At 41.0% G+C, this 144,179-nt stretch overlaps 2 protein-coding genes across 9 annotated transcripts; both read left to right on the forward strand.

The window, feature by feature from the left end:
• Positions 1-36,680: 36,680 nt before the first annotated feature.
• LOC148035224 (B-box zinc finger protein 18-like) lies at positions 36,681-115,312 on the forward strand. 8 transcript variants are annotated; one of them, XM_087680181.1, is made up of 6 exons: positions 36,681-37,606; positions 37,966-38,086; positions 38,189-38,304; positions 38,402-38,680; positions 78,088-78,299; positions 114,893-115,312. In XM_087680181.1, coding segments are annotated over exons 1-6 (822 nt in total). In that variant the 5' UTR covers positions 36,681-37,513; the 3' UTR covers positions 114,894-115,312. The 8 variants fall into 8 exon arrangements, with proteins under 8 accessions (XP_087536307.1, XP_087536308.1, XP_087536314.1 ...); XM_087680182.1 differs by lacking the exon at positions 114,893-115,312 and adding an exon at positions 110,751-113,003; XM_087680188.1 differs by lacking the exon at positions 78,088-78,299 and having other exon boundaries at positions 36,690-37,606; positions 114,893-115,303.
• LOC148035225 (uncharacterized) lies at positions 87,697-88,319 on the forward strand. Its single transcript, XM_087680633.1, has one exon. It carries the CDS (start codon positions 87,753-87,755, stop codon positions 88,317-88,319), a length of 567 nt encoding a protein of 188 aa, XP_087536759.1. The 5' UTR covers positions 87,697-87,752.
• Positions 115,313-144,179: the final 28,867 nt, after the last annotated feature.

Genomic DNA, 144,179 nt, shown 5'->3' on the forward strand with positions numbered 1-144,179 from the left:
CTAGGGTTAGTGTGCTTAGCCACGCAGTGCTGCAAACTTGGGGAAACCCTCCTGTTGAAGCTGCTAGATTTAATGTTACGCTAGCACACGGTATGAGAGTGAAACCATTCGGGGTCCTGAAAAATTGGCCAGTAAAGATTGCAGGAGTCTAGTTCTCTGTCGACTTTATAGTCATGAAGGGAGTGGACTATGATATCCTATTGGGTCGACCCTGGATGTGCAATGCTAGAGTCATCGAAGATTGGGGTAACAGCCTGATCTTCCTTGGCAACCGAACTGACGCCGTGAGAATAGAGATGGACACTTGGAAGACCTCACTAGTCGACCTAGACGCCATCTCTACTATGCTCAAAGGGAACACTCAGGTCAAGGAACCCTATGGGTCCTTAACTAAGTATATCCCATGCCCAGAGGATGAGCGGGATTGGATGCACGTTCTTGCTACACTTGACCTACCGTTCTCAGGCCATGAGGCATATGAGCAGGCTATCAAAACATTTGGCAAGCCAAACGAAACACTCTCTACACCTGTCTACATGATGGCAGCAAGCCTCCATGAAGGGCCTAAGCCTGTCATCTTCCAAGTACCTTCCAACAAGAGGGAACTCTAGGGAATACTGGAGCACTTAACGGACCGACTAGCAGGCAACGCAGCCGCCAACCTCAAGCCACTCCAGGACCTCTTGGAAGAGTCCGAGTGGAAGTGGACCAGGGTACACGAACTGAACCTCAGGTATAACTGGGCTTTGGTTCCCGACCAACAAGACGAGGCAGAGCAAGCCTTGGAAGACGATGAGCAGTCGAGCGATAAAGATTCCTGTGATGAATACGAAGATTGCCAATCCTTCGGTGATGAAAGTGAGGGTGAGGTGGATACCATAGAATACGACACCGAAGGGCAAGAAATTGAGCAGATACAGGGAGATGCTAAGCCGCAGAAGAGATAGGCCCTTAGAGTGGACCAAGGAGTTATGTGTACGAAATGTGATCGTGCTTGGTTGGAACGGATAGGAGCAGTAGACCTTGAGCAAGCCGGCCTAGCCCAACCAAGAACGGCAGCACTGCTTAGAACCGAATGGCCATTTGAACTGTGGCCACCAAGGGAGACCACCTCCTTTAGTGAAAATGGGGGGTTTAACTCTGAATCAGAAGTTACTTCGGATAGTGACCAAGAAATCCCTAGGCCACCCATGACCAGATGCACCAAGGGGGACTTACCTGTCCACCTGAGGCACAGATGGTTGCGGCAGGATGAGGCAAAGCGTCCCAAGGATGCACGATCAGAGGAACAAAGGAAGCTGCAAGACCTCCATAAACACTTCTCTAAATTCAAAAAAGGGGACAAGGTAGTGGTTCTGCTAAGTGCCAAGCGCCAAGGGCAAACCAGTGAACCAATCGAAGGGCCAGCCAAGGTCAAGGAGGTAAACCTAGCCCTGGAAGGGGAAGTGCCCCGACCAGTGTTCATTGCCGAGGACTTGACTACTGAAGAAGAGTCCAGTCTTGTCACTCTTTTGCGGGAGTACATAGATGTATTTGCTTGGTCCTTCGATGAGCTACGAGGGGTAGATCCGAGTGTTGTGACTCACAACATACCCATGACGTCGGATGCAATGCCGGTCAAGCAGCAACCATACCCCATGAATCCAAAGCACGCTCATGCTATCAAGGAGGAAATCAACAAGCTGATGAGAGCTGGATTCATTTTTGAAATTGAGCACACAGACTAGGTGTCACCCATAGTCATTGTGATGAAAAAAAACGGCAAGATTCGAGTGTGCGTCAATTACAAGAAGGTGAACGCTGCTACAAAGAGAGATAACTACCCCTTGCCATACACCGAGCACATGCTTGAGAGAGTGGCAGGTAAGGAAGCCTATAGTTTCCTGGATGGCTTCTCGGGGTACAATCAAGTGCAAGTGCATCCTGCAGAGGCACAAGACCGCCTTTGCCACTGAGTGGGGCGTCTTTGCGTATGTAGTCATGCCCTTTGGGTTAACCAATGCCCCCGCCACCTTCCAACGCCTTATGTGCACCATATTCAAGGACATGCTTTGCAAAGAGTTGGAGGTCTTTGTGGATGACCCGTGTGTCCATTCGACCTGGATTGAACACCTAGACAAACTCCGCGCGGTCTTTGAACGGTGTCGCTTATACCGTCTCTCCCGGAACCCCTTGAAATGTCAGTTTTGGGTGAAGCACGGATGTATCTTAGGACACATGGTGTCAAAAAACAGCATTGCCACGGACTTCTCGAAGGTCAAAGTTATCGTTGACCTTCCACCCCCAAGTAATTACAGGGGAGTTCAATGCTTCTTAGGTCACACAGGATACTATCGGCGGTTTGTACTGAACTACGCGCTGATCGCTAGGCCATTGTACAAGCTGCTAATTGTCTTCGAGTGGACCGAAACATGCCAACGGGCGTACGAAGAATTGAAAAAGGCTCTAACAACGGCACCTATTCTACGAGCCCTAGACTAGACCATTACTTTCCACGTACACATTGACGCCTCTAAGTTTGCCGTGGGGGCAGTGTTGTGCCAACCTGGTGAGCATAACCTAGATTACCTAGTAAGTTTTGCTAGCAGGCAACTCACTGAGACGGAGATGAATTATTCGACAACGGAAAGGGAGGGATTAGCTATGGTGTTCGCCGTGAAGAAGTTCGGGCATTACCTGCTGGCCACCCCCTTCACCTTCTTCGTAGATCATCAAGCCCTGCTCTATTTAGTGAACAAACCTTGTGCTACAGGACGTATAGCTCGATGGCTTCTCCTGCTCTAGAGTTCGATTTCTCCGTGGTGGTGTGGAAGGGAAAACAACATTACATGGCTGATCATTTATCCCGTATATCCACAGGAGAAGCCGCCGAACAAGGCATCATGGACGAGTTACCGAACAGCCACTTATTCCATCTGTCCAGTGAAGGAGACCTATTCCGGGCCGATCTGACACCATACTGGGCAAACGACATAGTCCAAGTGCTCGAGCATGGGCTGCCCTAACGACCAATAGAACGGGCATGGCTTCGGCGCTTGATCCTGAAAATCCAGCCCTACCAGCTGATTGCAGGCCAATTCTATAGGCTGGGGCAAGACGGATTGCTATGTAGGTGCGTATGTGAGCATGAGATGTACGATGTGCTCTCAGAGGCGCACAACGGTATTGCAGGAGGACACTTTAGCAGAGACACAACAGCACGGAAGGTGCTGCTGTCCCAGCTATGGTGGCCCACACTTTTTCGCGATGCTACACAATTCGTCAAGCATTGTGACGAGTGCCAACGGACAAAAGTCCCGATTCGTAAGGATCAGATGGAGTTAACCCCTGTTATTGCTCGCCAACCTTTCGAAAAATGGGGGATTGACTTCATAGGACCCATCAGCCCCGCGGCGCAATACTCACAAGCCAAGTGCATCGTGGTGGCCACGGATTACCTCACCAAATGGGCAGAGGCGAGAGCCACACGGAGAAACGATGCTAGGACGATTGCCAAGTTCTTATGGGAGCAAGTAATCTCGCACTTTGGTTGCCCCATCGAACTAGTTAGCGACCAGGAAACGCACTTCATCAACGAAGTGATAGCCCATCTCCTATCCGCTTTTCTTATCATCCATCTCAAATCCTCACCATACTACCCTCAGGCTAATGGCCAGGCGGAATCAACCAACAAAATTCTCATCAATGTCCTGACTAAAGTGGTCTCAGCCTCACGAAGCGACTGGGATAACAAGTTGATGGCAGCCTTGTGGGCCTATCGAACAGCTTATAAAACGGCCGTCGGTCAAACACCTTTTAGGCTGACCTATGGGACTGAAGCCATTCTCCCATTAGAATTCTTCGTCCCTAGCCTGAGAATAGCGCTCCAAGAACGGTGGGAAGGGAAGGAAGCATGGATGCAACGCTTGGTTGAGCTGGAATGCCTATCAGAGATTCGTCTTCTAGCCACCCACGCACTTATCTGCGAGAAAGCCCGACGCAAAAGCTGGTTTGACAAACATGTCAAGCAACGGGAGTTTGAGCAGGGTGACCTAGTGCTCCTCTACTCAGTTAAAGGACATAAGCAAAAGATGAAATTCAGAGGTCTCGGACCCTTCAAGGTCCGAGCAATCAGCCGAACTGGTAATGTCGAGCTTGAGACACTAGATGGTGAAGGAATGGGCTTCTTCAATGGCAGCCGTGTCAAGAAGTACTACCTGCCCACTCATCCTTTGCATGAGCCACCAATGGTAGAACCACCCATCAAAATACGAGTAGCCACAATTAGGAAAATCTACGAGAATGAGGAGGAGCCTGTAGAACCCGCCTACCTCCGTGTCACGGTCAGTGCCAAGCAAACGTGCTCCTTCAACGCCCTGATTGATGAGGGGGCGGATTTCAATGTTTTAATGCACAAGCATTGGATCCAGCTCGGCAAGCCAATACTTCATCCCACAACAGCCAAATTAAGCCCATATGGGGCTCAATCCTACCCACTTCTTGGCACATGCCGAGTCACCGTTTCTATCGAGTCTGAAACTATCCCCATGTTGTTTTACGTGTTGCCAAGTACCATGGATGCAAGCACAGAGTCATTGCTCGGGCGAACCTTTAAAAAGCAGACTCACTGCAATGTTGATTATGAGTCGCAGCGCATCCACTTAACGATCGGCAACGTGTGTATTGTCACAACTTTCAACAAGGGCCTCGTAACCCTATCACCGCTCACAGGGCCACCGATAGAAACAGCCGTAGGTAGGACTAAGGAGGGGGGTCATGCATATCTGCCGCACCCAAATCCCCATAAACCGCAGGCCGCAGCACCCAAAGCAAAACCCCAACAGCCTCACTTGCAATGGGTACCTAAACAGCCTCGAGAACTGCCTAGAACTAGACGTGCATGTATGCATAAGACCTACAAATCTAAATCTAGGAAACCAAGACGCCATCACCGCAAGTGCCGCATGATTAAACAAATATGGGTCCCTAAAATCCTCCTACGTGCACAAGGCTACTATGAGGGGAATGCCTTGCTATGGATCCCTAAAATCCCAACTGCCAAAAGCACTAGTTCTATGTCGACCTCAAGTCTGATCAGTCCTTGTCCCCCGATGCCTCAGGACCATGAATCGCAGTGCTCACCCCACTCATCCGACCCCTCTACGTGTCAACCCAAGAGAGTCGCACATGCTTATCGGCCCAAACAACGGCCACCACCACAAGTGGCATCATCCAACCAAGTCAACCTGCCGCTCCGCAGCCTAGCTGACTGCAGTAGCATAACTGTTGAGATCAAACCCGACCCATCCATCTTGCCAACAGCCAGGTTGCCGACTCAAACAGACCCCCAGCCGCAACTCTGTACTGAATGCATCAAACAGCTCAATGCCACCTTTGTTGCATTGGCCCTCAGCTATGACCGCCTGGACTTGGGTCTATTAGCAGAACCCTTTGCAACAGATGTGCGCAATATGCCTTGCTCTTGGGAGACTTTTGAATTCGCCTTTGCACAGGCTTCTCGCTCTGCCGCTGATTTGCTCGCTAGTGAGGTCTCCAAAGAGCAAGCCATTAAGCAATGCCTCATCATGTCATTTGACCCACAGACAACGTCTGCCATCACTGACCAAGAGAGCGCAAGGTTATCCCACCTGGTGGATACGGGATCACCCTTCTTGAAGCAGTGGTACACTCTTAGGTTGCAATGGGAAGTCGACGGATGTCGCATAATGACGACCAACGCCAAACAACGCCGAGCCATCAAAACGGCCGAGTATGATCCCACCTATGTCGCGCCTACCTCGTATAGAGTGTTAACCACTCTTTGGGGTCGGCCCATGGACGATCATATCTCAGGGCACCCCTATCTCGATCGCCTCTTAACAGAGGAAGAGCTCCACATCGCAAGTCAGGTCGACTCCGGTGATTTGCTCACAGATGTCCTCATGTACATCACACATGTAGGCATTCGACCTTGTGACCTGGACTGCGCTGCACAACTGGAATATAAGCCCAACTTCTACATTTGGCTCCTACACAAACAAACATGAATGCCTTGGCCCCACAACCTCCAATCCTGGGACAGATTCTTCTCTTCCAAAAAGGGGAAGGGGCAGTAAGGGGATAAACGAAATAAAATCTAAAAAGTAAACCAAGTGTGAAACGCTCAAAATTGAAATGCAATATAAAAGGAGTTGATAGAAGTCTGGAAGGAAAAGTTAAGGCTATGGGCAATAAAATCTGCTATGCTTTTGGTCGTCCAGCAAATTAGTTGCCAAAAAATACTAAAGAGAGAAATGGCTAAATGTGCAGGTGGCGACCATGGCAAGCCAGGACAAAGCAGGCAAGCTCCCCTTCTTGGAGGAAGAACAAGTAAAGTACGGCCTCACGGTGGAAACAAGAACTTTCAACCAGTTAAAGTTCCGCCATGTATTCAACCTGGAAGACGTAGTCATCGAAAAACCGGCGGTACGTCAAATTATAGAGCAGTGCCACCTACAGAAGTACCTGGATGCAATGGGTCGGAGGATAAACTACACCCTGTGCGCTAATTTCTTACGTACCTTCAACAGAAACAGGGGCACTGTCACGGTGCGTGACAAGGAAGCTACTAGACAAGTGCAGATCGAGCTAACCCCCGAGCTGGTGGAAAGGGCACTAGGGCTGCCAAACAAGGTGGAAAGGAAGCCAAAAAGAGACATCTATGCCATGTTGGGGATGGATAAAGTGAAGGTTCACACCAATGATGGAATTAGCCTGGCAGACATCCCCAACCAAGAAATTCAACTACAGGCAAAGATGGTGCACGCCCTGTTCTCAAGCCAGAGGTACAACAGCATTATGACTCGAATCAATGTACCTCTACTCGACAGCATCGCGGCGCAATCGCTGGATGAGGTGAACCTCAATGGGTTCGTAAGAAAGACAATTGAGGCTTCGGCAAAGGCCCTGGCGACAGGAGGAAGAGCCGTGGCAGGAGAGTCCCCGTCATCCCGATCGACCCGCAAAGCCTCATCCTCCAAGGCCTCTACCATAGGGTTTGGAGGTGTCCTTACAACAATCATTCAAGAAGCGATAGGGCAGGAACAAGCAGGAGAAGACAAAGAGGGAGGTGACGAGGAAAGTGGCGAATCACCGTCACAGTCCCAGCCTCACACGGAAGACCAGCAGAGGTCGTCTGATGAAACAGAAAGGGACACCGGTGAGGAGGGAGAACCCCAGGCTACACCACAAAGGAAGGCGGAACAACGAACTAAGGCCCTACATGGAAAAAGAGAGGAGGAGCGAAAGAAGAAAGAGAAGGAAAATCTGGAATGGGCCCAAAGGGAGTCGGTAAAGGATGAGGAGGAAAGAAAAAAGAAGGCCGAGGAGGAGCTGAGAAGGAAGGAATAAGAAGAATTGGAGCTGGTAACTCGTCGCTCCATCGAGAAACAGCAAAGAAGAGACGAGGAAGGAGCAGAGGGTCCGCACCAACCTGAGGCACCCGGTCCCAGTACTGGTGTGTCGGAAATTGCGTCCCTGTCCCCTGTAGAAGGAAAAGGAAAGGACCTAATCAGGCCAGCTTCCCCTCTCCTCATACCACCCATGCAAGCCACCCCTATCATGATAACACCCCTTGCCACCGCCACCCAGGGGCACACCCCAAAAGTCGACGAGAGCAATGTGGTCACCTGGCTGCAGTTTCTGGTGGAAAGGGAGCTAGCAAGGGAAGCGACCGTGGTCACCCTAGCTTCAAGAGCCAAAAGGGCAGCCACGGCCGAACTGGAGCCAAGGTCGGAACTGAAAAGGCAAAAATTAGAAGAGGTCGCCACCACTACGACCATGCCCCACCCCCCACCTCCAGCAGGCCAATACGACGAGTACGTGAAGGAGCTGCTCGCGCAATTGCAAAGGGCCAGACAGGAAAGGAGGATAGCCGTGGAGGAGCTAGCAGCGGAACGAGAATCATAAGCCACCCTCCAGCTAGAAAGAATGAAGCAGATAACAGAATATCAAAGGGAAATCGCTGTGCTCAGGGAGGAAGCCAGCACTAAGGAGGCGGAAGAATTAAAAGCCCTGAAGGAACGTGACCCTGCCTGGGAGGGAAGAAGAAAAATCTTAATGGAGCATCTCAACGAGGAGAGGGAAACGAATGCCCAGCTTCGGCGCAAAAATGATCAGTTATCTGCAGTCAACCTGGAAGCGCAAAGCTAGCTTGACACAATCAGACAGGAGGCTGCAGAGCTGGACCAATTAAGGGCAGAACAGGTGCGAAGGATGCAGGTGAAGTTGGACCAGCTCAATGCGCAAATCGAAGAGGAACGCCAGGAGCAGAGATTTTTTTAAAAAACTCTGATGCAAAAGAATAAACAATGATAAAAGTTAAAAACTTACTATTTTGTTTATAATTTGCAATGTATTTATCGTCGTGTACATAGATTTGTTTGTGTGTATAAACATGTTGGATCAACACTTTATTACTGTACTTGTTCCATTAAACACTTTTCTGAACTCTAAAATTCTACCTTTCCAATGCTTGGTGGGGTTTGCAACATCCTTATGCCTGACCTTGAAACTCTCTCGAGTACTTGGATGCATCAAAATCCAATCCAACTTATAGTACTTACCACAAATCCAATTACCGCCACTATCTTTCCTATTGAAGACCTCCATTGCAAATATGTTACTGATGTTTTTCCTCCGTGAAGACATCTATAATAACCAAATAGAAAAATCGCCTATTAGCATGTGTATAATTTGCAAATATTCTCTCTAAATGAAATGAAATTTAAATGGAGCAATTTAAAAAAAACATTGTACCTATAATTCTTTTCACAAAGAAGCCTAGAGATGTTGAACAAGAAGTTGACTTATAACAAGTCCATTTTTCCTTCACCAATAAATTCCTAGAGTACAAAAACAAAAGAAATCTCGGGTCAAAGCATACATATAACTTACATAGGCTTTGTCCAAATGAGTTGAAACTTAACCATGGAGCAACATAAAAAAATGACAATATACATGTGGCTCTCTTTGTAAAGAAGCCTAAAGATGTTGAAGAAGTTGAGTTTTTAAAAAAACATTGTTCTCCACCCTCGAAAACTCTTGGAGTAAAAAAACAAAGGAAATCTCAGTATGCATATAACTTGCATACATTTTGTCCAAATGAGATAAAATTTGACTATGGAGCATCAAAAAAACAAGACAACACCTGTAACTTTGCTTACAGAGAAACCCTAAGATGTTGAAGAAAAAGTTGAGTGTTCAAAAGACCATTGTTCTTTATTGTAAGAGACTCCTAGAGTCCAATACAAAAGAAATTACATGTCAGAGAATGCACATAACTTGCATAGGTTTTGTCCAAACAAGATAAAACTTTACCATAGGACATCCATGGAAGAGAACAATACAAAAGAAATTACATGTTAGAGAATATACATAACTTGCATAGGTTTTGTCCAAACAAGATAAAACTTTACCATAGAACATCCATGGAAGAGAACAATATACCTATAAAGTTTTGTGAATAAAATCTTAGAGATTTGGTAGAACAAGCTCTGCTCTCATAAAACATATGAAACTCACTCTGTGTTTGTGTAGAGGAAATGAAATTTCATAGGGTTATAGATAGGGCAAGCAACAATGAGGCTGTAAAATTTCGTCAAGAAAGAAGAAGAGAGGAAAGAGATATGATAAATTTGATTTTCGCCTAAGAAAGAGGGGAAAACTAAAAAGGGGAGAAATATAAATTCAAACATTAAAAAATAAGAAAATGAAAATTCAAGTTACAAACTTCTAGGAAGTTACATCATTGTATTCCCCACATTTCCCCTTATTTTATTGTCGAGGGAAGATTTGGGCCAAGATATGGCTAGAAGATTCATGTTACTCTCTCATTGGTTAGGCCTATATTTGTTTATTCACTCCTTAAGAGGCAAAAAAGAGAGTCCATATTTCTCCTCAGTGCCATCTCTGAGCATTTCTTTCTCTTTGAATGTCCATTCTAGTGTATGTATTGTCCATTTTGCTACTGTATGTTAAAACCATGTCCTTGTTTTTTATATTTTATTCTTTTTTTTTTAATTTTTGAAGTCTTATCTCTTGATTCTACTCATAAAAATTGAATGCTTCTTGCTTGTCTAATCAGGTTTCTTATAAGTGTAGCAATATCTCTTCCCAATAGTCCTTGTCCTCCTTATCACTCAACTTTTCTAACATCTTCAAGGTTGTTATCTTGACTTCAATTAGAAATAGAGATTTATTCCCAAAAATCAATTGAAAATGTGAAAACCTCGTTATTTCTCTTTTGGATATACGATATGTCCATAATGTAGCTAGAAACTCTAGTCCCATCTTGATGGATGATTTTTTTGTAATTTTTGAAAACATTCTTATGAGTTCCCCATTAGATCTTTTATTCAGAAATTAGATTATGGATAATATGGAGAAGAAAAATGTTTGGTTAGTCACATTTTTCCACCAAGATAGTCAATTGAGTCACCTTGGAAATCAGGCCCCTATTAGATAAAATTTCAAGTGGTGTTCCAAATTTACAACAAATGTTTTCATAAATGAAAATTTTCACATCGATTTCTTTGATGTTTTTTATAGCTTTGGCTTCAACCCAACAAGAAAAGTAATCAACTGTAGTTAAGACGTATATTTTTACCCTTGAACTATGTGGTAATGATCCAATGGCATTTATTCTCCATTTTTCAAAAATCTCATAAGCAAGAATTGTTTTTCTCAACTCTGGTTTCAAGAGCCTCTTGCTTATTTGTTGACACTCATGACAAGATCTACACCAAAGATTAATATCTTTTTGCGAACTAGGCCAACTATATCCCTCAATTAGAATTTTTTGAAGTGTCGTGTATAATGTACCCTACAAGCCTCCTCATGATTACTCTCTAGGACATGATAAATTTCTTCCTTCCATGGCACTCTTCTAAGGATCAAATATGTCCCTTTCCCAAAAAGCATGTCATTCACAAGTTTATACTTTCCAACTTGTCTCAAGAATCCATATTTCTTCTCCCTTGGAACCCTAAGAGGCACTTTTCTTGTCAAAAGGAATTCCTCTTCTAGCCCAAGTGTTTCCCTTCACTGATACAATGGATGATCTACTAGTATAGCAAACAATTAGCAAATTGTGGTTTGAGTTGCATTATGTGTCTCTTGGTTTTATTTCATCTTAATCTATCTTAAACCTCAAGCTTCAAAGTGAGTCAGATCTCTTTTAATTTTATTGCACAATCTTTTAAGTTTTGGATGCTTGAATTTGCCAAGAGCCTAAGATTTGTTTCACTATGAGAAGGGCATCTTCTCTCATCCCCAATTGAAAATTTCCCATTTTCAAAGCCATTTAAATCCCCATTTGCAAGGTTACATACTATGCTTAATTGTTGCTTTACCTCAACCTCAATAGTTTCCTTTGAAATCATAGTCCCTTGTGGATCATAAATTACAACCCCCTCATGATGCTTGATCCACTTCCTAGTAAGACACATCAAAATACATTAGAAAAGCATTTTCAATTTCAAGTATAGTTTCTTCTTTATCCCCAAAATTACCCTTCAAGAGAAGAGAGCTCCTCCTATAGGTTAAAAGATCAAATATTGTGGCCCTTATCGATTCCTCACCTTGAAACTTAAATTAAAATCTTCAAGTTCCACAATCCACTTTATTACTCTTTTGGAAAGATTTGCATTATTTACATGGTGATGAAAGAAGGTGTAGTTAGTCAAGATATTGAATGGCTTAAGCAGCAAGTACCTTCTAAAATTCCAACAAGTGAAAATTGCATTGATCATGATGAATTCAATTTCAAAATAGGCTCACTCCACTTGTAACTTCACTTGGCTAGAACAATAAATTGGTCTCATAGTTTTCACCTTGTTGCATGAGAGAACAAATACTTGTGTTACATACTTTTCAACTTCTTCTCTCAACACAAGTATTTGTTCTTGAACCAAGGGTTTAAGTTTTTAACACAAGCTTTGCATCTTCTTTTAGCTCTATCCTAAGCCCTTCCCCTTTTATAACCCTTATTTATTAATAGGAAATTACAAAAAGGTTTGGATACTTGTTTACAATGGAATGATACTGTCATTTCTCTTGCAAGGTCAAATCTAGACTTAACATTTCTAAGAATTCCTTCTTTTCAATTGACTTTGATGCTTGTCTCATAAGTTCTTCTAACTCTTCTAGTTTCTCTTCGTCATCCTCTTCAACCTCAATATTTTCATCAATTCCCTTCGTCACTTGCAAGGCCACTTCTTCCTTTGTCACCCTCACTCCTATCTTTTGCCATAATGCCCTTCTCTTAGGATGTTCCCTCATCTTTAAGTAGAAATAACAACCCCTTATCTTCATCGGATGGTGTTTGCTACATAACTTTATTTCTCTAGCCATAATTTTTATCCCCTTTGTTTCATATTTTATTTCTTGCATCGCTCTCCTTGGTTCCTCATCCTATCAAGAATTGCATGGTGGGGAGACTTGCTTGAGTTGTTGCACCAAACACACACTATATACACAAGAGGAAGCTCACTCAAGAACACAAGAAGAGAGATGGAGACCAAAATGTTTTCTTGCTAATTTTTTCTTCTTCTTCCACACACTATACAATATACACAAAGTATAGATAAGATATAACATAAAGGAAAGTGGCCAACTAAGTCAAACAGTGCATAACAGACTACACTGATCGATTGGCGCTATATCTTTGCCAACTGTATGTAGATGTAACAAACTAAATATAATAAGTGATGAGTCAATCGCCATGTGAGTATTAATAAACACCAACGTACTAAGTGTAGATGTGTGGACCCATCTAGCCAGGCATTCCATCATCAATGTCTACATGCATTAAGCTTGCCATCTCAACACTCCCCCTCGAGCTCAAGTCTATCTCTGCAACTCCAAGTAAGCTTCAGAACTTCCAAAGCTTCTCTACACCCAATGCCTTTGTGAAAATGTCAGCTATCTAATCCAAGTCAATCTCTCCTGCAAGTACCTTCTCTCTCACAAAGTGGTAGTGCACCTCAATGTGTTTTGTCCTAGCAAGAAACACTAGATTCCTAGCTAGTTGTATGTTGCTTATGTTGTCACAATGAATGACAACTAAACCATCTCCCTGCACATCCAAATCAACTAATAACTTTTGCAACCATACCACCACATGCTGCCATTGCAGCACCTCTATACTCAGCCCCTCTATACTCGATAAACAACTGTAGGTTGCTTTTGGATGCTCCATGTAACTGCTGCACTACCAAGGGAAAACATAAATCCACTAGTAGATCTTCTGTCTAACATGCTACCAGCCCAATCTACATCTGTGTATCCAAAGACTTGTACATCCTTACCTCCCTCATAAAGACCTGTGCATCCTTACCTCCCTTCTGTCTAACATGCTACAAGCCCAATCTACATCTGTGTATCCAAAGACCTGTACATCCTTACCTCCCTCATAAAAAAATCCATAATGTAAAGTGGACTTTACATACCTCAATATATGTCTCTGACTGCATCCAAATGAGGCTTTCTAGGCATCTACATAAACTGATTGATAAGGCCAATAGCATAGCTCAAGTCTGGCCTTGTGATAGTCATGTAAATCAAACTCCCTCCTATCCTTTTGAACATAGTAGAGTCTTCTATCTCATCCCTAACGTCAGCACTCAACTTCTCATTTTGCTCCAATGGTACTTAGGCAAGGGTACCAAATCCCATTGTCTTTGCCTACAACACTTATAGATTCACCTGAAGATGTAGGGCTACTCCTTAGTCTCCCAGACCAAGGGATCACTGTAGGTGTAGTACCATATGATGTTTATAGTCCACTAAGACTCCATGATTCTTGATTTTTTTTTAGCACATAGCTATCATGATCATTATCATCATCTAATACATCACCATCAGTGCATACCAATTGCTCATCTCATAAAAAATAACATCCTTGCTCACTCTAAACTCACCTGTGAGATAGGGTTATAACAATGATACCCTTTATGCTCTAAAGAGTATCCAATAAAAATACATTATTCAGCCTTTGGATAAGCTTTTTCCACAACACATCTGGCACATAAATATACACAACACAACCAAATATCTTCAAGTGTGATACATCGGGCTTCTTGCTTGTAAAGCATTCTATAGGGGTCACCCCATAAACTGTAGCTGTGGGAGTTCTATTCATAATATAGACAGTAGTATGAACAACTTCAAACAAAAAATACTTTGGCATATTCTTTTCAGCCATCAATGCCCGTGCAACTTCTGCAATATGCCTTTTTTTCTTTCTACAATCCCATTTTGATGTGGGGTATACTTGCAACAAGTAAATTGCCTCTTTATCCCATGAGTCCTCAAGAAGCCACTAACTCATTAGAGAGGCACTCTCCTCCTCCATCTGATCTCAAGCACTTAACTTTCAAGCATGTTTCTATTTCAAAAATTGCCTTGAAAGGTTTGAATTGCTCAAATACATCACTATTTTTCTTCATGAAATATACCCATAGCTTCCTTGAATAGTCATCAATAAATGTGACAAAGTATTTGCTGCCACCAAGAGAAACATTCTGTGTAGGCCCCCAAACATCTATATGCACTATATCAAGTATATTTTTACTCACTTCTCTGTCATGTGAGAAGGGTTATCTTGCATGCTTACCAAACTAACATGCTTCACAGACTTTATGAAATTTTGCAACTCTAAAAGAAGAAAACCCTTTAACCAATCCTTTGGACTACATTAATTTTAACCTTTGCACATTTACATGTCCAATACATTTATGCCATATTTCAATTTCTGCAACAACTCATTTTTCTTTAGCATACATAGCAACATCCATTGCAAGAATTCCAACATCTAAAGTGAACATGCGGCCAACTCTACTTCCTTTAGTGACCAACCTGCACTTATCATTAAAGTCTTCTACAAAACAACCTTTTGCATTGAATCGAACCTACAACCCTTGCTCTACCATTTTGGCCAACAAACACTAGATTCTTTGTGATTGATGGCACATGTAATACATCTATCAGAATCTTTTTTTGGCCATCATGTAAGGACAAGGGAACCTTTCCAATGTGTGAAATTAGATGGCATGAATCATCACCTGTCTACATATGACCTGGATTTTGTAAGTCTTACATCTCTCCAAACCATTCAACATGATTGGTCATATGATTAGATGCACCTAAATCTACATACCATACATCATCATGTGTCCCCTTTCCTATAACTACATTCATCATATGCTACATAACAAACAGATGCTCATTTTTGTCTTCATTCTGTCGTGAAGACGATGCATAGTTTCCTTGATGCAATTTACCACTGCGAATATTATCCTTCTTAGCATAACAATGGGCTACAATATGACCTATTTTTCCACAATAATGGCAAACAATAGCAGAATTTCCAGAACCTCTGTTCTACCATCCACCTCTTCTCTAGAGCTCCCCTTGCCTCTAAAGTTTCCTCGATCTCCTGAAACATGCATTTCACCAAATTGCTCATTGAGCCTGTTTTGCTAGTTATTGCCAGTGCATCCCATACCATGGCCTCTTGAAGAGGAACTATCATGTTTCCTTCCTGAACTTGAGTAAAATGCTTGGACATGTTCACCATTTCTTTCAGATGAGTCACCCTGCATATTGATCTCTTTGGTAATCATGAGAGAGACCAGCTCATCAAAATTTGGAAATGTGTAACATGCCTGCCTATCGACTGTCCAAGCACATTTTAGCGGTCCATTGAGAAACGAATCTAGGCATCGTCGCATGGCACTCCCATGGAATGTTTCGGGCTTTGTCACCTAGGGTTTTCCGAGTCCACCTCGCAATGGAACGTTTGCGGCCGAACTCACTAGGATCGACCTAAAATCTAGATTCTTGGTGGTCAAGGTCTCCTCATAGCATTCTAGCGTCATGTCTTGGACATCCTACATTATGTAGAGGTACCCAAGCCAAAGCAGACCCATGCCACACTTTGTTCAAGGAGAATGGAAAACGAGAGGGATGCACCGCTCAACCTCTCTGTCCATAGGGAATAGTCCCATTCTGGTCTCCTAAAATGGCATGAATCGGGTTCTAACTTAACCATACCTAAAGATCAAACAATGGTAAAACCTTGTGAGAAGCCTCCTAGTTCTCTAGGACCACCCTACCATAGGAAAGACCCATCGGGGGTTCTGTCCACCCGCTTCCCTTAATATGTGTTCTTTAGTTATCTAATTATGTCCTATCACATTTATGTGTGACATTTAAAATCAACTTCCTTAATTAAGCCTTTCGAGAAACAGGGTTCATTTGCATAATTTTATAGCATAGACACGAAAACACAACAAGCATTCCTTTTTATTAACAAGTTCCTTAACTTATATTCAAGTTAATATTTGTCTCTTCTCCATACATGAGAAATTATGTATCCCTTCTGTCCAACAGAAGTACCCAGTCTAAATCACATGGCACCATAATTTCCATCCAGTATCCAGAATAGGATATTCCAATGCCCTACACATTGGGCACACGACAGTCTACAATTCCATTCTGGTCTAGGCAACGGGTGTCCAGAGCTCCACTGACCCCAAGCGACCTAGGAGTGAGATATACTTTTCGTGGGGTTGGCCATTTAACCCCTCGACCTTCGGCCCGTGAATCTAGCAGTGCCCTCTCAGGATAATCCGCGGTGTGATCTTGGAGATGATCCATCCGTGCAAAATTTCCTTCCTTAATTAATACAATTAAGAATCAAGCATAATCAAGGCAATCAGCCCTAATATCATCTTCCAAGAAAACATTCATTTATTCCCATGGCAACTTGTCATTACATACCCCTACTATGCATTTACCATCAAACACAAGCACTTGGAATATTTATTCAAATCACAATGCAACAATCAGTTGATTGAAAGAAAAACATTTATGGTGTTATTCAATCACCCAACAAAACTAATTGTATTTTTGCCAAACAATACAAGAATAGATGCAATAATAATTCCATCACAAATTCGCTCTCCCCCTTGGGATCAAAGAGAAATTCTATGCAAAATTTACTTAATACTTGTATGCACAATTCTTAATGTCATTCTTTTTACGATTATGCTACTCATAACTGTGACGGATTGCTCTATTAGCGAATAAGCCATACGCAACTAAGTGCAATTAACTTCCCTTGATACACGCATTTTGCAAACTCCATCTTTCGAATATGTGAGGAGAGGCTTATCCCTTCCCATGACCTATTCTTGTACATCATAGCATGGGGCCGGAATCAAAGCAAGCACCTATCAATTTAGAAATACGTTACTTACGACTGGAACCACAGTTGGGTTAATAGTGGTGCCTTTCCCCGAAGCTTCATTGCTGGTTGTAGGATTACTATCCCCACGCGACATTCTTTGCTTAGAGGCCATTGTGCGCAAGTAGACTTAAGAGATTAAGAAGGTGGAATAGATTCAAGATGGGAGAGTGTAAGAGAAGATGGGTAAATCAAGGATCAAGATAGAGGGAATTGAGCTAATTCTCTCCCTTGCAGTCTCTTGGGATAACTCCTCTATTTCTCTCTCTCTCTCTCTCTCTCTCTCTCTCTCTCTCCTCTCTCTCTCTCTCTCTCTCTCTCTCTCTCTCTCTCTCTCTCTCTCTCTCTCTCTTGGAGGGATATCATTCTCTCTCACAGCCTCTCGGGGTCTCCTTATCTACCTTGTGCCTCCCCATGCCTCATATTTATAATGAATTAGAGAAGAGGGGATGTGACTGAGAACAAGAGTCCTTGGTGGAGGGACTCTTGGAAAAATCAATGATCTGATGCTTAACTCATAAATCCGATGGTTCTATTGGCTCCAAAAGGGGGTATAACCTAAAGACACTTGGTTAGAAAGCTTTCATATCACTCCTTCTTTCTCTCCCTGTTCGAAGTGTTGTCTAATGCCTGTAGACTATGATCGCAGCATGCGCGATTTTGCCAATCCCTCTCTTTATTTTTTTCTTTTTATAAAATCTCCAGAACTAACTAAAACATCACTTGTCTTTTCTTTTAAATGACATGAAGTTCTAGAAATATCCATATCTTTTTAGGATAATATCTAAATTATCTAGAATATGATCATTTTACCCAAAATCTAATATTTTTGGACATCCATACTATACACATTAACACTAGTGATTAATATGGCTCATAACTCTTGTTCGCATTGTAACTTCTGTGAAGGGTGGCTACAATCCTTGTCAATCCGAGAAAAATATTAGATTTATGAATCTTGGTTTTTTTAAAATATAATTTTAATTAAATAAAAATAGTTAATTATTAGTGTTAGTTAGTTTTTACTTTAGTTAGTCTTTAGTTAGTAATCTTACTAACTTATATTTTGACCAACTAACTTTTAGACTAACCAACTAACCTTTAATTGTGTGGAAATATTGCATCCTCCTCCCCTTAGAGAAATCGAGATGTCCTCATCTCGAGAGAACCGGGGAGTATCATTCGAAAACATGTGGGTTATGGGCCCACCATGCTTTCGCTGCACTACTCTAGTCACACAAGTACTTGGCTTCAAAACCAGTGGGCTCATATTATGCAAATTAACTATAGGTATAAGAGTAGGATTTATTGGGGTATTCTCAATACCGAATGTATTACATTTTAGAAAGATATCTAAGATTTCTAATCATCCTGAAGAGGTGTTTTAGGTTCTAGGTCTTCACCTTCATCCGATCCCTCTATATATTCGAAGACTGCACTTGCATAGCTTCGTTTCCTTGGAGGATCCAAGTCTTCTAGACTTAAGTCAAGGCAGTCTGCTTGGACGTGTCCTACGTCATTGCAATGGAAGCATTGATAGTAGGGACATCTCCTACGGATGTGCCCTATCTCTCCGCACGTATGTCATCTCTTACCTTGATCTTGAGGATCATCTTTGCTACAATTGCCTGATTTAAGTTCTTGAATGATTGCATTCGCTCGGAATAATGCATCTTGCAAGTTCCTTGGATGCATTTCTTCAAGACAGTGGTTCATAGGAGTGTTTAAGCCATGAAAAAACTTGGATACTTGCTTTATAATATCCATAGGCGGTGCATATTTTAGTAGGGTTAAAAACTTTGAGTAGTAAGCTTCCAGGGTTAATTTTAGCTGCTTGAGCTTGAAGATTTCATTCATCTTCAAAGTCTGGTAGGTTGGTGGAAGGAATTGTCCGCGTACAAGATCTTTCAGCTGAGCCTAGGTGACATTGGCTTTAGAAAACCTTGAATTTTGCACCATTGCTTCCACCATAACTGAGCCTGGCTAATTTTGACTATCATTGCTTGATTGGTAGAGGCAGTTCCCAAAGCAGAGCTCTGCCTCTGCTGCAACATCTATCCCTTACCCCATCAAACTTGGGTGTCTTAATTTTCTTGAGAAGAAAGTTCTTCTCTCGCATGTCAACATTCGTGGGTGCAGAAGGTTCCTGACAATCAAGCCATACCATTTAGGTTATTCTATTTAGGATATGTCTATGAACCATACATTAAGCAATCACGTATCAGAGCAAGCAGTTCTTTTTACAAACAAGTTCCTTAACTTATCTTCAAGTTAATCTTTGTCTCCTACCCATACAGGAGAAATTATGTATCCCTTTTGTCCAATAGAAGTACCCGGTCCAAATCACATGGCACCATAATTTCCATCCAGTATCTAGAATAGGATCTTCCAATGCCCTAGACATTGGGCTCACTGCAGTCTACATTCTGTTCCAGTCTAAGCAAGGGGTGTCCAGAGCTCCACTGACCCCAAGCAACCTAGGAGTGAGACACACTTTCTGTGGTTGGCCTTTTCACCACTCGACCTTCGGACTGTGAATCAAGCAGTGCCCTCTCAAGATAATCCACAGTGCGATCTTGGAGATGATCCACCCATGCAAAACATCCTTCTTAATTAATCCAATTAAGAATCAAGCATAATCATGGCAATCAGCCTTAATATCATCTTCCAAGAAAACATTCATTTATTCCCATGGCAACTTGTCATTACCCCAAGGGGTCCACTAGGGTTTACCGTATGGTACCACCTGAGTGTAAGGGAGGGGGGTTATATAAGGGAAGAAAGGTACATTTTATAAGGTAAGGTCCCCTAAATAGGGGGTAGATAAGCGGCATTTTCATATATTTCTTGCACTAGTGAATCCCCCGTGGTCATTACAAACCCCTGCCATGCATTTACCATCAAACACAAGCATTTAGAATATTTATTCAAATCACAATGTAAGAATCAGTTGATTGAAATAAAAACACTTAGGGTGTTGTTCAATCACCTAACAAAACTAATTGTATTTTTTTCAAATAATACAAGAATTGACGCGGTAATAATTCCATCACATATTCGCTCTCCCCCTTGGGATCAAAGAACAATTCTATGCAAAAATTACTTAATACTTGTATGCACGATTCTTATTGTCATTCTTTTTATGATTATGCTACTCATAACCCGTGATCGATTGCTTTATCAACGAATAAGCCATATGCAACTAAGTGCAATTAACTTCCCTTGATACATGCATTTTGCAAACTCCATCTTTCGAATATGTGAGGAGAGGCTTATCCCTTCCCATGACCTATTCTCGTACATCATATCATGGGGCCTAATGTATCTCATACGAGAATCAAAGCAAGCACCTACTATCAATTTAGAAATATGTCACTTACGACCAGAACCGCAGTTGGGTTGACAGTGGTATCTTTGCCCGAAGCTTCATTGTTGGTTGTAGGATTGCTATCCGCACGTAACATTCTTTGCTTGGAGGCCATCATCCACAAGTAGACTCAAGAGATTAAGAAGGCGGAATAGATTCGAGATGGGAGAGCGTAAGAGAAGATGGCTAAACTCAAGATCGAGGGAATTGAGCTAATTCTCTCCCTTGCAGCCTCTTGGGATAACCTCTCTCTCTCTCTCTCTCTCTCTCTCTCTCTCTCTCTCTCTCTCTCTCTCTCTCTCTCTCTCTCTCTCTCTCTCTCTCTCTCTCACATACACACACACTCTCTTGGAGGGGTATCCTTCTCTCTACCTCTCTCTCGCAGCCTCTCGAGGTCTCCTTATCTTCCTTGTGCCTCCCCATGCCTCATATTTATAATGAATTAGAGAAGAGGAGATGTGACTAAGAACAAGAGTTCTTGGTGGAGGGACTCTTGGAAAAATCAATGATCTGATGCTTAACTCATAAATCCGATGGTTCCATTGGCTCCAAAATGGAGGTAAAACCTAAAGACACTTGGTTAGAAAGCTTTTGGATCACTCCTCTCCCTATTCGAAAGTGCTATCTACTGCCTGTAGACCGTGATCACGACGTTCGCGATTTTGCCAATCCCTCTCTTTATTTTTTTCTTTTTATAAAATTTCCAAAACTAACTAAAACATCACTTGTCGTTTCTTTTAAATGACATCAAGTTCTATAAATCTCCATATCTTTTTAGGATAATATCTAAATTATCTAGAATATGCTAGTTCTGCCCAAAATCTAATATTTTTGGACCATCCATACTATACACATTAACACTAGTGATTAATATGGCTCATAACTCTTGTTCACGTTATAACTTCCGTGAAGGGTGGCTACGGTCCTTGTCAATCCGAGAAAAATATCAAATTTATGACTCGATTTTTTAAATATATATTTTAATTAAATAAAAATTATTAATTATTATTAATGTTAGTTATTTTTTACTTTGGTTAGTAATCTTACTAACTTATTAATTGACCAACTAACTTTTAAACTAACCAACTAACCTTTAATTGTGTGGAAATATTACAAAATGGCTTCCGTACATATACAGAATTGACAAATGATTTCCATGCCTTCTCATTATTAAGGCCACTAAAAGTGGATCAAACCAAAGCATTATCATCGAGTATTGCATCACTCACTGCTAAAGCATCTCAAATGCTCCTCATCTTCAAAACAAAGTCTTTGTTCACATACATTTTTCCTTTCTTGAAGGTGTTCAACTCTTTCTTGAGTTGAATCTTTTGTACCTTTGTATTTACTGAAAACATGTTCTCAAAAAATTTCCAAGCTGCATGTGAAGTTTATGTATTCCTGATATGTCCTAGCATAGTATTATCAAAATGACTGCAGATAGCCAATACATCACCTTTTTGTCTTTTGCATTCCATTATTTCCATGCCTTTAATTCATCTGCAGTTGGAGAGATACTCAGTTGTGGCTCGTCACATGGAACTTCCATGAAGGGTAGTTGTCTAATCGAGCTTCTCAATAATGGGATTTCCACAATTATCTGCCATTATCATAAAAAATGATACAATACAACAAGCTAAACTAGGTGTATTCGAAATCGGTAACAATAATGTTATACTCATTGCATGTTTGGTTCCTACTGTTGAGAACATCTAGAAGATACATATCTTAGTTGCCTATAGTGTCAACTTTCAATTGTTCTCTAGGCCAACCTCAATCACATCCTAGCTTTATTGATAGAAGTGAGTTGTAATCTATAAGGACCATATTGCTCTTCATCATAAGAGATGTAAGGACACATATATTCATAATCTTCAAATGGTTCTTCAATTAATAAACTAGAGCATTGATCCAAAATAAGTTAGATTGGGCCTAGAGATTTAGGAATACTTGGACTTAATATCTGCTCTAGGCGCAACTAGTCTTTGGTCAAGAGAGCTTAGATATCCAATTGTGTAGTTGTTTGTAGAAGAGTCCTCTATTCTATTGATAGCCAATGTTAACATAGAGAACAAGGTATGGGGGTCATCTAAAGGATTTAAAAAAAGTAGCATCATGCTCAAAGCATCCACAATTTGTACAATCTTCATGTTTTAATATGATATGTAGGTAACAAAAAATATATCCCAAGAGATTTTTCGTGTACTTAGAAGTGCTTGAAAGGTCAAGGCTTCATTTTTTATTCGCTCACAATTTAAAGGGTACTTTATAATTGGTTTGTGAAGAACAAGGGGCCTCTCTTCTACATAGTAATGACTAATGCAAATACTTGAAAGATAGTTGGGCATGAGTAATGCAAATACTTGAAAGATAGTTGGGCATGAGTAATGCAAAGACTTGAAAGGTAGTCATGTTGACCATTTGGGCACTGCATAAGACAAGCAATATTCTGACATGTAGATTGAGTAGTTGAATGAGAAAGTTACTATATTTAAGTGCTTGGTAAAGTGTTGTAATGTCTAAAAAGTATTTCAAATGTGCTCAAAAGTGGTGTAATGTTTAAAAAAGTAATCTAAAGTAAGGAAAATATAATTATTAAGGCTAAAAAAAGTGTAATGTGATGTCTAAAAATGCACTTTAGAAGTAGTTTGTAAAGTGAAAAGATGATAGATATGTGCCTTAGACAGTATCTTAAATCAATAATTACTTTTTGAATCTATTGTAAGTTATTGCTTTTTAGAGATTAAGGCTATTGTTTTGAGTACTTTAAGTGGTCAAACAAGTGTAGTAGATAAGAATTAAGGCTGTAAGAGGTAGTGTTAAGTATGTAAAAGGGCTATAATATCCTAAAGATACTATACAAGTAGTTCGTGAACTAAAAAGAATATCATGCATACCTTGCATGGTAGTTTTAGTCAACAAAAACTTTTCAAGGTTGCTACAAGCGATCAAAGGTAGTCAATCAAGTATTATTTGGGATTAATACTATATTTGAAAGTACTTTGATAAGTGCTTTTACTCTAAGGTATTGCAAAAAAATAGACAACATATTAATACTATATAATATGTAAGGCGTTTTTTATGCAAAAAATAGACAACATATGCCTTGCATTATGGTTTAAATAAAAAAGAACTTTTACAAGCTATTGTAAGCTATCATTGGTAGTCAAATATGTACTATTTAGAGATTAAGAATATTATTTCAAGTACTTTGAGTAGTTTAAAGTGCTCTTAAATATTATGATATCTTAAAAGACACTATATAAGTAGTTTGTTGAAGTGAAAAATAGATTGGCCCATGCCTTGCATGATAGTTTAAATCAAAAAGTACTTTGAAAAACTACTATAAGGTATCCAAGATAGTCATGCAAGTTGTAATTAGAGATTAAGACTATTGGTTTGAGTCCTTTGGCTAATACTTATAAGTATCCAAAGAAAATATAATGTCTAAAAAAGGTACTGTACATGTTGTTTGTGAAGCCAAAAGTAGACTAGCATGTGCCTTGTATAGATTTTTAATCGGGAGTACTTCTTAAAGCTACACTAAGATATCCAACGCAGTCAACTAGGTACTTTTTAAGGATTAAGACCACAATTTCTAGTATTTTAGCAAGTAACTACAAGTGACCAATAATAATCCAATATAGCTTCTCATATTTGCTATGTTTATGAGCAAGAAGATCTTTACAAGAGATTTCAAATTTATCACCTAAATATTAATATATCACTAATATGCTTTAAGGGTTTGAAACCTTGGTTTGTTTACAAGTTAATGGATAGGTATACATGTTATTGTATTGCTCATATACAAATGATATTATTGAAGGGAACATTAGACCACTTAAGTTAAAACAAATATAAACTTAGGAAATTGAGTTTATTTGCACATGTGTGATATGTATGCCAAAAGGGACTACCTCATTGTCTAGGATTGTATCATGTTCTTTAAATAATATCACCATTTTATATGAGCTAATTCTTTGTGCAAATTCAATAGACTTTTGTTAACCCCAACACGAAGGGAGCAAAGGGAAATGAAAAAGACGCAGGGCAAAGGCGGAAAAAAGGTAGCCCGACTTAAGAAAGAAGAGGAGAAAAGGCCAAAAGCGCAAGGGCAACCTTAAAAGTCCAAGGCAAATACAAAAGGGGAAAGGTGCGTTTTAAAATACAAAGGCACACCCTGAAATCTTGTAAAAGAGTGCCAGGCAGTGGAAAATCCGGAAAGCTAAAACAGAAGACAAAGACAAAGGCCAAGGCAAAGAGAAACGGAAGACAAAGGCGCACAAGGAAAAGCGCAAGTCAAACTATTGTAAAAGAGCGTAAGTGCAAGCGCTTCATGGTTTAATTCAAGGAGCGCCGGGCTCTCACCCGTGCAATTCGTAAATGTAGATGGGCGGTGGAAAGGAAGCTAGGAAGATAGAAGGACAATGGAAAAAAGGGCCGGCCATGTAAAAAGGGGAAAAGGGGATGACCGCCCAAAAGGGATTTAGGGTTTTGTATATAAAGTGGAAAAGTGAATGAGAAGCTCATTCTTGTGTGTGGCAAAAAGTGGCTCTCCTCTTCTTCTTCTTCTTCTTCTTCTTGCTTGCTTGAGATTGTGCTTGAGAGAGGGAGTGTGAGAGTGTGAGGGAGTGAGTGTGTGAGGGTGAGGGACCGAGGAGGAAAAGCTCTCCATCTTCTCCTCTCTTCTTCTCTTCTCTTGTCTTGCTCGCGGAAATGGAGCTTGGAGCGTGGAGCTTGAGGATGGAGCTTGCTTGAAGCTTGCACTTGGATCGTGGAGCTACCGGAGTGCGCGGGAGAGGAGGTAACTCGAACAGCATGGAGGTAAGCTCACTACACCCGTAGATATGGATGGCGCGTCGGCTATGTGAGAGGTAGCCATTAGTGCTCGGCTTGGAACACTTGAAACAATAAGCAGTCCGTGGGTCTTGGCGGTTGAGTGAAAACTCCCACATTTTGGTTCCGTTGCCGGGACAAACGGATTCAAGCCTTGAGCGCTTGCGCGCTTCGAATCGAGCATTGGAGTAGGGTTTCCCCCGAACCGGTACTTGAGATAGGTAGGAAGCGAGGGGGTTGAAGATGGTATTCGATCTCCTTGGCAAGTAGGTCTGTTGTTTTTCTTGAGATTTATGTTGTGAGATGGAGTAGTGTAGGTATTTACTTTGTGATTTGGATGCATTAGAGTAGGAGAAAACAAAGAAAAACAAAGAAAATAAGCATTAGGGTTACTGTTGCAAAACAGGGCAGAAACAGGGCAAGAATCGTGCAAAAGGGGTAAAAAACTTACTTGTGATGCCTAAGGTCGGTAAGTGAGTTATTGGGGGTGCCAATACCATACCCGGAAGAGGGTATAAGGGCCAGAAGTGGCAAGAAAGGCCACAGTGTGCATTGTAGGGTTTCAGGAGAGCAGGAGAGAAGAGGAAAGCTTGGCGAGGAAATCCACTTTAATCTTGGCATCAGGGAGATCTTTTGCTAGCCCAGGTAATTCTACACCTCCCCCTACAGTAGTAGGACCAATTTGGAGTCGCTCGACAAGGGGGAAGACCCCCAGCGCCTTGCACGACGAATTTTGCGAGCTTCGGCGAAAAAACACGCGTGGCGTTCGGCGCGTCCGAATCACGTCGACTCTGGTCCGAGGCCCAGACTCGGCCCTCGGACCACCCAGTCCACTCGGCCAAACCCTAGTCGGCCTCGGACCGTCCGAGGAAAAACCCGTTCGAGACTCAAATTCGGCCCTCGGCCACGTCCCACATTCGGCCCTCGGTCCAAGTGCCTCAGCCCGCCCGAGTAACCGTGCCCGAATTCGTCCGAATCGTCCGAACTTAGCCCTCGGCCCATGTGCCTCGGCCCGTCCGAGTGACCCACTCGGACCCTGCAATTTGAACCTGTTAGACCGAATTTAGATTTTCTCAAATTTTAACCTGAAGACAGTGAAATTAACCGAGAAACCATTTAGAGCCGAAACCATATCATAGTCTCCTGCACCCTCTTTCCCTACACGGACACATGAAGCACAACACTCGTCAGGTGCGGCTATTCAATCCCAATCTCGACCTACATCAAAGCTTCCAAATGTCCAAGAGGCAGGACACGACACCATCTGTGGCTCTCGGCCCAAGGTTATGCCTATGCAACCTAAGGTGGCTAGCTCAACTGATACTCTGCCTACACAAGGGAATGCTCTAAGAGCAACGACCACTTCTAATTGCCCTAAGGACTTGACACCGCAACCTACTAAGGGTGGCCAGCCCACTAAACTAGCTGCTACTACTTCCAATCAGGAATCACAGCAGTCACAGCCCTTAGCCGTGACAAGACCCCTTGCGGACGGTGTCCTTAGTAGTTTACTTATGGAAGAGGTGTCACAACCAACTTCCTCAAAAACTCCAGCACTTTCAGAGTGCCTAAAGCCTAGGCTGGAGGAGTTAAACTCAAGGGAGTTGGCTAAAGAGCTAGACTCTCCGAAAAGGGAGGTAACTGTGCTCTCACAACCTAGCAAGGCTATTCAGCAGGCCATGGCCATGTCCCGTAAGGACACACTAGAGGAAGAGAATGCTGAGCCCCAACCAAGCACATCAACGGTTGATCTAGTTCAGGGTCCTGAGTCGTTGAGCGATGCACCTTCATTGACTAAGAAAAAGAGGAGAAAACAACAAAGGCAACAACAATCACAGGTGGTTGTGGACCCCAAGAGCATTGAGACCAAGAGCGATGGAGAAATGGGGAATAAAGCATCGAGTCCATCCACCAATGAACCCGTTAATGCCTCTCCTAATAGCGGTGAACCCTCAGACGCACCCGTGTGCTCTGAAAAACCAAAGCAACCGTTGCCATCAACAGTTGATTGCAACACTCTATCCACTGACAATAGAACTCGCATTGACCAATCAAGTGTGGATACAACGTCATCACAACAGGGTGACAAATCTATACCAGTCACATCCAAGAAGAACCATGACAAAATAGCAGCAAAACCTCAGGAGAAACGTGAGAACCTCAAGAGCATAAGAAATCCTAGCGTTGACCAATCTTGCTCATCTAGGCCTGAGCCCCCAGCCATGCTAAAGCCTAAGGAAACTCTTAGAACTTTGCATGAGATAGCAACCGAGCAAGCCCTCGTTGAACATAGAAGTGTCACAGAATGCTTAACTGAGTTGGATGCTAAGCTCAAAGTGGTCGCACGTGTCTACGTCCTTGCGGACATGGGCACAATCCCCAAGGAGTAGCTTGGAGGGTACTTGCCCTTTCCTCTATCCTGGGAAGAGCAAGAACATCTTAACGAGCACTATGACAGGCTCCTGCATGAACGCATGTGACTCATCTTTGACGAGAAGGCTGATGAACTGCACTTAACCGTCACGTTCAATGAAGTGCTCTACCAACCGAATCTCGTAGACATAGAGCAACTAAAGCGACTGTCAGTATGCCAGAGTCAATTTGAGCAGCGTTGGTGCAAAAGCCGCGTTGTAATGGCAGAACTAGGGGCTCAGATCATGACAGTCTCAGAGGAGCGATTGGCCAAATGGGGGTCTCAAAAGGACCCAACCTATCTAGCACCAACTTCCCTTCGAGTGCTAACTGACATTCGGGGTACGAACTTAGCTGGAAGTAGACTAGAGGGCCCTTTGATTGATAAGGTTCTCACTGAGGAGGAGTTACATATTGCCAGTAGACTCGGTCAAGGTTCAATGCTACTCGACGTGGCAAAATATCTATCGGTATTAAGTAAGCTGCCGCGAATACTAGATGTGTGTGCCATGCTCCAGTACAACCCGACTTCTACAATTGGTTCTTATCATCGTGAAGTGACATTATGTATATAAATAAACACTGATTCTTGTGTCACCTTGTATAAACAATATCAACACACACAAGTAATGATAGTCAAGCGCAGGGAGAAGAGTTGGGTCTGATAGGCTAAGCTCCTCGAGTCCTCCTCTCATCACACATTTAAAAGTCGTGTGACCATCCCCACCTCCAAGTGAAGGGCATGCAACCCACATTACCACTATAGGGAGCCATGACCAACAACACTGATGGTGTAGACAGGGTGCAGCCCCTTTCTATACACCTTCTTCCCTTTTTGGTCTATCCTTTCGAGACTGTGCCCTGTCCCACTCCATGACAACCAGTCCACGCGACTTAGCATAAGCTAATATCCGCTAATGACTGGAGGCAAAGCGAACATCAGCATGGGGGCCATTCCTTTACAACAAACACTGCATGCCTCACCCCTCCCCTCCTTGTCATATGCGTTTGATAACCCACACTAAAATCCCTTCCTACGAACAGTTGTATCTTGTATCAAGGTCTAACCCTTGGGTTGCATCTTGTAGACTTCCAGACGGAACACATGGAGAACCATGGACACCTGGCATGCAAGGATGCTCTTCACAGACGATGGGAGCATGTGGCACGTGCCCCTCCACCGGAGCGCTATGTGCCCACCCTCAAGAGGTATGCCAAGAAGCGAGGCCCTAAGCGACACCGCCCGGACGAAGGCCGAAGAATCCGCGGGCCAGGAAAGCAGACGGTCAGATACGCACACAAAATGTGGCAACGCCAGTTGCACAGACCCCCAATGCACGCTCGGGCACCAGATACTCAAGGGCAGAAAGGGCAGCTCGGGAAAGGGAAGAATTTAATGAACTGTTCAAGGACATTTTGGAAACGGTCGTGGCCCAGGACTACACCATTCATGTCCCGGCTGACATGTTCCCTGCCCAGCCTCACGGGAGCTCCGCACTAGCACCGCCCCGATCGCCTAGCCAACCGGACTCACCCCGCCTCGTACCTATCGACTAAATCCCTATGATATGCAAGTAGCTCAACAAGTTAGCATGCCAGAACATTTTGTTTTTTGATGAGTAAAGGGGCAAGATCCACACTTATACACATTCCTATTACTTCTCGTTAATGTATGCAACCTTAACAAGCAATGAAATAGGCATCCCAATAAACATCATAGAATTCTGAAAAATTTATGTCTTATCATGATTGCATTTGCTCGATGCACTTAACACAAGCGAGCATATACTCTCACGAAGTGACAAGTGGATGCAGGATAATACAGGTCCTTGTGCAAAAGTGTTCAATGCCCGATCATCGCAAGACCATTGGCCCCACAAAGAGCCGCGACAAAGCCACGCTGCCGAAAGCAAAAATCACCCTTGCTGACCACCCACATCGCATGGACCAACGCACATTCATGGGCCACGCTCTCTTTCTGGGTCAAGCTCTATAGTTAGCTCACGGCATTCGTTCCCTCAATTGTATTAACATCGCGTGTGTTGTAAGGAGGTTTACAATATCTCAAGTGTATCTCCCCATCTCAACAACTACTTCTCTAACAACGAGGCTAGGGCACAATCATCACTGTAATATCAATTTCCTGAGCCTTCGAATCTTGACATTTTCCAACCCATTGAAAGGCTGATAGCCTCAACATATTGTAATGGTTGTACTCAGGCAACTCCCAAAAAAAAAACGCAAGAAAAAGAAATGAAAAAGAAAAAAAGAAAAAAGAAAAAAGACAAGAAAAGAAAATAAAATAAACGAATGAAAAGATAAGAAGCACCCACGATCACAGCCCAGCACCTAGGGGTCCTCAAATTAGGTACGTCCGGTGACCTTGATCTACTGGCTCCGTCCCTAGTCCCCTAGCCCTTTAGCATCACCCACAATTGTTCAAGGCACATCAAGGGCAGGACATACCTAGGGAGCTTGTCTTGCCTATGGTTAGACCTATCACCCTGACCCACTTGCACAATTCCCGCTTGCACTCTGCCTTAATACCTTTGCAATCCATTGTGGTAAGCACTGCACGATTGGCCATGAAATGTACACCGTCCTCATCAAGCAAGTCCAATAGCTTCCCGCTACTGAAAGTGCGGTGTCCCTGTATTCAAATATGCCCCGTCGTGCAGTCACAATGCAAATGATGTCTCATATACCTTCACGTGTACTTCTTCTCAATATGGACAACTTTGCTTCATCCACACAATGTTATGAGAAACTAGCCCACGGTCTTCTAACTATGTAATATCTAAGTATGCACAAGCACTTACATAATATCTGCACCGAAGTATATACACAGTTTGGATCCTCAAGTGCAGAACAATACTCTCAACTTGCTAAGAGTTCGACCTGTCTCCCAAACTAATCAAATATGTCTTGTGCACAATAAGAAGACTAGCACTACCCCTTAGGGAGAGACCACACGAGAGGTTTTCAAATTGCAGGTATTGAAGCCTCCAACGAAATTTCAATCGCTCTTCAACGACACCCAACTCTGAATGCTTATCCCTTACCATTCAACAAGCCCGCAAAGAATCGACATGTGCAGAATCCCCAACAAACCAACACTTGTGCTGGCCATCAATGCAATCCCCAACACAGAATAGCCCTACCACCAACTCCAACAACCTTCCACCAGCCACCTTGGCCACCAACAGGCCTCCAGGACTTGCTTTCATACCACCACCAACACTCCTCCATGGAAACCACAGGCGTTCTTGTCACCCACGTCTTCGCTGCATGCTACAGCCTGCTACCTACGACGGTGAGTGCCATGGGACTGGCACTCGTCTAGGAGGGGGGTAATGTTAACCCCAACACGAAGGAAGCAAAGGGAAATGAAAAAGACGCAGGGCAAAGGCGAAAAAAAGGTAGCCCGACTAAAGAAAGAAGAGGAGAAAAGGCCAAAAGCGCAAGGGCAATCTTAAAAGTCCAAGGCAAATACAAAAGGGGAAATGTGCATTTTAAAATACAAAGGCGCACCCTGAAATCTTGTAAAAGAGTGCCAGGCGGTGGAAAATCCGAAAAGCTAAAACAGAAGACAAAGACAAAGGCCAAGGCAAAGAGAAACGGAAGACAAAGGCGCACAAGGAAAAGCGCAACTCAAACTATTGTAAAAGAGCATAAGCGCAAGCGCATCATGGTTTAATTCAAGGAGCGCCGTGCAATTTGAAAATGTAGATGGGCGGTGGAAAGGAAGCTAGGAAGATAGAAGGACAATGGGAAAAAGGGCCTAGGCTATGGCCGGCCGTGTAAAAAGGGGAAAAGGGGATGACCGCCCAAAAGGGATTTAGGGTTTTGTATATAAAGTGGAAAAGTGAATGAGAAGCTCATTCTTGTGTGTGGCAAAAAGTGGCTCTTCTCTTCTTCTTCTTCTTCTTCTTCTTCTTCTTCTTCTTCTTCTTGCTTGCTTGAGCTTGTGCTTGAGAGAGGGAGTGTGAGTGTGAGGGAGTGAGTGTGTGAGGGTGAGGGACCGAGGAGGAGAAGCTCTCCATCTTCTCCTCTTTTCTTCTCTTCTCTTCTCTTCTCTTGTCTTGCTCGCGGCAATGGAGCTTGGAGCGTGGAGCTTGAGGATGGAGCTTGCTTGAAGCTTGCACTTGGATCGTGGAGCTACCGGAGTGCGCGGGAGAGGAGGTAACTCGAACGACATGGAGGTAAGCTCACTACACCCGTAGATATAGATGGCGCGTCGGCTATGTGAGAGGTAGCCATTAGTGCTCGGCTTGGAACGCTTGAAACAATAAGCGGTCCGTGGGTCTTGGCGGTTGAGGGAAAACTCCCACAACTTTAGATATCATAAGCAATCTTACTCATTAGGAAAGTGCGCACAATGTGGGTCAAGGAAGCTAATGCTTTGTCCAAAAAAGATGTCTAATAATATAGTTCACCTTACAATTAAGGTGTTTGAAGATGTTGTCAAAGTGGAAATGTTAATTCAAAATGATAATAGCTACCAAAAAAAAAGGCAAGAAAGAAGCTGATTAAAGTTGGACATCAAGAAGCCAGTTGAGGCTAACCAAAGAGCAATTGGTGCTAAGAGTATTAGAGAATAATGACAATTTTTCAAAATGTCATTGTACTTATCGTAGGTACCACAAGTCAATTAGGCATAGTATAAGTTTATTCTCAATCAAGACAGTGTATTCTTCTCAAGATAAGAGGTGGGTTCATTTTTGTGAATATTGTTATAGTTCTTAGAGTCAAAATTGGAAGATCCTCAATTGTTGTAAAGGTTGTGAGTAAAACTTATTCACTTTACAAAAAAGGCCTTGTCCACAACTCCACTACAAGTAAACCACATACCAATGTGCAATGTAAAAGAGAGATCAATTCACAAAAGTGGATTAAGGACCTATTTATATGATGCATAAAATGAATAAAAGTTCTCATTCTTATGAGATGGTCATGTTAAACTCTTGAAACAATAAGACTCTATCCAATGTCCCATTGTTGAGTGTAAGCACCAACTATTAGAAAACCTAAACTTGTGCCAAAAAATCCAACTATTAAGCTATACTAAAAAGCTCCGTACTCCTTGCTAGAAAAGTGTAAGATTTTAATGCCAGTACAAATTAAAAGTATACCAATAATGCTATATACTTCAAAACTTTGAGGATATTGGGAAGAAAATCCTTATTTTCAAGCATGTGGCTTCTTCTTCTCTATCTTATGATCTACATGCTTACAACCTCCATAGGTAGAGAGAGAGAGAGAGAGAGAGAGAGAGAGAGAGAGAGAGAGAGAGAGAGAGAGAGAGAGAGAGAGAGAGAGAGAGAGAGAGAGAGAGAGAGAGAGAGAGAGAGAGAGAGAGAGAGAGAGAGAGGCTATATCTTCTCTTGCTTCCTTCTCTTCTTCCCTTCTTGCTTCTATGCGTGAGATATGTTGGAGAAGCTCTAGCTCTACCTTGTTACTTTTCTTCATCTTCTTCTCTTGGCATAGAGTCAACTCTCTTGATGTTGCTCATATTCTCACCATGTGGTAGAATAAGAGGCATTGAGCTGCTCAGGAGAGATAGTATAGTGAGGAACAACTCTCGTGCTTGCATGATTTGGATACTTTGAAATGCACACGGTTAGATGAGAGGCCAAATTGATATACAACTAGTTTGTTGAAATGGATAGCATAAAGTAGAGAGTTGAGTAGAGCAGGTCATTGATCTTATAAAAAACTAGAAAATCATTTTTAAAAATTCATCTTTAATCTTATTTAAGCATGAATGATAGATACATTTCAATGGTTTTATTGCATGGATTAAGAGTATATATTGGAATATTCACTTGAAAGAATGGGATTGAATTACTCATCATTTTCTTGGTTGGATTAATCTCCTTGGTTAAAAGAGGAAAGTTAAAAATCTTCCATGCTTGCTTCTTGCTTGTAATGCAATATCTCCACAATTATGGTAAAGAGTAGCTTGTTATTTTCTGTGCTTAACTTCTTCAACCTCTCATGACTGCTCTTGCCAAAAATCTCCATGAGTGCAAGGTTTCACTATCTCCACAATTGGCAACACATAGTCTTCTTCATGACTATGAGAGGTAGGTATGATTGCTTTTGAAGTTTTTAAAGGTGTTTTTCTCTGCAACTCACAACACATAGTCTTCTCCATGACTATGAGAGGTGGTTATGATTTCTTTTCAAGTTGCTTTAAGGTGTTTTTCTCCATGAATGGATCTCCATGACTCAGGAAGGATGAAAAGCATAAATTTGATTTTTGGTATACTTTGATATCTCCATGATTCTATGAATTATGCATATCCACAATCACATGAAGTATTGTTAACTTTGAAAATTTCATAAAGTGCTCAAATTCCATGCTAAACTGTTATTGGTAGCCAAAAAAGGTAGTCCCCCAAAATCCAAGTGAAGGCAACAATGAGCAATGTCCAGAGGCAACTCTTTTGGACACCATAAAGTTCCATCCCATTGATGATAATTATTCATTCGAACTCAATGTATTCAAATATCAAAGGAAAACATGTGCATCAATAAAATTAGAGTACATGCATTACAAATACATTGATATAATTAATACTTCGATGAAATAGCATGATAACACAAGTTGAAAGTTATATATTAGCCATCATTTATATTGAAAAGGTTTGTTTTCTTATTTTACAATGGGTGGATTTATATCCCTTTCGTAACAAATTTGATCAAGGAATTGCACAGATACAACTTTGAATGTGGATCAATATGAGATGAAGCTTGGATGGAAAAGAGAAATGTAGCTCAAGACATGAAGAAGTTGGTAGGTTGATGCACTCACGCACACGCATACACACATACACATAGTACTTTTGAATTTGACACCAAGGGTTGTATATTTTAAGATTGACAAAATATAAGTTAGATACTTCTAGGGAGTGCTTTTGTAGTGTCAAAGTCACTATATATTGTACCACCTTCACATGCTTTCACCCACTTGTCAGTCTTTCTTAGGTCTCTAGTTATATTATAGATATTGTTGATTGGTAATCATTACCCATGCCTATAAGGCTTAGGATTGAATGCTCTTATATGTAGAGGCAATAATTTGTCTTCTTGTCCTCTTTTTTCATTCAATATTGGGTCATGTCACATGTAAGGTGAGGGTGATGCCTACAAACTAACTTGCAAGAATCTACTAGTTCGGCAAGCCGCATGAGAGAATTTATGAGTCTTGTTTTTAAATTAAAAATTTTATCCTTTTATCTTTAAATTTGTTGTTGATCTCTTGTTTTTAGGCTCTCTTGTTAAGATTGTACCTAAAAAGTAAGAAGAATACTTTTAAGATAGCCCTTCTCTCTTTGAATTTTTTGGGAGCATGACTCCAAATCAACTAATAATTGACTGATTTCTTCTCCTTTTACTTGTGCTCACATTTACCTTTTAACTTCTTATATTTCCAAGGTCATAGTGCTTATTTGCATGATATTCCCTATCCTTTATCACACACACACACACTCCTCTATGTGTGTGTGGTTTGTGTGTTTAAAGACCATGGTCAATCCTTGGCTCTTATTGTTCTTTAGAGTCTTTTATTTTTCTTAAAATTACAAGACCAACGGAATAAAGTAAATATTCACAATTAAATGTCATGAATTCTTCTTATCTTTGATTAGAAAGTTCTAAGACTTGAATTCTTCTTATCTTGAATTAGAAGTATTGTTTCAAAATCATATAATATGAATATATGTAGATGGATATTGTATTTATCTAATGTGCTCAGGTTTACATTATGAAATCGTTGTTAAGGGCTATGCAACAAATTGGTAGAATTGCCTAGACATCTAATACCCTTGATTTAATTGTGTGAAGTTTGTTCCTTTACAACATCCCTAGTGACCAACCATTAGAGGAAGACATGAAATTTATAATAGAGGTGCGCTAAGAGAAATGAAACCACATAATTGGATAGTCTTAATGAAGACTTTTATCCAATTTTAGGATGAGGCAAAGCCTCATGGCTTTTCTTGAGCAAAGATGGCAAGAAAACACATGCTTTAGGCCTTGTTGCACCTATTAGAGTGGGGTTTCAAGGGGCTAACATAAAATTAATGATATCCCCACAAAACATGGTGCTGCATTGAAGACAATATTGTGTAAAGAAATACAATTGTTAGTTTGATTGTCAGAAGTACCTTTTCAATTTGTGCACCCAAGTGTTAGCAATCATGTAGTGTTGTTAGCACTTGCAATTTTCCTAGGGCTAGTAGGGGCTTTGAGGGATTTATGGAAGCCCACTCCCCCCAAGCTCACTTGGCTAAGGGTTTTCACCCCTCCATCACTATTGCATGCCCAAACCCGCCCGGAGGGGGGGGGGGGGGGGTTGGTTTTGCAAAGTCATGGGATCAATGGTCGAGAGTGGGCACGCATCTTGAGACATTTAGTAAGCCATGCAAAAGTGGTAATCTAAGGTCTTGATAATTCACGCATTCTGTACCCAAGATTCAAAGCCACAAGCAGCTCATTTGTGTTATGAAGATTAGTAGCCCCTTCTAAAGCTAAAAATTAATTTCACAACCTTTTTCCACTCGTGTCACACACATCAAGGCATCAAATCTCGCAAGGGTTAGTGATTTTGCATGGGTTGCTACTTTGACATAACCCTTTTCACATGCGGACAATGGATAAGTGCCTTTGATTGAAATGTGCGTGTGAATCGGGGGCCGTTGATACCATGACTTTGCCAGTCTCTCATCGTGTCCGATAGTGACAACGACTTTCACCCCTGGCTGGGTGCGATCCAGCTCTTCACACACATGGACCTCGCAGAGGCACGAGCTGGCTGTTCCTCGCAGAGGATTTTCACCCCTGGGTGTGCACTGTGACCTTCATTTTCCACGGGTGGGTCTTCCTCAGTGCCACGTCGCAGAAGCACAGGGCAGCCACGTGCCAGGTGCCAAGCGCAGGGAGCTTATCCGTTGCTAGAAAAAGTCGACGTAGCGGCGGGCCGAGGCCCACAAGATCTGCCCTTGCAACTTCGAGCGGCAGACAAGCTGCCCACGTGGCGGCGAGGGCAGACGTGGCGCGCCCTGAGCCAGGAGCCGCTAAGAGACGAAGAAGGCTCTAGAGCCGTGAGAATGGGGAACCCACAAAAGAGAATCCAGATTCCAGGTGAACAGCCCCATTCCCCTGCTAATCCGCCCCATCTCCCCTGCTGCTCTTGGGCTGCGTACAGCCAGTGACCCACTACCGATAATTGGCCCTAACTGCCATTTTCGCAGCAACCCATTGCAGCATTTGATGACCCTATGCAAACCTCACCGGCGCGTGCCTTTACTAGCATCCGTCTAATCAACTTCCTCTGTTCCGTCTAATCCTGTTGTCCTGTACTTTGGCTGAACCATTGTAGCGATGTCATCATTTTATCCAATAATATCCTTTCGTGTTCAAGCTCACACGCTGGAGTGCTCTCATCCCTTCACCTTCTCCTCCTGCAGTGGTGCTCAGCATAGGCCTGAGGAATCTGAGTTATGACACACGCACCTTCCCTCATATCCCTGGTTTTTGGGTCCCTTAATCAGGCCACCCAGATTTAGCAGGCACAATGCTCAGGAGGTAAGCGTAAGGGGCCAAGATTCAGCAGTACTTCGGATTCAATGCGTACCCTCTGCGACGTTTGTGAAGCTGCCCCTGCACATGTTTTCTGTGCAGCAGATGAGGCTGCCCTGTGTCCTAAGTGTGATGAGAAAGTAAGGCTCTTGTAGTTACATTCTTGGTAGAAGTACTTTTAAGTGAAATGTGGCAAGGATGTCTGTTCACATTTCATGTGTTTCATGTAAGCAGAACGTATGTCTATATCTATAGTGCTGCTGTTATATGATTTGCTAGTTCGGTGCAACTTTTCTCTAGCAGTTTTTCTGTTGGTTGCAAGCTTATCACTGCATTGTCAAGCAGACACGAGAATTCTGCTTGGATAACATTCTAGCCCACAGTTACTTATGGTGTAGCTCAGCCTTGATGAGTTGGTAGTATGAATCAAAATTTTCATATCTTCCAGTGAGGTCCTAGCACTCGTGTTTTTTAAGAGCATAACAGTCTGTCCTTTCAGAGTTACAATTTCTCATGTTTGAAGGTCCATGATTGCAACAAACTGGCAAGTAGGCATCTCCGGGTGACCCTCGCAGAGGCACGAGCTGTTCCTCATTGTGACATCTGCGAAAATGCCCCTGGTAATAATCAGGTTACTCTTCAGTGTTTCCAGTTAGGGTACCTAAGAAACGGCATGTACATACAGACCACCAACCAACTCTTAGAGATACATCTCTTTGCAGCGTTTTTCTTCTGCGGGATAGATGGAACATCCCTTTGCTTAACCTGTGATATGAATGTTCATGTTGATGCCAAGAAAACTCACACTCGATATTTGTTGTTGGGGCAAAGAGTTGAGGTGGGCTCTTTGTTAAATTCATTTATGCTTGACATGTTCCATCAGTGGTCTCTGCGACATTTGCAGGATGATCCTTCTTTCACTTTCCTGAATGCAGCTCCCCACAAGCAAGCTGGAAGTTGATCTTACGAAGCAGCCCATGCATGAACCAAAATGGGTGATGATCGAGAAATCACACCTGAAGCCTCACCACACATATTCTCCTGCAGGTGGAGACAACCTGCAGGATAGTCATGAAAACAGCAATACCTCTGCCATAGCTATTGCTGTTGGTGACAGGGATCCTCCCACTTTAGTCAGTCAATTTGCCTCTCAAATGATTGATCTTAACTCCAAACCTAATCAAATGGGGACGGATTCTTCAGCTGCAAGTCAGGTATCAGTTGAATCCATTACTGTTGGTTTCGTAGTGATAAGTATTACATTTGTTACAGTCTGTCACAATCTTTTTCACATAAACAATTAACAACTGGTATTCCAGAGTGTAAGAGATATGAACTTGACCACTAGTAATGATGAAGAAGCTCCAGCAGTAGTGCCAGATATTACATCAAAAGGGAAGTCACTAGCTGAGAACTGGAAGTAAACGGTTTTGTTGTACATTCTTCAAACCAGGGATGCCCTCTTGCAGCATGGAAACTTTTAGGACTTTGTTGAGTGCTAATTTGCATTCATGGCTTACATGCTTCTTTAAAAATAACAGGCACGCAGCTTCCTTGGTCATTCACTCCTGAATAAGCAGACAACAATGTTCTTGGAAAACATAAAGTTCAATCTCTTTCCAAGCACTGTATGGTGTTGAGACCAATCTATTTTCTATGTGCAGCATGATTGGAATCTGATGGTGGAGAGAAGACTGAATTGTCTTTACTATTCTGCTATAATGAGCTCATAGTGGAAACGTTAGTAGCTGATCTATAAATTTCTCCTGTTTTTCAATCCTTTCATCTCATTCACCATAAACGTGGTTTGTCTTCCTTCTATGGCTCCATGGAGTACAAAATAGATTGCTAAGAAATATTGTCTCATGTGCCTTGTAATATCTAAACCAGTGGTATTTATGACAAGCTACTTTAAGTTGCCCAAACTTTTATTTTCTAATTTGGCAATTGTCTGTAAGAGCTTCACTCTTATTTAAGATGCTCCAGCACTCCAGTGAAAATATGGCTCATTTATTATGCAGGAGGATCTTTGTGTTGCAGTATGAAAAAGCACGATGTTTCACATTCGTTGGGCATCAAACAGTCTCAGAATCGTACCCAATACGATATTCATAATTCCACACCGTCCCCAAGAATGCAGATCTCACTATCACCATGTCCATCACATTCAGAGAGGATGTCCATTACGTCTAGACAGATTTGGGTCCATCATGTCAGCACAGAATATTTATCAGAGCTCATATTGTAGGACACATCTTGCCTACTTCATAAACCATTTCATTGCAATGTCAGAGCTGTGTACATGATACTTATGCAGTAGAACAATGCGATTACAATAAGATCCATGAATCCATGTAGTATGATTCATCCTGCATGCATCTTCCAAAAGGATGCTTGTATTACCCAAGGTCCATTTGTTCATTTAACTTTTCGAAAGGTCATTACTTTTCTATAATTTAATTCTGATAATTCCTTTTCCAAGTCATACATGGTGAAATTCTAACCAAGCTGACAGGAAAGAAGCCACAAGATTGATCTTTCCAGCTTTTCTAACAGTGCTACAACTAGGGTTGAATGTTCATCCTTCACACTGCACTGGCTTTCTGACAATTCCATAGTTTATGTATGATATCCCCTTTTTGCCACCTTGCTTTTGTCAAATTTTAGTACAACCCTTTTTCTCATTATAATAAACAGTCGTCAAGTGTTTATTAAATGCTTTGTTTGTTTATTAAGACCTTTCAATGGCAGATTCCATCTGCCCCAAGGTAGTTTCCAGCCTTTCAGCTAATTCATGTTTGCCCTAAATCTTCATCTTCTCCATGCTTCTTTCTTGAAAAACTAGTTGAGTAGGTTCACATTGTACATCAAAGAATCAATTGTCCAGAACAAATTCTATCCAATTGCGAATCGTAGGCAGTAAAAGTGCCCATCGCAAGCCTAGGTTGCCCTCCATAACTGTGGCAATGAGGCATCCTTCTCCAGAGGTTTATCATTCACTTATAGTACGTTTTGCTGATAGTTTACTTCAGCAAGAACTCAACCTGTTCTAGCATCTTTAACAGTACGTAGCCTTACTTACTGGGACACTGCAATCTGTCCGTTAGAAATGCAGGTTTTTTTTTTTTTAGTCACAGAACATCTTTTTGTTGATTATCTCCAAAGTTGCCTCCATTTTCTTATATGCTCTGGCCTTTGTCCTGGAAATCAATTTAAAGAAGTTTAAAAATGTTCCAATGCTTCAAGTGTTAAAAGTTGACATGTGAGAGCAGATTGTCCCAATCCAACTAGATCCCAACTATTCGAGGAAGAGAAAGCCCACCAACATCACTGTGTGGAAGGGCTTCAACTGGTTTCGTCTTGTAGTAGGGATGAGAGAAAAATACTCTCACAAGGGGATGCACAACTTCTTTGAGAGAGAATTCTAATTGCAAGATGCTGCAATTTAGAAGTACTAGCACCAAATGTTTTCTGCCATTTTATTAGATAGTGTATTCATTTTCATCCTTTGCAATGGCATGAGAAAATGAAGCCCCTTTGATCTATACACATCTAGCTCATCAATCAAGACATTGTGTTTATCAATATTCATCTTTGTATGGTGCTTTGATACTGCAAAATAAAAGTTGTTGCATGCAAGGGTGAATGCCGATGGTCCAAAGAAAGATTATTCAATTCATTAAGCTTACTTGCATCATCATCAAGACACTAATGGTTCTGTGGCCTGACCAATAAGATCATAAATTAGACCATAGCTGAACCTTTTCTATTAGTTAAATGAAGTTTTGTAAGTTTAGTGCATAATTTTTCACGATCATTTTTACATTTTGCCAATTCGCTCCCTAAGATAATGGGTGTGCACTATGACTTCATTAGCTTCACTAGAGTGAGAAGCCTTCTATTTTAGGCAATAATTATGATCCCCGTTCTTCTCAATTCTTCTCAATCCACTAAATTCCCTGCCATTCAAGTATTTCACCAACACAAAATACAGACATGCAGATCTTGTAGAAGCTGATTTTAGTAGCTTCTTTGTGATATACATGATTTTGGTACTGTGACGGATGCTTAAGCTAGACAAGGCTTGGTTCTGATCTTGAAATTTCTAAAAGTTTCTTGAACAAGATTGTAGAAGATTGCTCGTGTCATTGCCTATGTTGACACTATATCGTTGCTTTTGTATGCGCTTATGTCAGCAATGCTTATGTCATTCTCGATGTTATCAAGGCTGATATTATTGCTTGTGCCATGGACTGTGATAGATGCTTAAGCGAGATAAGGCCTTGGTTCCATCTTGAAATTTCTAGAGATTTAGATTGCTTGTATTATTGCCTATATCAACACTAAATCACTGCTTATGTCATTCTCGATATTATCAAGGCTTACATTATTACATATGCCATGCTGCTTGTGTGGTGGCTTATGTTAGCGCTACCCTAAAATCTTCTCTTGTAATCTCCCTAGGCTCTAGTATAAATCAAGGGCCTAGGCCCTTAGTCTTGCCAACACCAGTCGTAAGGCTCCTATGAGGTAGGTCCTTTATAGTTCAATTGTTATATCCAATCTAGTCTTGTTTTGTCTCATCTTGAATCCATGTCTTGTATTCAGTTTTGTAATCAATTTTTTCGTCAAAAGTGTTGAAAAGATAGATCCAGGAGACTTGCAAGTGCAATGCGCAAGTACAAGCAAAGCAATCCCAAGCTACTATGCAAGACCTACAATGCTAGCTTCAAGAAGAGAGATGAACTTGCATCAAGGAGAAGTTTTAATTGCTGGTAAATCTTCGGCAATAACACAAGAAAGGAGTTGAATGTCAAACTACCTGAGAAATTTGATGGCATGAGGCCAAAGTTCAAGGATTTCTTGCAACATTTGCTATTGTTGATCCACATGGAGCTAGACTATTATCCAAATGGGGCTTCCCAAGTCGAGCTTGCTGGCACTCTCCTCTCAGGTGCAACCCTTGTGAAGAAATGCTCTAAATGTAAAAAAGCATGAAACCAATCATACGACAGAGCACAGACTTAGAAACTCAAAACATAGTTAGGGTTAGGGTTAGGGTAACTTAGAGACAGTGACACAATGGATAATAAAGTGAATGAATAATGCATATATTGTGCTCATGCAACAAACACACTATGCAGTGAATACTGAACCTTGAACTCTTGTATCTCTGGAATCAAGGCAAAGGTTATGAGTTGTAAAGTGTGTCGTACTTCGAACAGATCCCGAAACGCAGCCAAGGAAGGCTAGATTTGATATAGACGGTAGTGCAGGAGAGAGAGACTAAGAACGCAGGCACCTGAGGGGAGAGAAACTGGGCGACAGATATTAGATGCAAACACAAATGTCAGAGATGAGAGAATGACAGATGGTAGCCACAAACTGCAAATGCAACATTCAGAGGAGAAAATCCTGGCGACAGCATCCAACAGTGGGCAATAACTCCCAATAGTAGGCGACAACTCCACATGCATAGAGAGCAAAAACTGCGTGCATAAGGCTGGAATCATGCACTAGATGGTAGCAGGTGGTTGGTGAAAGCTCTAACTGCGACGTCCTCTGTGAACGCGGTGTGGGCATCATAGAGTTATGGCTCTTGAATTGTGCAAAAACGAGATTGAGAGAGAATGGTGGGTTACATGCATATTTATAGAAAGTTTGGGGCTAGAATGAGGGCTAGATGATAGCAGGTGGCTGTTTTTTTTAAAAAATAAACGGTTTTTTTCATTAATTAAGTATGTTTTGGGGTTATTTAAGTTAGGCTAATGCATTTTTGGCTCAACACCACCTCTCAGGCCCAAAATAGAGCTGTGAGAGTAACCCCCTGATGTATGTTTTCTTTTACCCCAAGACATCCCACCCCAAAGTAGCTAGGGCATTGGGCAAAGGGTGCACGTCGGCTGCCCAATGACCTATTAAGACTACAGAGGCGATGGTTATCTTACCAAGGGAGCCCAAGTGATCACTCCAGAGAGACTAGGGCATCAAACCAAGGGTGCACATCGGCTACCCAAGGGCCTACCAAGTCCTGCAAAGGCGGATGGAATCACCAATGGACTTTTTGATCTTTTTTTAATTTAAAAAATTTTAAAGGGTTGGTGGTGTAATTGGTTTCAAAAGGTTTAGCAAGTGAGGGTTTTGAATCAGTTTTTGTCCTATTGAGTCACCGTGCCCCAAAGAATGGGAAAGAAAAAGAATAGTCGGGCTATTACTAACTTCATTCAATAAGCAAAGCAATCCCACATACTACTAACATAAGTGACTAGGGGTACCTAAGAGAGAGAGTGTGTGTCTATGTGTGTGCCAATCATATGGAGAGTATGGAGAGAGAAAGGCAAGATGGGTAAGCAAGCAAGACAAGCAAAGTCAACATTCAAGCTTAGGAAAAAAATGCCTTCGGAGACTGCCATGTGCAATGCCATGATTATGGTGGATCCAAAGACCACCACTCCAAGGGTGACCGAAAAGGGATAAATGCGCACAAATGTATATTTACATGAACAGAATGCCGATGCATTAGGGAATGCAAAGGGAAAAGTAAATATTCATGCTTATGCAGAATGCGATACAACAGTGTCACTTGAACAGTGCCCTCACAGGGGAATTGTTCACTCGTCCAAGTGCCCTTTTACAATCATATCATCCGCACAGTGCAGATGAAGTTAAAATGTCCAAAATACATAATATATAGGAAATAAATGTTTGAAAGTGAAAAGCTACAAACACCGTCATTGTCACTATGAAGAGAAGGAAACTGTCCCCTCTCAAACTGGAAGGAGAAGTAAGAGGAAAGCACCCTCTCCTTGTCAGCTGCCGTAGTGGATATTGTAGAATCGGCCAGTTGACTGCCTTAGTCAAATTATTTCTAAAATTGTTACTCGATAACCCAAACTCTAGGCCAATGGTGCCTAGCTCAACCTGCTCTCTGGTGAAATGGTAAAGAACCGCCACATGCCATGCTCGAGGAGAGATGATAGGATTGCCCACAAGGGCAATGATACTTTGGTTGTTGCAGTAGGCAATTGTAGGTGACTCACAAGGGAATTAAAGCGCAACCAATAAGTTTCTCAGATAGATTGCCTCTGCATTGCCATCAAAGAGAGCCCGATACTCTACCTCGGCCATGGAAGCTGCCACCGTCTCTTGCTTACGGTTGGTCCAAGAGATGAGAGTTGTACCCAAGGTATAGAGGTAGCCTCCATGAGAACGCCAGCTGTTGGGACCTCCCATCCAATTGTCAGAATCAGTGTATCTTTGCAAGCATAAACCATGTCCATAAGTTAGTCCAAAATTTAGGTACACCTTAAATATTTTAATACACGAAGACAAGCAGTCCAATGAGATATTCTAGGTATATTAAAATATTGACTAAGCAAACTAACTAAGAATGCAAGGTCTAGCCTAGTATGAATCAACCAAAGTAATTTCTCTACAACAAAACAATAGGTATAAGCATCAAAAGAATAACCCACAAAAATAAAAAAATCAGTTGAAAGAGTGAGCTTTCCTATCTTATCATCAAGAGTGTGCATATAAGCACGCCTACTGAGAACTTTGAAGTGAGAAATAACAGGCCAAGAGCCAAAGATTGCCTCGTACAGAGTCTTTTTTAAAAGTCGTTGTCGGGCATCGGTTGAGAATGTACATTGAAGTGTTAACAATCTCAACCCAAAGGCCCACAGGGAGCTTTGCTTAGCATAGAGCGTGCCATGTTTAGGACAGTCCAGTTTCTACACTCTACAACTCCATTCTGTGCAAGGGAGTTGGTAGGGGTGAGTTGGCGTACAATGCCCTACTCTTGTAGAAATTCAAAAAACTCGGTGGGAGGTAAACTCACCACTAGAATCACTCCTCATAGTACCCACACGACGACTAGTTTGGTTATGAATCAGCAGCACCCAAGCACTAAAATAAGTAAAGAAATCGGACTTGTGCTTGAGGAAGTACACCCACATGTATCTAGAGAAATCATCCACTATCAAAAAGAAGTACAACGTGCCATTTAGGGTGGCAATGGATGTGGAACCACAAACATCAACATAAATGAGTCTAAGGGATTTTGCAGTACCAGTGATATATTGCTGAGGAAAGGATGTACGATGCTGCTTACCTAGTTGACATGCTTTACAGACCTCTCGAGATAGTTTTAGGTGTGGAAGGCCCTCAACCGTCCCCTGACGCAATAGCTCATACAAAGAGTCGTAGCCAAGATGTCCCAAGTGAAAATGCCAAAGACGCTCAGAGTCTGTAAGCTCCTGTGTTGTGGCCAAAGCTTGGAAATGATGGAACTTCGAATCATCGGCAATCGGCTCAGTAAGAAAGTGGATCATGTGGTAGATGTCATTAGGCTGTGCCTTGCCACGAGCAATCACTAAACCAATTTGAGAGTCTAGGACCTTGATTGTGGTCATTGTGAAAAAAATAGCTCGCCTCAACTGGCAAAGCTACTGAATAGACAACAAGTTCATCCCAAGCTGGGGGACATGATAGGCATCATTTAGCGAAGCAAGAATTGGACCTAAATCGGTGGGAAAATTGATGTGACCTTAGGCCTGAATCATGATTGAGGAGTTGTTTCCTACGCGGACACTGTCGTGGCTGCGGGGGCTTAAGAAATAAAAATGTTTGCTCTAGGAGTCATGTGATGGGTAGCTGCACTATCCACAAGCCAAACAGTTCTACGGACATGCTCGGTTGTGACGAGTGGGCCTCTATAGGCACCTCATTAGGAGGCAACTCGTAGATATGAACAAGACTCGCATTTGATATCTCTAAGGAGATGATGTAGGCCTTTGCAGACCAATCAAACAAACCCTCTGGAGTTGAGTAGTTTGCCGATTGTGATGACAGACTGGTGGCAGTGTGGGTCTAGCCTCTCCACTGCCCTTGCTTAGGGTTGCCACAACCCTGCTTTCCTTGTTGGTGGTTATCGGGCTGGGGTGCGGAAGTCTGATTCTTGAATTTTGGGACTTTGTGCCTCTTGCCTTAAATTGACGCTCATCGTCATAATGGCCAGCCTTTTGATAATGTTGACAATACCTATTCTTTTTAGGTACATTTTGCCATCCCGGTCTAAGTATGGATTGATTGTTTCCTTGGGATTCACTAGTCCTATTTTGATTTGAGTTTTGTGTGCCCTTGCCCTATTGTCCCCTTTCAAAAGATGCAATGAGAGCCCCCTCTATCGATGACTTGTTATCAAATCAATCAAACAACTGTGTGTAACACAATAGCTGATACTCAAACTCATGAAATGTGGGAATCTGAGGCTGTGAAATCACCTGCTGCACAAAATGGAAATATTTTCTTGGCAGCTTGTTGAGGAACAGAGTAACTTGATCATCAGAGGACTTCGGAGCACTGGTTGTGAGAACTCGGTGAGGAGATGCCGATACTCAGCCAACTTGACTTTCAAGTCATCCTTGTCTGTGACTTTGAAATTTTGGAGCTCATGATCCAAATTAATGCAATGGCCAAGCCGCATAGCAGTTAGTCAAGTGTGTCTAATGCTCCCTTCACTTGATTAGCATCTTGGCCTCTCTGCTAACATTTGAGATCCCATCCCTAAAAACCCTAGTTCACTGCTATACCTAGTTTTGAGCAGCCATTAAAACTTGGCCTCAGCTTTCAACTGCTTTCCAACTTCTTCAATCTCAGCTCCTAGGAGTTCCTTTAATCATCCTTGGCTACATTGACATGGAATGAAGACATGGAGGTCAACATGCAAAGGTTTCTCATGGATAGGTATGAAATCTCTACATAAAGTTCTCAACTCTTGAAGAGCAAGAATGGGCCCAAGCATGGGAGCTTCCACCATTAGAGCATGCATCAATTACTCGAAGATTCCAACCCATTAAAGTTGTTTTGCTTCCTCAGGCTAAACTAATGGAGGATTCAAACTTCATTGTCAAAATGGTGAAACTGAGGGAATAAGCGCTGCAGAAGCTCGACAATACATTTGAGATCCCATCCCTAAAAACCCTAGTTCACTGCTATACCTAGTTTTGGACAGCCATTAAAACTTGGCCTCAGCTTTCAACTGCTTTCCAACTTCTTCAATCTCAGCTCCTAGGAGTTCCTTTAATCATCCTTGGCTACATTGACATGGAATGAAGACATGGAGGTCAACATGCAAAGGTTTCTCATGGACAGGTATGAAATCTCTACATAAAGTTCTCAACTCTTGAAGAGCAAGAATGGGCCCAAGCATGGGAGCTTCCACCATTAGAGGATGCATCAATTACTTGAAGATTCCAACCCATTAAAGTTGTTTTGCTTCCTCAAGCTAAACTAATGGAGAATGGGCCCAAGAATGGGAGCTTCCACCATTAGAGCATGCATCAATTACTTGAAGATTCCAACCCATTAAAGTTGTTTTGCTTCCTCAAGCTAAACTAATGGAGGATTCAAACTTCATTGTCAAAATGGTGAAACTGAGGCAATAAGCGTTGCAGAAGCTCGACAATACATTTGAGATCCCATCCCTAAAAACCCTAGTTCACTGCTATACCTAGTTTTGGACAGCCATTAAAACTTGGCCTCAGCTTTCAACTGCTTTCCAACTTCTTCAATCTCAGCTCCTAGGACTTCCTTTAATCATCCTTGGCTACATTGACATGGAATGAAGACATGGAGGTCAACATGCAAAGGTTTCTCATGGACAGGTATGAAATCTCTACATAAAGTTCTCAACTCTTGAAGAGCAAGAATGGGCCCAAGCATGGGAGCTTCCACCATTAGAGCATGCATCAATTACTTGAAGATTCCAACCCATTAAAGTTGTTTTGCTTCCTCAGGCTAAACTAATGGAGGATTCAAACTTCATTGTCAAAATGGTGAAACTGAGGCAATAAGCGCTGCAGAAGCTCGACAATAATGGAGGCATTACGAGTCTTCCATGAGCGGATGACCTCGTATGGAACAAGAGTGGGATCAAGCTGGGGTTCGAACCCCTGCACTAAATCCCATAGGTTCTGAGAGTCTAAGACATGCCTCATCAAATTTGACCAAGTGGTGTAGTTGGACCCGTTGAAACGAGTCTTGTCATGAAATGCATGCTTGGCAGATGAGGAATTAGAACCATGAGGTGTTTGGGAAGATGGATAGATGGAGGATAAGAATGTGGTGGTGGTGGTGGATAAGAAAGAGGAGGGGGTAAAGAGGGATAGACAGAAACAAGCTGCAGATGTCCAATGAGTGCCGATTGCTATAGAGGTACCGAAACAGACATAGGTCCATATGATTATTGGCAGTAATTTTTGTCATGCCTTGTCATCTCTTGCCTTTGAGCCTCAATCTGAGTTAGATGAGTACTTTAGGAGCTCTGACCTGTCTATCACTTGTTTTGACGGAGGAGGTAGCTCATTCTAGATCACTCAGTTTATTGCATTTCAATGCATTTTCTCCTCCAATTGGGATTTTATGTGCATTTCCCAAGGTAGTTTCTACATTCTTTAGCTTGCCTCACCTGTCGGACATTGTCCATCCTTTTCGGGATTTTTTTGAGCTTTTCTAGCATTTTTACCAGCAATAAATGCTAGTCAGACATATTTTTGGACCCTAATTTCAGGTCGGCCAATTTTTGGGTTTTGTTTGGCTATTTATAGCCATTTCCCATATGGAGTCAGTTAGATTATCATCTTCCGTCCTTCCTTGGCAGGTGCACACTCCGATTCCGTCATCTTCCTCCGTCTTCGATGCTACTATCATCATCAGTCTGATCCAGTGTCCTCATTGACATGGGGTGTGTGCAGGGACTGATCAGTCCTCCTATATTCAACATTTGTTCCTTATTTAGTGCATGTTTTTTTTCTTCTTCTCTTGCAAATTGTCTCTCTCTTCCTCTATGTTCGAGTTCCTTCTTCCGTTAGGCACTCGCACATGGTATCAAAGCTTGGTATCATTGCCTAAGAACGACACAGCTGACTTCGTGTGGAGGAGACCACCCCAGACTACCAAGCGGCCTTGCCACATTAGCGTTTTGCTGAAAACACTTTCTGCTTGGAGGCGTTAGCTTTTCTTGTGCCAGGTACCCGTTTTGTTGCCCACTTCCTCTCTTGCTAGAGGCTACAGCCTTCCTCAGTCATGTGAGAGGCTTCTGCTGCAAACGCAGTGTTCCTTGGTTAGGCGACATCTCTCCTCAGCAAACGCACATAGTCCTTGTGCAGACGACACTCTTATCTCCCCTAGGCTAACCCTCTGCATCGACTTTCTTGTGATCGTGTAGCTATTTTCTCCTGTATCGAGGCTCTCTACCACCAAAACGCAGATTTCTTGTGGGTGTCTTGCAAGATACGATGATGTCTTATCACCAGTTCTTTGCTGACTCAGAGGATGAGGTCTCTGTTCCTTCCTCTGAGAGACGGAGAGATTTTCGTGCTAGTTCATGCGATGACCGGAGGTTACCTAGCCCATTTGTATGAGATCCCTCTCCTCCCCGTTCTCTCCATGTTTCACAGAAGGCTCAATTTGCTGGCCTTCATACGCCTTCCATGGCACCCTCTATACAGATGCCCATAATCCCTTCTTTACCCAAAGAAGACCATCTTGATGGTTCCAACTACTCGCTTTGGTCATGCAAGGTACAGTGTATCCTTGATACCTTCAATCTTTGGGAGTTTTTACCCACCATGTTTCCCGTCCAGTGGAGGATCCCACCGTTGGATCATCGATGGATCGTGTGACCTTATGGGATTGGCTCAACTCAAGAGTTGGATCTTTCATCTTTATGAGCTTACGGGATTCCGTCCTAGTGCATGCGTGCAGGTTGCGGAAAGCAGCGGAAGTGTGGACAAAGCTTGCTTCTTTGTACCGTGTCAGAAGGCATTTTCCCATCGGATTACTCTCAAGAAGAAATTATGGATGCTCACTGTTGATGATTCTTCTTCCATGATGGATTATATCAACTAGTTCGAGGACATGAGGGATGAGCTTGCATCCTTGGGTAGGATGATCTCTTCAGAGGATATGGCCATGATTCTTTTGACTTAGCTACCATCTCCCCGATTTGATGTCTTCTACATCAGCCTTCTTACATCGAGGACCCATGAGAAGCTTCTATGGGAGTAGCTTGCCCCGCTTGTTTTGGAGCATGACGAGCCCGGCAAAGAGGTAGCTAGTGGATCCACCTCCACCAAAGCTTTTATTGTAGGTTTGGGAGGAAGGACAAAGAAGAAAGGGAAGGCAAAGGCTAAAAGACGAGAGTTCTTCAGGCTCTGACTCCGACTTGGAGAAGCCTAAATGCCCATATTGTGGGAAAGGAACATATCCAGAGGAGAAATGTTGGAAGAAGTACCCTTATCTTCGTACGGGAGTGAAGGATGGCGCTATAACATTCGAGCCTTCTACCTCTACTCCAATGGTTATCCATGAGTTAGTGTTCCTTCATATTGTTGACTTGGAGGAGCCCTCTTCAGCGATTGACGGATTTTTCTGAGCATTTCTAGTATTTTTACCAGCATTAAATGCTGGTTGCACATATTTTTGGCCCCAAATTTCAGGTCAGCCAATTTTTGGGTTTTTTTGGCTATTATAGCCATTTCCCACTTGGCAGTCAGTTAGATTATCATCTTTCCTCCTTCCTTGGCAGGTGCACACTCCAATTCCATTATCTTCCTCCGTCTTCGGTGCTGTCGTCATCATTAACCTGATCTGGTGCCCTCACTGATGCTGTGGGCTGCGTGCAGGGACTAATTAGTCCTCCTTTTGTATTCAGCATTTGTTCCTTGTTCAGTGTAGGTTTCTTTTCTTCTTCTCTTGCAGATTGTCTCTCTCTTCCTCTATGTTCAAGTTTTTTCTTCCGTTACGCACTCTCAAAAAAATACCATAGGGGTAGGTGGAGGCACTGGGACACGATAGCATCCAAATGCCAGCTGGGGCACTACAGAATGATTGAATGGTCAACTAGGCAAATTGCAGTACCAAACGATCCACACTCGAAAAATGCCCGGGAGGTGAAAAGCTTGAAAATGTGTGTGTGGGAGATTGAGCCTGTGTCACAAGTACACCACCTGAAAATGGGTATGTAGAGGTCCTAAAGGCTGTGCCTAAATGTGCACAACCCCTCGGTGTGGTGTGCGGTGGATAATATGGTGCACTTAATGGAAGTGGAAAGAAAGGTGCAGCGGAAGATGAGGGAGGGATGGGTGGGAGCCCAAATGGATTTGTGATGGATGTTGTTGTGGGAAACATCATAGGTTCCTTTTGTACATTAAATGTACTAGATGAAGATACACCTACTCTATATTGACAATGAGAAATAAAAACATTTGAAGGAAAAGGAAGGATAGGAATACTTACAAGTTCTTCTTTTAGCTTCTTACCTAGTTTTGAGTTCATGAAAAAATATCTGTCTTCCTCATTACTCACAAACCAAAGCTTGTTTTGAAGATGAGCAACTCCCGATTCAACAGGAAATACAAAATGAGTTGTCATAGAATCTGAAATAATAGGGTTCATACTTGGCATTAGAGAAAAGTAGTACTGTGGAAGTGATGTGTAATCCGAGCAAGGTTCCATTTTAGATGGCGAGTCCGTAGTGGACATTTCAAAGGTCTTGCAAGATCATTAGCTCTATGGACCGAATCTATAGGAGAAAACTCAAGCTTACCTTCATCCTCCTATTGAGTCCTATGTATAAGGATGAGATTATACTCAGTGGCAGAAATTTGATATGGTCTATGGACTCTATGGTAGTCCGATGGTTCCCCACCCATATCAGATCGGACAATAGCAAGTTGGGAGGCCTACTCCTGATCATTTCTGTCCATGTTTGGCTGTGGAGATTGGAGCGGTGTTGTGAATGTATTCGAAGTTATTTGATCCTTCTGTTGTTTCTATCTTCGCGAATGAGCTTTCCGATCAAAGGCCAAGGTTTCTTAGAGAGTACCTACCTCTGATACCATGTGAAGAATGCTCTAAACACAAAAAGCATGAAACCAATTGTACAACAAAGCACAGACTAATAAACTCGAACATAGTTAGGGTTAGGGTAACTCAAAGACAGTGAACACAATGAATAATAAAGTGAATGAATAATGAATATATAGTGCTTATGCAACAAACACACTATGCAGTGAATACTGGACCTCAAACTCTTGTATCTCTTAGATCAAGGCAGAGGTTATGAGCTGTAGAGTGTGTTGTACTTTGAACGGATCTTGAATCACAACAAAGGTAGCCTCCGAGTGTCGAACATCAACATATGTAGCCAAGGAAGGCTGGATCAGATGCAGATGGTAGTGCAAGAGAGAGAGAGACTAAAAAGCAGGTATCTGAGAAAAGAGAAAAATTGGGCGACATCTATTAGATGCAAATGTAAATGTCAAAGGTGAGGGAATGTTAGGCGGCAGCCAAAAACTGTAAACGCAGCATTCAGAGGAGAGAGAAAATCTTGGCGACAGTATCCAACAGTAGCCGACAACTCCCAATAGTAGGTGACAGCTCCACAGGGCTAGGGACAGCAACAATTGCATGCAAAAGGCTGGAATTAGGCGCCAAATGGTAGCAGGTGGCTGGTGGAAGCTCTGACTGCGATGTTCTCCGCGAATGGGGTGTGGGCAGTAGAGTTATGGCTCCTGAAACATGCAAAAACGAGATTGAGGGAGAGTAGTGGGTTGTAAGTCTATTTATAGAAAGTTTTGGGCACCCAAATTGGGGTTTTGCATATGGAACACACTAACTCTCTAGGATTGTGCTGCTTTTTAAAATAAAAGGTTTTCGTCATTAATTAAGCGTGTTTTGGGGATGTTTAAGTCAGGCTAATGCATTTTTAGCTCAACAACCCTTTCTTGGTTTGCTCCTTTGCTACAGAAGGATTCTCCAATACACTTGACTTTGAGGCCCTTGGATGGGAATTCTATGCAACCTTTAAGGAAATTGATAGAGCAACAGTAGCTTAATCTAAGCTAAGAAACTTATGACAAGGGATTAAGAGTAGCTTCAATGTGTGCATTCGAATTTCAATAACTTGTGATCTGATGCGGCTTGAGAATTACTTTATTACGTGGTTCTATTGGGAATTGTAAGATGATGTGAAAGATCTAATGCTATGAATATCAAAGATCCATACATTGAGCGAGTTTATCGCCCAAGAAATCAAATGTGATCATCAACTATTCGAGAGACAAAAAAAAAAGCATCATGTGGTATTTTTGAATTCTAGTCCAATGAAGAATCCAATGATTCAACAGCTCAAGAGGATCCAACATTTGGTGTTGAGTTCATGTATTAATTGACTTGATTCAAGTACAAAAAACTGAAGGAGATGTATCATTGGATTATGCCTGTATTGTGGGGAGTTGGGTATATGGTGCAATAGTGCCTTAATAATAGAAATATGAGGGTGCAAGGCACTATAGCTTCATCATCTTTGGAAACATAGATATCCAACCCCTATAGAGATTGTACGGATGGACAAAGCTTGAGGAAATCCTAATAGAGGTTTGTTTGTAATTGCTAATCCTACATCAATTTTCATGATACCAGCAGGATTAGCATGTTGGATAGTCGGGTGAATGTGGAAGCACTACTAGACTCAAAAAGTGCAACAACATGCTTTATCAATGATGAGTTTGTGAGATGACAAGGCATATCACTTGTTAAATATATCTAGTTTAGTGTCTGTAGAGGTCATTGATGGTTGATCACTTGCTTCAGACAACATTAGGTATGAAACTCAACCTATAGAAGTAACACTAAAGGATTTTAATTTAATGAATATGTTCACTATCATCGATTGTCCAAATAGTCTTATTCTCATTGGGTTACCTTGGCTTGAGTTGCATAACCCCATTGTTGATTGGAGAACTTGAAAGACCGTCGAGCCAAGGCTAGTGCAATGTGATAAGAGGAAGCACCCATAACAAATCTATGTTGGGGCTAATGTCTTCATGTGTCAAGCAAAGAGATACCCGGCATTTCTAATATATGCAATTCCTTCGGAGTTGAAGGAAGAAATCGCCAATTCTCTCCCACCTTGGTATGGGGAGTATAAAGATGTAATTTAAAAGAAGGATGCAAAATTGTTACCAAAAGTCTTGACCCTATGATTGTGCCATGGAGTTGCAAGAAGGAGCTCAACCTCCTTTTGACCCAATATATGGGTTAACTCAAGATGAATCAGTAAACTTATGGAAGTGTATTGATGAGAGTCTTATCAAGGTTTTCATATGTCACTCAAAATCTCTAGCATATGCTCAAATATTATTTGTCAAAATGAAGAAGGGGTCCCTTTTTATGTGTGTGTGGACTCCAGATATCTCAAGAGCTCCTCAACTAACTTGGAAAAGCAAAGGTATTCACGAAGATCGACCTTCGTGAGCTTAGTGTTGAGCTAGAGATGTATTATAACCTAATTAGCTCTCTTAATTACAGCCCTAAAACTCAAAATTACCAAATTCTCATTAAAAAGGAAATGCAGTCCTAGAGGGCATCTATGCCACATGAGCCAAACCCCATTTTGGGAGGGCCCATCCATCTATAAATAGATAGGCTGCCCACCACTCAGCCCAATCCTATTTTGTAGATTGTTGGCACCTGTCTCGATTGTCCACATCCTGTTTGTGGAAGATATCTCAGTTTGAGCTGTTGTTCATTGTTATTTATGTCTGGTGCCTACTATCCAGCCCCTCTCTTTGTTGCTGATGCCATCATCCTGATTAGTGCTGACCTCAGACTTGCTGCCAGTTGCTGATATCATCAGATTGTTAGCGTTTTGTTGATCCAGGCATTGCCTGCTTTGCCACATGTCACCCTGATCTGTGTTTTGCTGTTCCAGCCTTCCCCTGGACTGCCATGTCATCCAATCATCAATGCTTGGTTGTTCTGCCCTGCTTGACCCATCTGTCATTGATCCAGCCACACCTAAGCTGCATTTGCTGCTGCCAGACATCTTCTGAGACTGTTTGCTGCATTTTGGGATTTGCTAGAGTACAACATGTTCTATAGCTCATAGTCTTTGCCCCAGTTCTAGAGATGTGGGAGTTCGGGGGTTAGTACTTCTCCTTTGCACAGTGCTTTTGCTGCATTGAAAATCGTATATATTCAACATTCATTCATTCATTATATTCTTCAGTGCTCATTGTCTCAGAGTTATTATAACTTTGACTATGTTCTTTATCAGTCTATGCTTTGTTGTATGATTGTGGTTGTTATGTGTGGGCGAGTATTTCTATACATGGTCTTAGAGCTAGGTACTGAAAAAAGATGTAAAGAAATGCCCTAACATAGAAAACACAAACACAATCATATGACAAAGCACAAACTGATAACAAAACAAAGTAAGTGATAGGGTAACTCAAAGACAATGAATACCATAAATAATGTGGAATGAATGAATTTGAATAATACAATGCTCATGTAGCAAACACACCATGCACTGAATGAATATTGTGCCTCGAACTCTCATGTCTCAAGGACCGAGGCAGAGGTAATGAGTTGGAAAGTGTGGTACTCCGACGGATTCCGAAATGCAGCAAGGTAGCCTCCGAAGTCTTCTAGCAACAGCTAATGCAGCAATGTGGATGCCAGATTAGTAATAGACAGGCAAAGGAGAGAGAAAACCTACAAAGGCAACCACTAGTGTGCACGCAAGAGGCTGGGTGGCTCTAGGAAGGTCAAAATGCAATAGATGATGCATGCAATAGCTGGTAATGGTCAAATGCAGCTTTTCGGATATGAATGCAGCCTATGGAAGATGTCGACAACAAGTAGGGCAGGGGGTAGATGCAGTAAATGCATCTGAGATGCTGCCACCGATTACAAATGCAGCCTTCAAAAGGCAGGCAACAGCTAGAATCAGCAGTGGGAGATGTAGGCAGTATATTGAAGGCTGGAAACAGACACCAGATGGATGTAGACAGTGCGGGGCAACTTCAGCTACGATGTCCTCCACGAATGAGGTATGGACAACAAAGTTCTAGCACCTAAAACTTGCAAAAACGAGATTGAATTGAGTGGGAGGACAAGTTGTCTATTTTATAGAACTTTTGGGACCTCCGAAAATAGGGTTTACATGTGGGACATTGAAATTCCCTCGAATTGCTTTCGGTTTAAAAGACATGGTTAAAATTTATTAATTAACTTCAGTTTTGCGATTGTTTAATAAAAGCTAATGGTAATTTAGCTCAATATCCCCTCATAGGCCCAAAGTTGGAACCCGATTAAAATTTATTAATTAACTTGAGTTTTGGGATTGTTTAATAAAAGCTAATGGTAATTTAGCTCAATATCCCCTCCTAGGCCCAAAGTTGGGACCCGAAAGGGATTGCAAACAAGCCAAAGATATTTTTTTCATTTCTTTTTCCCAAGGCGTCCCACTCCATAGCAGCTAGGCCATCGAGCAAAGGGTGCAAGTGGCTACCCTGTGACCTATCAAGACATAGAGGCAATGCTTATCTTAAGAGAGGACAGAGCATCAGAGAAAATGTGCTCGTCGGCTGCCTAGTGGCCTACTAATACTAAGTCTTACAAATGTGGATGGAAACACAATGGATTTTTTTTTAAAAAAAGGGCTATTGTTTTGTTTTTCAAATGATTTATCATTAAGTGAAGGCTTTTCATAAGTTTTCGGTTAATCGAGTAAGGCCCCAAAGAGATATAGGGATGGTCAATCCCAAGACCTTCACAAATAAACAAGTCTATCTCTACCACTATTGGGTGTCGATGATAAAGAAAAGAGGCTATGTGTGGGAAGCATTTATGGGTGGAGAGGCAAAAAAGAAGTGTGAAAAGCAAGCTACACAAGCTAAGCAAGCAAAGTAAGCAAGGGAGATTGCCTCGGAGACTACCATGTGCAATGCCATGAATATGGTGGATCTAGAGCCGACCACTCCAAAGACCGAAAAGGGATAATGTGCACAAATGCACGTTCACAAGAACAAAATGCCAATGCAATGGAGTTATGTAAGAGGCAATGTAGGTGTGATTATGCTCATATAAAATGCGATGCAACGGTGCCACTTGGACAGTGCCCTCAAATGGGAATTATTTACTTGCCCATGCGCCCTTTTATAATCATGGTCATCTTGATGACATGGATAAAGATACAAAGTACAAAATACATAGTGTTTGAATCAAAGGCTATAAACAGCACCCTGTCACCATCAAGAGAAGAACGTCACCCCCTCTCAAACGGGAAGGGAAAGATGGAGGGAAGCACCCTCTCCCCATCAATCTAAAGAATTAGAGGATGTACCCAAGCCGATCTTGGATAGTAAGTACTAAAGTATTGAACAATTGACCGCCTTGGTTAATATGTCTGCAAAATTATCTGATAAAGGCACAAACTCTAGGCGAATAGTACCTAGTAGCTGAACCCATTGACCGCCTTGGTTAATATATTTGCAAAATTATCTGATGAAGGCACAAACTCTAGGCGAATAGTACCTAGTAGCTGAACCCACTCTCTAGTGAAGTGGAAATATATGCCAACATGCTACGTTCAAGGTGTAATGATCGGGTTACTAGCTAGTGCAATCACACTTTGGTTGTCGCATTAGATGAGAGTTGGCACAGTACATGGGAATTGAAGAGCCGCCAGTAAGCTCCTAAGATAGATGGCCTCGGTGGTGTCATCAAAGAGGGCCCTATACCTAGTCTCGGCTGTGAAAGCTACCAATGTTTCTTGCTTATGATTAGCCCAAGAAATGGGAGTTGTGCCTAAGGCAAAGAGGTAGCCGCTATGGAAACGTAGAGTATTAGAATCTCCTGCCCAATTAGAATCAGTGTATCCCTGCAAACATAAACCTAAACCATAAGTCGGGCCATAAAAAATAGATACATCTCTAATATCCCAAAACATGAAAACATGCAATCCAATGTAATATCTTTGGTGTTATCAAATATATTGACTGAGCAAACTAAGCTAGCTAAATCGAGCCTAGTATGAATCAACCAAAGGAGTTTCCCTACTCTAGATCTATAGATGTGCTCATCAAAGGGCTAACTAAGGGTATCTTTAGATAAGTGGATAGTTGGATTGAGGGGTGTGGCCAGCCACAGGCCATGTCTGATCCTAGCAATACTAATCCATCAACTAAGGAGCATACTTGTATTGTGATACAAGCCTTGATTTCCGTGATGGCAGTTGAATTTGAGCTAGTGAGAGTAAGCCATCTATGTATAGCAGGATATAGTTGACCCCCTCTAAAGTGACATCGACATATAAAGTTTGGGTCATAAGGGGTAAGATGGTATCCATGAGTTCGACGGAACTTATCCATCCTCTACAACCAGGACTGTGGTGCTTGCTTCAGCCTATAAAGAGATTTTCACAAGTCAAAGCCCTTATCTTTCCAATCAACAAAAGAAAATCCAGGTGGCTGCTCCACACAGACTTCCTTCTCTAGATAATTGTTCAAAAATGCACTTTTGACATCCATCTGATAGATCAGCCAACCATCATGAGCGGCTAGCACAACCAACAAACGGAATGATGTCAATTGTGCAGTAGGAGCAAAGGTTTCTTCATAGTTAATGCCTTCTTTTTATCGAAACCCTTGCATGACAAGGCGAGCCTTGTACTTGTCTAAAGTCCCATCTATTTTTAGCTTGGCTACTGTTCCTTCAAGTTTGACTTCTCAAGGTCAATTTAAGATAGGTGAAATAACTCATTTTTCTTTTTTTCTTCATCCGCATTTCAATTTCAAAGACTAAATCCAAAAAATCAATTTAATGAATTCATTAACACATCATCATCACCACAATTAAATTTCCCAGCCATTCCACCCACTTCTTTTGTTGCATTATCATTCACACCAGTCACCTTGCTTGTGCACACTACCAATGACATCTCACATCACATTAGAGGGTTCTTCAAATATAAGCATATTCTTCAAGACCTTTTCTTTTCCAAGTGATGCATATGTAGGGGAGGCTCTCAACCTTTGTCTTAACACTTTCGGACTTTACACATGGGACACTCTCCCAAGCTTTCTTGAGTGTGGATTAGTCGATACCACTATTTGCCCAGATGGCTTTATCTAGTGGACTGACTGGTTATGTTTCTATGCCTCAGCATACAATTGGACAAGGCTATTGAGTCCTAGTGCCTCCTCAAGCAATACCTTTTGGACCATCACAACCTCTTTCTGCCTACCCATCTCATTTTCCTTATTACCCTCCTTATCTCTCTTACCTAACACGCCTTAGTTCTTTCTCCTCATTAGCCAAGCATGCACTCATTGACAAGTCCCATTTTAAGTGGTCTAACATCACTACTTGGTCAAACTTGATGAGATATGTTCTTGACTCATAGAGCTTGTGGAGCATTATGCAAGGCTTGGAACCCTACCCAAACCCTTGCCTTGTTCCATATGAGGTTATCTATTCTTGGAAAGCTAGAAACACCTCCATCATCGTTGAGTTGATGCAAGGATTTATTCCATAGTTTCATTCTTAGTTACGACATTTTGACCTTACATTAGAGCAGTGGGAATACTTGATTGATTCCTATGTAGCTCGCTATAGGACCCATCATATCTATCTTGACCATGAGCTTCAAGAATTTAGAATCATAGACCGGGATGACCTTAAGGTCAAGCTAGCTGAATATCGGCACTTACTCCTGGAATTCTTCACCATAGAGGCTCCTCAGTCCCCTAAAGACACAGATCACATTATTCTTGAATAAGCTTCCAAAGAAATACTTCAATTTCATAGTTGACTATGCCTATGTTCTATGAGTTTGAGTATTAGCTATCGCGTTACGCTTGGCTGTTCAATAAATTTCATAGCATGTCTTGAAGAGGGGACTCTTGTCACCATCTCTTAGAGGGGGCAGCAAGGGCAAGGCAAGAAGGCGCAAAACCAAAACCAAAATCAAACTCAAAATCTAAACCAAAAACCAAACCAATCAACTGAATAATAAGGGAGCACCAAGTCTACTCTCAAACCACCTAGGTGACAGAATGTACCTAAGAAAAATGTTGTGGAGCTCAGCTGAGAGTGACAGAAGTTCGAGGAGTGAGCGTGAGAGTGTGACAACTAGAGAGAGAGAGAGTAGAGTGAAAGTACGATGCGATATGAGTGTACCAACAATGTGTTGGTACACAAAGAATAAAATGTATTTATACTTGGGGCACGTAAGTGTGCATTCACATATACAGCTAAATAATGTGTGTGTACTATACACGAAAGTTAAACCGGGCCTTTATCCCGACAACCTCCCACTTAAAGGTCCGAAGTGAACCTCTAACCAACTCCTACTGGTCGGATGCAATGCTCATGCTGAGCTTTGCTTAGACTTTTAAAGAGAACATCTGCAAGGTTGTCCTGTGTTTTGATCTTGGTCAATGTGATTTGACCATCTTCTAGAATTTGTCTGATGAAGTGATATCGCACATCTATATGCTTTGTGCATGAATGATACATGGGATTCTTAGCCAAATACACAGCACTCTGGCTATCACATCCCAAAACTGCAATACCCATAGACATGCTGAGATCCTCTACAAGTCTGCTCAACCATATAGCTTCCTTAGAAGCTTTAGTAGTTGATATGTATTCAGCTTCAGTGGTACTTAGTGCAACGATGATCTGCAACCTGGAACACCAAGAAACAGCCGCACCAGCAACTATAAAGACATACCCGCTGATGGACCTATGAGTGTCCAAGTTACTTGCCATGTCTACATCACAATAACCCTGTAAACTAGGTGCACCCTACCCATAGCAAATACACTTTCTTTGTGTACCCTTGAGGTATCGAAGAATACACTTGACAACCTCCCAATGTGTTTTGCCAAGATTTGACATAAACCTGCTAACAACTCCCACTGCATGAGCAATGTCTGGGCAAGTAGCAACCATAGCATACATAAGAGAGCCACAAGCTGATGCATAAGGGACTCCCTTCATAGCATTTTCTTCCACGTCATCTTTTGGGCTGTTGGCTTTGCTAAGCTTATGGTGGTGAAGGCTTAGCTTCAGCCATGTTAAATCTGTCCAGTACTTTTTCAATGTACTTTTCTTGAGATAAAAACAATAATTTCTGCATTCTATCTCTATGAATCCTCATGCCCAAAATATGCTCTGCATTCCCTAAATCTTTCATGGAGAAGGCTGATTTCAGCTGATTTTTTAGAGCATCCAAGCTAGTCTTTCTTTTCCCAGCTAGCAACATATCATCCACATACGAAACAAGTATGATGGGGCTGCCATCTGTATCCTTTTTCATGTACAAGCAATGATCTGCATGATTGCGTGTAAACTCATGAGATAGCATAAAGGTGTCAAACTTTTTATACCACTGCCGTGGTGCTTGCTTCAGCCCATACAAGCTGCGTTTTAGTTTACACACCATTTGCTCTTTTCCATGAATTACAAAGCCCTCAGGTTGTTTCATGTAAATTTCCTCATCAATGTCACCATGCAAGAAAGCTATTTTTACATCCATTTGATACAGCTCTCTCTAAGTTCAATATAGTAGTGAGAGCAAAAAGCACATGTAGAGTGGTCATCTTCACAACAGGTGAGAAGACCTCTTGGAAGTCAATCCCTTCCTTTTGTGCATATCCTTTGGCAACAAGTCTTGCCTTGTACTTGGGTTTCCCATAAACTGTCTTTACTTTGTACACCCATTTGTTTGGAAGTGGCTTCCTTCGCTTGGGCAATGACACAAGATCCCAAGTATCATTTGCATATAGAGATTTAATCTCTTCTTGCATAGCTAGCTCCCACTTACTGCTGAACTCACATGACTTGGCCTCTTTGTATGTAAGAGGCTCACCCTCATCTGTAAGCATCACATAATGCAAGGAGGGGTCAAACCTATGCGGTTGCCTTCTTACGCGTGTAGATCTGTATACCCAATGATTAAACATTTTCAAGAATTGGGTCTACATCTGGAGGTGTATTATTTTCCGCATTTATTGGTTGCTGTAAGCCATTTTCAGCATGTTGTTCATGCTACACAGCACCTTCATTTTCATTACCAGCACCTGCATTTTCATAATCAGCAAGTCTATCTTGCTGTCCATGACCTGACAAAAGTGCACCAATCACATCAGCCTTGGTAATCTGCATATCTTGCATGTGACATACAAGGCCATCATAATCAACTGCACATAATACATCAGCCTCTGTATTTGAAAGCTCCTCTATGACCACACTAGAGGCCACATTGGTTTTTCTTTGCCTTTGATTGCCTCAGATGCATCAGTCTTATCCTCCTTTTTCTTATCTCTTGCATTCTTCTTTCTCTCTTGTTCCTTCTTGTAATAACTACAATCAGGTTTCTTGTGGCCCTTCCGAACACAGTGATAGCAAGTAATGTCACTCTTTTCCTTTCCTTTGCTCTTGCTCCTGTTTCTCTGTCCTGCATTTGCATTTTTCTTTTCAACCCTGCCTCTTACATTATAAGTTGAGTTGTGCCTAGACATATGTCTAATTTCTTCATTCAAGATAGAACCCCTCACCCCATCATATGAGAGATTGGGGTTATTGCTAAGTGAAACCACCAAGGTCTCCCAAGAGTCAGGCAGTGTCATGATCAAAAAGATCGCCCTCAACTTATCATCGAAGTCCAAATTTGCATCTTTGAGCTGATTTAAAATCCTTGTAAATGCACTCAAGTGCTCAGCTGCAGGCTTTGACTTATCCAGTCGCATATTCATCAACTTGCGTATTAAATGCACTTGATTAACAGGTGTGGGTGATCTCATAGGTAGTTTTCAGCTTCTCCTATATTGCATGCCGTGTATCTAAATCCTTAATGTCTGCCAAGATGTTATCAGTGACACCCATCTTTATGTAAGCCACAATCTTTTCATTTACTCTAGCTCAATCTGCATCAAATATTAGTGCGGGTTTATCTCCCTACAAAGCATCCTAACAATACTTTAGGAACAGAATCCCCTGCATACGGTCTTTCCAAAGGTCAAAGCCATGACCATCAAACCGTTTGATTTCCATCAAACTCTTGATGTCTAAACTGGAAGAAGTTGCAATAATTTTATCACGAACACAAGAGTAAATGCCCGTGAAATGCAAAAGCACAAGTTGAACCAGCAAACACCCTACTGTTCTTCCTCAACCAAAAATAAGTCTCTGTTGTTTGTACATGAACCAGCCACCACACAGGAAAAAATGCACAAATTTACCAAATTCTGCACAAACCCCTAAAATTTCAGGTCCAAAATTGCATAAATGTCAGCCAATCTAACCCAGTTTAGCAAAATTTTGCCAATACATGAAAAGCCCCAAATTTCTGGGATCCAATGTCAATAAATTTTACTCAAAAGAGCAAAATTTTGACAAATTTGGCAAAATCCCCAATTTCATTGAGGTTACCACGCGCGTGACTGATGTGACGTCTATCCCTGGTTTCCCGTTTGTCGTTGGTTCCCCGCTTGATCGTCGCCATACCTAGCTTGCGACCTATCACGCTTGTTTCTCCCGTTGGACCCGTCTCGTTGCAACCATCGTCTGCACGCTGGCGACTGGTTAGCTATTGGTTGCGACCTGTCTGCGTGTCGCCTGGACTGAGAACTCGACTATCCTCTTGTCGACCTGCTATCGCCCAACTCTTGTCATGTCTTGCTTGGTCTAATCTCGGGAAGCATGCACAACCTGCGCTCTGATACCAGTTGTTGTGGAGCTTAGCTGAGAGTGGCGGAAGTTTGAGTGAGAGTGAGTGTGATGGCTAGAGAGAGAGAGAGAGAGAGAGAGAGAGAGAGAGAGAGAGAGAGAGAGAGAGAGAGAGAGAGCAGAGTGAAAGTATGATGCAATATGAGTGTACCAACAATGTGTTGGTACACAAATAATAAAATGTATTTATACTTAGGAGGGCACGTAAGGGTGCATTCACATGTACAGCTAAATAATGTGTGTGTGCTATATACGAAGGTTAAACCGGGCCTTTATCCCAACAAAAAATAGGTATTGTTAACATTGTCAAAAGATTTGTCATTTTTATTGGTCAAAGACAAGAGGCACCTGAGCTAGATACAAGAATCAAAACCCCATCCCATAGTCGAAGAACCCCCTGTAAGGGATGCAAGGTGATGGCAACCAAATTCAGGGGCAATGGAGGACTCAGACCCACATTGCCACTAGTTAGCCATCACAATCAGTTTGTTCTCAACTCCTGAGGGCATATTTGACTAGTTTGTTGAACTGAAGCCTCACCTCGTCTCTGTAGATATATCAACAGATGCGAGCTTAGTCCATATTCTTGAGTTACCTCTTGATGAGGCGACCACAAAGGCCCACTCTACCCAACCGAGCAAATATTTACCCTTTTGAATTGTGGACAATGGAGCCACCCATCACATGATGGCCTAGGATATTTTAATCTCTTGAGCCCGTGTAGCCAGGATTGTCTGATGTGGAAACAACTCCTTGGTCAAGATGCATAGTTTAGATCGCATCAAGTTTAATACTAATGACGCTAGGAACTTGCTTTGTTGGATGATGTGTATTATATCCCCCAACTTAGGGTGAGTCTTTTATCCGTTTAGCAACTTTATCAATTGGGATTAATGGTTTTCTTTATTGCGATCACAATTGAGGTCGTAGGCTCTCAAATTGGTTTATTGATTGCTCATGACGAGGCACAATCTATTAGTAGCCTCTATATCATGACTTAGTTCTTATCCCAATCGACTCTTTCAAAATTCTTGAGTTCCACCATTTCTGGGCTTTAGCCACCTCACGGGAGCCTATGAACACTGAGTGTCTATGGCATTTCCGCTTTGGACACCTTGGGTATTGCACTCTCTACGAGCTGTCATGTTGCTAGATAGTTGAGGGCCTTCCCCACCTAAAACTATTGAAGGATGTTTGTAGAGCTTATCAGCTTAGGAAACAACACTTCACGACATTCCCTTAGTAGACCACATACTTAGATTGGTTCATGTTGATCTTTGTGGGCTAGCATCCATTATTGCCTTAGTGGCGCATTGTTACTTTTTTTAATTGTGGATGATTGTTCGAGATATATACAAGTGTAGTTATTAAATTATAAATTTGACACCTTTGCATATTTCTCTACTTGGATACGTCTTGTACATGTCATCTCTCACCAACTCACCTCTACCAACTCCTCCTCTTAGAATGGAGTTGTAGAGCATAGAAATTGAATTGTGATGAATATGGTACGCTCTATGTTATTTGTAGTAGAGTTTTTCGAGCGCCTATGGGTTGATGCTTTTAACGCATCAGTGTATGTCCTCAACCAGTGTTAGACTGTGGTGGTCTCCCAAAAGACCCCCTTCAAGACATTCTTTGGCACTTGGCCTCTCATCTCTCACTTTGGAGTCTTCGACTGCTATGCCTACCCGTACATGCTTGATGATAAGATACGATAGCTCAATGCCTAAGCTTATTTTTGTGAGATGTTCCTTTGAGGTGAAAGCCTATTGCTTATTCAATCCTTGGACAACAATCCTTGGACAAACAAGGTGATTACTCGAAGAGATGTAGTTTTGATGAGAAGGATATGGTACAGGCCACTGCACTTGCCTCCGAGTCGATTCCTCAACCTATTTCATCTAAGATAGTGCCACCTGAGCCATGTTTAGTATCCACTTTTGATCCACCTACTAAGACTTCCACTTTCTAACCTAGTACCTAAGTACGCACGCGTACTTGCACAATATTTGCACAATAATCTATGTGCGGTTGGGGTCAAGTGTAGGACGACACTCTAGGCTTGCCTGGGGTTTGACCCATCTTTTAAACCAACAATATATATTCTGTGAACGAAAAGAAGACTAGCACTTCCCCAAGGAATGAATACATGAAAGGTTTTCCATTATAGGTACTGAGGATTGCAAGGATCTTTGCACCAACATCTCCTCTTCATATGACTCACATTTCTTCCAAATCTTTCAAGCTAATCTTCATCTACCACTAGAAGTCACTCATCAACTGACATTTGATTTCGTTCATAACTTCCAAGCCAATCTTCATATCATGCAAGATTCGGGGGCCCTTCCATTGGATTCCATCTTAGAGGTCCCAAGAAAATCTGCCAGCTTACACCTACTGCCACATTTGTATGTGTATTTGTAGCAGATTACATAGCACATTCTGAATTGAAGAGTTGGTAGGAGGCTCTAAAGCATCCACAATGGTGTGAGGCCATGGAAAAGGAGCTTGAAGGTATTCTCTAGAATAGAACCTTCAAGAAGGTCACAAGATGGTCATTGGGACTAGGTGGATCTTTAGGACCAAAATGAAAGCTGATGGGACTTTGGATAAATATAAGGTTTATCTTTAGCTTCAAGGTTTCTGACAAAAGCATGGCATAGATTATGAGGAGACCTTTGCATCCACTGCACGATTGACATAATTTTCCTTGTTAATCATATTAGCCACTCACCATGGTTGTTTGATCTATCAAACAGATGCATAGTTACTAGAAACACCTCGAAACACCACATTTTTGCCATTTCACTGTTCCCGTTTCTATTTCCGTTCCCGTTTCCGTTTCTCCCTTTCTCATTCCTATAGTTAGTGGAAACTCCTTGAAACTCCAAATTTTTACCGTTTCCGTTTCCGCTCCCGTTTTTGTTTCTATCTTGTTTCCCCATTTCTCATAACTATGAATGGATGTCAAAAGTACCTTTCTAAATGGTTTTCCGAAGAAGAAGAAAGTCTATGTGGAGCAATCTCTTGAATTTTCTCTTGTTGACCATAAAGATAAGGACTTTTGTTTGTGGAAAGCTCTTTATGGGCTAAAGCAAGCACTATGATCATGTTTCCATAGAATGGACGAGTTCCTTCGGACTCATGGTTTCCGTTCTACCTCTTATGACTTGAACTTTTATGCGCGATTTACTTCAGAGGGAGTTAGCTATATCTTATTGTATGTAGATGATCGACACATTACAAGCTCAGATTCTACTACCATTGCAAATATTAAGGCCCAGCTTAGTTCTATATTTAAGATGTCTAACCTCGGCAAGATATCCTAATTTTGGGGAGATGGAGGTAGTTAGATTTTGGGATTCCATTTTTGTCTCTCAAGAGAAGTATGCACTTCCATTACTTGACCAATTTTCAACTACTTTGACATAGCCCGTAGCCATGCCTCTCAATCCTACTATCAAACTAGCCAAGGATTTCCATGGTTAGTCCTTCAATGAGCACACATATAGATATGTTGTAGGGAACTGCTCTAGTTGATTCACACTAAGCCAGATTTATCTTACTCAGTGTCTTTACTTAGTCAATATTTCAATGCACCTAAAATGTCACATTGGACTGATCTTTTGTGTGTGTTGAGATATGTTCAGTGTATATATTCTTAATGGACTCAATTATGGTCATGGTTTGGATTTGTAGGGTCATAATACAGATTTTTGATTGGGCGGGAGATCTTGACACTCAGTGTTGCCATGGCACCTACATCTACTCTTTGGGCATGCTCCTTGTCGACAAGAGACGGTGGCTACTTCCATTGCTGAGGCAAAGTGTCGGGCACACTTTGATGGCACCAGAAAGGCTACGTACTTAAGGAGCTTATTGGCGGCACTCCATTTCCTTGTGTGACATCCATTGTCATCTTCTTTGACAACCAAAGTGCTATCACACTAGCTAGTAATCCTATCATCAATCCGCGAACAAGACACGTTGGCTTCCATTACCACTTCACCAAAGAGCAGGTTGAGCTGCGCACCATCCACCTAGAGTTTGTGTCAACATCAGATAACTTTGTACACATCCTAACTAAGTTGATTCTTCAATACATTTTACCACAGATCAATTAACGGGGAGAGGGGGACTCCCTTTGGCTTTTCCTTTCACTTTGAGAGGTGTCCCCTTATTCTCTTAGTGATGATAGGATTTGATTACATATTCCTTTATTAACATTATTATTTATTTGTATATTGTGTCATTATCCGCATCATCAGGATGACTGATTATAAAAGGGTACTTGGGCAAGTGAACAATTTTTCTACAAGAGCATTGTTCAAGTGACACCCGTGTATAGTATTTTGCATGAGCATAATGTATCACATTGCCCTCTGTATTACCCCATGCATTGACATTCTGTTCTTGTTAATATGCATGGGGTAATACATTGCCCTCTGTATTACCCCATGCATTGACATTTTGTTCTTGTTAACATGCACATATATGGATAAATGCATATATGTGCATTTATCCATTTTCTGTTAAAGAGTGGTCGGCTCTAGATCCACCAGCTCACATGCCTGTCTTTGAGGTTAAATTTTTGCTTTCCCGACTATATACTACCCATATATCTGATGCTTGATCGGCATCTATGAGTGGTCGCGATAGCTTATCTATTTTATGATGTGTTGGTCTAACCTTGCCTTTTATTTTTCCGTAGGGGCATATATTACTCAATAAGTGGAAAACTATCATTCCAAATACTCAAAAAAAAGAAGTCTACTATGGTTCCATTCGCATTTGCACGTCCTGGTAGGCCACTCAAGCACCCTTTGTCCGATACTTTGGCCTCTCTAGGGTGATCACTTGGGGTCCCTTGGTAAGATAACTATCACCTTTGTAGTCTTGGTAGTTCACTAGGCTGCTAACAAGCACCCTTTGAGGTGGGATACCTTGGGGTAAAACAAAATTTGGGCTTAATCTATCTCGTTAGTCCCTTCCTGGCTTCAAATTTGGGCCTGACAAGGGATGTTGTGCTAAAAATGTACTATTACTTAATTAGCTCTTAATTACAGTCCCAAAACTAAAAAATACCAAACTTTCATTTTTAAAAAAAGTGTGATTCTAGAGTGTCTTTGTCCCATAAGCCAAACTCCATTTTGGGAGGACCATGCATCTATAAATAGACAAGTTGCCCACCTGTTACATTAATGAATGTAACTTATGGGAAACTGTACGAGAGATGACTGTCTGGGGGACTTGGGTGCCCGTACGGGGTTTGGGGGGCTTAGATAAAAATGAAATGCAAGAAGAACACTAGGAAGAATTTTTTGCTACACGAGAGCAATTTGATGATTTAACTGCTCGTGTGCAAGCACAGTGGGTTCAAATGGAGTTGCTAACTCAAGCACTCACTGAAATAAAATCCCAATTAGCCTCATTCTTAGAAAGGGCCGAAAGGGATAAAGGTAAAGCAGAGGCCTCAGATATTCCATCTTCATCGAAAGATGTAGATGTGACTATGCGAGACCCAAGGGAACCCCACCAAAAGCTGAGGGATAGCCCAGTGTTAAAAGACATGAAACCCCCTCCCTCAGTTTCATGGGGAGGAAAAAGATAGAAACAAAGACACTATCTTTAACTTCCTCCAAAAATGGGAGGATTTGCACAAATTAAAGAATACTCTACCACATCTTCAAGCGCTGGAGGCCAGTTTAACCTTGGGACCTAAGGCATATAAATGGTGGAGAACTTTAAAGGAGGCAAATAAATTACCTGAAACTTAGGCTCAATTTGAATCGGTCTTTCTGAAAGAATTCATTCCTGAGAATGAAATGGAAAGACCTTTGTGAGACAAAAGGGAAGACCTTTGTTGACATATCTCGAGGAGTATCGTGAGATAATCCTCAAATTGGTAGGAATAGATGAATTTCAAAAGACGAGGATTTATAAGGGGACTAGATAAGGCTTGTAAAAAGGAAGTGAAAAGGAGTTCACCTAAGACGCTTGAAGAGGCAATTAAATTTGCATTAATCAATGAGGATAATATGCGTCCAAGTGCAGTCACTAGTCCCACTGACACAGAGCCCAAGACTAAGGAACTTGAGGCCTCAAAATTTGCAGGCAAATCCAAAAGAAAAATGCCATTTCTTAAGGGTAAGAAACAACCCTTTGAAAAGAGATAATATGTACGGCCAAAGCTAAGTCAAGATGACTTTGATAAGGCCAAAAAAGAAAGGATGTGTTTCAATTGCCTATCCCCTAACCATGTTTCTTGGAATTGCCCTCAAAGAAAGAAGGGGAAAGATAAAGGAAAAGATAAGGACAAGGGCAAGGGAAAAGAGAAACAAATCCATGTAGTGCAGACCTTGGAATTAAAGGGGCATAAAAGGTATAAATCTTTAGAGGTCTTGCACAAGGATGTACAACACAGGTGTTGTATATCAACTAAAATGTGGCAACCTACCTTCGGGCCACATGATTTACTTAGAGTGCATGGATTGATAGGTGGGAAGAGGGTTAGAGTCATGATTGATGACTCTGCCAAAATTTCATAAGTTATGCACTTGTCAGAAAGTTGAAACTTCCCCAACAAAAGAGTGAGCATCAATATATTGTTCATATGATGCGAGGTCAGGATAACAAAATATGGGATACGATGGTATCCAATTTGGAAATAGAGATCCAAGGATGTAAAGATAAGCTTGAGTTCCAAATTATGAATATGGAAAGGGCCGATATTGCTCTAGGGAGGGAGTGGCTATGGGGATTGGAGCCATCCTTAAAGCGTAGTTATCATCATAATACACTGGAATTTGAAAGGGATGGTAAGACTTTTTTGATTCAAGGTAAACATGAAGTATCTGATAAACCTTTGATGTGTTTCCTTGAAATACAAAAGTTAATGAAGAAGGAAACTTGTGAGGTATACATGTTATGGTCCCTCCCTGTACATGACACTTTTACTTCTTGTAATGTAAAGCAACAATTTTCTTATGCTTGTGAGTTGAATGTAAATAATGAATTAAGTGGTTTGTTAGATGAATTTAAAGATGTGTTTCCATCTAACCTACCTAGTGGCCTTCCACCAGATAGGGGTGATGTAAATCACCCAATTGACATAGATAGGGATACACACCCTATTTCTAAACCACCTTACAGGCTAAGTGAAACACAGCACCAAGAAGTCGAAAGACAAATCAAGAATTACCTTGATAAGGGTTTTATACAACCCAGCAATTCACCTTGGGCTTCGCCAATTTTATTGGTGAAGAAAAAAGATGGCTCTATGCAATTTTATGTTGATTATAGAGCACTTAATAAGATAACAGTGAAGAACAAATCACCTATGCCCAGAATGGAAGATCTTTTTGATCAATTACAAGGGGCAAAATTCTTCACCAAGATTGACTTAAGATTAGGCTATCACCAGGTAAGAATTAAGGCCCAGGATGTTCCTAAGATGGCATTTCGTACTAGATATGGGCATTATAACTTTTTGGTGATGCCTTTTGGCCTCACAAGTGCACCAGCTACATTTATGAAGCTGATGAATAGTGTGTTATGGCCATATCTAGGACGTTTTATAGTAGTATTCTTGGATGATATCTTGATCTTTAGTAAATCAAGAGAAGAACATTTGGAAGACTTACCGTAAGTATTCCAATTGTTAAGAACTCATTCCCTTTATGTGAAGAAAACTAAATGTGAATTCTTCACACAAGAGGTCAAATATTTAGGGCATGTTATCTCGAAAGAGGGAATCAAGATGGATCCAGAAAAAGTAAGGGAAATTATTGAATGACCATCTCCAAGGAACCTGGAAGAGCTGTAGATCTTTCTAGGTTTATTTGGATTTTATTGTAGATTCATTCAAGATTATGCTAAGATAGCTGTTCCAATGATGGACCAACTTAAAGGGAAAGGAAAGAGCTTTAATTGGGGAACAGACCAAAATGAAAGTTTTGAAAAACTTAAGGTAGCTATTGCCACAGCTTCTGCCACAGCTTCAGTACTATTAATTGTGGATCCCAATAAACCATTCTTGGTTGAAGCTGATGCCAGTGACAAGGCAATAGGTGCAGTCTTATTGCAAGAGGGTCGACCGGTTGCTTTTGAAAGCAAGAAATTAGACTGTGCAAAATAGAATTATTCCGTTCATGAGAGGGAGTTGTATGCAATAGTACATGCAATGAAGAAATGGAGGCACTATCTATACGGTGCCAAACTTTTGATCTTGTCGGATCATGAAAGCATTAAGTGGCTTAATGACCAACTGAATCTACAAGGGCGTAAAGCCAGATGGGCCGAACTCCTCCAAGAGTTCGACTATGAGATAAGGTATAGAAAAGGAAAGTACAATATAGTGGTTGATGCGCTTAGCAGAATGCCCATCATAAATGAATTGAGTTTTACTCAATTCTCTTCCGATTTGCTTGAATCATTAAAAGGAAAATGCTAGGTTGATCCGGCATATTCCAACATATGGGAGGCAATTTTTAATGGGGATCCAAATGGAAGGGCCTCCACTGAGGAAGGAACATTTGAGGATGTTCAACAAGGAAATGGAGCATCAGGGGTTGCTCAAATGGGATTTAAGTGGAAGAATTTTACCATTGATAATGGTCATTTACTCTACAAGGGTAGGGTATGTGTCCCGAAAGATGAAATAAGGCGCCAAATACTCTTTGAGTGTCATGATACCCCTAGTGTGGGACATTTAGGAGTTAATAAAACTTATAGTCTTATTAAAAGGTAGTTCTATTGGCCTGGAATGAATAAGGACGTCCTTGACTATGTGGTCAAATGTAATAAGTGCCAGGTTAATAAAGCTGAAAGATTGAAAATGGGAGGACTTCTCCACCCATTTGAGATTCCTTCGGGAAAATGGGAGAGTATCTCCATGGACTTTATTGTCGGGTTACCCAGGACACAAAGGGGGCATGACTCTGTGTGGGTGATTGTGGATAGGTTAACCAAAATGACTAGGTTTATTCCAACTTCAACTAATGTTAAAACACCAAAATTGGCTAGATTGTTCATAGAGAACATATACCAATTGTATGGCCTTTCGGCAAATATAGTTTCTGATTGGGATAGAAAATTTGATAGTCAATTTTAGCATGCTGTATTTAGGAAGTTGGATACTAAACTTAGCATGAGCACGGCGGAGCACCCGCAAACTGATGGGCAAACTGAAAGGGTTAACCAAATCCTTGAAGATATGTTGAGTGCATATGTAAGTAAAAGGCAAACTAATTGGGAAGAGTATTTACCGATAGCAGAGTTTGCATATAAAGTGCCAAATACTCTTCCACTGGATATAGTTCATTTATGCTAATGTATGGGTTTTAGCCCAGAGCTCCTCATGCAGTAGGATTGCATAAGGAAAAGGTTCAAGCAGCAAAAGATTTTTTGGAGGATATGAATAGTATGTTAAAATTTGCTTAAGAAAATATTAAGAAAGCTCAAGACCGAGCTAGAGCTTATGCGATCATCACTGAAGAGACATCTCCTTTGAAGAAGGGGAATTGGTCTATCTTAAAGTGCCTAGACAAACTAAAACCATGAAAACGGGATGATGTCCAAAGCTTTCACCCAGGTATTGTGGTCATTTCACAATACTTAAAGAGGGTGGGGGAACAGGCTTACAAGCTCCAACTACCTGCTAGTAGTAAAACACATCCAGTTTTCCATGTAAGCAAGCTAAGAGAGAAGCTGGGTGATATGGATAGCCTAGTCTTAAATGATAAGATTGAGGAGCTATTCGGTGACCAATCTATTCCACATGAACCAGAAAGAATTCTAAATGTTCGTAATAGACGAACAAGGCATACTATTTATCAAGAATGTTTGGTAAAATGGAGAGATTGTTCAGAAGAAAGCTCAACATGGGAGCAAGTAAGCACCTTAAGGAAAGGGTTTCCCAATTTTCAGTTAGACCTTCCAAGTATCGTTTTGGAGGACGAAACCGATTCTTAAGGGGGAGGAAATGTTACATTAATGAATGTAACTTATGGGGAAACAGCACGAGAGATGACCGTCCAGGGGACTTGGGCGCCCGTACGGGGTTCGGGGGGCTTAGGAAGTAAGTGGGAACAAGGCCTTAAGTAAGTGAGTTATAAATTAGTATAACTCATGAGCATTCGACGGCTGGCAGGATACTACGCTCGTTTCTTCCTGCATCTTCCTGAGCTAGGCTGGGAGGTGAATCTAAGGCGCTCGAGCTTGCCTACAACTTGGCTATCACAAATTGGGTTCTCCAACACCACCACTCAGCCCAATCCTATTTTGCAAACTACTGGCACTCCTCTCTACTGTCCCCTCCTCATCCATGGAGGATATCTCAGTTCGAGCTGCTGTTCACTGCTGTCTCTGTTGTCCAGCCCTCCACATCTATTTGCAATTGTTCCTATCCTGTTGTACAACCAAAAACTGCTGTGTTTGCTGTTGACGTCTTCATCCTGCTCAATGCTGACCTTAGATCTGCTATCACCAGCATTGTTGACATCATCATATTGTCGTCGTTTTGCTGATCCAGCCATGGCCTACTCTGCCATGTGTCACATTGCTCTTCATTTTACTGTCTAGCGTTCCTCTGGACCAACACATCATTAGATCATCAGTGTTTTGCTGATTCTACCCATACTTGACCCATCTGTCACTAATCAGCCACATCTGAGCCCCGTTTGCTGCTACTAGACATCTCCGGAGGCTGTCTATTGTGGTTTAGGATCCATCAAAGTACAACACACTCTCCAGCTCATACTCTTTGCCCGGTGCTAGAGACATGGGAGTTTGGGGGTTAGCATTTCGCCTTTGCATAGTGTATTTACTGCATTGAACATTGTATCTGTTCAGCATTCATTCATTCATCTTCTGCTTCAGTGTTGATTGTTGTTGACTTACCCTACCTGTGTTCTTTATCGGTTCGTGCTTTGTCATAGGATGTTATTTCTAGATGAATATTTCTTTACACTTAGAACCTTGTCAGAAAGTGATGAATGGAAGACGGCATATGACTTTGTGATGATTTATATAGATGGGATATTGAGATTCTCCAAGAGTTAGGAGGAACATGAGCATCATGTAAAGATAGTTCTTAGTAAGCTACAAGAAATGGGATTATGGGCAAAACTTGGCAAATGCTCTTTTTACTAAATAGGAGTTGAGTTTCTTGGGTATGTCATTGCTAAGAAGGGAATCTTTATGGATCCCAAAAAGATACAAACCATTCTTGAGTGGGAGACACTAACTCTTACATGAGATATTGAATGCTTCTTGAGATTCACTAATTTCTAGAGTCTTCATCAAGGACTCCTCCAAGGTTTCTGTTGTTGTTGCTCTAACCAATTTAACGGGAAAGGAGAAGTTTGTCTAGGATCAAGAGGTTGAGAAAGCTGTTCAAACCCTCAAGAGAGCCTTCACATTGACACCAATTCTTATCCTTATAGATCCAATCAACCCCTTCATCTTGGAGAAATATCCTTCAATTTTACGTTATCCCAGGTTGGTGATATTTACTGAGTCCATTAGTTAGGACGTTTTCAATTGCAAAAAGCAATTATGAAATCCTATGATATATAACCTTTGGTAATTATTGACTCATTCAAGACTTAGTGTCATCTACTTGAAGGATCTTCTCATAAAATCACAACCTACACATTACAAGAATTTGGAGTACTTCATGACCTCTTGAGTCTTGAATTGTCATGAGGCAAGATGAGCGGTTTCTTGTCAAGATTTGACTTCATTATCTCTTACAAAAGAGGCCATCAACAAGGAAAATCAAATGCCTTATCATGAGGATCCTATCTTGCATCCAAGGAAGGAGAGTGAGCTTATATTACCAAAAATCAATACTCTTGAAACCTGAGCAGCTTTGTTGGTGATTTGATCTCTTAGAAAGGGATCCTTTATATATCTTTAGGTTCAACAAGACTAGAGGTACTTAAGAAGAGACATGACCTTCCAATAACAAGGCATTTTGGTGTCAATAAGAGAATAGAGCTTATATAAACAGACTTTTGGTGGCCCAGATGTGGAAGCTAGTGAAATAGTTTACATGTAAGTGCGACATTTGTAATAGAGCAAAAGTTCGTCGTCATCACCCTCATGGATTGCTTCATCCCTTGCCCATTCCAAAAGGGCCACGTTCTTCTATATCCATGGACTTCATCATTAATCTCTGCTCTTCAAAGTAAATCAAGTGCTAGAGCAGTATTTTTGATATATAGTCAACTATCCTTAGGATTGCCTATAGTAATTCCTACCATACCTATTCTAGATACACTTCTTTCTTTGCTAACTATGGTCACCCAAGTATGAATGACCATCTAAATAACCAGGCAAAGAATCTAGCCGCTACAAATGTAGCTCAACATTTGCCTTCTATATACAAGGAATTGCAAGTCCAGATTAAAGAAACTCCAAAAAAATACAAGACAAATGCAGAGTAACATTGAATGGACTATCCTATGCACATGATAGGAGACCAAGTTTGGCTTTTGCATTGCAATCTTTGTTCCTCACGAACATGGTTAAAGCTGGATTATGAGAGACTTGATCCATTAAAGATTATCAGCTAAGTAAATCCAATTACCTAACGTCATATATCAAGTAACTCAGGGAGAATCTTGAAAGTACTACTATCATTTGAGATAGAAGATCATAAAGACTAAGCAGTGGAGACAATTCTGGATTCAAGAATCTCATGCAGCGGACTACAATACCTTGTATACTAGAAGGGATATGATGTAAGTGAGCAAACTTGGGAACCAATCTCTAGTTTTCTAACAAGCATCTATCAAAGTATTTAGTTTTATCGACAACATCCATTGAAGCCAAAGCCCATGTAGAGAAGCAACATCGCCTCCTGTGGATTTCACTGCTAGATGGCCTTTGCTTTGTCTTAAAGTTTCTTGGACATGATTTTAGAAAATCGATTGTGTTATTGCCTATGTCAAGATTAGCATCATTGCTTATGTAAGCACTGATATCACCAATGTTTATGCATTGTTGATGTCATCAAGGCTTACATCATTGCTTATGTCATCAATGCTTGTGTCATTGCTGACATCACTGCTACCCTTGTAACCTTTGTAGGCTCTTGTATAAATAGGGGTATCAGGCTACAAGCCCTAGTATCACCAGCACCAGTTGTGAGGCTCCTAGGAGATAAGTCTTCTATGGTTTCTAATACCTAGTCTAGTCTTGTGTTGTCTTGTCCTACATTCAAACCAAGTCTCGTATCCAATGTTGTACTCAATCTCATTATAATATAAATTCAAGTTCTTGTTGAGTTACCATCTTGTAAGTTGTGAGAGCCACGTTGCTTGCTCTCGAAGAGTACTTCATACTCATAATAGGTACCTTGTTGCAAAGTAGGAGTAATTCAAGCCGAACCACCTATGCCCTCAAATAGCAAGTCCAAGCAATGGCAAGTGCACCTTGTAAAGAAGATAAAAGGCCATACTTGCTCAATAAATAACCCTTCATGAACACAATTTGCAACTTTATCCATGCAAACTTGCAGTATATTTTCAAGCAGTATATCCAAGATTCTCTCTTTAAGAATGCCAAAGATGTGCTATCTAAATCTGTACTAACCACTATTGAGCCATGAATAGAAGTAGCCATAATATTGATAATAGATCTTTGCCTATGATCCGACCAGCTATCACATGCAATGATGTATCCATATTTCATCCATTTTTTGCACATACTATATAAGTCTACACCACACACCTCACATAATTAAATATTTCATTTCCCTTCAATTGTATATGGGTGGCTTGTAGCTATATCCCACCTCTCCAATTGCACTTACAATGTCCATTGAAAAATGTGTAGGGTCTTAGCATAGAAAAACCTGGCATATAGTTGCATTTTTTCTCATTTGAATATTTCATACCTTTGCAAGCTTCCTTGAGTTGTACCAAAAATTGTGTGTTTATTTTATAACAAGCCATCAAGTATGCTTAGAGAAGATAATAATTCACATGTGGCATTTGCATCAATAAGAGTGGAATTTGCACAGGTGGAATTGCTGCTGCCTGCCATCGCCAACCTATTTGGGTCTGACTGTACTGTCCAGAGGCTTCAGATTGTTTTGTTTTCATCATTACAGGACTGCCACTCGCATCAACTACTCTTGAAGGCTTCCACATCATCATTACTGCTGTGTTTTGCTGTTCTCCATCACTGTGCAACAAGGGAGCACTCTCTCAGCATTGTACAAGAAGACTACTAGTGAGTTCCATATCAATCTTGGGCACAACAAACTCTTGGAGCTGTTCCAAAGTCTCCAACACCTCTCTTAGCTCACCTAGACCCCTTTATATCATTCCCATTTCTATACATTCTCTCCTTCATTGAGCATTTATTAGATTGTGTTTATTGTGTGTCGTAGGTTGCATTTCTTTGTGTTCACCCTGGCATTTCCTTACATGATATCAAAGTCAAGAGATATTGACTAATACTGAAACCTTAATGTAGAAAGCTGGTATTCAAGAATGCACAAAAACACTTTCAAAGATGTCTCAACCATATTTTCCAAAGCACTCCCCCATAGAACCAACCCCCCACAAATCCTCTTTCCTGCTATAGGCTCTGAGGGAATGGTAGCTTGAATTCCTATCCATGATAACGAGGCCATCTCTCATGCAAGAGTCCCTCTACACCATAAACCCCTGAAGAATATCATTATCTTCAGTTAACCTACTCATGGTTTACAGTCTACAAGAGGGTGCACAATAGTTGAGGCTAAATGCTAGCTAGAGTTCGCAGCTCCTAGCTAAAAGAGGACACTTCAACATGGGCACATTAACTACCCAAATATTTGTGCATCCACCAGAGTTGGTGCAAGATATGTATGGTTCAGACTCCACTTATGTGCAAGCATTGGGCACAAGGTAGCATGGAGATCAAAACCCATTCTAGAAAATGCAAATATGAGAAGAGGCAGTTCTAGAGGTAAAAGGATAAGTAATACATCCGGTTCACATGCTTTTTCTAACAAGTTTACTGTCATACATATTTTTCTCCCATTCAAAACCCACCTATTTCCTCCTGTTCTTCTCCCATTCCATGTCCATTTATCTTATCCTTTCACTCTTCTTCTATATCTATACAAACGGAGAGGTCCTACTTAGGCACAAATCCCATAGGGGACATTCCTATCTATGAACTCGGTACTAGAGGTGAGACAATGGTGGGAATTCCCCTTCCAAACCAAGCGCCCTAGGGCACAAGGCACCCATCTTGCACTTCTCAAGCTTGAAATATCACTTGAGTTTTCACAAATATTAATGTTTGCTGGGCTGTTCTAATCTTTTCGGATAAATCCCTCTTCACTAGTCGCTATTCTAGAGCATCCATATCAAGTATCTCGGTCCCTCATGTCATTCCCAAAGTTAGATGATGATCAAATCACTTTTTTTAGAATAAGTCACCACCTAAATTCTTTGATTTCATGCAGTTAACTTTCTCACAATCCCAATTACCCACCTTCTATGAGTTTGGGTGTCAACTCTTGCATGTTCCAAGGTTGTTTGACTCCACAAGAATTCAGTGTTACACTATTAAGAGAGGGCCCCTAGTATCCACCTCTCAAAAGGGGAAGCTAGGGATTGAAAAAATCAACAAGACTAGTAAGGAGTAGAGAAGTTTCCAATCAAGACTTAAGCTATGTTGGCAGAATATCCTAAAGAAAAATAGCTTTCACTAGCATTGCCAAAAGGTAGGTCTTGACAAGGAGTATTCCAAGGGCAAGGGCATACATGATACAACCCAAATCCCTTACTCAAACCTCCCACACCATTTGGTATGGGTAATGATGGCCAACTTACTAGGATCAAGACAAAGTACATGATTGAGTGCAGAGTTCGAAGTAAGAAGAGTGAGCAGAAGGAGTGGGAACACGACACACAAAGTGTTTGGTACAATACTGGGATATACCACTTTAGGCTTTGATAATATATATAAAATACAAGTGCAAGGGTCTGTTCACACCCAAACACCGTAAAAGGCACAATGGGCCTTTATTCCCAACAACCTCTCACCTAAAGGCAATGTGCCTGAAGGTAGAGAAAAGAATCAGCTAAGTCTATGTATGTACAAAGTTGAAATACACATATACTATCCAACCCCCATCATTTGGCGGCAATGAGCAAACTGCTTTGTTGGAAGATCCTTTGTGAGAAGGTTTGCAGGGTTATCATTTGTATGTACCTTGACAAGCTCAATGCTCTTGTTGTCAAGTACATCCCTGATAAAATGATACTTCACCTGTATGTGCTATCTTTGCGTGAAATACAGGATTCTGTGCTAGCATGATAGCACTTTAAATGTCACAATGGAGGATAGGAACCTTTGTAATACCAAGCTCTCTCACCAAACGTGAAAGACATAAAGCCTCGTTGCATGCCTTAGTGGCAGCCACATACTCTGCCCATGTAGTAGACAATGCAATACACTTTTAGAGAAAGATTTCTTATGTGACGTTTGAGCATGCTTACCATAAATACAATAATCACACTGTTCAAAATCAGCATATCTCAAAGATGGCAAATAACCTAAGCGAGAAAGCACTTTCATTCCAGTTTGACTATTGAGTCCCGACTGGCTATGCCACAAAGAAACACTTAGCTGCTCGGTTATGGCGACTACATGGTCATGCATGCTAGATACATGCAAAGGATACAAAATATCACTTTTGGAGCCCTTGGCAACAATGCAAGAGCCCTTACAAATTTTCCATTTGCTATCCCCAAAGGTGGTGTGATAGCATTCATCATCTAGTTGCCCTATGCTTATCAAACTCTTCTTGAGCTGAGGTACATACCTCACATTATGTAAAACAAAGACGGAGCCATGCTGAAATTCCAGTTTTACACTACCAATGCTTGCAATTTTAAATGCATAGTTATCCCCTAAGTGGACAACACCACGTGTACCACCATTGTAGTCAAAAAACCACTCATGATGCGGTGTAACATGAAAAGACACACCTGAATCAAGTATCCAAGTGTGCTTGTCATCCTCAGAATCTGCAATCAATGTAGGTGCACTCAAAGAAGAAGCAAGAAGTATATCACCATCACTATCATTCTCATGAGTGACTACATTCACCTCTTCTATCTTCACACTACTCTTCTTTGCAAGCTGGCTGTCCTTTTTCTCAGCCTTATTGTCTTCAGTGTTTTTGTTTTTGCCTTTCTCTTTCTTCAATTGAAAACAATCCCTTTTGTAGTGCCCTTTCTTGCGCCACAATGATGGTACTCCACATTTTTGCCACAAGACTTGCTGCGTGCTCTATTTTCAGAATTGCCCTTTTGTTGAAATCTGCCTCGAGTGTGCAATGCATTAGAAGACTTGTTTGTTGAATTATTTTGCTTGTTGAGTTCTTCCATCAGCAAAGAACTCTCCACATCAGAATATAACAATTGAGCATTTGAGTTACTCAAGGTTGTCTTGAAAGTATCCTAACTCTCAGGCAAAGTGCATAGCAAGAAAGTAGCCTTGAACTCATCATCAATATAGAAATCCAAAGCAATCAGCTGACTGAAAATTGAGTTGAACTCGTTCAAATGTACAGACATGGCTGTACCTTCCTTCATGCGAAAGTCCATTACCTTTTTCAGCCAATAAACCTTGTTGGCTGCACTTTTCTGAGCATACAATTCTTCAAGTCTTTGCCACATTGCATATGCTGAATTCAGCTTCTCAATATTAAAGAGAAAGTTGTATGACACTAGGAGCTCAATGGTAGAGCGTGCGAACTCATCCAAATCATCCCACTCTTCTTATTCCATATTTGAGGTTTTATTCCCTTCGCTTTCATGGGCTTCACCTGTTTCTTCTGCTCCAAGACATTGTAGCACTGTTTTTGCCATATTGCAAAATTATGTGCATCCTCAAGCTTCTTGATGTGTAGAAGATTGCTGCTGTCACTGTTTCCAGCCATAATTTGCAGCACTAAATTGACTCAAGAGTTACCAAATGCGAGCCCAAATGTCACACAAGTGACCAAGGTACATTGCAAGTACCAACCAACAACGAAAATCAAAAGATTGCAGAAATTTAAGATCTGCAAATGGATTTTCAGAATTAGAGAGTGTCTATTGCTGCACTCCACACGCAATTATAGCCACATTCAGAGGCCAAGGTACCAATTACATGTGAAATCCCCAAATTTTGACTGCAATTTCTGCTCCAAAAGCATTCACAGGCACAAATTTGACAATTTCGGTCAAAAGTCCCAAATTTTCAAAAGGGAATCCATCCAGATTGCATCAATACATGTCCCCAAGAGCATGTACTAGGCAATTGTTGCACAAATTGAAGAAAGCCCCAATTTTCTTGGGTCCAGTGTGCAAAATTTTAGTGAATTGAAAATTTTTCACTAAAATGTGAAAAGCCCCAAAATTTCTTGGGCAATTGTGCACCAAATTTGCAATTTCTACGTCAGATTGTCTTGTCCTGCATCAAAGTCCCCAACTCCAGGAAAAGCCCCAAATTTCTAGGTCGCACTTTCACATTGTGCTTGTGCATACGAACACCCGACAAAGGGGAGAAGAAAATTTGCAGGAAATAATTAAAAAATGATGGAAAAAAACACCTGATGCGTTGACCTGTCTTGTTGCCTCTATCGCCTATCCATGTATACCGTCAGCCGCGACCCTGTTAGACCGCGTTGAGTTGTCGCAGTAGCTGTCACAGCCCCCGTTGACTACTGACTGCTCCCGGTCGCTTCGCCTGTCAATGGCTTGCTTGCCAAGCCCAGTTGGTTGCAGCTAGCATGTCGTCAAAACTACACCTGCTGGTCCTACATGTCGACTTCCTTCGGCTCACATGCTGCCTGCCTGGTTGCGTCGACCTAATTGTAGAGTCGACTACTCGCCCAACCTTGCTGGCTCTGATACGAGTTTGATGGCCGACTTGCTAGGATCAAGACAAAGTACAGGACTGAGTGCAAAGTTCAGAGTAGGAAGAGTGAGCAGAAGGAGTGGGAGTTCGACACACAAAGTGTTTGGTACAGTATTGGGATGTACCACTTTAGGTTTTGATAATATATATAAAGTACACCTGAACACCGTAAAAGGCACGGTGGGCCTTTATTCCCAATAGGTAACTCTCCTAAGTCCTCATTGGAGGCAAAGTGACTTCTTGGCCAAGACTTGGGGCATTGGGATAGCTTAGTTTGACACCAAAACAAAACCTAAATCTTACTACAATAGACAATGTTTTTCTGGTTTCCACATCCTTTCGGTTTACTAGCTTTGCCTCTTTGTTGGTAGAGTTTTTCTTTTCACCGAGACCACTATGAGCTCATTGATAAAACTATTGGTCTAGTAGTAGCGCAAGGCAAAGTACAACCTTTGGCCAAGGTTGTCAGGTACGAAAGGTACGATGCGATAAAATATGGTACTAATTGGTACCTTATGATTTTATAAGGAATGGTACGATATCAGTACAAAAATAAAACTTGGTTATTTTGGATTATAGATAATAGAACACATGTTTATAATGTGTAGGGTGGATGGACAAAGAGGCTCTTCATTCTTGTGTGTGTGTGTGTGTGTGTGTGTGTGTGTGTGTGTGTGTGTGTGTGAGAGAGAGAGAGAGAGAGAGAGAGAGAGAGAGAGAGAGAGGAGGGGGGAGGGATGCTCTTGGAATTGCATACTCATCTTGGAAGTTGGGAGAGAGAGAGTGTGAGAGAGACTTGAAATTATGATAATAAACATAAGGCTTAGGAGTTCGAAGATATTGTGTGGTCTAGTCTTCATAGGCCCAAAATAGCATGTTTTTTGGTATGAATTGGTACGGATACGTACCCTACGTATGGTACAAACCGTGCGGAACGAACTAGTCCGTATGTAGTACGAATGCAACTATGCTTTTGGCCTCTTTTTAATGGCATGGTTCATTTCTTAGCCAACAAATGGTGACTCCAACTTTCAAAATAGGATCAATGGCTTACCTCCAAAGGACGTTAATAGATCTCTCTCTCTTTCCCTCCCTCTCCCTTGCCCTGCCTCTCCCACCATATCCCCCACTCTACCCCTAACCTCACCTTGTCTCTGCTACCCTGCCCCCCTTGTCCTTCACCTCGCCCTCTGCACCCTCGACCTCGCCCTGCCTCTCCCATCCTCACCCCGTACCCCACCTTCTTGTAGCTCCCGCCCCAACCCTCACTCGCTCCCGGTCCACCTCCACCTATGCTTGGACCCGCCCCACCTTGCCCACGTGTCTTTGATCCACCCTATCCCTGTCTGTGTCTGCCCTGACCTGCCTTTGCTCCACCCTGTCTCTGTCCGTGTCTGCCCTGACCTGCCTTTGCAGGCCCTTGTCTTGTCGTTGGTCCATCAATCACCCTTGTCCTCCTTGCCTTCTACCCTTTTGCCCGCCTTTTGTCCTTTCCCCCCCTCCCAGATCTCCAAAGCAGTGGTCATTAAGCTTGAGGTTATGCAAGAAGGGTGGGTAGAGGTAGCAAAGGACATAAAAAAGGAGGTGGAAAAAAACAATCAAAAGGAGGCGGTACACATTGTGAATGCCACATTACAAGAAGAGAGGATGAGACAAGCAAGGTGACTAAACATACGGGCAAATGGCATATCCGACAAAGAGGGATCATCGCCCAAGGAGAATGGTAAGACTTTGTGCATATGTCTTGGATACAAAGAGAAAGAAGCACTCCCCTTTATAAAAGCTTTGTCACAACTCTATAGAAACAGAATTTGTATCTTTTTTCATTAATTTGTCTATATAATGATTTATTAAATTTGTTTCCTTTGCACTAATTAGATATAAAGAAAAGTGTATTGGAGCTGGCCACTGATAAGTGGTCACAGGTTATGGTGGACCCACGCAGTGGGTTAGAGAAAAGATAGTTCACACTTCCACCTATATGGCCCGATTGGGCGCCTGTGACCAAAACTCACGCATATCAGGGTTAGACTCACACACAGAAAGGATTGATGTCTTGAACTGTGGGCTAGATCCGCTAGAGTAGACAGTTACAATCAACAAGATGGCATGATCATGAAATGCTTGTACAATGTGCATGTGTGGGCTGAAAGCTTGAAATGCACATTTCTTTGCATAGGAAAGTCGCATGAAGATTCTGATACCGTTTTTGCGATGTACACGGAAAAAGCTTTCATATGACACCCATATTGGAGGGTCCCTAAATTTTAGGAGTCTCGAATTAGCCTAAAAATGCTAGTCCTAAAACATAGGGATGTCATTCTAAAAATAGTAAATTCTGTACTCTGACTGTGCTTACTAAATTTGGTTGTTTCTATTCTTGATAGTATTCAGCCCAAATAGGAAGGCCATAGAGAAGAGACAAGTGTCAAGACACTTGTCACACAAGTTTCCAAGTGCCCCACCACTTGTCACATCTCATGACATGTGGTTGGACACTTGTCTTGTGCTACTCCACTTTCCCCTTTTGTACTAGCTCTTCCCTCTTCTATAAATAAGAGCTCGTTTTTCTTCATTCAGCATCATTTTTCTTTGCTGTAAACTCATATACAGCACCCACACAGATAGCCAGAAACTGGCCCCATCCATCCCCATCATCATCCCCCACTTCTCCATTATCAAATTCCTCCATATTCTATCACTGCTGTTTTACAGGACAGCAAGCCTGTAAATTCATTACAGCACCTCCTTCTCAAGCTCTTTCTTCCATTTTAGCAACAAGAAGCAAGCCCTATCCATGTATTGCTGATCAACGATGGAGAAAGGCTGATTTCCCCTCTTTCTTCTCTCATACTGTAAAAAAATCAGCTCTTATCATTGCATAATAGATAATGCATGTGTGTTTGTACATCTTTGCATGGTCTTGTGAGAGTGAGAATTACTTCTCCTCACTCTCAGGTTGATTGTAACTGAGCTCTTCCCTAAGGGACTTGGGTTGAGCAGAAATACATTCTTTCGGGGGGGGGGGGGGGGGGGGGTTGCCCATCTTCAACCCTCAATCTTGTCTCCATTACTTTTACATTTTCGTGGCTGTAATTTTGTGCGTAATTTTCATTTTCAGCTTTAAGTGTTCATTCTCTTTTATATTAAATCTCGGAAACAAGCGAATATCATAATTGTTAAGCATACTACGTTGTTCGGGGCGTTTACAAGCTTGAGGTTTCGAGATGGAATGGAGAGGATGGTCTTCATGAGGAAGAAAGCCATACTACGCAAACTCTGAAGAGATTCTGTCTATCTTGATGATGACCTTACCAAGATCTAGGTGGAACATAGGCACACAAACATGCCCAAAGTAATCCAAGCTAGGAAGGAGAGCAAGAAGGCAATGTACAGAGATGGCTGAGTCATCATTGATGTCAAGGCAGTTGAATAGGGACGTGTGGCCTATGAAAGAGACACTTCAAAGATACGGATGACAATATGGAACTATAATGACTCATTATGGACACACCCAATGATCTGATTTTGATCATAGAGACACACTAGAGTCTCGAGAGGGGATTGCCCAGAGAGACACACCCAATGATCTGATTTTGATCATAGAGACACACCCAATGATCTGATTTTGATCATAGAGACACACTAGAGTCTCGAGAGGGGATTGCCCAGAGTACAGGGATATGTATGGGAGTCCATATACAAGAGCTGCACAAGACATTAGGGCACCACTCAAGGATCAAGAGGAGTGACGGTACTAATCAAGTAAAATCTACAAGATAGAGTCCACATCATGGCACAAGATCCTGATGCACAATACATGTGGATCAGCGTAGAGATCTCCCACAACCGGATGCTATATATTTCCCTTTTGCTACTTTCCCTCACGGGGATCGAGATATGCCACCAGGAAGCCCCAACAACAAGAGGGAGAGGGGGATGGGAGGAGGAGCATCCCCTTTCATAGACTTATCAGATGAGATTGTACACTATTCCATACAAGGAGAGATTCTCCTGGTAGGAGATTTTAATGCCAGGACATAGAGAAAACAATGTGACACACATGATTTTGAGGATCCAGGGAGGTTATAGGTGATGGATATAGAGGAGACAAGCACATGCAAGATATCCACTAATACTGGAGGAGATAGTACTCGCTACGGCCACTACCTACTAGAGCCAGGGTTGCAACACCATCTCATCATTTACAACATGATGAACAAATGGCCTAGATCTAGAGTACTAACTTGCTTCCAGCCCACCGGCTCTAGCACAATAGACTATGTACTAGGCTCCATTGAGACCCTAGTTAAATCCTTCACCATCTCCCCTCTCCGATTGGAGAAGATTATACCTACCTATCCCTTACCCTATCCTCCTCACGACACCCACATATTCCAGCCACCGCCCATACCCTGCCCACCACTTTCTATTTCTGACATGAGCTAGTGGACATATATATATGGAAGGCTCACACAATTTCAGCATAATGCCCCCCTAGGGACACTCACCTCCCAGCTCATCTCCATTCTCCACTCAGCTACTCTCTAAAGCTTTCTGCACTCCACACACACTAGCAGATCCACCGGATCGGGCATCATGCCTCAAAACAGATGGTACAATTATGAGTGCAATGACCTGTTCAAGTATCTCCAGATTTAGAAAGGATTAGGGACTGTTACATAGAGAGAAGCATGCAGGCAAATGAAGACCTTGACTCGTCATAAATGACAAGCATATGAGGAGACACAATGTTGGGATCTATACCATTTCTTCATGAGCAAAGATGTAGGCACGGCATGGTGCAGATTGTGGGAGCCATGCTGCCCCACACCCATTAGTGACCCAAAGCGACGGCACTCCTATACAGAGGGACTATATGATGTACCACACCAACCACCGATTCCCCACCCACCAGAGCCCTACCCTACCACATCCACCTTCTTCACACATGATATGGTGGGGAGAGCGATCAAGCATCTACAGCTCGGACAAATGATGGATCACACAGACATACAAGGTGAGCACTTCATTAATGTAGTGGACATTTTGGCTCCTCTTCTCGCCTTTATGTTCAATAGAGCTCTAGCAAAGGTCTTTCTAGAGGAGTGGACCATGCATACCATCATGCCCATCCACAAGTTTGGAGACCCACTAGATCCAGGTAACTATAGAACCATCATGGTGGGCCACACATTGGCAAAGCTATATGGAGCAGTGCTAGAGGCAAAACTCAGTGCATATGCAGAGAGAGGGAGATTGCGAGCAATAGAACAGGTTGGTTTCGGACGGGGGTTCTCTACACTTGACCACATCTTCACCTTGAGGAGCATCATTGATTAGGTGAAAATGAGAAAGAAGAGATTTTATTGTTACTTTGTGGATTTCTAGAAAGCCTTTGATACAATTCCACGAGATAGACTATTACAAAGGTTGCAAACACTGGGGATCCCATCAGACATGATTTTGGGCATCTATGCACTGTATGAGAGTGTGGTAGGTCGAGTGAGATGCCCAAGAAGACTTTCAGACATGATCTCTAGCACCATTGGAGTGAAGCAGGGGTGTCCTCTCTCCCCCACACTCTTTGGTCTCTACACTGATGAGATAGAAGATCACATGAGGAGGGGGCGATGGGGTGGAGATATCATTTATACTTGTCTCCATTATGCTTTATGCTGACGATATTGTTATGGTCTCTGAATTACAAGAAGGTCTACAGCAGCATCTCCATGCCCTTCATGATTTTTGTATACAATGCGGATTGACGGTGAATCTTGGGGAAACCAAGATCTTGATCTACCATATATCATCCTCAATGAGGAGGAGATCAATACTCACTCTCGGAGCCAAACAGGTGGAGATTGTGGACTCATATGTCTACTTAGGGGTCACTTTCACTTGATAGCTCCTTGCTATTTTCTTTTGGTTGGATTAGGGAATTGATCCATTCCTTACTCAATACATCGAGTGTGACTTGCTCGAGGCCTCTCTACTCCCATCAACTTGTTTTAGCCACCCCTAGCAAAGAGTTCTCATCTAGAGAGCAAGTCATGCTACTTGGCTGGACATCTATATTGATAAACTTCATTGACATGCACATGATCTGATCTTCCATTGGATTTTCTACTTCTCTCCTTTGGCCACACTCAGGATTTGAGAGACATGTTAGTAGATACTTGGTGAAATTTCAGAATTATTCACCAATGGATGCCAAATGGATGGAAGAGGATGACTTGGCAGACCATCCTTAGTTTTTGTAACTTTACCTAGATGCCTTTTAGTTGGAGCCGACTTTAGTTTGTTAGGCTCAATCTAGTTCAACAGAGCAGGGGCCTAGAGTATTACCTGATGCTCAAGGGGGAGGTAGCACTTCCACTCCTCGAGATGTAGTGGATCTCGAATGTATTCAGCATGCATCCAAGATACTGTGCTAGCAATATGTTTGCCATGAGGTCACTATTTAGTGTACTAGTCATTGTGAGATGTATGCAGATGAGTATGAGTTTCACCCGAGCATTGGAACTATACTTTTGCATTAGTTTATGATCAGTCTAGCACGAGCTTTTGCCTGAGTTTTGAGCCAAAAATTCTAATCAGTTTCAGCTCAGTTTTTGATCAATTTTAGAACCATTTATGGTCACTTTTGGAATCAGATTTGTATCACTTTTTGCATTGATTGCTAGTCAGTTTTTGCAATGAGTTTGTGATCAGTATGGGGTCACATTTGCAACAATTTGTGATTAGTTCTCAGATCAGTTTATGATCAATTTATGCTCAGTTTTCAATGGTTGACGGCTGGTTCCATGGACAGCAGCATATTAGTAGATGCCATTCACAGTTTTAGCCATGGTTTATGCTGAAAATATGCTTTACTGTGGTTCTGAAGTCAAAACAGTTGAGAAATATGAGTTATGGATGTATCCAATGGGTTTCTAGCAACAATTCTGGATTGTATATGCCAATTGCAAATTTTCAGCAAGGTTTGGGGCATGTAGCATGATTGGACTACAGTGTGCAATATTGTGACTATGATGCTCTATGGAAATGCTAGTGCAACCTGCTTTTCTTTTGGCACAATGTAGTGCAATTGAGGACCATTGCAAGGATTTCAAGGGGGAGGCCTGTCATGGGGACGTGAAATTTTGAGATGCTTTAATCTTGTTGATAACATTTGATTGAATTATTGATCAAATGTGCAAGATTGTTTATCATATGTGATGCACATGGCAGTTATTTCATGGTAACAAGCCAAGGACCTTGAGGATGCGGTGGTGGGTGTCAAAGGAAAAAGTTGTAATAAGTTATACCGACTGGGTTTTGTTGGTCAGTTGGAATCAAATTAGACTCTAGGACAGTTGTTTGACCAATAAGTATTAGTGGTGACGCTAGGGACTAGCATTGATTAACTAATTAAGACCCGGCTAAGGGTCAACAGAGGTTGGAAACCACTTCAGGTTGCAAATGGCCCAGCCAATTAAATTATGGATGGGCACATTTAATTTTGGGTAGGGTCAGAAGGGCTAAATTTAATTTTCAGAATTATTTAGTTTTGAAAAATTAATTAAATGGCTAGATAATGCTAGAAAATGGGTTTAGAAGATTGCCACTTGGCAAAAATGCCCATGCAAGACTGAAAAACGTCTTTAGAGGTTGGAGAGAGGCATTCAATGCATTTCAGCCTTTGCAAGAAGAGAGAGGGAGGAGATGTTGCTACTCTGATCTAAAGCCATTGGAGGACCTTTTGAGGCAGCTGGGGGCAAGAGAAGACCCCATTGGAGCATGTGACAGCAATTCTGACCTTCCCAAGATCTGGCAACAGCAGCTTGGAGCTTAGCGACAACAGTTTAGGCCCTCCTGGCAATTGGAAACAGCATTAAATGATGTCTAGTACAGGCAGCAATCAGATTTCAGGCCTTTCTCGCGAAGAATTCCTGAATCTCTCTCTTTTTTGGCATTCTCTCACCTTCTCTACCTTGTGCTCAGTCAATCTCATCATTTCTCAACCTTTTGGATCAGATTTCAGTCAAATTTGGTGGTCAGCAGAGATATCTCTACTTTAAAACCTAAATTTCTGCTTTAAACCCTAAATCTTTGCTTTAAACCCTAAATTTTCACAGAAATTAGGGTTTGAAAGCCACCTTAAGACCCATGCCAATTGGTGAAGGCATTGTACACTAAATTCAGCACCTGAAATTTGTGTAATTGTCAGGAATTTCAGATGCCACCCCATTCATTGTAATTTGGGGCAACATTTGGCCAGTTGGAGGTTCCATCTGTGCATGTTCTAGGTGAAAAATCAAGGGGAGATTGTCTCATTCCATTAGCAATCAAGTTAAAGAAATACTGAAAGGGGCACTAGTTTTGAGGCCAACAGGGTGTCCAATGTCCAAGATTATTAAGGTAATTTGTGCAATTTAAGTTATATCCATTTGTTGATTGTTGTAATTAAGTACTTGATCACGGAATTGCCACCCTTTCCAAGAAAGAAGGCTGGTTTCAAGAACATACGGCAAGGAGCTATCCAAATAAACATCAAGCTAATAAGGCAATGGAACATGAGATAATTTTATCTCTATAGACATGGCTGTCTGTCTAGGCATCAGAGAGGATGAGATGAGACCCATGGGAGAGATTGGTATGGTATGCAAGGGCCATGTAAAGCTTGTCACACCTTTAAATGGAAAGCTTCATTTGCCACATTCAAAGTTATGTGGACAGTGAACGGTTCTTCATTGCACCACTTGAGGGTTGCAACATATTGGTTGGTATGCCTTGGAGTCATCATGTGTATGCACTCCCATGACATAGCCATTTCTAAAGTAATGAAAAATCATCTTGTACCATACTTGGTTTTTGTCAAGGATAAAGATAATAGTGTGACTAATGGACTTATGTCTAGTTTGAATAAAGATTGCATGTCATTTCTGAAAATGAATGTTGATTGCTTCTTACAGTTACTTCCAAGACGGCTTCCGTCCAAGAGGCTAGAGGATCATATCATAGATTCGATACCTGGAAGTATCCCTCCTAATAAGCCACCATATAGGGTGAGTGCAGCCCAATAGAAAGAAATAATGAGCTAGGTTAATGAGTTGTTAGAAAAAGGATTGGTTTAACCCCACTCATACCTTTTTTGCCCACTTGTGCTTTTGGTGTAGAAGACGGATGGTTCTTGGTGAATGCGCATTGACTATTATGCTATTAATAAGATTATGATCAAAAGTTGATTTTCAATTCCATGGATCCATGATATCATGGATAGGTTGCAAGGATCAGCCATATTCAACCACATTGATTTGAAACGTGGATATCATTAGATATGCATTAGAACAGAGGATGTATCGAAGATAATTTTCAGGACATCTTTTAAGTAATATGTGTTTCTTATCATGCAATTTGGACTTACGAATGCTCTTGCCACATTCCATCATATGATGAACAAGATTTTTAGGCCATATAGAGTATTTGAGGGAACATTCTTTTGATAACACGATTATGCACTCAAAGAATAAAGAGGAGCATAGAAGGAACATTGTGTGCAATGAGCTATTTAAGTAACTTTAGTGATTAATAACAAGAAAAGTGAGTTCATGCAAGAGGCCATATAGTGTGAAGGGAGTGAGCCCTGAGTGAAAGCACGCAAGCGGAAGTAAGAGCTATGGTGGAAGGAGCAAGAGCAAGAGAGAGAGAGAGACACAAGATGTGGGAATTCCAACAGTCACAATGTGTGACTGGCCTTCCCTTATTCAAATGTCACTAAAAGAGTAAAGAATAAAGTAACAATGATGAGCGTTGGCCACCTATAGTGTGTAGGTGTGCGGGTACTGTTAGTGTAATAATTGTTAGATATGATTAATGCCCCACCCTCATTAGGTGCCACCAATGATCCATGGTGTTCAAAGTTGTAAGGCCTCCATTATGAGGAGAAGCCAAATGTGAGCCCGGACATTGGTTGAGTCTTGACTTGTATATCAGATGAGGTCTATGTGATCTGGATGGCAAAAAGGTGACCGTTGTGGGTCTAATCTTTAGGTTAGACAGAGTGGTTAAGCTGGTAGCAACTCGAGGCGCATTGCATCAAGTTGCGAGGTAAGGGAGTTAAAAGGGGCCCCTATTTTGGGGTCCGGGGGCCGCGGAAGCGGCCCCTGGCTGGGGGCTCGATGGTAAAGGAAATATTCCCTGAAATATTCCCTAGCCGACTAGTGGAGACTCATATGGTAGGTCGGTCAGGCCAACCTAACGGCCTTCGCGGGCTATAAAAGCTAAACCCCTTCACAGCCATCCATCATTCATCTTTCACCCAGTCAGAGTTGTTGTTCCAGCTAGCCTTAAGCTCTTCACCTATCTTTTGTCTAGATCGCCATCTAAGCTTCACACAGTGGAAGCGCACGGGTGGATAGAGCCATCTTTGTATCAGTTGTTTGGAGCTAAAGAATTTACTGATTCTCCTCTTATCTGTTGTGTACTCTCTATCTCATTCTCAGATTCTGTTCGCTACGCCATGTAATTTTTTTTTACATGGTATCAGAGCCCAGGGTGCTCTAGAGATCGGAGAGTGTGCAAGAGGCAAAGGCTTCAACAGCAAAGAGAAACTATGTGGACTTCCGAAAGCAGTTCTGGCGCATCAGGAAGCGGTGCAGGAGGTGGTGTTGCTGTACCGGCTATTCAAACACTGAGGATTCGTCCACCAACCTTCAGCGAAGGCAAGTTAGATGGTACAAACTACACCTTATGGAAGTTCAAAATTACAACTATCCTTGATTCTTATGAGCTTCTGGAGAGTGTGCTAGGGACTGACGCAGAACCATAGCCTACCCCCGACCCATCAAATTCTAGTGTGATGATTCCTCCGAATGCAGATCTTCTACGAGCTTGGAAACGAAGGAATGCAGATGCATTGTGTGCCTTAGTTACAAGCTGTTCTGACATTGTTCTGACTTTGATTCAGCATACAACCAAAACTGCAGAGGCTTGGAATGTACTACAAGGATTCAAAACTTGGAGAATCAACTAGCAACGGAGAAGTTTGCTGAAGGAGAGACGGTTGAAGCATTCATCACTCGGATTAAGAATTTGCGCGACCAGATGGCTGGTGCTGGGATACAAAAGACTAGCGAAGAGCTAGCTCGGAGGTGTCTTCGGATTTGTCCACAAAAGTTTGATGGACTAGTAATTGCCCTTAATACTTAGGTGAGACCTCAAGCTTTGACTTTTGAGGAGTTTTGTGCATTATTGATGGAGGAGGAGTTGAGGCTGAAAGCCTGAGAAGGAAGCAACAATGGAGATGCTGCATTCTCTGCCAATGCAAAAGGCAAAGGTGGTTCCTCCACCAAAAATGATGGTGACAAAAAGAAGAAGGGTGGCAAGAAGAAGTTTCAAGGAGAGTGCTTCTACTGCAAGAAGAAATGACATGCAATTGCAGATTGTCGTGTCAAGAAGGCTTATGAAAAGAATGGTACCCTTAAAAGTAAAGGGAAAGAGACAACCAATACGGCTGAAGCAGAGTTGGAATTATTCATGGCAACCATTGAGAAAGTGTGCTCCTCGGCGCAAGAAGAATCTACCACTGACTCATGGGTGTTGGATAGTGGGGCCTCCCGTCACATGACCAACAAGAGAGGTCTATACAGTTCTATGCAGCCTCTACAAGAATCCATCACTTTGACGGTTGTAAATGATGCTAAATGCCCTACTGCGGACACAGGTACTATTTCTTTTGTTGTTGCAAATGGTGAAGTCAAAAAGCTTTCAAATGTGTTGTATGTTCCTGAAATCAGAAGCAATCTATTATCAGTTGCTGCCATAACTGATCTTGGTCATTAAGTGAGGTTCAAGGAGACAGGTGCAGAAATTCTTGATAGAGCTGGCACAATTGTTGGCAAAGGAGAAAGAAGGAACAATCTGTATGAGCTAAGTGATCTTACAGCCACCGCTGGAGTGGGCACAAGTAAGCTTTGGCATGAAAGGTTTGGACACATCGGATTTGCAGTGTTGAAGGAGATGCAAAAGCAATGTATGGTTGCTCACCTACCTACAATAACTGAATTGAAGGAACCATGTGAAGCTTGTATGATGGGCAAGCAACAGAGAAAGGCATTTTCACAAGAAAGCAATAATAGAACACAAGCTCCTCTAGAGTTGGTGCATGCTGACTTGTGTGGTAAGATGCCTACACAGGCCTTGGGGGGATCTTCTTATTTTATGTTGATTGTCGACGACTACAGTAGGAAGATATGGGTGTACTTCCTTCGTGATAAGGCTCAAGCTTTTGGTAAGTTTAAAGAATGGCTAAAACTTGTTGAGAATAAAACAGGAAAAAGTGTGAAGAAATTTGGAACAGATGGTGGTGGTGAGTTCAACTCAAACGAGTTTGAAGACTTTTGCAAGAGCAAAGGGATCAAGCATCAATTGACGACGCCTCACACAGCTCAGTAGAACGGTGTTGTGGAACGCAGGAATCGCACCATTGTGGAGATGGCAAGATGCATGCTAAAGGGCAAGGGATTGCCTAACCATTTTTGGGCTGAAACTGTTAATACTGCAGTCTACATTCTAAATCGGAGCTACACAAAGGCTCTCAAGGGAAAAACACCTCATGAGGCTTACAAGGGTAAGAATCCATCTGTCTCACATTTCAGAATTTTTGGATGTGAATGTTATGCACATGTTCCAGATGAGAAGAGAAACAAGTTAAAACCAAAAAGCAGAAAATGTATCTTCTTGGGTTATAGTGATGAGCAGAAGGCTTACAAATTATATAACCAAGAGGCAAAGAAGATCATCGCGAGCCGTGATGTGGTGTTCAAGGAGGAGCCGCAAACAGTGGAGGAGGAGAAGGCAAGTTTTTCCACTTTATCATCAAGCGAAGTAGTCCACTATGAACCTGTCTCGAGAGCTGTCCCTATCCTTAAGGAGGAGGAAGCATCATCTTCACATGATGAGAAAAAAGTTCACCAACCTGACATCACTCCACCAGAAAAGCCATTGCTGCACTGGGTGAAGCAGCTCTATGACCACAATAATCCTATGCCTGCATCTGTTGAGGAGAAGGCAGACGGACCAAGGAGGTCTCAGAGAATAGAGGAGCAAAGAAGGGCTTCTGCTCACATAGTCAATATGGCCTTGATGGTTGAGATTATGAGAGAAGTAAAGGAGCCAATTGACTTGGAAGAAGCACTTGCAGATCCATCATGGAAGGCTGCTATGCAAGCGGAGTATGACAGTATAATGAAGGATGACACTTGGGAGCTAGTGGATCGACCAGCAAAGCGGAAGGTTATTGGCACCAAGTGGATCTGGAAGGTAAGGTACAAGGCTGATGGTACCTTAGAAAAGTACAAAGCTAGACTGGTTGCCCAAGGATTTTCACAAGTTGAAGGGTTTGATTTTCAAGAGTCATTTGCCCAAACTGCCAGAATGACCACTATTCGCACGGTACTTGCAGTGGCTGCCCACAAGAAGTGGCCAGTGTACCAAATGGATGTTAAGTCAGTGTTCTTAAATGGTGACCTCAAGGAGGAGGTGTACGTGGCTCAACCACTAGGGTTTGAGGCCCCCCATTCTGAGAACAAAGTGTGTAAGCTGAAGAAGGCATTGTATGGGCTGAAACAAGCCCCCAGAGCATGGTACCAGCGGATAGATAAGTTCTTTTTAAACCTAAACTTCAAAAGATGTGCCTCAGATGCTAACTTGTATGTTTACAGGGATGGTAAAAAGTCTGTAGTGATTGTCCTATATGTGGACGACCTTCTTATTACAGGTGACTATGAAGATATGATCAACCAAACTCGAAAGGCTTTGAGTTCTGAGTTTGAAATGACAGACTTGGGCTTGCTGCACTATTGTTTGGGGATTGAAGTCTGGCAAGAGCTAGGAAAGATCTTCATCTCTCAGAAGAAGTATGCATGGGAGATCTTGAAGGCATTTGGCATGACCAAGTGCAAGGAGATAGCTACACCTATGGAGGTGAATGCAAAGTTATCCGTCGAGGATACATCAGCACTAGCAGACATTGGGAGGTATAGGAGGTTGGTATCTACTTGTGTAACACCAGACCAGATATCAGTTTTGTTGTTGGTGTTTTGAGCAGGTTCTCAAACAAACCTCATGAGAGTCATTGGAAGGCTGGGATGCAGGTGCTCAGATACTTGAAGGAAACTCTTAACTATGGTATCACATACAGTTTCGGAACTTCTCTTGTAGGGAACTGTGACTCAGATTGGGCAGGAGACAGTGATTCCAGGAAGTCAGTTTCTGGTTATTGTTTCTCTTTGGGTTCAGGAATTTTCTCTTGGATTAGTAAGAAGCAGCCAACAATGGCATTGTCTTCTACCTAAGCAGAGTACAAGGCAGCTTGTTTTGTTTATGTGAAGCAGTATGGTTAAGAAGGATTCTATGGCATATGGGAGTGCAGGATGAAAAACCAACTGTGCTAAGATGTGACAATCAGAGTTGCATCCCCATTGCCAAAAATCCAGTGTTTCATGTACGCACTAAACATATAGAGATCCAGTATTACTATGTGCATGATTTGATGGAGGATGGGATAGTGGAACTGGTTTACTGTCCAACAGAGGAGAATGGAGCAGACATCTTCACCAAAGCACTTACGAAGGATTTGCTTCAAGTTCATCTTCAGAGACTCGGCATTGGGCCAAGGAGATAGTTCACCTATGGGTGGACATTAAGAGGGGGTGTTAGATATGATCAATGCCTCACCCTCATTAGGTGCCACCAATGATCCATGGTGCTCAAAGTTGTAAGGCCCCCATTATGAGGAGAAGCCAAATGTGAGCCCGAACATTGGTTGAGTCCTAACTTGTATATCAGATGAGGTCTATGTGACCGAATGGCAAAAAGGTGACCATTGTGGATCTAATCTTTGGGTTAGACGGAGTGGTTAAGCTGGTAGCAACTCGAGGCGCATTGCATCGAGTTGCGGGGTAAGGGAGTTAAAAGGGGCTCCTATTTTGGGGTCCGGGAGCCACGAAAGCGGCCCCTGGCTAGGGGCCCGATGGTAAAGGGAATATTCCCCGGAATATTCCCTGGCCGACTAGCGGAGGCTCATATGGTAGGTCGGTCAGGCCAACCTAACGGCCTTCGCGGGCTATAAAAGCTAAACCCCTTCACAGCCATCCATCATTCATCTTTCACCCAGTCAGAGTTGTTGTTCCAGCTAGCCTTAAGCTCTTCACTTATCTTCTGTCTAGATCGCCATCTAAGCTTCACACAGTGGAAGCGCACGGGTGGACAGAGCCATCTTTGTATCAATTGTTTGGAGCTAAAGAATTTACTGATTCTCCTCTTATTTGTTGTGTACTCTCTATCTCTTTCTCAGATTCTGTTCGCTGCGCACATGGGTAGCTAGGCATAAGCGCCTTTACCCCTAACAACCTTTCACTTAAAGGCGAATATGTCTCAAGTGAGGAGTGAAATAAAAAAGAGAAAAGTACAACATGTACATAGAGTACACAACAGGATGAGCAATAGAGGTCATCTCATCCAATGTCCATCAACTTCTTACGGAAGGGTAAAATGCTCCACTAAGAGACTTTTCGTAAGCAGATCTATAGGATTTTGGTCAACAAACCTATCCTCAACAACCTCTCTAATGAAGTGGTAACACACCTCAATGTGTTTCGTCTTCGCATGGAAGACCGGATTCTTGGCTAACTAGATAGCACTCGTAGAATCTGAATGCAGTGTAGGGACTACATCAATCATACTAAGGTCTGCCACCAGATAGCCTAACCAAAGAGCCTCCTTGCAAGCCTTGGTGGCTACAACATACTCGGCCTCAGTAGTAGAGAGGGCCATGCATTTCTACACCCTGGACATCCAAGAAACAACACCTCCAACAAAGGTCAACACATAGCCAGAGGTGGACTTCCTATTGTCTGTATATCCTACATAATCAGAGTTAGTATACCCCATGACTCCTGTATCCTAGGCACTATAACATATGCACAAATCTGTTGTGACCTTCAGGTACCTCATGATACCCTTTACGACGTCCCAATGTTGCCAAGTATAGCCATATAGCGTGCCACAATTCCCACTGCAAAAGTTATGCCAGGATGAATGGCTATCATGGCATATATCAAACTACCCACTGCGGATGTATAAGGGATCTTGTCCATCTCGGCCTTCTACTAATCAAAGTGCGGACAATCGGTTTAGCTCACCTTCACATGAGAAGGCAAGGGACAACCAATAGGCTTAATATCTTGCATATAAAACCACTCAAGGACCTTTTGGATATACTCTTTTTGAGATAAGTAAAGGAGCCCTTAAGAGCAATCCCACTTAATGCGTACCCCAAGAATATGTGAGACTTGTCCCATGTCTTTCATCTCAAAGCTCTTCTTGAGCTAACTTTTCAAAGCATCCAACTCATCATGAGCTCTCCCAGCAATCAACATATCATCCACATAGAGTACTAGAATCAAAAGGCTGCCATCACAACCTTTCTTCGTGTATAAACATGGATCCATATCACTCCATGTACAGCCCTGTGAATGCATAAAAGCATCGAACTTATGGTATCATTCCCTAGGTGCTCGCTTAAAGCCATAAAGGCTCTTTCTCAATCTACACACTAGGTGTTCCTTGCCTTCTGCCTCAAGCCCCTTAGACTGCTGCATATAGATCTCATCATGCAAGTCCCCATGAAGAAAAGTCGTCTTGACATCCATCTGATATAGATCTAAGTCTAATTGAGCAACCAAAGCCAATACCAAGTATAGGGTAGTCATCTTAACAACAGGAAAAAAGACCTCATCAAAGTCCACACCATGCTCCTGCTTGAAACCCTTAGGAGAAGCTAGGGGTTCTTGGATGGGGTGTATGGGACAGTCAACCAACACTTAATGCCCTTCTCATCACATAAGCACTTAAAGGCTTTTGATACATATCCCCATTATTGGACTATAGGCATTTTAGCCTAAACCCAGTCCGGTTCTCAATCAAGGCAAACCAACACTGAAAAGTAGCCAAAACATCAGAATTCTGCTTTGAGGGATATGCCTAGACCTTATGTGAATCATCATCAATGGACGTAAAAAGTATTTTGCACCACCTAACGACTAACAAGGCATAGGTCCATAGACATCAAAATGAACTAAAGCCAAAGGCTCACCCATGCGTGTAATGCCAGACTTCTTATGTGTATTGCGTATTTGCCTCCCATATAAACAATGATTACAAGACTCAAAACACTTATAGTCAAGAGGTGGAAGATACTACAAACGAGTAAGCATTTTCATTCCCTTCAATGACATGTGCCCAAGGCAACAATGCCAAAGAGATACATGTGGAATTGCAGCCACAAACAAAACATAATCCACGAATCTAGATACAAGGAAATAGAGTGTGCCAGACTTGGCATTTCGTGCGAGGACAAGGTTCCCACGAATGATCTTCCATGAAGAATTCCCAAAGGAAACAAAATATTCCTCATTATCCAGTGTGCCAGCAAAGATCAGACTCTTCGTGAGAGCCGGTACATGTCTGACACTATACAAAGTAAACAGACTGTCTGACTTAAACTGCAACTAAACATCACCAATGCCAACTATGTCCAAAGCCAAGTCATTCCCCAAACGGATAGATCCAGACAAACTACAATAGGAGTGGAACCTCTCTATGAGGGGTCACATGAAAGGAAGCCCCTGAATCCATCAACCAAGACTGAGCCACAAAAGAGGCTGCAAGTATATAAACATCGTCATCAAAATCAGGCTGCTACACTATATTGATCTCTTCTATCCTAACACTGGACTTAGCAGGTACTATGTTGCAATCATTATTTTTCTCCTACACTTTTCTCTTTCCCTTTTCCTTGCGCTTGTCATCATGCATTTTGTGGTACTGCAGCCTAATATATCCTACTTTCCCACAATAATGGCATGTGAGATTAGACTTACATCCACGGGACTTGCTACGGGACTGTCCACAAGACTTGGAACGAGACCTATGAAAGTCTCTCCCACAGCCATTACTATGCTTACCATCATTTTTGCCACTAATTGCCAAAGCATGTGAATTGTGGCAAGCATCAATATTCTTTTTGTTGATTTCTTCATTCAACAATGCACCCTCTCCACCTTGTAACTTCAGCCCATCTTTGGGCATATTTGCACACATGGCAGTGCGGAATGTGTCCTATGACTCAGGTAAGGTGACCAATAAGAACAGTGGCGGGAAATCCTCTTTAAAGTCTATCCCCTGCGAGGTCAAGTGGCTGATAATAGAGTGGAACTCATTCAAGTGGATAGACACAGGTCCCTTCCTTCATGCGAAGGTCCATGAGTTGCTTCAGCCAATACATTTGAGATGCAAAGCTCTGCTTATCATAGAGATTTTCTCCCATAATTGCCAAGCATTGTCTGTGTCACTGACAACAATGTAATACACTTGCTTAGAGAGTGACAAAATGATGGTAGACTTGCATAACTCATCCAAATCAGCCCAAGTCTCCTGATCAACATTTGGAGGTTTAACACTCTTAGTTTTCAGAGGCTTGATCTGTGATTTCTGTACTAAAACCTGCCAAATCCACCTTTTCCAATAGCTATAATTCGTACCATCCAACTTGTCAATGTTGAAGATTGCACTGTCTTTTGAATGACCAGCCACACTACAACAAAAATAGGCATACTGCAGAGTAAACAGGCTGCTGTAAATGTGTGCAGATCAGTCCCAAAACCACTGCCAAATCAAGCGGGAGATAAGAGATACTACAAAAGTAATGAGCTGTCCACAAATTGTTAGCAAAACACTGTCAAGAGGAGGTGACTGCTCTCATAAACAGTGCAATAAATTGCAATTACAGCATGCTGAAAATAGAGTACTTGAACATGTCACACTAAGTCCCATTGTCTCATTGTAACAAGCTCAAGCTCAACTACATAAACCAAATGCTCTGTAGTACATCCAAGTGTCAAATGTGGCTCAATACATAAAGCCGAATAGCTCCCATTGAAACAGAAGTCAAATGCTAAATGAGCAAACAAAGCTCAAAACATCATGGGGATGGCATCGATACATCCAAGATCCATATGGCATACATCCGGAAGTATCTGACCCAAGTAGTTTGCAAAGCTCTGAGTAGTAACACTTAATGAAACATCCAAGTAGCATCCATAACAGTGAATGACAGCCAAATCAGCTCCATAACATATTATGAGCACAACCAAGCATGTAGCATCCATCATAGATATTGGTACATCCAATAGATAACCCTGGTAGCATTAAGTGGCAATAGGCATAAACTTTGATTGTCAAATGCTTGCTGCCCTGAAATATTCCAGCAATGAAAACATCTGATAAACTGAGCTAAATGCAAGCTCAAACCAGGCCAGTAGCATTACAAGACATTGCCATACATCCCAGCATCAATGTGATGGCATAGGGGCATCAATGAATACACGTATGAGCTCCAAACTGTGAAAGAGTCCCTCTAGAAAGGCCTCTAGAAAGGCCTGACACAAGCTCAACCAAGCCGGGAGATGGAATAACAATGGGTACCTTCATGAAGCTAAGAGCAATGGCAGCTGCTACTACTGAGCTAAATTACTCACTGAAGTGGGCTCAAGGCAGGCCCAATGATGCCCTGAAGAAGCCTAAATAGGTCTTGGTAAGTGCTAGAGCAATGGGAGATCAACTCATACCTTGAAGGTTGAAGCTATGGCTGCCAATGACTGTGAACTGCTGTAGGTATTTGAATGCAAGCTATCGGGTTGAGCTCCTCAATGCTGGTGCAATGGCTTTGATACCGGTTGAAGGGAATGAGCCCCAAGTGGAAGCACTTGAGCAAAAGCAAGAGTTATGGTGGAAGGAGCAAGAGCGAGAGAGAGAGAGACACAAGATGTGGGAACTCCAACAATCACAATGTGTGACCGGTCTTTCTTTATTCAAATGTCACTAAAAGAATAAAGAATAAAGTGACCATGATGGGCACCCGCCTTGCAATGGCAGGTGTGTAGGTATTGTTAGTGTAGTAATACTCAAGCGGCTAGGCACAGGCACTTTTACCTCCAACATAGTGTCAACTGATGGAGTACAAATGGATCTTGCAAAGGTTGAGGCAATACATTCATGGCTACATTTGAGAAATGTTCATGACATTCGCAACTTTATGGATTTGTGTTTCTACTATACGAAATATATCGATAATTTTACTAAAACCGCATCTCCATTGCATGCTTCGAAAAAGAAAGGTGTGTCATTTAGATGGACAGTAGTATCAGTCTATGCTTTACTATGGTTCTTTCGTCAGAACTTTTGTGATATTTTAGTAATGGAAGCATTCCATGAGATTCTGGCAGCAGTTTTGCACTCTTTCTTGGTATTATGTTTTGGTTATGTTGGTTGGAGATTTTCAGCAAGCGTTTAGCCATAGCATGATGATAGTTGTCAGGTATGAAAGGTATGGTACGATAAAATACAGTACTAAATGGTACCTTATGATTTAATAAGGTATTGTACGATATTAGTACGAAAAAAAATAACATGATTTTAAAAAAATAATAATAAATCATTAAATGATAGAACACATGTTGAAAGTGGAAGTAGCCATTTCATTACAAAATAAGATGAATACATAAGGGTGGCCATGGACGATCATGCTTGCATGGGCTATGCACAACATGCGATACAACTACAGTCTAGTACATTACATGGTCCATGGATCATAGCAGCTAAGAAACACGTTTCTTTGAATTTGAAACTTACGAAACATTTCTGAAAGTACGAAGCGTTTCTAAGAGTAAAAAACATGGGCTTTTTTTTGTGAGTTGGAATCCAAAACATGGTTTTTTTCACAAAAACTATTGGGCAATGCTAACATGATAATGATGATGTGTAATGACTCGTAAGGACTCAAGATTTTAGACCAGAGACTGATTTTTTTGTGATTTTGTTTAGTTATTGAACTTTGTCAATCTAGTATCTATTCTTGTCTTGAGAGTTGAATATTATATGACTTTAGTCTCATTTATGAGTTATTTATGATATATTATGATTCATTCTCGATTTTGATATTTTGTTAGTTTGTTTTGAAATGAGAATCATGATGTTGCAACTTGACTCAGTCCATATTGTAGATAGACTATTTACATGTTAATTTCAATTTTCTTTGTATGATATGTATAAATCATATAGTTTTGCTTGTCCAGTGACTAACTTTGACATAAGTGACATGTCAATAATGGATCATGGATATATAATGTATTATTCTCAATTGACTCTATTACCACTCAAGCTCAATTGGCCATTCTTTGTTTAAGAGAGAGTTCCATAGAGGTTTAGAATCTATTTCCCTAGTTAAAACTATTAACAATCCCTGTATAAAAAAACCCACGTTTCTTATTTTACCTCCTCTTGGAAGAAACTTACGAAACACATTTCTGACGTTTCGTTTCTACACATTTCTGACATTTTTGGCTGCTATGCCATGGATGATGCATCATAGCAGAGCATTATACATGTGGATACAATGATAGTAGATACAAAAAAAAGAGAGACCTATGAATCTGTGATAAGGCATCACTATCATCATCGGAACCATCTGAGTGCATATCAAGAGAATCTAAAGATAACTTCTCGGCATCGGACGATGAGACACTCTCATACTCATCCTCACTGATGAGGTTACCATCATCATCAAATGATGGCTCCCTAGGTGGTGACTGTGTAGGTAAGGGGGGGATGTCACCATGAGGCACAAGATGTGAGCTACTAGAGCTCCGCCTTACATATGTTTGCAAGCCACTCAAACCACCCCTCGTCGATGTTGAAGGGCACCGAACGACCATGTCTCTGCTATCATCTACTCGAACTCCTCGCCCACGAGCATACTGACTGCGAGTGTCACAAGTATTTGTTGTTATAAGCTCTCTATAGAGCTATGCAAAAATCATCTTCTCGTCCACCTCCTGATGTACACTTGGAAGAGTGTTGCCCATCAACTTGAATGTATTAACATTCATCTACATAATGCACACATAAGATTGTAAATGCTAAAGTCTAAATTGCAAAGTATAAACTTCAAAGCTTAAAACAACAAATTTTTAATTTTATGGTTAAGTATTTACCTGCTTCGGACTACCCATGCTCATCATAGCCCTCACTATGCGTAAGTTAGTGTAGCAATAGACTAGCCACTCTAAATGTTGTGTGCTAAGCCAATTGCGAATCTTTGTGTAAATGAGATAATAGGCACTCCAGTTTCTCTCACATGCATCCGAAGAGCAATCCTGGGCAAGGACCCTCATGGCTAAGAGCTAAAGGGTCTCCAATATGTATCCAAAGTTTTGCCACCAAAATAAAGTCTTCACAAGTGACTCTCTCCTCCAACAGGTGGAAGAAGCAAAAGCCACATGCCCTCTCTGATCCGCATAGCATCCTAGCTCCTCCAACACTGCATTGTAGTCATCCACAGGGACCATAAGAGTCAAATAAGCAAGCTAGTCTGAACGGAGCTCTATTATCCATGACCGTTGGTGGCTTGTAGACCAAATGTACCAATGCGGTAAAACCATGGATGGGCTTATACATCCATGCCCATCTCCTCTCTGTTATCTCTAGAACATGTGCACGTTGTGTCTCTGTGACCATTATACAAGCACGTGCCTCCGCCCATGCCACTCTAAAGAAGTGAACGAGAAGGCACATGGTGGACCCCTTACAATAACTCATATGTAACACCCTATAAAAGGAAGTCATGACAATGACAACAGCACAGACTTTCTGTCAAAAGCACAAGCGTTGCATGGCTTTGGCCTGCTGTGTCTCATGCTCATGCCACTCATTCCATAGAGTAGACACCATTGTCTGAGACTGCACCTCATAAAGGCACTCAATCAATAACCACATGTAAGCAAACCGAGTTGAAGAAGGCTTCTTCCACTCAAGTGTACTATACTCATAATACATCGCAAGCACCTTTATCTTTACTGTGAAGAAGGTGACAACTGATGTAGCTTTGCAAACTACCCTCTTCACCCAGTTAAGCTTCCCAATGTCCTCCATGAGCAAGTCCATACAATGACTTGCTCATGGAGTCCACGTTCGTAGGAAACTCAGCCAACAAACGCCCCATGCACCGACAATTCGATACATTGTCAATAACAATTTGCACCACATTCGAGGGGCCCATCTACAACCATAAATTACAAGTAACAATACTTGCAGGTTAGAGAGAGAGTGTGTGCGTTGAGCCTTTCAAGTTCCAACTTTCAAGATTCAAGAATGAAGAGAGATGGGGATTGGGGCGGCTTGGGGGAAAAGAGAGAATCAAGATAGATATTAGAGAGAATAGGAATATAGATAGTTATGCAAAAATCATAATGAAAGAAAGTAAAGCAAATTTAAAAGGCAATGTATACCTCAATGATAGCTTGCCGAATGTGGTGGTAGATGAATGCATCCGCCATTTTCCTCCCCCTCTTACCAGTATCTACGGCCTATAAAAAGTAAGTATTGAGCGGACATGAGACGAGTATGTTGATGATGCCCTATTTCTTACGATCACTCCATCCGTCGATGAGAATGTAGCAACCATATTTTATCAATGTGGCCCGAATAGGATCAAGGGCTCTATCAATCCTCTCCTCTTCATTAATCTTTTTCGTCCTCATGTCATTATATGTGACACTGGTTCATCCTTCACATGGACCCACCTTGGCAATGACTTTTACTATCTTCTTCCATTGCTCTTGCTTTAGGACATTGAATGTAAGATTACACTCAATCACCATGTGTGCAATTTCAATATCCGCAAGTCATTGCCTTTCTCTAAGAAAGGCAACCAATCCAAGCACATAACCAGGAGCGCTAAAGAGAGAGAGGATTGTCTCTCCAGCGCCACATGAGCCTCCACTCTGTCTTTTATCAAAGCCGCATGCAAATGTGGAGCCCCCACCACCAATGGTAGAGGCCTCTTCCGCATCGGTCGAGGATTCACCCACATTCGATGCTTCCTCATTAGTAGGCATAGGAGTTGGTGCTGATACGCCACTTCCTCCTCTTATGGATCCCCCTCTCATCTTAGCGAGAATCTCATCCACAATGTTTTGAAAGATTTCCTTGCATGGAACAACTTGCCCCCCCCCCCCCCCCCCTGTCTTGGAAAGATGTTGGAGAAGCTAGGTTGCACCTCTTATATAACTTCCTGCAATACTTTCACATCCAATGGTGGGAGTTGGACTTCTTTGTGTCCCTCTCCACATGGATTGTGTGCAAATTAAAGGCCTCGTGCTTCTCACAAAGTCACGGTGCCAATGATGGATAGAGAGGCCCGAGGGAGAGTGAGACGCAAGAGTCTTGACTCTTGAAACTTGAAAGTGAAAATTGAAAGAGAGGGAGAGGGTTGAGGTAAACTTTAAAGTTGAAAGAGGAAGAGTGAGAGAGAGAGGGGATGGAAGAGGCTTGAGCCTTGAGCCTTGATAGGGTGCGGGAAAGAGGAGAGAGTGAGAGACTAGAGCTTCACGAATCACAAATCAATTCTAGATCCAAGAGGGGTAGATGAGAATGGCAAACGCTTGCTAAATTGGTGTGGAAGCATGGAGGAGAGGAGCACCTTTTGTAGATGAGAGAAGGGTCAAACAGTGAAAGAGGGGTCAAAAGACAAATATGGCTACTAGCTAGATGGAATCTAAAAGGGGCTAGGGGAGGAGTGTATAGTGGGAAAAAGGGGTGAGCTGAAGTATCCAAGGCTTCCCACCCCCCCCAAAAGTGCCACGCAGGACACACGTGCAAGCGGAACGCACAGGCGAAACACAGGGAGACGCGGCAGCCAAAGGCGGCCTTTTTTTTACGAAACATATGGCTACATACCGTACTACTCAAGATCACAAATGGCCTAGCCAGCTTAATTGTGGAAAGGCATTGTTAATTTTCTAGGTAGGGACAAAGTGCTGAGTTAGTTTTTAGAATAAAACTAAATATTTCATTCTGAAAATTAATTTATTGGCTATAAAATCCATTTGAAAGGCTATCACTTGGTAAAACCTTCCCATCCAAGTGTGGAAAGGCTGATTGGGGGCTGGAGGAGGAGAGAGAGAGAGAAGTGATTCTACAAGTCAACCAGCAAGAGGAGAGGCTGTAGCAGCCATCCCCAGCATTTAGGAGGTGATTTTAATCAGTCCAGGCAGCCAGGGCAGCAGGTGACGACCTGTAGAAGCCAAGAACAAGAAGGCAACAGCATTTCAGAAAGAGGTAAGTTGCAACTGCATTTTGGGGCCTTTAGGTTGTGGACAACAGCATCTTGGCTGATCAAGAGGGGACAGCCATTTCATGGCTACAGAAATCTGAATTTTCTCTCTCATCCTTTTCTCTCATTCTCTAGCCATTGCTCAAAGTTCCTCATCAAATTTCAGCCATTACAACCATTGGAGGTGCCAAATTGAAGAATTTGCTGCTGTTAATCCTAAAAACTAGGGTTTACGAGCCACGTCAGGTCCCTCGCTTAAAAGATGAAGGCCTAGCACTTGAAATTAGCTGCTGAATTGTGGGGAATCTCAAAGAATTCAAGAGGTCAGCTAGCCACAATTGGATATGAGGCTAAATTTGTCATTCCATGTGTAAAGTGAAGGCCAATTCCCTATCAAACGAAGGGCAACTTGGTTTGAAGGTTTGCTCTCCACTTCTAGAAGCAAGAAGCTTTGGAAAGTGAAGAAGATTGCAACCAAGTCTCAGTGTACTTCATCCAATTGCAATAGAAATTAAAGAAATAGTTCAAGGGGCGCTAGTTTTTGGGGCCAATCAAGTGTGTCGATTGTCCAAGATTATCCGATAACATTTGTATTTCCATTTATGTGAATTTTATGCTTGCTGTAATTAGTGCTTAATCAAGTCATTCACCACCTTTCAAAGAAGGAAGGCAAGGTGCCACCTATTGCTTGGAGGTGCTGCCTTGCTGCCCAGCTTGCTGCTTGCTGCTGCCCTGCCTGGAGGAGTCCATGCCAACATGGAAGACCTATCACTAGCTGTCCCAGATTGCCACACTGCTGATCTACCACATCATCACCTTCCTAGGACTGTGCAGCCTGTGTTTTCAGCTTATAGGTGGACTGCTAATGTCGTCATTATCTGCACCTACTGCCATTGATTGCGCTGCATTTTCAGCCTGCAAACCTTGGATTTGCTGCCTGGAAGACTAGGTTTCACTCCCTCTCCTGCTGCCCACACCATTAGCCTACATGGTGGACTGTTACTGTTGCATATCCATCTGGAATATGATACTCTCGGAGCTCTTCTTGGCATCTCCAACACCACTCCCAGCTAAACTCTTCCCCGAATCTTGAGAGAGAGGGGTACAAGGTCCCTTGTGTAATCTTGTCAAGTCATGTGTGCAAGCTGGATCTAGTGGGCATTTCACCTATCTTTTCTAGTTGCCCACAGTATCATAATTCATCGCTCTCTCAAGTGCCTAAGATAAATAAATACTAAATCACACATTCTAGAGCAGCATAGTGCATGGCTACATTCAGTCTATTTCAAATCATACAGTCAAAATCACATCAATCAAATGCATCCCCGGCATTCTTTCACGATTATGAACACCTTTCCTCCATTTAATAACAAATCCACCAAACAAATTCCCTAGGACAAATATAACTTTCATAATACAAACCACAAAATATATAAAAACTAATAGCATCACAACCGCTAGTCTAAACAGGTACAAGTTCATGTAAAGCCTAGAATTGGGTCCAAACTAAGTCTATGTGTAAAGACTATACATAGCCTGTGAATCTTCCTATTCAAGCATTGAGCTATCTCAACAACGAATATGTGGTCTATTTTTTTGCTATTTATGCATATCTCCTTGATTTAGAGGGAGGATGTGGAAGATTGAGGTGCAAGTCCCCTTTGTATACACATCAGGTCTTCATCATTAAGTAGACACATTCTAATGGCCATTGCTACCATGATGGCAAGTCACGAGGCAAATGGCCTGGACTAGCTCACACCTGCAAAATGATTGTAGTGAGGGGCAAGCTCCTTGAATAGGAGTATGCAAGCCTTGTTTCAGCTTAATTGGGTTAACCATCATGGAGCTGCAGCGCAGTATTAGAGAACTGGGATTTGAAGGCAAGCATTCCCAAAAGACTTTGAGCAGACATTAGAGTATCATGTTTTGACACAGTTCAAGGCTGTTCGAAGTCATGGTCAATGTTTACCTGGTTAAAAAGAATCCTTCCGTGCATACTCTTCACTTTACTAGTGCAAGTTCCATCACGCTTGTTTCTCGTCCTTGTCCAAGTGTGCAAGTGTCCTTCCCATTCACTGCTTATTATTTGCCTCATTGCCATAGATGTTCCCGACAAGCTCCAGAAGAGGGAAAAGAACGGTACCAATGATGGCTCTTCTATTGATTGTTCCATGTGGGTCAAAATTTACTGATTTCCATTCAGAAAGAATCAATCGTATGGTAGACATATCCACTTAAAGATAATTTCATATTCTGCATTACTCATTCAAAGAAGTACTAATTGACTTTCCTTTATGCTTCTTTGCACTCTAGCATTAGCACTTGATTTTTGGCCGCTCTTGGTCCACCATATTACCTTATATGAAGCAAACGATATCAGCGCTGGTACAATTTAAGACAGAGTGAAGCTGTAGCAACCATCTAATATTCTCACCATTTGCTCCTTTCTCTCAGGAATAAACCATTTCAGCTGAATAACCGACTCTTAAGATTCTAACATGATGTGATGATATTTTGAGAAGTTTACAGATGGGCACCTTAATCTGTTCTCTCAGGAACTCCATCCCCTTTTTGGGTCGCTCGTGCCCTTCCTGCTCTGAAGAGTTATTGACTCTCTGTGTCCATCCCAATTCGGAGAGTTATTCTGGTAATCGTTGCCATGCAGCCGCATGCCTATTCCCTAAGGCAATCCAAGGAGCGTGACCCTTGGGGCAGTGGAAGGTGCAGACACCCACACTTCTGCAGCTGACTCTGATCGAGGAAATAGTGATTCTAAGCAATAATTCTCCTCTTCTTGAAAAATAGGCGCATCTATCTGCCCCCCTATAAAGGTTGGCCAGAGCTCCTTATCATCTTGGAACGTCAATTTTTGGCCAAGATAAAACTAGATTGTAGAATCATAAAGATGAAGGAATAAAGGTTAGTTCAATTTTTGGCCAAGATAAAACTAGATTGTAGAATCATAAAGATGCAGGAATTATTCTAACCTTTAGAGAAAAGTGGATGCCAAAGACAATCAACCGAGGGGAAATTCACATAGCAATGCACTAGAGCTCTAAAATGGCTGGGATAAAACTTTGATTTTTGCTAGATTTTAATCACAAATGCTAAGAAAAGGCAGATATAGTAAGCCCCATTGTGAAGAAACAATTGCCACAACTGTTGACAGTGGGGAAAGGTGAGGCTCTAGCTGAGCCAAGGGTGGACAACAGTCAACAATCTTGCAATGGAGTAGATTGGGAAGCCGTGGGTTGTGGGAGCCATGGGACCTGAAAATAGGTGAGGGAAACCTTTGTAGCGCATTGCGACAGTCTGCACGAGGTGGTAGCACTTGAAGATCCTTCTTTTGCTTGTTAGGACTTAATGCACATCGGATGTCTCTTATTGCCTTAAGCGTAATACTTTGATAGTCAATGCAGAATAATCTCTGTGGCCCAAATGGGAGATGTGGCACAAAGAGTGCCATGAATGTAGACAAGTGTTTATCCCATTAATCAAGCTAACAAGAATTCATTTCTTATATAGCCTATAGATGTATAGCCTATAGATGCACATCATGTCATGGAAAGCAAGTATAATATATGCAAATTTCATGCAATAAAATACCCCAACATTATTTTCACCAGCTTCAATAATGTCTTAAGTATTTTATGCCAATTCATTAGTGGGAGGTACTTTGTCTCCTCCAAAACAAGTTTATAAAATTTATCTTTATAGTATAGGAAAATAATAAGGACTAGCTTGATTGATAGTCACTTCATGGCTAAGTGTGCTTGGGTGATGATATTGTTGGAATGACGAGCTCTCAGGAAATTTTTCCTTCAAGCAAATGGTTCATCTTCACACTTTGCCAATGTCACCACAATGAAGCCTTCATAGCATCATTGCAAGTATGCTACGACCTATGCATTAGTCACTACCTTATTCGTTGTCTTAATCATGAACCGCAAGAGGATTGTCGCCTGTCACAATGTTTACTCATCCACTATACAACCATCGCGACTAGATGTTGCTCTCTTTTTTTTGAAGGGAGGGGGAGGTAAAATTACTTTCTTTTTTGTTTTTCAAAAAATTTCCATGCCATAACGGTAATCTTGCAAAAAAAAAGGTCGCCATGCTTATCGCCTCAACATTCTAAAACACACCCCTCCTAACATCATTGATAATATAAGCCGCAAATGCTAAAAGCAACCCCCCTCCCCCCTTCTAGAAACATATATCAAAGGGTAGAGAGGCACTTAAAGAGAGGAGAATGACTATTGAAGGAGGCGAATTCGTGAGAGTTGAAGTGTGCAAGTTTCTTCGACGACTTTATCCTCCCCTCCCTTCTCATTACTTACCTCATACTAAATTCCATTAACCTCTACATCTTGTAACTCTTTTCCAAACTCTTCATACTATCCCCACAACCCCTCCCTCTTCAAGAAGTTGTAGTGCTCATGTACTTGGACTAACTATCCCTTCCTCTTATGAATCTGCTAGCGGGAATAATAAACCCATTGCCACAAATATTCATGCTTCAACTATCAAGTGTATCGCAGCAACTAAGAGTGTGGCATCTTCTACTCCAACCCAACCTCTCTTGTGGATAGCATGACTCGTATGCCATCCCAACCCCTCATGGGGAGTACGACTCCTTTACCCTCTTTACCACTACTGTCTTTGCTGATGCATTATGTGCACCTTGGACAACTCTTCCTAAGGCTCTCAAACTATGCAGACCCTAAGGAATCTTCCTTTCATTATAAAAACTAGACACTTAGGACTTGCATATGATTATATGATCAACTATGTTAAATAATTTGGAGAGATGTAAGATTTACAAAATCAAGGTTGTGTAGATGGGTGATGATTATTGTTACTCAATTTCACACATTGAAAAAGTTTTTTGGTCCTTACATAATAGTCAAACAAAGAGTCTGTCAGATGTATTACATGTGTCATCTATTACAAAGAATTAAGTGTCTGTTGGCTAGATAAGAGGAAGCGCTACAATTTCGATTTAATATAAAATATTATTTTATGGAAGATATTAATTGTAAGTAGAGGTTAGTCTCAAAAGACGGTAGAGTTGGTTGCATGTTCACTTTAAATGTTGAAATTTCTTTTATGAATGCTGCTATATATGCTAAAGGTAAATGAGTAATTATAGACCTTAAAATATGGCACAAATATATTGGACATATAAATGTGTAAATGTTGAAATTAATGTAGTCCAAAGGCTTGGTTATAGAGTTGTTTATTTTTAGAGTTGTAGAATTTTATGAAGCGTGTGAAATATGAAGAGTTGTATTTAAAAAATATATATACAGTAAGAAGTTGCATGGATGTTGATAGCTGAAAAGAATTTATCAAAATATTGTTCACATGAAGCTGTTCATATTGTTATCTATATGATGAATAGAACATCCATAGATATAGTTCATGGAATGATCATCAAAGAATGCTTTACAGACAAGGAGTTCGATGCGTTAAACTTAAAAGTATTTGATTGTATTTCATATGTTCATATGTTAAACGAGTTGTGAAATAATCTTGATTCAAAGGCTAAAAAATATGAAGAGTATCGTAGTTATAACCTTGTCACATGTGAGTTGAGAGTGAGTAGGGATATTATTTTTAATGAGACGAGGAGTTGATATGCATCTAGTGATGATGCATTGGATGATGATATGATGATCATGATAGTTATGTGCAGATAAAAAAACAAAAATCACAGCCTTAGAAGACTAGGAATATTATTTGGTATTATATCTATATTTAGTTCTTGGTATAGGAAACTAAGGAGTAGTTCCACATCTTTAAGTACATTTAGAAATGTTACAAATAAAAACAAAGAAAAGAAAAAAATGTCAAATGGTAATGATGTACCTGCTAATCATTTGGGATTTAATGAAGATTCTAGCAGTACAAAGTTTGGATAAGCTTGGTTTTCCTTTAGTTAGAACATCAGGTGCACAAAAAACATAGTAATGTAAAGACTCCATTAAGTGATCTAGTGATACACATGTCTAACATGGTTAGATATTCTGTTAAAAGATTTTATTTGGAACGTTATGTAACTTATCATTATGCTTATATGATAGACGTAGTTGAGAATGTTAAGTTTACTTGTTTTAAGGATGATTTTGGTCATACTCGTTGGGATTTAGCAAATGGATAAGGAGATGGCTGCATTACATGTCAATAAGACTTGGAATCTAGTACCATTGTCTTAAGGGCAAGAAAGTTATTGGCTATAAGTGTGTCTAAAAAATTAAGTATAATGCAAATGCTTTTATTAGTATGTATAAGAATATGATATGCTTAAACATATGATATGCACTATGAAGAGACATCCAATCTAGTTGATAGAATGGCAATCATTAGATATGTGACTGTTTTAGTAGTAGTTAAAGGTTGAAGTTCATAGTAAATGGATGTAAAGAATGCATTCTTGCATTGTGAATTGTAAGAAGAGATATATATGAAGCAACTAGTAGGTTAGGATTTAGAGCATCCCATATATGTGTGTAGGTCAAAGAAGGTGCTTTATCAGCTCGAGTAAACACCTATACTATGGTCTAACAAGATCAGATATAGTAGCCTGTTAACATTGGCATTTATATTTTTGATACTATTCACTCACTTTATGTAAGAAAGAAAAATGCAAGTTTTGTCATTATAGTCATTTATGTGGATGACTTGATTATTATAGGTGACAATGACAATGGGATTGTTGAAGTCAATGACCTTTTGAAGAAGAAGTTTGAGATGAAGGATTTGGGTGAGCTAAGGTACTTTCTTGGTATTGAGGTGATTAGATGTAATGATGGTATATGACTATTTCAAAGACAATGTGGCTTGGATATATTATCCAAATATGGTATGACAGTGAGTAAGCCTCTTTCAGTGTTGTTGGAGTAAAATGTGAAGTCAAGTACTCATGTTAGGGATGAGATAATAGATCCTACTATGTTCAAGAGGATAGCAGGGAGTCTAATTTACATGACTATCACAAGGCCATGACTTGAGTTGTATTGCTGATATTGTTAGTTAGTTTATGCAGATGCTTAGAAAGCCTTATTTGGATGCAATTAGACACATATTGAGGTATGTGAAGTCCATTTTGTATCATGGACTTCTTTACGAGGGAGAGAAGGATATACGTATGTTTGGATACATATATATTGGGCTGGTAGCATATTTGACAGAAGTTCTACTAGCAGATTCATGTTTTTCATTGGTAGTGGAGTAGTTATGTGAAGTAGCAAAAGGCAACCTATAACTACTTTATCGAGTACAAAAATTGTGTATAGAGACGTTGCTATGGTAGTATGTGAGGTTGTAAGGTTGCATAAGTTATTGGGCAATTTGGATGCGTAGGAAGATGGGCCATTTGTCATACATTGTGATAACATGAGTAGTATACAATTAGCTAGGAACCTAGTGTTCCATGCTAGGATAAAACACATTGAGATGTATTACCATTTTGTGAGAGAGAAGGTGCTTGTAGGAGAGATTGACTTGGTATATGTTAGTACACATGATCAAATAGCTAACATTTTTTCAAAGGCATTGGGTGTAGAGAAGCTTCGAAAATTTCGAAGCTTACTTGGAGTTGCAAAGATATGGTTGAGTCTACACTTATGTTAGTGGTCATTATGATCCTCACATGGCCATTGACTTATCACATATTATATTTGGTTAGTCGTATTTACTTACAACTCGTGTAGTTATAGTGCTAGTCAATTAGTATAGTCAGTTATGTACTGTTTGACTTAGTAGATCACTTTCTTTTATGTTGTATCCTATTTATACTTTTGTGTACATTGTATTGCGTGTGTGAAAAGAAGAAGAAACTAGCAAGAAAATGTTTTGGTCTTTATATCTTTTCTTGTATTTTTGAGTGAGCTTCCTTTTATATGTATGGTGTGTGTTTGGCTGTTTGGCACAACTCAAGGAAGTCTCCCCACCATGCGATTTATGACATTTGGATGGGAACCTTGGGGTGGGTGCATCACAATGAGTGTGAAGCAATCACGATATGCTTGATTTGAAACCAAACATTAAAATCCAAGAAAATATATGCTTCTAATGTGAGATACTATACCATGAGAGTAGAACAAATTGCCTCCAAATGTTGATTAGTTGAGTAGTTTACAAGTATCATGAAATGTTACGTCTAAGAGTGAGCAATTCACACATCTTATTAAATGATTTTATTAATGTATACTTGAGAATAGTAGCTTAAGATTTAAACTCGTACACACATTAAACTTAGACTACTTGAGCTACAATCCCATTGGCATTCATGTACTTTAGAAACCCTATACGGTTTGTGGAACACTCCATATGTTTATAAACCACTCTAGAGCTCGACGTTGATTTTGATTGAAAGACTCCACATTAGACATGTTCAAGTTTCCTTAGACTTGGACTCCATTCCTATAATGGATCCCAAATCACGCTAATTTTAGGACCTGTAGTATGACTTCCTATCTACCAATTTCAACCCCTCACATTATGCGATGCCCTTCACCATACTTATAGCCATCAATATATATGCACAAGTTGTTGACATACATCATGTTGGGGGTAAAGGCGCCTTCGCCTAACTGCCCGTGTATTACTACACTGACAGTCACCGCCACTATACACTGCAGGTGGCAGGCGCCCGTCACCGTCACTTTATTCTTTATTCTTTTAGTGACAGTTTGAATAAAGGAAGGCCCGGTCACACATTGCGACTGTTGGAGTTACCATTTCTAGTGTGTCTCTTTCTTGCTCTTGCTCTCCCACCATAGCTCTCGAGTCCAAGCTTCGATCCTTCTCTCCCTTTCAATTGGTATCAGAGCTCAGCTTCTCGACTCTTGAGCTTGGTTCATGGCATTCTCAGCGTCCCATCAAATCCCCACTTGCATTAAGGGTCTCCTTCCTGGTAGCCATATCCGACTCCTTCGAGCTCCCGTCACTCCCCAGCTTCCCGAGCACCTTCCCGGCATTGTTGGGCACCTTCAGGGCATTACATCAGAGATATTGCCTCATTCTCCACAAGGTTTTACTTCAGCTTTCAGTTTGCAGGTCTGACAGCATGAAAAGGGCAACCATTGGTTGAGTCTCTCATTGGAGTTGAAGCTCTCTCTACCACTTAAGCTTGATTCAAGCCCTCCATTGTTCCCTTTGGGCCCCTTGAGGCCCACCCTACTTGCCCTTTAAGTCCAAGAGGGGCTGCAAATCTATTCACGTTGGCTGAACAATTTGCGCCAGCAGTCCATGCCATTCCCACAGCATGTCTTCAGCCCTTGGCTTTGTTGTAGGCTCTTGGGTAGCCTTCTACCTATTGGGCATTACCCTTTGGCTCCTTGTGTTGGCCCCCCTTCACTTGGCATTGAGCTTTAAGCTTCCTACATTCAAATCTTGGCAGAGCTTCACACTATTTACAAGTATACCTGCTATAATACAGAGCAGTCCTCCTGTATCTCATGCATATGGTGAGTGGTGATAGCTTGATGATGTTGTCCGTATGCCATTGGATGCCTACATATGCTTGGTGGATGTTATGGTAATGCTTTGCTATCATTTTGGTGATGATTTGGGCCTGCAAATTCTCAATCTGGAACAGTAAATCACTGTTGTAATAAAAGCGGGTTGAAGCTATTCTACATGCTTTGGGTTATGCCTGTTGGTTCTGGTCTATGTCTTCGATATGTGCCATGAAGTATTGATCTTCGGGGTACGACTTCGAGCTTGGATTTCATTCCGGATGCTTTTGAAAGAGCTTTGACATTACGCACTCATTGACATGGCTTATGCTTGACAGTGGTATATGCTTTGACAGTGATGCTCCTTGGGTTTATGCATACTCGTTGCCTACGGCTTGATGCTCATGTCACGGTTGATTACCCTATGCATACGTTGAGCTTGAGTTCTCATTGAAGCTCTACCTTGGATGCATTTTGGATTATCTGGAGTTGTCTTGGATGTTACTTGGCTTGTCAGAGTTTGGATTGGGATGAACTTGATGTCTTACATGCTTATGGATGCTACATACGGATGCTCTACCGCCTACATGTTCGGGATGTACTATTGATGTATTGCCTTGGACTTATGTCATTGGCACTGTGTCTTGCCTTGGTTTGAGCTCTTGAGCTCGTACATATGGCTTTTGTGCTAGTGGGAGTATTCTTGAATGCTTATTAGACATTTGAGCAGGTGGTGCCTTTATGTATTGAGCAGTTACATGCTATTGAGCAGTTACAGACACTTGAGACTTTGGGATTTCTTACCATTTGGGATGATACATTATATGTCTTGGTTCACTGTATGCTTATAAGTTGAGTCTTAGATTTGGATCCGTATCTTTGTGAGTTGATACCTACTTGTGTTAAGTTTTGGTAGTGGCAAGAACACTTTGCCCCGTTGACTGGGGGGTGTGCCTACTCACTGGCAGATGTTTGTATGATATACTTGGGTATTGGCTTCATACTTATCGACCGTCATATGCTTATGTTATGCTCGCATGATGCCGGCTTCGGTCTTGGTAGTATCTGATTGCCTTGGGATTCGATTTTGGCACTGTTAGCTCTCTTTTACTGAAATATGTAATTTATTACAATAAGCATATATGAATGGACTGACATGGATTTTTCATGTTGAAACATTTTGAAATGATGTACTTTCACTAGTACTTGGTGGATAGCAGCTTTGATTTCACTTTTCTCGCCATTTTCTCTCGATTTTGGTGATTTTTTGATCATTTTTTACAGTAAACAGCAAGCAATTTTGAACTGTCTACAGTCTTCCAGCTTGCATTATGGCGAGTTTGTCCACTGATCATGCTATTTTCAACATCACTAAGCTTGATGGTACGAATTACTCTTATTGGAAGAGCCAGATTTTTGCAGGTGTTGGTGCAGAAATCGCAGATCAAATCTTTGAGGTTGAGCGGGCATCCGCCTGCAACTATGCCAGATGAGGAATGGCTTGAGCTTGATGAGTTATGCAAGTCCACTATTGTATTGTCTCGCACAGAACATGTTCATTACAATGTCTTTGAGGAAGAACAGAGTGCATAGCAGTTGTGGGATAAAATCAAGAATCTCTATGACAAGAAAAGTCCAGCGAGTCAGATGTATTGACTGAAGTAGCTTATGGATCTGTGCGTGAAGGAGAATGTGACCATGTCTGCTTACTTGAGCCAGTTCCATGCTATACTCAATAACTTGATTTCACATGACATCACTTTTACAGAGGATGTCGCTCTTTTCTTGCTTGATACTCTTAATGAGTCATGGGATGTATTCCGCACTGCATTATGTGCCTCTATTGCTACATTGAAATTATCTGATGTTGAGAGTTCTCTTCTGCAAGAAGAGGTTAACCGTAAGAATTTGGATACCTCTCGTGTGTTGCATGCTATGACAGTTAGAGGCAGGAATGATGGATATGCAAAGTATGGCAGTGGCAGTGGCCGTGGACGGTATTCTCAGAAATCTCGGTACAAGTCTCGTGGGAAGTCACGTAGTAAATCCCGTGGTAGGAATGCATATGTTACTTGTCACCATTGTGGGAAAAAGGACCATATTAGGCCACAATGCCATGAACTGCGCAATGAAAGGCGCAAAGATAAGGGGAAAGACAAAGTGCAGGATAAGTCTTCTGATCGTAGCATAGTGCCTGCAAAGTCCAGTGTTAAAATTGAAGAGATCAATGTTATGTAGCCTGAGGATGTTGATGATAATGATTATATCCTAGCAGCTTCTTCTAGTGCTTCGCAGATGACAGAGATACACTCTATGTATGCATAGTGTTGGCTCTTGGACTCAGGTGCATCATTTCATATGACACCTTGCCGAGAGTGGTTTCATTCATACTGTACTGTTTCAGATTCTGTGCGCTTGGGTGATGATAGCTCTCTTGATATTGTGGGCATTGGTGATGTTAGGCTGTAGTTTCCTTCTGGCAGTAGTTTTGTTATGCAAGATGTACGTCATGTATCTGCTTTGATACGCAGTCTCATGTCAGTTGGACAGCTTGATAACACAGGATATCATATATGTTTTGGAGACTCTGCATGGAAGATTAGTCTTGATAGACTTGTTATTGCGAGAGGTGCCAAGGTTGGTAGCTTGTATCCCTTGATTGTATCAGCTTCTTCCCTTGGTCATGTTTTGTCTGTGGGTTCTATTCCACATGTATTCCATTTTAGCCTAGGTCCTCTTTCCCTATTCCCTTCCTATTTACATTGTTCCTTCACCCATGCATGTCTACGTTTATAAATTGCACAGGAGGGAGCCTAGAGCTATTTTACAAGAATTTAGGGTGCGTTTTTATATAAAAAATGTGCATTTTCCTTTTTGCGCTCGCCTTGGACTTTTAAAGTTGCTCTTCTTTGGCATGCCCGTTTGGGCCATATGTCTTTGAAGAAAATGAAAATGCTTTCTGGTTTGTAGTACTTACCACCCCTTGATTATGCATGTTTTGATTCATGTGAGCATTGTCTTTATGGCAAGCAGACTAGGTCTATGCATAAGAAGTCTAGTAGGCTTCGCATGAGTGAGCCCTTGGCATTGGTACATTCGGATGTCTGTGGGCCCATGCCTTGTCAGTCTATGGATGGTGCCAAGTATTTTGTTACTTTCATACATGATTTTTCACGAAAATTTTGGGCTTATCCCATTAAGCTGAAATCCGATGTCTTGGCTGTGTTTCAGCGATGGCTTGCATTGGTTGAGAACCAGTTTGGGTATAGGCTAAAATATCTAAGGACAGATAATGGGGGTAAGTATATCTCACATGCTTTTGAGCAGTTACGTGATGAGAGGGGTATTAAGCGCCAGTTCACCGCCCTCTACCACCCCCCCAGAATGGTTTGGTTGAGCGGATGAATAGAACCATCCAGGAGTGTGTACATAGTATGCTTAGCTATGCAGGCCTACCACACAGAGCTTTTGGGCTGAGGCAGTTAGTACAACTGTGCATGTCATAAACAGATCACCTTCTAGTGGTTTGGATTTCCAGGTTGCAGAGGAGGTATGGATTGGAAAACCTCTCTCATGCGCATCTCAATGTCTTTGGATGTGAGGCATTTTGCCATGTGCCCAGGGACAAAAGAAGTAAGATGGATCCTAAGAGTGTCAAATGCATTTTCCTTGGTTATGGGGATGCAGGCGAGATGGGTTACCGTCTTTGGGATCCGCATGCGTGGAAAGTCATCCGCAGTCATGATGTAGTCTTCCATAAAGATAAGATGCATCGACAGCCTGAGAGAGTTGTTGGGTTATATTTTAGGAAGAGCTGAGCTCCTGCACAACCAGTTGGACAACCTACAGCTGCAACAGATGCTCATGGTCAGGGTGTTGGACAGGCAGCTGGGCAAGCATCAGAGCTTGCTGTGAGATAGTCTACTAGAGACAGACATCCACCTGATAGATTTCAGCCCTCGATGCATGATGTCTTGGTTACAGATGCAGGAGAGCCTTTCACTTATGATGAGGCTATGCGCAAGGGTGACAGTCACTCCTGGGAGAGGGCTATGCAGTCTGAGATAGACTCCTTGCATCAGAATGAGACTTGGGATTTGGTTTCCTTGCCTATGGGCAAGAAGGCTTTGCCATGCAAGTGGGTATACACGCTGAAAAGTAACCATGGACACCCCAAGCCGACATACAAGGCTAGATTGGTAGCAAAGGGTTTAAGCAGGAGCATGGTGTGGACTTTGATGAGGTCTTTTCTCCTGTGGTTAAGATGACCACCTTGCACTTAGTCTTGGCTTTGGTTGGCTTGACTTGGATTTATACCAGATGGATGTCAAGACGGCTTTTTTACATGGGGACTTGCATGATGAGATTTATATGGAGCAATCTAAGTGCTTTGCAGAACCTGGCAGGGAGCACCTAGTGTGCAAATTAAAGAAAAGTCTTTATGGCTTGAAACAGGCACCTAGGGAGTGGTAACATAAGTTTGATGCCTTTATGCAATCACAGGGCTACAACAGGAGTGCTATGGATCCATGTCTTTACACGAAGAAAGCCCGTCATGGTTCTTTATTGATTTTGGTACTGTATGTGGATGATATGTTGATAGCAGGGAAAGCTCATGATGAGCTAGATGCTCTTAAGGCTCAGCTCAAGAAGAGCTTTGAGATGAAAGATTTGGGATAGGTTGCTCACATACTTGGTATGCGCATTCGATGCGACAGGCATCAGAGACTCCTCTACTTGTCACAAAGGGAGTACATTCATAAAGTCCTTGAGCGCTTACACATACAGGGCATAAAGCCTATTGGCTATCCATTGCCTTCTTATGTGAAGGTATCACAGGCTGATTTTGTCCGCAGACAGATGAGCAGAGGGCAGAGATGGCCAAGATTCCCTATGCATCCGCAGTGGGCAGTCTAATGTATGCCATGATAGCCACTCGTCCAGATATTGCCTTTGTAGTTGGTATTGTGGCACGCTATATGGCTACACCTGGCAAGAAGCACTGGGATGCCGTGAAGGGTATCATGAGGTACATGAAGGGCACTGTAGATATATGCATATGCTACGGCAGCCAGGATACAGGAGTCGTGGGATACACTGACTCTGATTATGCAGGACATGCAGATAGTAGGAAGTCCACTTCCGGCTATGTATTCACATATGATGGAGGCGCTGTTTCTTGGATGTCCAGGGTGCAGAAATACACGGCCCTTTCTACTACAGAGGTCAAGTATGTTGCAGCCACTGAGGCTTGCAAGGAGGCAATTTGGTTGGGTCGTTTGGTTGCTGTCCTTAATATTGATGCTATCCCTACACTGCATTTGGATTCTATGAGTGCTATTCACTTAGCCAAGAATCCAGTCTTCCATGCGAAGACAAAACACATTGAGGTGAGGTATTACTTCATATGTGGGGTCGTCGAGGACAAGTTTGTTGATCTTGTCAAGATCTCGACTGACCAGAATCCTGCAGATCTGCTCACGAAAAGCCTCTCTACAGAGCGCTTTGCCTTCCTCAGGAGGTTGATGGGCATGGGATGAGATGACGTCTTTCCTCATCCTATTGTACATGTGTACATGTTGTACTTTCTTTTTTCTTTTTCTTTTCACTCCTTAGTAGGGCAGATTCGCCTTTAAGTGGGAGGTTATTGGGGATAAAGACGCCTCCGCCTAGCCGCTTACTGCATTGACAGTCACCGCCACTGCACACTGTAGGTGGCGGGCGCCCGTCACCGTCACTTTATTCTTTATTCTTTTAGTGACAGTTTGAATAAAGGAGTCACACATTGTGACTGTTGGAGTTCCCATTTCTAGTCTCTCTCTTTCTTGCTCTTGCTCTCCCACCATAGCTCTCGAGTCCAAGCTTCGATCCTTCTCTCCCTTTCACATCATTGTATGCTTTTCACTTTGCCTACTTTTCTTGTGAGTCACCACGTTAGCTTGTGACACTTCATTTGCCTTGCCTTTTTGTATTGCTAAGGGCATCCTCAAGGATTCATTACCAAGAAATCCTCTATCACTCACATTCAAGAGGTATAAAATCATGTACATTTGTATATTGTCATGAATTAGATTACTACATTTTTGTAAAAAGCTTATGAGCTTTGTCTAAGATTTGGAATAATTAAAAGTCCATGTAAATGTAAGTCTATAAATTTCTTATTAAAAGGAGTCTATACATTTATCTTAAAAATATAAATTAAAAAAACCTCTTGATGAAATTTGGTATTAACACATTTTATGGCGAACCCCTGAAGTTGGCATCTCGAAGCCTAGGCCATCCATATGGACTATAGCTTGCATGGATTTGAATGTACCCATGTGCAAATCCATCACTATTGGGGCATTGGCCTCCATCTAGTGGGTACGAGCAAATGTGAGATTTCATATGTTGACCAATGAGTAAGAGGACTTTCATATTGAGACCACCGTTATGCCTAGATTTGCGAAAAGTGTGTGTAGGGGTATGTTGTGGTAGGCCATGCTTGGGTCTCCGAGTTGACCTAATATCTAATGGTCTTTTTATTGTGAGACCCTAGTGTGAAGTATGTCAGTGGATTTGAAGAAGTGGGTAATAAATGGTTAGGATCTTTATTTCTGTGTATGTGGATGCCCCTCTCAATAACCTTGTATCTCCACAGGAAAATGACTTAAGGCATATTTGGTCATGATAATCTATCATTCAACCTAGTGAATCCAAAACCACACTAAACAAGCAAAGGGTTCTTTCTCCTTTTGATCTCATAGTATACTTGGCATCTATAGATGTAGTGCTCCTTTTCTTCTTACCTTCCCATGCCACAGCCTACACATAATATCCTCCCTAGCCACTCTTGTTTCTCTATGTGTCTCAATCTAAACGCTGCGTTATAATACTCTGATTTGGCCAAAAGCAATCCTCATAGCATCAAACATGTACACATTCATGTATCCTAGTCGTCTAAGAAACTCAACATTTGTGAGTTTAAGGTAATGATCTCAATATTGCATCTCTATTGGTAGTAGGGAGCCCAACCAAATGACTTGAATGTGTATCCACATTAGATCATGTCTTAAAAATATGTGTCTCTTATCCCAAGAGAGTCTAACATACAAGAAGTTTATATTATAAATAGAAAGGTTGTAATATATTTGCGTTGGATTTGTGCTTTGAAATCAACAACAATAGTGCAACATACCATGACAAGTGGAAATTATGCATGGAAATACTCTATGATGCCTATAGAGCTTAGCATGATAATTTGTCTCGGCTCAATTTTCATCATACATAGAAAGGTAGTATTATATTTGTGTTGGATCTGTGCTATGAAATCAACAACAATAGTGCAACATACGATGACAAGTGGCAACTATGCATGGAAATACTCTATGATGCCTATAGAGCTTAGCATGATAATTTGTCTGGGCTCAATTCTATACATCTTCTGTAATTACTAGATGAGCCTCCACTACTATGGAAAATGGTGCAAGCTCTATTATGATAATCTCATGTGAGAGTTTACTATAAATCATCCTATAGATCATGAGGAACTAAGGTCTCTTGGACCAATTCCACTAAGTGGAGAGGCTAAGAGCTTATATAGGTATTACATACATCATAGTTATATCTAAAAGTCATATTTTTGGAGGGTTTCTTAAAATGGGCTTGACGGTATTGTTTCTCCATCAATGGAAGTGCAACATACAATTATGTAGGCTTGTCGTGTGCTTCAAATTTAATTGAAAACCATCTCCTTATGCTTGTAAAAGTGATATCCAAGTGATGCGTAAGTCTATCAAGTGCTCGCTATATAAGTATTCATTGTCTATCTCATAACTTGTCTTGGATGTATGAAATATCATGACCTTAGTCTTTCCAAGATTCACTAAGAGCCCTATCTATGCCAAAACCCATGCATTGAGACAAATATTATGATGATATCACGAGTATAAAGTAGTAGATTCATTACTAGTCCAAAAAGTGATGCACCACTACCACCTCTATGTATGAGTCCACAAAATCCATCAATATATAGGATAGATAGTGGGTAACCTTCCTTTACCCCCATTGTGCTTTGTATCTGATCAAACAAACCACCTGGGAACCTAATTTATCCCACCACTCTCCCAGATAATATAGTGATTTCCTATCTCATCTATGGTATCCCAACTATATGTAGTCTTTGGTGGTGCTATGTGAAAGCCTTTGCAAAAATCTACAAAGTGTTGTAAGAAAGGATATGAGATGTTCAAACTTGCTTGCAAGATCTCAAAATAAGCTCTAAAGTATCAAGCCCTTTATCTATCTATAACAAGACCGTCTCAAAAAAATTGAAGCATGCATTATAAAATTTCCAAAAGACATTTTTGTCTCACTAGTACATTTTGTTGAAATGATTCATTCATAAAGCAAGATGAAACCACTTAATGCATTGGGACCCATAAATGAGTGACAATGCATATTTGATGTGCCAAAAATTTAGATAAGATTTTTAGAGAGAGCTTGTCTCATTTTGAAAAGACTTCTGGATTGGTGTAGACCTCACGGAAGCTTATATAAAACAAAATTTAGTTTAGATAAGCTTTGATTTTTTAAAAAAGAATCAAATAGCAAAATTTTGTTTACAAAAGTGTTCAGTTTAGAAGTTTATCATGTGATATGCAAGTTTTATCACTAAAACATAAAAGCATGTGCTTCGATTTAAATGATGAGAATACTATCACTATCCATTCAAAATTCCCCGCTATACTTTGGATAATTTTCAAAAGCACAAAATTGAAATTGAATATAAAACATTATAACTAAGGTTTATCCACCTAAAAAGACCACAATGAAATGTGTCCAAGGCAACAACTACATAATATGAGGACTCTATGGGGAAATAAATAACAACTAATTCTACTCTTCACTCTCTACTACAACCTTAGACATGGATTATACCATCAACAACCATTGTAGAATGTGCTTTCAAGGGGGTATCCAAATTGTCTTTGTAGTGTACTTTTTGTTGTTCTTTTGCATGCTCAATTTAATAATGCAATCTCGACCGTTTGCTAGATTTCATAGTGATGCTTTGCTCCTAAAGAAGAAAACAAAAATTCTAAGATTTTTTGATGTGAAAGGTCGAGAAAGAGTAGAAGCATAAGTGAAAGCAAGAGCCATGGAGGTTCAAGCAAGAGAGAGCAAGATAGTATGTGAGGACTCCAACAGTCACAATGTGTGACATGCCTTCTCTTATTCTATTGTCATGAAAAGAATAAAGAATATAGTGACAATGATGGGCAGCCACCACATGTAGTATATAAGTGTGTGGGTAGTAAGTATAAGTAAATGTAGACGGTTAGGCACATGTGGCCTTTAACCTCTAATAACTCTTACTTAAAGGTGAATGTACTGAGTGTGCAGAAGACAAGAAAAAAATGACAAAGTACAGTGTACATAGAAGTACAATATGATGAGAAATAGATGTCATCGCATCATATGCCCATCATCTTCCTAAAGAAGGCATAATGTTTTATAAGGGTACTTTTAGTGAGCAAATTTATAGGATTCTCATTAGTTGGGATCTTAAAAAACTCTATTTGCTTATCCTTAATTACATATTTGAAACCTCAATGTACTTGGTCTTCATATGAAAGACTAGATTATGTGCCAATTGAATTGCACTTAGAGTTAGAATATAATATAGGAGTCATATTCATACCAAGATTTATCACCAGACGGCCTAACCATAGAGTCTCCTTGCAAGCCTCAATGGCTCCAATGTACTCAACCTCAATAGTAGACACGGTGAACATTTCTGTATCCTAGATATCTAAGAATCAACACCTCCAACAAAAGTGAAGACATAGCTAAATGTGGACTTCCTTCTATCTACATGTTTGTGTAATCAGGGTGTGTGTAGCCCAAGACTTTGGTATCGTGGCCACTATAATAACAAATGCACACATCTGTAGTACCTTTAAGGTATCTCATGATATCCTTCACAATGTCCCGATGTCACATGCCAGGTGTCACCATATAGCAAGTCACAACTCCCATTGTAAATGCTATGTCAGGTCTAGTGGCTATCATGGCATACATCAAGCTACCCACCATATATGCATATGAGATGTTGGCTATCTTGGCCCTCTCATCATCTGACTAGGAACAATCTGCTTGATTGACCTTCACATGATAAGATAATGGGCAACCATTTGGCTTACCACCCTACATAAGGAATCACTTAAGGACTTTATGAATATACTCCTTCTGTGATAGGTAGCTGAGTCCCTTGGAGCAATTGCACACATAATGCGCATACCAAATATGTGAGAGACATTACCCCATGTCATTCATCTCAAAAGTGTTCTTGAGCTGAGTCTTCAAAGAGCGCCCAACTCATCATGAGCACTCCCATGTCATTCATCTCAAAAGTGTTCTTGAGCCGAGTCTTCAAAGCATCCAGCTCATTATAAGCACTCCCAACAATCAACATGTCATCAATATATAGCACCAAAATGATAAGGCTACCATTGTGAGTCTTCTTTGTGTAAATATATGAATTCATATCACTACAGGAGTAACCCTATGAATGCGTAAAGGCATTGAACTTATAATACCATTCCTTAGGTACTTGCTTAAGTCCATAAAGACTCTTCCTCAAGTTGCACACTAGGTATTCCTTACCCTTTTTCTTAAAGCCTTTAGGATACTATAATAAATGTCCTCATACAAGTATGCATGAAGAAAAGCCACTATCACATCCATTCATACAAGTTCAAGTCCATCTACGAAACCAAGGCTAATACCAAGCTTAAGATAGTTATCTTGACCACATGAGAAAATATCTCATCAAAATTAACTCTCTTCTCCCACTTATATACTTAGCAACCAATTTGGCCTTATATATTGGCTTAGGTGACCAGGGGTACTCATCTACTTGTACATCCACTTGCATAGTGATACATGTTTCCCATTGGACAAAGGAACCAAATCCCATGTACAGTTTTTTTGCAATCAAACTATATAGCGCTCTCCTAAGAGTGACTATCATCTTTGCGCATAGCCTCCTCATAAAATGAGAGGCTCATCAGCATTTGTCACCATGACATAATGCATAGAGGGCTCAAAACTATTAGGAGGACGTAAGGCTCTAGTGGAGCATCTCAAGACTAGTTGTGGGGCCTATATGGCATGTCCTCTTTGTCTAAAATCATGATCCCGTACAACAAGTGAATCTTGCACCACTCTATCATTACCAGCTCTATAGCAAGCTATCTAACTGGGATTGACTATAATGTAATAAGAGGCTACTCTTTAAATATCACCTTGAATATATCAACTACATGCTTTGGTCTCATATGCATATTTTCCTCATGGAATATGACATCATGGCTATGGATAATCTTCATGTCCGATCCCAAAGTTGATAGTCCATCTCACTTACATTATCATATCCAAGAAATATGCAAATGGACTTCGGATCCAACTTATTACATTTATATATATTTGGGAATATGACAGAAAGCCTTATATCCAAGTATGCATAGGAGGGAGGTTTACCAAACCATACCTCCTCTGAAACTCTACCACCAAGAGCAATACATGGGGATCTATTGATCAAATGAACAACAATTGTAACTCTCTCATTCCAAAAGTACTGTGGTAAGCCTGCTTGACTAAGCATACTACAAGCTATTTCCTAAATAGTCATTCTATAATATCATTCTAGTGTGGTATATATAGGGCAATCAATTGATCCTTAATACCCTTTAGATCACAAAAGTTCTCAAATACCTTAGAAACATATTAACCCCCATTGTTAAATCTTAGATATTTCAGCTTATACTTAGACTAGGTCTCAACCACACAGCAAGTAAGCACACTGGAATGTAGCTAACACTTCTAACTTTTACTTAATAGGATGGGTCCAAACTTTATATGAATAATCATCAATGAACCTCACAAAGTACTTAGCACCACCTAATGATTGGTGGGGCATGGAACTACAAATAAGAAGAACAAGAGCTAAAGGCTCACCCACACACATAATGCTAGACACTTTATAAGAGTTATGTGTTTACATACCATATAAAAATGATCAAAATAGTTAAAACATGAGTAGTCAAGAGGCAACAAATACTATAAATGAGTGAATAGATATATGAGGAAGATTAGCCATGACCAAAACATGATTAATGAAGCTATATATAAGCAAGGGGTACAGGCTATCAACCTTGGCACCTCTCAAGTGATGAAGCAGCAAGTATGTAATTATCTGAGCTATACTCCAAGGAATTTATCTCTTCTATCTTAACACTAGATGTAGAAATGCTACTGCAAACATTAGAAGATTTTCTATTATCATGTGCTTTCATTTTGCATTTTTTGCACCTATCAAGTGTATTATCCTATGCTTTTCCTTTGCCTTTTTTGTACCTGTCATTGCACATCTTATGGCACTACAGCCTTATGTGGCCTTGCTACCCACAATAATGACAAGTAAGAGAGGATTTAGGATGAGGGAGTTATACATGATTTCCCACGAGACTTAGACTTACCCTTGTTGGGCTATGAGTGTCTATCGTGATTATTATTCTGATTACCATCTTGCTTGCCTCTCACTATAAGTACATGAGAAGTACAGGCAGCATCAACATTCTTTTTATTTACTTCCTTTGTAAGCAAACACCCTCTACAACCTTGAGTTGAAAGCCACCTTCAAGAGGGTTTGCACTCATAGCAATGTGGAATGTATTCCAAGACTCAAGCAGTGTGATAAGCAAGAAAAGAGACTTGACATTCTGCAAAGTAGGCTAATTGAAAATAGAATGTAACTCATTTAAATGTGAAGCCATAGATGTCCCTTTCTTCATGCAAATATCCATGAGTTTCTTAAGCCAATCTAGTTGAGTTGCAAGACTCTGCTTGTCATAGAGATTGCAAATCTTTTTCCATAATGCATAAGCACTACCCATAGTCTCAATAACATTGAAGTATGACTACTTTAATAATGATAAAATGATGGTAGACTTACATAGCTCACCAAGCTCTTTCCATTCCTTTGCATAATATAGTTCTAGCTTTATGACCTCTAAGGGCTTAACTTGCTTCTTCTGCACCAATACCTACCAAGTCTTCCAAAACTGGAAGTTATTGCCATCCAACTTCTCTATGTTGAAGATAGCATTGTCATTGGAAAAATTTGAAGCACTTGCTATTATGTCTATCAAATAAAGAGAGTAGGAGCTATTGTAATAACAACAAATCAATCCAAAAAAGACGCCAAAATAGTGTAGTAGGAGAAAGATCAAGGCAATACACTGCTCTCCAACCACAAGTAGGAAGCACTAGAGTGCTAAATACAAGTGTTTGCTCTCAAACAACTACCCAAAGTTTATTTTTAGCATGGTTGTCTATTAAACTATAGGAAATCAATATGTAATTCTAGGCAAACATACAAAAGAATAAGCTCCCACTACTAGAAAGATTCAAGTAGTAATTAGGATATACAATACAAATCACTAAGTACCAAAGTTTTTTAAAACATCCAAGGTGTCATGTATATAGATGCATACCACAATGCATGTCAAGCATGTATCTACCACTGACAACCCACTGAAAATAAGTAGTACGAGGTATCTAACTCAAAGACAAATCAACCCACATTGGTAAATCTTTGTAGTGATAGTATATGCATAAACTAATAAAGTATAAGAGAGTCTCATAATGTATCAAAAAAATCAAGCTCTATCAAGAAAATACCAAGTTAGTACTCCCACAGAAAATACAAAGTATTCAAGCAGCAAAGGAAACTCAATACATAGAGCTCATAGCATCTGGGTGTCCAAAATACATCAAGTATACATCGGGGAGCATATACCTTCAATAAGTCTTCAAGTCCACAAGGGAAAATCACTAAAGCAAATAGCTAGTATCCAAATGCAACCATTCAAGCTCAAATCTAAGAAGTAGAACTCAATAATCCAAGCATAGACAACAATGCCAAGCATCAACGTAAGCATGTAGCATATCCAAATAGCATGTAGTCATTCAATACATAGATATTAACTAGAAATGCTTGTTGTCCAAACCAGAATTGTTTTGTCATGTTTCAAATAGAGAATTGAAAACTTCACAGAATAAGCTCTGTAATTACTCAATCTCTATAGTTTTCATTGCGTTCTTTGTTTTAAGCTATAGAACATCTCAATCCGATATCCTATGCAAAAGTTATGGAAAAAAAAGTGCATTCTCTAAATACTTATAAATAATAATGGGATTGTCTCCCTTTGTTAGATTCATTCTTAATCAGTAATCATGAGCTGTTAATACAACTAGTAGCCCCAAAATATGCAAAAATAGAGTGAGTTCCATAATTATTGACTCGATTCTTGGAGACTCTAAATACTAGTCAGATAAGTGATAAAATTGCTTCTTTTAGTGTATTAGTACCAATCCACAAAGAATATGTGGTAGGAACATCTATCAAACTCTTTTTCGGAATAGCTTTTCCTATCCTATGAAAAAATATTTTATATAAGCTACCATAGCTATCCAGAACTTCTATAGCATGCTCTGTGTCCATGTCCACTCAAAATAGATAGAGTGGCTCCAATATAAATTCTTGAAAGATATTTTTACTTTCTTCTCTCTTGTGCATACATTTGAGAGGAAGAAAATGTTGATTTCTCTTCTCTTAAAAGGCTTCGTTGTTGCTCAATCTCTTTGAGCATCCAAAAATCTTTAAGAGTATCCAAAGCCAAGCTATTTTGCATCAATTCTAGCCACTAATGGTTTCCCAAATCAATGCCAAAATACGCTATTGCAACCCCACATCAAGCCTCAATGGCTCAAGCATCTACATGATTGAAATCTAGATCCTAGCTATGTGAATAGTATCTCTATCAATGTGTAGATAGTAAGTATCAATGCCAAAGAAGAAGCTCAAATCTTTGACCTTCACAACATCAAAGCTTCACTCCTCACGCTCCTTGCTCCAAGCATGAGTTCCCATGAACATCAAACACCACTTTGATACTAGTTAAAAGGTGGAGCTAGAGTGGAAGCACAAGCATAAGCAAAAAAGAAGCAAGACTTATGGATGTTCAAGCAAGAGAGAGCAACATAGTATGTGGGAACTCCAATAGTCACATTGTGTGACCTACCTTCCCTGATTCTATTGTCATGTAAATAAGAAAGAATAAAGTGATAATGATAGGTGGCCACAACTACAGTGTATAAGGGTGTAGGTGGTAAAGATAAGTAAATGTAGATAGCTAGGTTCATGTAGCCTTTACAAGTAAATGTATGTGGCTAGGCACATGTAGCCCTTTAACCCCCAACATTTTAGAGTCACTTTGCATCCCTAGCTTGTGTTTAATGATCATCATACACATGATGGGAAACTCCATAAAAAGCAAGGTAAATGAACTACTCAAATGAAAAGAGGGATCTTAAACATTTACCATACAAGTGTGGATGCAAGAAGAGTCAAAGATTAGGCTTAAGGCTTGATGATATATGAGAGGGTAACTATATCATGAGCTTGGCAACTCAAGGGAAAACTTAAATTGTCAAAAGCTAAATTCAGTCTAAGTCTTTAAGAAGGCCACAAAGATATATTAGGGATGCTATTTTATGTAGGTTGATGTCCATTTTCATTTTGGATTGTGACCGCGGACTATAGCTTTTGAAAGATGAAAGCTTTAATGTATAATAGCATTCCTTTATGTATAAACACTAGGCCACTTAATGATAGCTTCCCAATTGTGATAGAAGTAAAGTTTCCACTTTCTGATCTTGCTTCTTTTGCATGCAAATCTTCCCCTCTTTTGTTTCATTTTGAAGGAAGAAGCCCGAGTGGAAGCAGGAGCAAGTAGAAGGAAGGGAGGTTCAAGCTGTGGAGGATGGAGCAAGAGAGAGAGACTCGAGATGTTGGAACTCCAATAGTCACAATGTGTGACCAACCTTCCCTTATTCATTAGTCACTGAAAGAATAATTACTAAAGTGACGATGATGGGTGCTTGCCACACTTGTAGTATATAGGGTGCAGGTATTGTAAGTGTAGTGAATACATGTGCAACATAGGCACATGTGCCTTTATCCCCAACAACCTCCTACTTAAAGATGAATGTGACTCTAGTGAGGAGAGAACAACAAAAAAATGGATGCGTTTCTGCACCATGGACATCCAAGGAACATCACATCCACCAAAGGTGAAGACATAGCCAGAGGTGGACTTCTTACTGTTTACATGTCTTGTATAATCAGAGTCAATGTACCCCAAGACTTCTATATCCTAGCCACCATAGCATAGACACAATCTACTACGCCCTTAAGATACCTTTTGATAATCCTTCATGACATCCCAATGCTATATGCTAGGTACATCCATATAGCGTGCCACAACTCCCACTACAAATGCTATGTTAGGATAAGTGGCTATCATGGTATACATCAGACTGCCCACTATGGATGCATAAGGGATATTGACCTTGTGCTCATTAGATTGCGAATAATCGGCCTAACTAACCTTTATACATGGGAACTGTAAACACTTGGCATGAATAACCTTCACATGACAAGGTAAAGAATAGCCAATAGGCATAACATCTTGCATAATGAAGCCATCAAGGACCTTATGGATGGATTTCTTTTGGTAAAGGAGCCCCTTAGAGCGATTGCACGTAATACACATCCCAAGAATATGTGAGGCCTTTTCCATGTCCTTCATCTCAAATCTCTTCTTGAGCTTACTTTTCAAGGCATCTAGCTCATCATCAGTGTTCTTAGCACGATCAATATATCATCCACTTAGAGTACCAAAATCATAAGGTTGCTATCATGGGTCTTCTTCTTGTATAAACAGGGATCCATATATTATGTATATCCCTATGAATGCATGAAAGCATTAAACTTCTCATACCATTCCCTAGGTGCTTGCTTAAGCCCATAAAGACTCTTTCTCGACTTGCACACTAGGTGTTCCCTATCTTTTTCTCAAAAGCCCATAGATTGTTGCATATAAATCTTATCATGCAAGTCCCCATGTAAGAAAGTTGTCTTTACATCCATTTGATAAAGGTCGAAATCTAAATGAATAACCAAATCCAGTACAAAGCGCATGATAATCATCTTGACTATAGGAGAAAAGACCTCATCAAAGTCAATACTATAGTTCTACTTAAAATCCTTAGCAACCAATCAAGCCTTATATATTGGCTTGGGGCATCTAGGGGTACTTTTCAAGTTATACACCCACTTGCATGGCAAAGCACACTTTCCATTAGGAAAAGTAACCAAATGTATGATTTTTTTGCAATGAGTCATACTCTAACTGCATAGCCCTCTTCCAAGAGTGAGATCACCCCTGCGTAGGGTCTCATCATAAGAAAGAGACTCACTAGCATCTATCACCATAACGTAGTCCATGGAGGGTCCAAACCACTCGCACGAGGACATCTATCTCTGGTAGAACATCTCAAAGTAGGTAGTGGGGCTTGTACAACTTGTTTAATGTCATGGTCATGGGCCACTGGAGCAGTAGCTATTGCAAGCTATCTAGCTAGTTGTACGGGAGTAGAAGGATCCTCTGGAAACATCACCTTGTGGCCCTTAACTATATGTTCAGGTTGCTTATGCATTTTCTCTTGAAACATCACCTTGTGGCCCTTAACTATATGTTCAGGTTGCTTATGCATTTTCTTTTCATGAAAAACAACATCATGGTTGTAGATGACCTTCCGAAAGCCCATCTCACTTGTATTCCCATAACCAAGAAAGATGTATTTCACTAACTTGGGATCCAGCTTACTGCAATTGTCCTTGAGAACATGGCAAAAAGCCTCACAACCAAATATATGCAAATGAGCATATGATGAAAGTTTTCTAGACCATACATTCTCTATAACCTGATAGTCAATAGCAGTGCATGGGGGTCTATTAATCAAATATACGGTAGTAACTGCCTCAGTCTAAAAATGTTATGATAAGCCTGTTGACTAAGCATACTACAAACTCACTCTCTTGAATTGTCCTATTTATGCACTCAGCCATACCATTTTGGAATGGGGTGTATGGGGCGGTCAACTAATGCTTAATACCCTTCTCATCACCAAATTTCTCAAAGGCTTTAGTACATACTCACTCCCATTTTCAGATCATAGGCATTCATCCTATACCCGGACTAGTTCTCAATAAGAGTAAGCCAATGCTAAAACATAGCCAATGCTTCCAATTTTTGCTTTATGGAGTATGCTTAGATCTTATGTGAGTAATCATGAATGAAAGTAAATAAATACTTCATGCCACCTACTAACGAGGCATAGGTTCACAAACTTCAAAATGAATAAGAGTCAGAGGTTCACCCATGCTCATAGTGCTAGACTTCTTATGCAAGGTGCATGTTTGTTTGCTATAAAGACAATGATCACAAAAATCAAAACATTTATAGTCAAGGTTTGGAAGATACCGCAAACAAGTAAGACTTTTTATTCCCTTTAATAATGTGCCCAAGACAATGATGCCATAACGATACATGTGGTATTGTAGCCACAACGAAAATATGGTCAATAGATCAAGATATAAGTAAAGGATAAATAGTGCTAGACTTGGCACCTCATGCAAGGACAAGATTCCCACGAGCAATCTTTCATGATGAATCACCAAAAGATACAATATAACCTATGTTATCCAATTGTCAGATAGAGAGTATGATTTTGATCAAAGTCAAAACATGGCATACATCATGCAAAGTAAAGATGCTACCTAAAGCAAAGTGTAGCCATGCATCTCCAATACCAACAATATCCAATGCCAAGTCATTATCCCAACCTGACAAATCATGTCATGCTATGATAGGAGTGAAACCTCTCAATGAGGGTAACATTAAATGAAGCCCTTGAATCAATCAACCAACACTAAGCATAAGCAAACAAGGCATCACTCAACTATAAAACATTAGGAGAATAAGCTACAAGTATATAATTATTATCCAAATCAGTTTGCACTATATTAATCTCCTCAACCTTGATGTTGGATTTACTGGGGATAATGTTGTAATCATTATTCTTTTCTTATACTTTTTCCTTCCCCTTTTCCTTGCACTTGTCATCACAATTTTTATGGCATTGTGGCCGAATATGTCTTGGCTTTCCACAACAATGACAAATCAATGTAGGCTTATGGCCATGAGACTTACTGTGAGACTATCCACATGATTGAGCACAAGACCTCTAAGAATCTCTCCCACAATGGCCATTACCACTCTTAGCTTTACTACCTTTGACCATCAAAGCATGAGAGCTACAAGAAGCATCAACATTCTTTTTGTTAAATTATTCATTTAATAATGCACCTTCTATGTTCTACAATTTCAGCCCATCAATAAATATATTTGCACACATAGCAGTATGGAATGTGTCCCATGATTTAGGGTAATATAATGGTGGAGGTTTCTTCTTAAAGGCAATGCCTTGCAAAGACACGTGGTTAAAAATGGAATGAAACTCATTTAAGTGGGCAGACATAGAAGTCACCTCCATACAAAGGTCCATGAGTTGCTTTGGCCAATACATCTGAGAGGCAAGGCTCTACTTATCATAGACATCACAAATCTTCCTAACTACCATGCAATTTGCCCTTCAGAGACAACATTGTAAAATACATACTTGGAGAGTGACAAAATGATTGTAGATTTGCATAACTCATCCAATTCAACCCAGTCCTATATATCAAATCATTTGGGCTTTACACCCTCATATCTCAATGGTTTAATTTGCAATTTCTGCACCAAAATGCCATATTTGTGCCTTTGAGTAGTTGTAAATAGTGCTAGCCAATTTCTCAATATTAAAGATAGCATTGTCATTTGATCTACTAGCCATCATGCCAATAAGTGAAAGAATAGTACAAGAAGATAGACTACTTTGAGTGACTGCAAGTTAGTCCCAAATCACAGCCAAGACAAGGTCCAAATAGAATAAAATACCAAAGTGTAGGGTTGTCTACTAATTTCCAGTAATGAATTATCAAATCAAAGCATACGCTCTCATAAATAATGCAAACCTACAATTATAGCATTGATGTAATAAATAATAAGTGAATTTAAGATCAACCATGGGCAATCGATCAAGAAAATCCAAGCTCACACTATTAGGTATATCCTACAACAAATAGGATGTGTAAGAGCAACTAGCAATGAAGAATTACACAACTAGTATCAAGATTTGTCACAACCTCAATGTGTTAGTAAACCATATATCAAGTAGGCATAGATATCATGATGTAGTAAGTCTCAAGAGGAATAAAAGAGAACTACCAAATGCATGATTGACTGGGCAAGGGTAACAAAGCTCAATACATAGTCAAGTAGTGTTTATACATCACTTTGACAAAAGTAGGTGTCAAGTCCAAACCATGAATCAAATCATCCCACTAGGTAGGCTCAACTGCATAATGAATTCAAAGGTCAATGCAAATATCCAAGTGTCAAGCGATTCCCACTGGAACAAAACCGAATGCCAACTAAGCAAGACAAGCTCAATAGATCATATACATGACATTTGAGCATCCAAGATACATGAAGCATAAGTTGGGAGCGTAAAACCCAATAAAATCTTTAAGCCCATAAGTGAATGATCACTGTAGCAGTAGACCAAAGATCCAAGACATGTAACCAAGCTCAAATGCGAAGCTCAAAGCATTTTGTAAGCATATTTAGGTGCATATATGAAGACCAAGCATCAATATATCCAAATTGTATACTCAAATAGCAAATGAACTTTCCTAGATAAATAGCTTATTGCCCGTTGTATCACAATAGTGACATACCCTACATAAATCAAGCTATGGTAGCTCAAATCAAGCCAAGAGTATTTCAAGACATGGGCGGAACATCTACCAATGATCCCAGTACTAAAGCATAAACATATGAACATATAGAAAGCTCTCATAGTGTTTCAATTGCTATCCTTATTTTATTATAGCATGTTGCCTTGAATGGTTGAAACATATGAGCTCAACACCAATTATCAATTGTGATTCCCAATTCCGAGGAGGGAGGCAACCAATGCCCAATGATTACTTGAGTGACCAACCAAGAAATGGAGCTATTATGTGATGAAGAATAGCTATCCAAATAGCCTGAAGAGTAGGTGCAATTCATGCCGGTACAACAAGAGTCTGTGTTGGTCATACTAGGCACAATGGCCACTAGGGTAGCTCAAGGGAGCCTCAATGTAGACTCTAGCAACCTTAGAACAAGCCTTGCTAAGCCAAGAAGAGAATGAGCATCAATGGCTACCTTGTTAAGCTGTTGAAGCAATGGTTGCCATTGATGAAGTATTGTAGGTATCAAGTCCATGCTGAAGCAATGTTGGGTGAAGCTCCTTGATCTTAGTTTTGATACGAGTTGAAGGGAGAAGCTCTAGTGAGAGCATGAGCAAGAAAAAGGAAGGGAAGTGCAAGTTATGGAGGATAGAGCAAGAGAGCAAGAGAGAGACACTCAAGATGTGGGAACTCCAACAATGAAGGATAGAGCAAGAGAGCAAGAGAGAGACACTCAAGATGTGGGAACTCCAACAATCATTATGTGTGACTAGTCTTCCCTTATTCATTAGTCTCATTGAAAGAATAAAGAATGAAGTGATAGTGATGGGTGCCCACCACTTGCATTGTACAAGTGTGTAGGTACTATAAGTGTAGTGAATATGCGAGCGATGTAGGCATAGGCACCTTTACCCCCAACACATTTCACCTCATTTAGTTTCTCTCTCTACCTCTCTCTCTCTCTCATGCATCCTTCCTCCCATTCGCACTCTCTGTTGCTTGCACCTACCATCTCCTAGCCATCCATGGCTTATGTATGTGTAGGTGTGTGTGCATGTGTATGTGCACACACACACACACATGCATATACACACAGAGAAAATATACATGTATGCTATTTGTGAGCTTATCCATCATACCACTTGCCTTCAGACAAAAAGTGACACACGATGTTAATATTTGTACATTGTTATCTATGTTCAAAAGAGTACAATTTTTAGTAGCAAAAAGAGTACAATTTGATATGGAAGTCTAAATAGATAGACATAGACCATCATTTAAAGAGGAGTTTGCATGAGAATAATATGGCAACGTAAATATTTCTTCATAAACATTGTCATTTGAAAAGTACAAAAAGCATGGTTAAGAGATGATCCTGGTACCTGCAAGCCAATTGAAAACAGTAATGTGTAAGGACTAAGTAGTATTAACAGGTTGTAGGTGTTTGGGGACTACATCAGTTGTCATCCCCTTCGCACTATGTTAATCGTACTTGATTTGAATAGTGAAGCCATGTGACCGATAATAGCTACCTTTTGAATTCCTACAAATTTGTAAATCAAGTAATTTGATAAAGGAGAAGAAAGCATTGACTAAGGCTTGTTTTACTTCTTGTACATTTGATGGTCATGAGGGAATATGATTTAGACACAGTTAGAGGGGTTTTCAATCATATCTAGGTCCGTCATCACAACACATTGAAATTCTTGAAAGTAGAATTTAGAGTGATGGGGTGGCAAAAGCAAGAGTAATCATTTTTATTTAGGAAGCATTCTTTGGACACATGGATGACCATATTGAGCGAGGGAGAGTGATATCTTGTGCACAAAAGAAATCTCATACAATGGATTTAAAGTGTACATTTTCCATAAGTACATTTGCAAAAAAAACATGAATTACAAAGTTTTGACATCTTTTTGAGAGGAATGAGTTTCTTCCATGAGTAAATTTACAAAAAGAATATGAATTACAAACTTTTGACATCTTTTTGAGAGAAGTGACTTTCTTCCATGATGTTTCCAAATAAAAGAGACATGCACCGATCATATAATAATATCTTAATTGTGTTGCTAGAGTCTTCCAATGCAACGCCTTTGAGTTTAAGATTGGAGGAGGTTGAACTCCTTGTAGATGATTCATAAAGGGCAGGGTTTCTATTACCAAATTTTTTTGGCTAGTAGAGAGGATGTCCTCTTCTACTACCATGGGATGATACCACATTTTGGGAGAAGCTACCTCTTTTTATGCTTGGAGGGGTTGGTTCATGGTTGTTTGATTTTGAGGGAAGTAGACATTTGTTAATAAGCTTAATGCCATCACCTGTCAAATTTGCTAAATATACTTCCATTTCTATGTGTAAGTGTCTTTTTCATGGCAAAAAGAACTAGATCCCTAAAATAAGCAAAAACAAATGATGCTTTGATAAAGACAAAGCATTCACCAATCCATTTAAAAAAGAGAATCATAGATTCCCTTAGTATCCTTCCAATGAAGAGTTTTTCCTACGTGGTCAAACCATAGAATTGAGCTATTCTTGCATTCTGATCTATAACCAATAGCATCACATGCCCACATGATAAAATGTTTGAAATTATTCATGCACCCATACATGAATTTAACATCCTTTTTACCTTCAAGTTCCTTGTGAGACTTAGTAGCCACAAAAAGACCATATGGGAATGGGCATCAATTGGTCTCAAAGGTTTTCATTGTAGTCATGTGGTGGTTGATACAGAAGAAACACCTTCTTGAGTGAGACTAGAATATTCTTTAGAAACCAAAGACCGACAACTCATACTACCACATGTTTTGAAAGAGCAACAAAACGATACTACTAATTGGAAGAAAAGATAGAAAATTTAATAAAGACCACAATTGTATGATGACACTATGACAAGTGAGATTGTCCATCATGGATGCTTGCCGTCAGACACAAAAAGTGACATGTGATATTAATATTTGTTACATTGTTAACCTTGTTCAAAAGAGTACAAGTTTTAATAGCAAAAATAGTACAATTTGATATGGAAGTCTGAATAAATAGACATAGGCCATCATTTACAAAAGGATTTTGCATTGGAATGATACGGGAAGATAAATAATTCTTTGTAAGTGTTGTCATTTTCAAAGTACCAAAAAAATGGTGAAGAGGTAATGGTGGTACTTACAAGCCAATTGAAACACTAATAAGTAAGGACTAAGGAGTATTAATGGGTTGTAGGGGTTAGGGGACCACCATAGTTGACGTCCCCTTCACACCATGTGAATGGTACTTGATTTGAAGATAGTGAAGCCATGTGACCAATAACAGTTGCCTTTTGTCTCTAATGATGTGGTGAATAATCTGATCCAAGTAACCATGTGAAAAGGAGAACCCAATGAGTTTGTAATGCCATAGTATGTCAAAGTACAGGGATCACACATAATACAACGAAGGTGAGGTAGAGTTATTGTAAGAACACATTCTTAGAGAATCATAACCATATAGAGAAAGGGGTGAATGATGGGAGATTTTTATTCCTTAAAGTGAAAGAAATAATTTGAAATACTTATGGAGCAAATTGAGATTTTCAGAGATGAAGACAAAGCAACAAAGGAGAAGAAGAGTTGAAATGTGTGTGCTACTTTGCTAGCAATAGAGAAGCTCCAACTTGAAGCTGAGTACTAGGGAGTAATATTCTTCAAAGGGGACTATATAGATATATACATTATGGCAACCGGCCTTCTATCGAAGAGGTAGTGGAAGAGTAATGTTGCTACTATGAACCAAATAACAATAGTGAGAAATCTATGATGTATGTTGTTAGACATGAGTAGTGAAATCAAACAATAATTGTAAGAAATTAGAGAATAATTGTGAGAGAACTATGGTGTATGTTGGCAAAGAGAAGTAATGAAAGGGAGTGGGAGAGGATGTGATCTAGGGTAGTAGTTGTACCCTTGTTCCTTGTGGGGTTATATCAAAACTATAAAGAGAAAAAGTAAGATATGGAGGTAAAGATAAGAAGATTTGGTGGTTGTAGCACAAATTGTTGTTGTTGGATGCTAGGAGAAGTATAATCAAGATGTGTGGTCAGATAAAGGATATATAGAGAAAGAGAGTTAGGGCCTTTAATGTGTCTCTAAAGGGATGGGGGGAAAGAGAGAGAGGGCTTTAGCGAGAGAGAGGGATATTGTGCATGGGTGTGTGTATATAGGTAGCCCTATATATATCCATATATACATGTATACATCTATACGCACGCACGCACGCATGCACGCACACACACACACACATCCAACCTTAGGTGCATTAATTTGAAGTCATACACACATATACATTTAGGTACAAATGTACACAAACATGTATATAATGTATGTAACATTAGATGCAAGCATGCAACTTATGCATGCATGTACATCTCCATATCATGTAATCTGGGTCTTTGCAATATACACAATGTATGCATGCATGTAAGTATGCATGTATATGTCCATATCACCTTTAGACCTTTGTTAATAGACAATCTTGTTTCTCAATATGTTGGTTCATTTAATTTGGGGAGAGCTTTTGAGAAAATGATAACAATTATTTCTAATAGAGTTGATATAAGGGTTCATTTTGTGACTACTATCATTCAAGTATTGGGTTATGATTGTTGTGGCATCATAAAGTGTAGTATGTACTACATTTCATAGAGTTTGAGGTCTAATGATATTAATATAAGGATAGACCTTAGATACATATATAAGCATACTTGCACACACTCACACAAAGAGACATACACCCACACACACACAATGAGTGGATGCAAATCAATTGCATGAACATTGAGGAGACAAGCTCTAGATTAGGTCTTGGAGTCCCTTTAAGTTGTTCACATGTATCCCTAGGTTCAATTATATCTTTTGATTCTTGTGGCTAGATGACTATACAGATGTATAGATGGAATGTAAGTATTTTCTAGGTTAAAGAGACTAATAGTTTGTTATTATCAATGCTAATCTTATCAAGTACTTAAACTCATCCTCCAAAGTGTTAGACTATGTACTCAAACTTAGCAAAATATACAATGTGTATAGACAAGTTAACTTCTATGCTCTTATCTATGATTGGTCTTATATAAGCCTTGTATGCATATATATTCACACTCACACAAAGAGATGCACACCAACACAACAAGTGGGTGAGGGATAGTAATACCTATTTATTGCATGAAGATCCATTAAATAGACAAGGTCTAGAGCATGTCTTGGAGTCCCTTTATTTTTTCACATGTATTGTCTAGGTTCAATTCTTACCTTTTGAATCCTACGATTAGATGATCATATAGGTGTATGAATGGAACGGAAGTATTTCCTAGGTTAAAGAGACTAATATTTTGTTTCTCTAAATGCTTATCTCATGGAGCACTTAAACCCATCATTCTAAGTGCTAGACAATGTACTCATAGTAGCAAAATATACCATGGGTATACACAAGTTAACTTCTAAGTTCTTATCTATGATCGGCCTTTATTCAACGCTTGTACACAATTATAATAATATTATCACAAATACATGGGGTTGCATATGGAATTTTCAATAGTGGTGAAGTGCCAAAAGAGTAATCATACTAATGGGTTGCAATTGTAGATGTGTGTAGAATATTATACTCTTGACCATATTTAATATTATTATATGTTCTTTGGAGCTATAGCATGGACTACAGATTATCTAATAAGGCTTACAATATGACATTGTTTAAGAGT

Source organism: Lygodium microphyllum, chromosome 6 (genome assembly GCF_053477565.2).
Source record: "Lygodium microphyllum isolate KBCC chromosome 6, Lygodium_microphyllum_v1.1.10, whole genome shotgun sequence".
Taxonomy (NCBI): Eukaryota; Viridiplantae; Streptophyta; class Polypodiopsida; order Schizaeales; family Lygodiaceae; genus Lygodium; species Lygodium microphyllum.

Bases quoted from the DNA above. Each gene is read 5' to 3' on its own strand.
- LOC148035225 (XM_087680633.1), top strand. From the start codon at position 87,753: ATGAGCAAAGATGTAGGCACGGCATGGTGCAGATTGTGGGAGCCATGC.
- LOC148035224 (XM_087680181.1), top strand. From the start codon at position 37,514: ATGCGTACCCTCTGCGACGTTTGTGAAGCTGCCCCTGCACATGTTTTC. The intron at 37,607-37,965 runs GTAAGGCTCTTG...CTGTCCTTTCAG, and splicing joins GTCCTAAGTGTGATGAGAAA to AGTTACAATTTCTCATGTTT. The intron at 38,305-38,401 runs GTGGGCTCTTTG...TCCTGAATGCAG, and splicing joins TGTTGGGGCAAAGAGTTGAG to CTCCCCACAAGCAAGCTGGA.